We start from the raw sequence: 137,041 nt of genomic DNA, 5'->3' as shown, positions 1-137,041 counted from the left end.
GAATAAATGACCGCTGTACTGCAAAAGTTCCTGGCGCCCGTTATTCTGCAACCTCATCATCGCCCAGCCACCTGAATCCAGCCCCCCCAGAGTCACGGTACCCCATGCGGAGGAGCCATATAATACCCACACAATAAATTAGGATGCTGTGCTACTGTCCCTTAATCTGGTGCCAGTGTTCACTGCAGCAGACCCTTAGGCTAATTTAATTGCCAGCACTGCATTGGAGCTCTGTTGTCAAATGGCATGTAGTCACGTTGCAGGCCAGTTAAGGGTGAAACATTTGTGACGCGTGTGTAATTCACAAAGGATACTCGAGTTGCAAGAATGGGCCTCCCCCGGCTGTCTGTTAGCCGGTCGCTCGTTAACGGCTCGGCAATTATCTGGCTCTCTCCTACTGTGGAATCTTTTCATAACACACTTATTGTGCAGGAGATGCGTTTCTGCAGCGGTCCTTCACTTTCTCGCGCCTAGGCCAGCAGTCTTCTGCAAGACTCCTCTGTCACCACCCGAGTGAGTATGTCTCTATTTATATAGCGCCCTCCAGGAACACTGGCTTTACAATACACGTGGCATAATATTACAACACAATGGGAATACGCGCGTCAGACAAAATAAATAGGGGGGGAGGAGTCCCTGCCCCGAAGAGCTTACAATCTAACTGGTAAGTGGGGAAAACTTTAAGACAGTAGAAGGGCATTCTGGTAAGTGCGTCTGCAAGTGGCCAAGGTCAGTGCATATGAGATGTACAGTATCAGCCAGCGGAGCTCCCCATATGCTTCGTTTAAGAGGTGTGTTTTAAGAAAGGTCCTAAAAGGTGGATAGAGAGGGTGCTAGTCAGATATTGAGGGGGAAGGGCAATGAGTTAGAGGTTTTAGGTAGAAGAGGGTTTTAGATACAAAAAGGGTAGAGAGAAGACATCCTTGAGAAGAATGCAAGAGTCGAGCAGGTGTTTAGCAAGTGACAGACTGTCTCTTAAGCCCCTCGCACTGCTCCCTGTGCTGCCTCTCGGTGTGCCTCTCTGATTCCCCATCTCTGTGTCTGGTCTCAGACAGGCAGTTGCACTCCGGGCCGGCTGGACGGCGGTTCCATCGGTGCAGTCACACCGAGGCCCTGCGCTCTTCCCCACAACATGTAAACTCATTGCCGGGTGGAAAGCGCGAGGACTGTGTAACCGTCTCCTACCTTCCCCTCCAGCATCTTCTGAAAGAGACGACGCGACGCCATGACAACATTGCATCAAATGGCGACGTGTTTCCGTGACAACGCAGCGGCGCCAGGAGGAGATGCCGGAGAGAAGGTAAGAAGCCCTGTGCTCTCCCCCTGCACCGAGCCCCACCGGATTAGGAGCCGGCACTGGTTACACTTCCTCTGCCAAACTTACAGTCTGTTTTACTTCAATCCCTTATCTCGTGTCACGTGTCGCCAGGCAGATCAGCGCCAGCGTCTCATTCCTTATCGCGCCATGTGATGGGCCGAGATGATTCATTCTGTATTGCTCACAGTATACATATATTTGTAGAAGAGGACACACCTCGGTGTATGTGTGCAGAACTAACTTTTTTTAGTATCTTTAGTGCAGGTATAAAACGTGTTTTGTTTTTTTAATATATAATTTTTCCGTGTCAGTCACTCTTTAACGTGCTGCTATGTATTAAGTCAACATAACCTCCTTCATCCTTAAAACCTTCCTGAATCAGGGCATGAAGGGTCGTTTTGGATGCACGTTATTGATATAATCATGACTAAGAGGAAATTAAAGTTATGAGGGTGGGCAAGGCAGAAACGAGGAACAGCAGGCAGGGCAGGAACAGCGGGCAGGGCAGAAACGAGGAACAGCGGGCATGGCAGGAACAGCGGGCAGGGCAGAAACGAGGAACAGCGGGCATGGCAGGAACGAGGAACAGCGGGCATGGCAGGAACAGCAGGCAGGGCAGAAACGAGGAACAGCGGGCATGGCAGGAACAGCAGGCAGGGCAGAAACGAGGAACAGCGGGCATGGCAGGAACAGCGGCAGGGCAGAAACGAGGAACAGCGGGCATGGCAGGAACAGCGGGCAGGGCAGAAACAGGAAGTGGGCATGGCAGGAACAGCAGGCAGGGCAGAAACAGGAACAGCGGGCAGGGCAGAAACGAGGAACAGCAGGCATGGCAGAAACGAGGAACAGCGGGCATGGCAGGAACAGCGGGCAGGGCAGAAACAGGAACAGTGGGCATGGCAGGAACAGCGGGCAGGGCAGAAACGAGGAACAGCGGGCATGGCAGGAACAGCGGGCAGGGCAGAAACAGGAACAGCGGGCATGGCAGGAACAGCGGGCAGGGCAGAAACAGGAACAGTGGGCATGGCAGGAACAGCGGGCAGGGCAGAAACGAGGAACAGCGGGCATGGCAGGAACAGCGGGCAGGGCAGAAACTAGGAACAGCGGGATTGGCAGGAACAGCGGGATTGGCAGGAACAGCGGGCAGGGCAAAAACGAGGAACAGCAGGCATGGCAGGAACAGCGGGCAGGGCAAACACGAGTAACAGCGGGCAGGGCAGAAACGAGGAACAGCGGGCATGGCAGGAACAGCGGGCAGGAACGAGGAACAGCGGGCATGGCAGGAACAGCGGGCAGGGCAGAAACGAGGAACAGCTGGCGGGAACGAGGAACAGCGGGCAGGGCAGAAACGAGGAACAGCCACATTTACTACATTTGAGGATCATTACGAAAATACAATAGTACAGGTAGAAATATATATATTTATATACCAATTTCTAATGGGCTTATTTGTATAAAAATGTGAATATAGATCAATTAACATAAAAAGCATAAAATTGTGAATTCCTCTGGATGGCACAAGATACCAGCTACTCAGATTCTGCTTAAACCAACAGCAGCTACCCCTATTGTCGTCATTGCTCTGCCCCTCAGCAAAGCGGAGTGCAGGAGAAGACAGATTAGTGAATTTCCCTGACCAAAACCAGAATACATGATTTGAAAAAAAGACGCACTTTACAGTCAGAGAAGTGTAACAAAATTCTCAATGGATTCTGATCCGCTCAATTCGAAATACGTGTTTTGTTTCCGGGAACAAAAAAAATATATATATTTTTGAATGAGGACGGCATTCAGTCACTTCGTATAATAGCTGCAGTGAAATGAACTTATCGTTTATACAATAGCTCAAAAATGCCTGCTGCTTAGAATGATTCACATGTCACTTCTCTCTACGTCACATGGGTAAGGGAGAAATCTGATGGGTCATACATATCTTCTGCCGATGTCACTGATGCGTGAGCGAGGGATTTCATGTGTCATATCTCCCTCCCATCCTTGTCACCATGTCCAACTGCATTTGGAAGGAGATCTGTTGAATGATACGTCCTTGCTATGCATGTCCCGGTCACACGAGGCAATGAATTGATGCTCATGGGTCCTCTCTTTCTATGCACCTAGAGCATACTACAGTGAAAAGGCTCAGATCGGATCAGTAGGTTCTCAGTCTGTCGCTATACACAGTTGAATGAAGCCTACAGCATAAATTCCAACTGATTATGTCAATATCTGGATGCAAGGGGAAAGACTTGATGGGGATAGGTGCCTTCGGTTTCTTAATATGGTACCCTGCAGTGGAAGAGAGCCCAAGCGCATCATTGTCTGTGTACATGATAACGTGATCACTGTAGTGCATGTCCCCCTGAAGCACTTTGTCATTATGTTGTGTATTACTGTTACCTTGCAATTGGAGGGGCCACCATTCTCCTTGGCCATTCTATGGGACCATGTTCCTGTGTGTGTCACCAAGTCACCCTGTATCGGGAAGGAATAGGCTGATAAATAGCAGCCCGCTCTGCATGTCCTCCTTTGCTAAAGGGGGCAGGGAGATAGAAGACACACAGCTGAGACTCCCCCGCTGGTGGCCTGACACACTTTGCAGGAACATGCGGAGGAAACGGTGGTCTCTGTGGGTTTTTAACAGACATCCTCTTTGATTTGAAACAGTGTGTGAGCCAGCTGTTCTCTGCAAATACTGTATGTTCAATTCACAGCTCAGCTGGGGCAGGAAGCAATGACAGAAATAGTAGATCTCTCTGCAGGGCAGGACTGAGATGCAGTGACAGCCGAGCACGGGGGCCACCACTGGAACAGCAGAGGTGTTTTGTTTTGGCAGTGGGGGTGTCAGTACTGCAGTATAAAGGGCAGAGTAAGTGTTGAATGTAATAGCAAAGTGGGTATTCATTACTGGAACAGCAGAGCTGTTAACAAGTTGTCAGTACTGGAATACAAAGATGCTGCATGAGAGGTGTGTGTTCTGAGGCAGTGTTGGCACTACAATAGCAGAGATTGAGCGAGTTAAAAGGATGCCATGCTGAACCACGGAGAATCCAGGTCTGGAATAGCAGAGTTTCTGCGTCGAAGAACTGTATGTGCTGAACATTTGCCAGCACTGGAATAGTAGTGACTGCACAAGAGAGCGGCGTGTGTTGAAAGGGATTAAATCACTGAAATGGGGGAATATGCTGCAGGGCAGAATTTCAGGAGCTTTCCATTGGATATTTTTGGGAGAAGTGGTATCAGAAATAAGAATGGATAATTAGAGATCACAGCCACCACCAGTCTCAGGCTACGCTTATAGTGCCGGCGACGCGCCGGCGACATCAGGCTACTGGCGCTGGAAAAGTCAAATTGAGAGGACTTCCAGCGATCGCGACCAAGCCGTCGCTCCGCGCTTACTATTTGTAATTTGTTTTGACGCGACGTCGCGGTCAATAAGCGCAGCCTTAGTGCTTTCAAAACTAAAGCGGTCTTACATTTTTATCTGGTCTGTAACTGCTACATACGCCTATAATATATATTATCTTTAACTGTGCATGCGATGTCTTGTATATAATGTACTATACAGGCATACCCCGGTTTAAGGACACTCACTTTAAGTACACTCGCGAGTAAGGACATAGCGCCCAATAGGCAAACGGCAGCTCACGCATGCGCCTGTCAGCATGTCCTGAACAGCAATACCGGCTCCCTACCTGTACCGAAGCTGTGCGCAAGCGGGGAGACTATAGAGCCTGTTACAAATGTGTTATTTACATCAGTTCTGCACGTATGTGACGATTGCAGTACTGTACATGCATCGATAAGTGGGAAAAAGGTAGTGCTTCACTTTAAGTACATTTTCCGCTTTACATACATGCTCTGGACCCATTGCGTACGTTAATGCGGGGTATGCCTGTATAACCCTTTTCACCCATTGTAACTATGTATTTGCCATTATAACTCTGTGCCCAGGACATACTTGAAGACGAGAGGTAACTATGTATTACTTCCTGGTAACACATTTTATAAATACATAAATAAATATTTTCCCATCCCCCCCAAAAAAACAGAAAATGACAGTCAGATCTCTGGAGTGCAACATCATAAAAAAGGAAACGAAGAATTACTGTACCGAGTGTAAAAAGGTTTATAAAAAGGCGACTAATTGATTTTCACTTAAATGGAGGCAAGGCGTTATGATGTGGCTTACATATGCTGCTGCACGACATCTTAATTCACATCCTATAGTGTGTTATACATCTAATAAAACATTCCTCGGGTTATAGCTTAATTGCACCATTTAAGGGTGTTATTTCACTCCAATTAATTATTTCACACCCCACTATAATTAATAATCCTGGAAGCGTCTTCTATAAATTAACAGTTAGTTTCGCCTTATTTTATGGGGGTTATACATTAAATTGCAATAGTACCTATCGAGCGCAATTGCACGGAAACTCCCACTGAAGTCAATAGGAGTTACCGTGGTACAGTGCCCAGATCGGCACTATTACAGTTTAAAGTAAGCATTTTGTGGCAGGGCTCGCCTTACCTACTGTAACAACGTTAAGTTTACGTTTGTTAATTGTTTTCGTCCATGTTGGCGCGTTCTAAATAAATAATAATACATAGCTCCTTTTAAGAGAGGAGAGTGAAGTTCGCCATCTCCGACCTTCAGGGAGAGGTGACATCAGGACATAGGGACAACCTATGTTTTCTGAGGCATGCATTCAAGTCTACTAAACAAATAGTTTAAGGATTGTATCGGGAGACTAGAACACACACACACACACACGCAGTGGAGCAACAAGTCCAAATATAGAGTTGGTTACTGTCATGATAATATCATGAGATATTATGTATTTTAATCCATCTGGTGCTTTAGGGGTTAATGGTGCAACAATGTGTGTTTAAAAATACAATGTATTGGGTTTATGACAGGTCAAGACTTTTTCCGGGGGTCAGTGCTGGTCTTGAAAGAGAACTTGATTGAGGGGGGCCGGTCACGGATAGCAAAAGTGACACGTGGGGTTTAGAAGGTCATAAACACTAACCAGATACTATTCTGTCAGCCTCGAAGAAGCCTCAACGTTCGTGAATTACTGTTACATTCCACATACACACAGGTTATGCTTTCGTTGGAGGACAGATATCCATTTGTCACTCAAATTTAGGATTACGACGGTCATACTTAGTCTTGTTGCGTCCGTCCTAAACGCCTGAATCTACTGATGTAGCTCAAGTGTGCGCGGAAGTATTAAAGAAGGGAAGTTATGAGTGTGTTTATATATTAAGCGAAAGTATAAACGTCGTTATTGTAGAAGTATTTTTTTACTCTGTCATAAAAGTGTCAAATCTCACATTTAATTTACGACAGGGGTGGGATTACGTCGCTTCAATGGGGAAGAAATCGTATTTAAGTCTGAGCAAGTTATTATGAAAATCAGATTTCAACAGGTGTGTGATTTGGATCAAACATGTGATTTCTCACCTCTGTACCAGTGACCTCTCTGGGGAAACTCAGAGACATATGGTAATGTGTAGGGATTTATGTTTCATGCAGTTATTTTAAGAAACTGTCCTGCATTTACTGTAATTGTATGTTCTTGTAATCCTTTTTCTGTAATCTAAGCACTGTATTTTTATATATAGAGTATTTATATTAAAACATTTAATAAGTGATGCTTTTGGCTCTGAATGAACTTTTGCACGCTCTGGAGAGTATTTACATTGTCGGACACATTTTGCTACAGATTGTGTGTTAAGTGCATACTTTTTTTATATTATAAAACATGGGCCTGAAACCCTGGCAAATATTAATTTAACATCTTTTATTTGCATAATTTCTTGGGTGGTGACTGTGTATAGATATGATTGCAATTGAGTAAGGGGTTAATATTAACTCGTTGAAAGCACCTTGCGGTGGAGAATTAGTTGGCTAGAGTAGCCGTGTGTATTAACCCTGCTCGCATATCTAAGGCCCGGGCCATAGAGGGGGGGAGCCGGGCTGAACCGCGCGGACGCTGAGGCTCTCCTGCAGAAGCTGTGCGATTCCACGCACATACAGGCGAGCCAGCGTCCGCGATCGGAGGTGGGGGGAGACTGAGGGAGGCGGGGCAGTGACGTCGCTGGGCCAATCGCCCGCGACGCACTGACGTCGATGTCACGGCGCCGTGACGTTGACGCAGCCCCACTCTCATTGGAGGTTTTCAGCCGACAGCGCGCTGAAAAACAGCTTGGCGCTCGGCTGAAAACTCCAAAGCCTCAGCACGCCTGCGGACGCTCGCGTGAGCCCCCTCTCAAGGCATCCTCATTGAGGATGCAGGGGCTCAGCGCGGAGCGTCCGCACGGCTCAGCGCGGCCTGTCCTTCTATGGACTCGGCCTAAGTCACATGCTCACTTGTGTGCGGTTTGTAACAGGCGGTAAATGGGGACGGATTGAGGGGAGATATTGTCCATTTGAGGGACCTTTGTTAAGGTAAAAAGTGGGGCATCTTGCGAGCTGTATATTAACCCTTGCCAAAATGATCAGAATTCCAGATTCAAATATAATGAAAGGAGGAAAAGACTCAATCTTATCCCAGATCAGCGCAAAACACACTTAGAGTTGTGTGTGGAGGGGAGGTCTAGACAAAATTGAATAAATTAAACTTGAATTTCCAATTGTCTAATGCAGTAAGTGCCTTCTAACCTTTTTTTGGTTTTGGAACCGCAAGTAAAATTCTGAGGAACCCCAACGCTCTCTAATAGCACGTCTGAGATCAGATGCATTGTAAGGAACCCCAACCCTCTCTCTAATAGCGCGTCAGAGATCAGATGCATTGTAAGGAACCCCAACTCTCTCTAATAGCGCGTCAGAGATCAGATGCATTGTAAGGAACCCCAACCCTCTCTAATAGCGCGTCTGAGATCAGATGCATTGTAAATTCTTCTGTATTTGGTACAATTTAAAAAAATTACGAGGAGCCCTTTAGGGATGCCCGGGGAACCCATTGTTCCTAAGAACCCTGGTTGAAAATACACTGGTCTAATGCTCACTTGTAAGAAATTGTAAAGGATATTGCCAGCATTAAGAAAGGATCTAAAATTCTCTGTTTTTTGTAGTTACGTATCAGCTAGTGTGAGGCAACAGAATCAAAATGTCTGTGGTTAGGATGTTTGATACTTTAGTAACCATTTCATAATAAAGGAGTAATAATTAGATCAGGGGTTGGGCAACTCCAGTCCTCAACGCGTAAGGTGTTCAGGATATCCCTGCTTCAGCACAGGTGGCCCAATCAGTGGCTCTCTGAAAACCTGACCCGTGGCCCTTGATGACTGTAGCTACCCAAACCTTGGTTACATAATGTAAATGTATGCAGTTTATCTAATACCTTAATTCAACACTCCCATATAAGAGAAGGACCCCGTTATATGAAAGGTGTCTGGAGTTTGAATATATTCACGCCTCTCACTCTGCACATCTCCCTATGAATTAAGGCAGAGACAAAAAGTTTCTAGTTTCTTACACCTACAACTTTTTTTAATGTCTCCACAGATAACCAAATGCTTTGTAGTGTGTTAACGATTTTTACTTCCTCTTGTAATAAGACTCTTTGTAAACTGTACCAGGATATTGTTGATCCAGACATATCTCATTCTGTTTGGCTAACAGTGGCATTACTTGAGAGACTGAAGAAGAACAGCATTTACAATTAAACAGACAAGCAAACATTTACACAAAAAATTTTTTGTGAGTGAAGGTTCGGAGGATGACTATTATATTAAAAAAAAAGGGTGCAACTCTGTTATTGGCTTCCCTAAAGTAATCAAACAATCCTAATAGCGAAGATTTGTCCACTTTCATTTTTCCAGAAATAAATACAAGTTGGATTTTTTTTCGCGATCGCTGGAAGTCATCTCTATTTGATTTTCCAGCGACCGTCGCGTCACCGGCACTAGAAGCGTAGCCTTATAAAGGCATTAGTAAGACCACACCTTGAATATGGAGTACAGTTTTGGGCACCGCTCCTAAGAAAAGACATGACGGAACTAGAGAAAGTGCAGAGAAGAGCCACCAAATTAATAAAGGGGGTGGACATTCTAACTTATGAGGAGAGGCTAGCTAAAAATACAAGGAGCTTTCAAAAGAACTATTCATCCCACGGGCAGTACAAAGCACACAGGGGCCATCCCTTAAGGTTGGAGGAAAGGAGATTTCACCTGCAACAAAGGAAAGGGTTCTTTACAGTAAGGGCAGTTACAGTGTGGGATTCATTACCCATGGAGACTGATGGCAGATACGATATGCTTAAAAAAAACAAAACAAAAGTTGGACATCTGTGACGGGAGGGGTTAACCAGGCTCTATAATAAAGGTCAAGCTCGTTTTGGTCCAAGAGTGTTAGCTCTTGGACCCAGTAACAATGTATTACTGAATTATACGGTCTGTAATAAAACCATTTTTTGTGTTTTTCTCTTTCTGTGCATGCCAGCTAGCAGGGATTGCTAGTGTATGAGTTTTAAGGGGTGGTTTGCGGAGGAACCGATGACAGAATGTGCCTAGGAGGTAGGGGTCCGGAGTTGCCGATTCCCCAATAAATGTTCCCGGGAACCATGCCTGATTCTTGGATACATGCAGGCACATTGTCCCGGCAATACCTCCCCTTGAAAACATAAGCACGACTCACCACTAGGGTATCTGCTTCAGCACAGCCCAGAAAGGAGAATGAGGCACATGCCTGTAGTTGAGGGAATCCCTAGGTTAAGGGGGGTACCCCAGTTAGTGCCAAGGTGACCCACAACCTATATAGGGTTTGTGAGTGCCCCACACGTATATAAAAGGTGGGGGGGGGGGGAGGCTCAGAGTCCAAGGGAAAGTGTGTGGGGAATAAGGCAGGCAGAAATAAAACGACAAAATGTTTTCCTTTTCTGTCCCCTGTACCCAGAGACTCAAAGTGTATTAAAATATACTTTAATATAGTTTTAATGCGTTTAAACATTCGGAACCAATGTCCAAACAGGCAGCGCGTGCAAACCCATAGGCGCTGGTATGTCTGCTGGACATCGGAGTTCAAAGCAGCCAGAGGATGCCCGGGAAGTGCGGACAGCATCCGGTCAGCTAGGAAAGGTGGAGTACTAGGTCTAGAGATCAACGGCAGTACTCCGGGATGCCACTTGTTCTGCCAGACCTAGTGGAGCCTGCCCTGTGGGTGGCATGTGACAGGCTTGCACATGCCCCTTAGCTGTTTCGAATTTCCCGCTGACCCGGCTTTTCTAGCCGGCTCGGCTCCGATTGGCTGCTTGGGAAAGTTCCCACGCGCTGATTGGCTGTCCACTCTGCTTCTATCTTATGAATGAAGCAGAGAATACTATAAGAAGCAGTGAGCCAATCAGATGGTGTGTTCCCTTTGAGTCTGAGCTGAAAGAGCGCGGGCGGGCTTTTCAAAGATGCTCTGTTTGTACTAGCAAAGCAACTGGCTTCGATTTCAAGCCTGAAAAGCCTGCCCGCCAGAGACGAAGCCCAGCATTTTGCGCCCAAGTTCCCAGAAGAGAAAGTAGCGGTGGCATATGGAACTTTATGCGGATTTGTGTGCCAGGAGATTCCGGGCTAAGTCCCAGTCAGGGTAAAACTCTCCCATAGAGTTCCCTGCACCTAGGAAAGTCTAGTTTTCAACACCAGCCCCAAAATAAGTGTGTCTTTTCGTCTGTATTTTGTGTTTCACTGTGTGTAAGCAAAACTTATGCCGAATAAATTACAATTTATTTCATTACCTTATTTTACTCAATGAATGATCCCGGTAAAAAAGGTGTAAAATAATCTGGTCTCCTGTGACAGGCTAATCATCTTTTTTTAGAAAGGAAAGGTATACAGGGATATACAGTACCAAATAAGTAAACATGGGAAGGATGCTGATCCAGGGAGTAATCTGATTGCCAATATTTGGAGTCAGGAAGGAATTTATTTTCTCCCTTATGAGATATCATTGGATGATATGTCACTGGGGTTTTGTGTTTGCCTTCCTCTGGATCAATATACTGTAAGAACAAATATAGGATACAATTATCTGTCGTCTAAATTTAGCATAGGTTGAACTTGATGGATGCATGTCTTTTTTCAACCTCATCTACTATGTAAGATTTAGAAGATTCTGCAGTAGCCTCTACCATTATCCGACATGTATTATATGTGTGTGAATGTGATAGTAAAAAAGAATTCTAAGAAAACTACCCTCGACTCCAGTATCAGTCTTTTACACTTCAGTGCTGGGGACAACTAAAGTTGTATATATTGGAGAGGAATTAGGGGTTCCTCAGCAAAACAGTAACAGGTTGCGGTCTGACCTACATTGTATCAGTATCTGTGCTGCAGTTTTCCTCAGATGACAGAGACGGGGCCAGAGGGCAGAGACTGAATAAAGGGTAAAAATAGATACCTGGGTTTTCGGGTTTAAAGAAGCAGATATATCTCGCTAGCTATGCAACGTCTAAGGCTGAGGCCCCAGTACCTCCGCTGCACGGGGGGGAGGGTGCGTGGTGTGGCAGTGACAGGGGTGCAGCCATGACGTCACCCGGCAGGTTCGCCCTCAATGGCTGAACCGCCGGGGGGCGTGGCTTAGCGCTCCGTAGCGAGTCCTGCTCTCAATTCTATTCAGAGTAGGAGCAACTCGCGCCACAGCGCTGCGGCCCCCCCTCGCAGCGGGCCCGGCGCCATTGAGGGGAGGGCTCTCGTCCATTCAGCGTCCGCCACAGCGGGCATTGCAGTAGCCAGCGGGGACCAGCCCTAACCCCCCACTACCTCTACCTTTGGGGTTCTTGGATTTTGCCCGTGTTACGTACACAAGAGGAAGGATGTAGGTCAGGCCAGAAAGGTTTGGAGCGTATTATCCAACTTTGATAGATTCTATTTCACACGTTCCTGATAATCATTGAAGAGATAACCGCCTGCTCTTCTACCCCAGCGCAATGCCATGCCAGAGCGCTGCGGAAAGGAACGGAGCTTCTTTACGGAAAGACTGCAGAATATTACCACCCCCCTGCTGCAGATCTACAACAAGAGTGCCCAAAATCCAGTCCTTAGGGGCCATCAACAGGTCAGGTGATTGTAAGGATATCCCCTAGCCAACTTTCCTGAAGCTGGGATATCCTTAAAACCTAAAAACTGTTTGTGGCTCTTGAGCACTGGAGTTGGCCGCCCCATATAAACTTAGTGAGAGGCATCTGCAGAATATAAATAATAATATTAATAAAAACCAAGTTCTTGCATAGCGCTGCTAGTTTTACGTAGAGCTTTAAAGAGACATTTTGCAGGCACAAGTCCCTGCCCCGTGGAGCTTACAATCTATATTTTTGGTGCCGGCGGCACAGGGAGATAAAGTGACTTGCCCGAGGTCACAAGGAGCCGGCACCGGGAATTGAACCAGGCTCCCCTGCAAACTCAGTGCCAGTCAGTGTCTTTACTCACTGAGCCGCTCCCTCTCACCTAAATCCCATAACCCTTCCTGTACAGAACCACCTGCAGGTTAGCTATCTGCTTAACTCCATTAGTCGCCACTTGATGAAAATCCCTTAACCTCTGTTTTTAGGCCTGTAAAACCTAATTGACCCCTTATCCTGTTGCAAACACCTGCAGGGCTACTCCAACCCCCTATCTGCAAGCGGGAGCTGCAAGGCATTGCATGGCAGCCAGGGGGTTAATCCAGTTTACGTAACGGTCCTCCTGCATACCTCCCCGGTATCGGTGTGAGTGGGTGTCAGTCTCACTCACTTTCTCAATGACAGTTTCTGTTCCCTCTGCATCAATCTATTACGATTATTTGTTGACAGTAGTTGGTATATTTGTCTGTCTGCATATCTCTCTGGTCTTATTCTGAGGGCCGCGGTCGTCTTCATGTCTATCTCTGATTGCTTGTCTGTGCATCATTCCGTCCGCCTGTATCTGTCTCTGGGTGGCCTGGTCAGTACATCCGCCTGTATCTGTCTCTGGTTGTCCTTGTCAGTACATCCGCCTGTATCTGTCTCTGGTTGCCCTTGTCAGTACGTCCGCCTGTATCAGTCTCTGGTTGCCCTTGTCAGTACGTCCGCCTGTATCCATCTCTGGTTGTCCTTGTCAGTACGTCCGCCTGTATCAGTCTCTGGTTGTCCTTGTCAGTACGTCCGCCTGTATCAGTCTCTGGGTGGTCTTGTCAGTGCTTCCGCCTGTTTCAGCCTGGTTGCCTGTGTCATTCAGTCCGTCTCTAATCCGGATGCCCAGCCTCCTCTTTGCTGATCTCATCGTCAGTGCCTGTCCAGGTCTCTCTGCTGTTCCGGTTCTGCTTGCAAACTCCCCTGGGCAGATTCCTGCTTGTTGCAATCATTGAGGCTGCTGTAATTCATCACATCCTGGGCATCCTGTAATTACACAGCCTAGGACAGCTTCCCGAAGCCGCCCTGATGGAAGGGTAAACGGCTTGTCAACTCCAAGACTCTGACCCGACTCTCTTATAGGGGACAGCTGAATAAGTGGTGTTTTCATTGATGTAAACGTGCCGCTTTACTTCCAGTAGTGAAAGGTTCCAAAAATATATGGTCCTCGAAAATCAATGTATTTACCAGACTACCTGATTTCAAATGTTCCAGCTGGCTTCTGCACCTTAATCCTAGTTATTCCAATATACTGTATATGCCACATACAGATCTGTCTCTGCACCTCATCCTGCTCTGAAGCATCCATGTAGTATATATATATATATATATATATATATATATATATATATATATATATATATATATATATATATACACACACACACACACACACACACACACACACACACACACACACACACACACACACACACACACACAGTGTTCGACAAACCTATACATTTGCTCGCCCCGGGCGAGTGGATTTAACCCCCGGGCGAGTAAATATTGGCCCAAGCAGCACACGTTTGGTACTAGGTGGCGAGTAGATTTTTTGGTGATTTGTCAACCACAGATTAGGGACAAGGCCTTATTTCTGATCTGCAGCACCCAGTTACACCAATACCACACCCCAAATAAAATCATGAACTGCAGGACCCCATGCGTCTTCAACACAGAACCCATGCAGGGTTAAATCACAAACTCCGTTCTGCTCTGTAGTACAGTACCTGGTCACCACAAAACAAAATCATAGCACCCCGGGGTCAACACAGCGCCACCCTACTTTGAAGCATCCTGTTATTCCATACAGAATCCCCCAACTGATCTACATCACACCATAGGCCAAAGGGGCACCCACAAACTGCTCTGTCGCTGGACCCAGTTATGCTGACCTTACCCTACTATGCCGAGACGTGCAGCTTCCTCTGCAATTCCCCCGGGGTTTCTGTTTGGCAACAGACTGATAACCCTCTTTTGGGGAAAGTGCTATGGCGCATATTTACCTCCTTCACTAGCAGAGAGGCCATTAACACATTGGCCAGCAAGCTTACCCAGTCGCTGCCAGAGGGGCCTGGAAAGCCCAATATGTCTCAATAGGAAAATGTATTAACCCCTTTAGAGCCAGAGACATCTGGCACTGAATGGGTCAAATATAACTGAATCATGAAAAACTTAATTTTTTTTTAAATAAAAGTATTATTGATAATGCATTATACCCCATGCACACAGCTAGGGGATTCTGTGTTAGCACACAGCTGGGGGATTCTGTTCAGACAGAGGGTGGACAAAATATTCGGGAGACAGAATAGATACCCTTTGAAGACAAATTGTAATCTCTACTCTGACAGAGGCGGTCATATCGCCATTTATAAACAGCCGACACACAATAATTTGCATCTACACACTCACATGTACATAAGAAAACACACACACACAGACACACACACAGACACACACACACACACACACACGTGACATTGCTTACATGGGTGCTACCACCCAGGGTGAGGATGCATCTCAGCCGTGGGATGATGGAAGAGTTTGTCAGCAGTCGTCAAATGTAAAAAAGAGACAGGTTTCTGGAAATATTTCACTGCCGAGAGCGGCTGTGGCTTATATATAGAACGAGGGCACCTGTTGGCTTAATGTTCACATGCCAACGGTCCCGTCGTGCTGTTCCCTCTCTACTACTTCAAAGCACGTGGCTGTAATGAATAACGTGGCCCTACATTTCAGGGAGAAGTCTAAAAAATACAAGCCCCGGTATCTGCTTATTCCCAGAAGATGGCAGACAGTGACATCCAAAAAAAGGGACAGAGACAGAAGGATGGTTATGAGCTGTATACTGCAACACTATAATTTATATATGCACATAAAGGCTCTTAGTTTATTAAAAGCATACAGGCTCTACTGCAGCAAGACTTTTTTTTTTTTTAATGTATATAGAGGGGGTCCAGGTTCCATAAAGTAAAAACAAATCTTTATGGGGTCCCATAAAAGGAACAAGACATTTTAAAAAGGTTCCACCGTTCTTCAAAAGATAGAAAAACACAGCTCTGGTTTCTTTAAAAGAAACATGTTTTTGCCAGAAGTCCTTACATTTTTTTGTTATTTTTTATTTTTTTAAACAAAAATTGGGAATGGCAGATACTGTATTACATTTTTCAAGAAGTTACATCAGGGGCAGGCAACTCCAATCCTCAGGCGCCATTAACAGGTCAGGTTTTCAGGGTAGATCCAAGAACAACATTTGTTTTTCTCAGGTTTTCAGGGTATCCCTGCTTCAGCACAGGTGGCTCAAATCAAAGACTGAGCCAGCTGTGCTGTGGAATGGGACGTTCGGCCGCAATCAAAAAAAAAATTGCCACTCGCGCTCCGCCTCCAGGAATACTCACCACCTTCCTGCCATCTTTAAAATGTCCTCAGTGGCTCTCGGATCTCCCCAGCCGCCAGGCACGTCGCAGCGACGCCATGCGAGACGCTTTTTTCACATTTCACACATTTTTACTTTTCCTGTGCCTCATAGGGAGGGAAAAAAAAAAAGAGACAGTGTCCTGGCAACCGTGCGGAGCGTCCTGCTGGCCGCACACACCGACGCACTCGCAAATGGCGTCGGAGCAAAGTGCTCTGCGGCTGCGGAGATCTGAGCGGCGCTGAGGACATTTAAAGATGGCGGAAGGCAGAGAGGTGCCCTGCGGCGATGGCAGAAGGTCGTACAGCGAGTAGATTTGGTCGTGGCCAAAAACTTCCTAAACCTCCTGTGCTGAAGCAGGGATATCCTGAAAACTTGACCGGTTGCAAGCCCTTGAGGACTGAACTTGGCCGCCCCTGATGTGACAGTCATTAGATAAACTTTTAAAAATTTGACAAAGACGAATCTTATTTGAATGAAAAAGTACACTATTTCTCATGGTTATACTCTCATTGACATATGAAGCCGGTATTCCACCAAGCCACAAGAATTATCATATAGGATTCCACCGTCCTTAAAAAAGGGACAACCGTTGACTAAAAATGCATTAAAAAATTTTTTTTTTTTTTTTTTTTAAAAGGCTTGCATCTTTAAAGACCCAATTCCACTTATATTTTATTGGTGTTGAAATCAAATTAAAACCTTGCAAACAACTTTCCCTTCATTTTTATTCATGTGTTTAATAGATTTTCCCAGCTAGACTTCAAAGCCTAGTTGGAAATATAACAATACCACACACTGTCGAATATAAAGTATCAGCGACTCCCATTAAGGAGCGGGTAAGGTTCCCCAACGGAGGGGGGGGGGGGGGGAATGCAGCTTCGGTGCCAACGCTGCAGTGATCAGGGTTAAGTTATATAGCGGGCTTTATAAAAAAAATAAAAAAAAAAAAAAAAGGGGGACCCCCCCCCAAAAAAGTTATATTTTTTAATAGACCAATAATTGTCCAAAACGAAAAACTGGAGCGTGTTTGCAATGATGTAGGCAAATGGGGAAATACAAAAGCCATTTCTTTGTGTTGAAATATAGGAATCTTCGTTAATCTTATCAATGCCACTGCGGTCCTTCCTGGCACTGAGCAGAACGAGGGAGTGAGGGCCAATGTATTTCCCTGCTCGGTATGAAGATTGTACATGTCATGAAACAAAACTAAAGCTGAAAGGAGCAGGATGTGTTCTCAGCTTCAGCCACGCCATACATTTAATGGAATTTCCCTTCAACTGAAATCTCTCTAGAGACCGTCATAAAATGCCCCTCTTCAAGAGTTCATTTGTCTCCAAAGACTTTCATGGGCCCCGCTTCCTACGTTAATGCCAGCCACATAGCTGGGAATGAGACATTTTAGAATAGAACCCCTTCCGTGCCACACGGTGGGCAAGGCCCAAGGTCATGATATGTCTGTGCCCCTCTCCCCCACTGAATATATGGATATGCTGCAATAATACACGAGTGAGTAAATGCCCACCATGAATAGGACTGTACATTTCAAACACTAAATTGTCTTAATACTTCGATAACATTAAAAGGATATAGATACACGGTGGCAGTTGATAATACCCACTGCCAGTCTGCCACCCACTGATATCAAAGTCCTCTCCATATGCAGAGTAGCAGAAAGGTATCACTGTGTATCACTGAGGGTTACAGGGCGGCACAGAGGACCACCCGAAACAAACTAATGGGGCACAGCTGGTAATGTTTGTGCTGAGGATTCCTCCTAGTTGGATGGGCATTTTAATTTACGTAGGAGGAGAACTATCCCGCTAAACATTTATCTAAAAAGGGGAAAGTTAATTCCGCGGCTACGTTAACCTCTTTGAGGAGTCTTGCAACAAACTGTAAAACAATAATATATGAAAAGTGTCTTTAGAGTAGCAGGATTGTGTATAGGTAACCCAACTAGTAGGGCTACTGCAGTTTAGGATAACACTAGGAGCGAAGGCTAATCTTGAAAAGTGAGGGGGGGGGGGGGGTCTAATGGCATGTTGGAGCCTGTCCTGACACCATACAACTGAAGGCATGGACCATGGTGACCGTCCATGGTTGGAGAAGTCAAATGACCACTTTGCTGGTTGGGCAAGTAGGGGAAGGCCTCAGCAACCTCACGTTAAATGTAATGGGGGTAGGGGAGGAGAGGATAACACACAGGCCCCAATGCCAACTCCTGCAGCACCTAGTTGCCATTAGGACAACGCAGGATTGTCCAAGCACAGACCGCAGGAGCCAGGTTTTTAGGGCAATACATACCTAAGCAACTAGGAGTTAGGGTGATTGGTTAAAAACCATGTTAAATCTTGAATCCCTGGCATGGTCATAGACGGAGCATGGACATACAGGTAATTCTTAGTAGTATTATCCTATGTGATCTGCAGTAGGTCTCTAGTTTATAACCCTTATTTGCTGTGCTGTGAGGTTGTCCCTCGTGTGCTGGAAGATTTAAACTGTGTTCAAACAAACGGAGCTGAAATCTTCCCAACCAAGGGCTATAAAGCTGCACCGCATGTTAAATTCTATTGGATTCAGGTCACTGGCAGTTAGGGCAGGAGTTTCCAGCTACAGTCCTAAATACCCTCCCAACAGGTCAGGTTATCCCTGCGCCAGCACAGGTGGCTCAATCTTTGACTGAGCCCCTTGTGCTGAAGCAGGGATATCCTGAAAACCTGACCTGTTGGGGGTCTTGAGGACTGGAGCTGAGAACCCCTGGCTTAGTGAATGGCGGCGTACAAGTCACTGCAGGAGGAGGGAACACCTTGCAGTTTGATCATTATCATCTGAAAAGAAGAAGAAGATGCAGTTCTGTGTAAACTTGGCAAACAAAATCCCTCACTCCCCATTCCTCAGACATTGCATAATTAATACATTATTTAAAAATTGTGGCAGCGATTCCCCCAGCACTGCAAACTCAGACTGTACTATATGGAACATCAAGTATTAAGAGTCACATTTTGTTAAAGATGGTGGGTGGAGGAGAGGTGGTTGGAAACATTGATTAGAGCACACAACCAAAAATTACATTCAAAGGATCTGAAACAGCGAGAAATGAGGGTGGCATGGTGGTTATGTGAGGTACAGTAGTATATATTTGATATAATGGTATTACATATATTTATTACACACACACACGTTATGAATGTGGTATGTGTTTAGATATGTGGCTACGTGACAAGCTGGAAGCGATATTTATGTAGGTTACACAGGAAATGAGTATGTCTGAGGTAAGCGTGTTGGAACAAAGGTAGATATGTAAAGGGACAGGTGGGTATGGACAGGTGGGTATGGACAGGTGGGTATGGACAGGTGGGTATGGACAGGTGGGTATGGACAGGTGGGTATGGACAGGTGGGTATGGACAGGTGGGTATGGACAGGTGGGTATGGACAGGTGGGTATGGACAGGTGGGTATGGACAGGTGGGTATGGACAGGTGGGTATGGACAGGTGGGTATGGACAGGTGGGTATGGACAGGTATAAGGGGGTATTTATATAAAGGCATACCTGTGAGGGGGGGGTATGGAGATAGTTATGTAGGTTGGTCCCTGTGTGGATCACAAATGGTGGGTACCATATTTTGTTCGGGAGCACAGGGTACAGAAGGGAGTACAGTATGTGGGGATATTGATATAGAGGTAGATAAATATGTAGAATAGGTATGTGAAGTATTGCATATGTACAGTTGATGAGAGATGGAGAGATATAGGATATATAAATATTATATATAGAGTCAAGTCTGAGAGTGGAGGGAATATCTATAGATGGGATATAAGTGTATGTACAGTGGGGTAGGCGGGTGCATTCTGTATGTACAGTGGGGTAGGAGGGTGCATTCTGTATGTACAGTGGGGTAGGAGGGTGCATTCTGTATGTACAGTGGGGTAGGAGGGTGCATTCTGTATGTACAGTGGGGTAGGAGGGTGCATTCTGTATGTACAGTGGGGTAGGAGGGTGCATTCTGTATGTACAGTGGGGTAGGAGGGTGCATTCTGTATGTACAGTGGGGTAGGAGGGTGCATTCTGTATGTACAGTGGGGTAGGAGGGTGCATTCTGTATGTACAGTGGGGTAGGAGGGTGCATTCTGTATGTACAGTGGGGTAGGAGGGTGCATTCTGTATGTACAGTGGGGTAGGAGGGTGCATTCTGTATGTACAGTGGGGTAGGAGGGTGCATTCTGTATATACAGTAGGGTATGAGAATGCATTCTGTATATACAGTGGGGTACGAGGATACATTCTGTATATACAGTGGGGTACGAGGATACAGTGGGGTATGAGAATGCATTCTGTATATACAGTGGGGTACGAGGATACATTCTGTATATACAGTGGGGTACGAGGATACAGTAGGGGATGAGAATGCATTCTGTATATACAGTAGGGTATGAGAATGCATTCTGTATATACAGTGGGGTACGAGAATGCATTCTGTATATACAGTGGGGTACGAGGATACAGTGGGGTATGAGAATGCATTCTGTATATACAGTGGGGTACGAGGATACATTCTGTATATACAGTGGGGTACGAGGATACAGTAGGGGATGAGAATGCATTCTGTATATACAGTAGGGTATGAGAATGCATTCTGTATATACAGTGGGGTACGAGGATACAGTGGGGTATGAGAATGCATTCTGTATATACAGTGGGGTATGAGACTGTATTATAAGAGAATATATTACTGTAGTATAGATTTACAGTAAGGCGAGTACGAGGATGTACACTGCCACAGAGGTAGGTCGGTGACACTGATATACTGTATATAGGGGGCACAAGTATGTGGGTGCCTTGGTGCAGTAAAGGGGTCACTTACCGCTGTGGGACCCGATCCACCTGGGTGCCAGCTGCAGTGGGAGCGCGTCTGTCAGGGAGGCCCGGGATCCCAGGTAGAGGTGCTGACCTCCCCGGGACTCCTCCACCCCCGAGCTGCCTCCCCTCTCCGCCTCGGTACCGGCCCGGTACAGGCCAAACGGCAGCCCGGCGGTGGTGGGAGGGTCCAGGCCGGACACCGAACTCACCGAACGGCTCCTCAGCCCCATGGCACCGCCCGACCGGTAATGTCCGAAGTGGGAGGCGGCGGCGGGGGGCACGGCCGTGTCATCCGAGGAAACCCCGGGGAACGGAGGCCGGGGGCGGGAGGCCGAGCTCTGCTTCCCCCCCATGGGGAACACAGGCAATAATATAGACAGGGAGAGGGGGGGGGGGGGCGACAATAAAATACAGGGGGGCAATACAATAGACAGGGGGAGGGGGCAATTAAATTAGGGTAGCAGTATATAGAAACATGGGGGGCAGCTAGAGGAAGGGGGGTAATTCAATCTGAAGCAGATGCTGGTTGTAAAAGGGACATATCCTGGGTGGGGTATATCCAGGGTGGGGTATATCCAGGGGGGGGTATATCCAGGGGGGGGATATATCCAGGGGGGAGGGGGTAACCCCCAGGTGTATCCACTTCTGTCCAGCCTCACAGGGGGTCCAGGGGCAGCAACATCTCCTTCCAAATGGTTCCAGGGAATCCCCCTTTCCCCTAAACCTCCCCTCCCAAAATGAGGGGGGGTTACAAGGGGTCAGATCCTAAAAGCCCCAGGAAATTGGGATTCCAGGAAGCAGGTCCTCTCTACATCCAGCAGGAAATGGGGGGAAGGCGATGGGGGGAAGGCGATGGGGGGAAGGCGATGGGGGGAAAGCAAAGGGTGTGAAGTGCCCCCCCTCCCCCCCTGTCCAAAATCCAGCTGGGGGGGGGGAGGGGGTCTTGGGTATTTAAATTCCTGGGCTCATTCAGTAGCTTCGTCAAGTAGCCAGGGGGGCACCTGGGCTCTCCTCTCACTGGGCTAGTAGGGGAGTTTCTTGCCCATCAGTGCTGCCCCTTCTCTCAGGCCTGGGAGGAGGGGGGGGTGGGGGGGGTCGCTGTGTCAGCGAGGAGGGGGCTCCCATAAGCAGCAGCCTCTCTGTCTCGTTGGCTGCCTCTGTCTGACTTGCTCCTTGTTGCTGGGCTGTAACAATGGAGCCTCACGCTGCGCATGCGCGGCTCACCAACCCCTCCTCCCCCCTAGCCACTTCCAGGCCTCACTTCATTAACCCTTTCAGGCTCATAGGGGAGTGCTGGCCTTTTATCAGCTAATATATCATTGCAGCTGAATAATGATGTATGCCTAGTCTCCTTCTATGAGTTCATATTTATTCAACCAGGGTGAATGGGATATTTTGGATTAAGACATAGCAGGCCGCACACCTGATCCAGTGGGCCTAAAATAATTATGTTGAGGCTACATTAGAAAATGTATACAGAATATATATTTTTTTACTTAATCAACCCTGTTTTGTTAACCATGACACTATACTTACTGTAGTAATAGAAAATGCATTGCACAGAAGCAGGACTGAGGTGGCTCTTGGCTTCTTATTGTATGTCTTAATTTATATCGCGCCAAAAGTGTACTCAGAGCTTCACAAAGAATACAATACAGGGAATTATAATAATACAATAAGTGCAGAAAAATCAGGCAATAGGAAAGAAAATCCCTGCCCTGAAGAGCTTACAATCTAAGGCCTCGGCCAGGGTGGTGCTGAGCAGGCGCGATTGTGGCAATGTGTGCGGCCAGTGTGAGCGAGCGCCTGCGCCTGCTCGGCGCTTCGATGCTTGCAGAGCAAGCAAATTTGAATTTGCCGCTCGCAAACGCGTCACGTGAGTGGTTCGCCCAATGAGGGCGAACCAGCTCCTTGACGTGGCCGCACCCCCAGTCAAGCGCCCACCTAGCCGGCCACAAATCGCCCGGCCGAGCAGGGTGCAGCGCCCGAGCGCCAGCTACCTGCCTGGCCGCAGCCTTACGTTTGAGGGGAAACTTACAGAGACAGCAGGTGAGGGAATAAGTGCTGTAGATGGCAGTGCTTGGTCACAATGGGTGGTAGGAGTGACTCAGTGTGGGACAATAGCCATGAGTGCAGGCTATTGGGATGCTTGATTTGTAAGGCAAGTTTTAAGGTTAGTCAGTATTAAAATTAGAAGTTTTACACCATTTACAGGGGAAGAGATGGTAGGGAGGCGTGGGTGAAATCAGGTGTGTATGTCTGGCTTCAAGCTTTAGGGAGATCTGGACAAGTATTGCCAATCCAGGTTTTAATTACCCCCATCCCAACAAATATATTTAAATGTAATTTGCAGGGTGATCCAGCAAAAAATCCTATTAAGATGACCCACTCTGGATCAACAGGGACAAGCTACACTTGCATTTGGCCTATTCATTGTGAGGAGGGTTGGGTTTGCCTTGATGCCACACTGGCTAGGAAGGGTTATGTAATAATTTATTTAATAATGTGGAAGAGCTATTTTGACCACATTTTAGAAATATTTAAACAATAATTATGTTTAGAAATCATAAATGGAGAGTGGCTTCCTAAAATACATCATTTGTTCTTTAAATAGAAAGTGAAAGCATTTGACTGTAATAATACTCAGCACCTCTTAGAACAGAATATATATATTATATATTGTTCCTATAATTTCCACTTATGTTGATAGCCTCCCCTGTGTATTGACCTTGTACAGTAAATGTACATCTCATTGTGTAGTACATACAATTAAATCCAGAAATACAAGTGTTTTATTGGTAACGGGATATTTATATATAATGCACTGCAGGTGTTACGGAGCCTTCATAGATGGTGCTCACTTGCTTGAACGCTCCTGTATCCCACATTGACAGAGGAACTAAAGTGGACCTATTTTCATGTGCCCAATGTTGGAGGGTCTGATGTTGGTGTTTTTGTACCAAATGGAATAATAGTGACTTTTATCAGTAAGCCTGCAATTAGGTCTACGAAACTAGCAATGCTAAAAATCAGTAAGACTGACTCAAAGTCAGCGAGGCTCACAGAAAATCAGTGGGAGCTGACAGGCCTGTACAGCCCTCTGTGTGTGTTCCCTATCTTTCTGTAACTACTGTGTGCCTATGCCTTAAGGGAAAAACTACAACTCCCAGCATGCGCTGTGTGACGTTTCCTCCGCGACGTGCATTCCTAAAAGGCGTAGAGGTGTTGCGCGAGGCCGTGACGTCAGACGTTGTTTGTTGATGTAGCTGCCCGTGTGTGAGGGCAGGGGTAAAGGAAAACAAAAAAATGGCGGCGCACTGGAGCAGCGAGAACGTGGTGGTGGAATTTCGGGAGTCGCAGGTGAGGGGCACGGGCCCGGAGGGTGGCATGAGGAGGCTCGGTAGGGATGGCCGGTGCCCACAAGGCCCCTTGGCGTGTTGCGTATCACAGGAAGGAGATGCTGGGTGGCTGTTGGGATGTACTTCGCATGCGCGCAGATCTTATCACTGGGGACTATGAATGGGACACGTTTAACCCCTTGGTTGCTAGAAAGGGCTTGCAAACAATGCGTTTCACGCTCCTGACGTAGCCAAGGGGTTAAATTGGGCCTTCCTGGACTTGGGAGTTCTGGGCAACAAAAATGACATTTTAAGAAATGGGATTAAGAAAATAAATGTGCCAAAACTCCACTGAGGCAGGTATATTCACCAAATCACCTCCACTGTATATTCTAGCAATATTAGAGGTGTGTGTGATTGTATTTTGTATAGTGCCGACAGTGTACACAATGCTTTGTAACTAAAATACAAGTTAAATAATGGGGCTCACTGCCACAGGTACTTGACCACATAAGGCAAAGGAAGAACCTGCCCTGAAGAGCTTACAATCTAGGACAGTGTTTCCCAACTCCAGTCCTCAGGGAACCCCAACAGGTCAGGTCTTAGGCGCTGACCCGTGCTGAGGCGCGCTGGTGCTTACCAGTGAGCCCCTGCAGCCGCAAGGAGAGCGGCTTTAGTAGGGGCTCGCCTACGCTTCCGCAAGCGTGCGGAAGCGTAGGTCTTATCCAAATTAGATTTCGCGCTCATGGGAGCGTTGGGCCGGTCACGTGAGCGGTTCGCCCAATGAGGGCGAACCAGCTCCGTGATGTCACTGGCCCGCCCCCCCGACACGCCCACGGACGGCGCGCTAACCAAGGCCAGGGAAAGCACCCGCTTTCCCTCAGCGCGCCTCCGTACAGCTGCTGCAACCCTGGACGCAGCCTTAAGGATATCCTTGCTCCAGCACAGATGGCTCAGTCAAAATGATTGAGCCACTGATTGACCCACCTGTGCTGGAGCAGGGATATCCTTAATACCTGACCTGTTGGGGTTCCCTGAGGACTTGAGTTGGGAAACACTGATCTAGGAGATAGAATAAGGGCTGCTGTAAATTAAGAAGAAAAGAAAAACATCTTACCTACATAATAGATGTTATCCAGCCATGAACCCCCTCTGCCAACACCCCCCCCCCCCCCCCGAGATATTTACTGGTTTAGTTGCCGGCATGGGGGCTGGACCTAGAAATGCAGTATATACATTTATACATTATAGGTAATGATTGTTTGTAACTGTTTTAGAGCACCCCCTACCAAAAAATAGTTCCTGCACGCCTCGTTGCCCGTGTCTCCCTCCCCATCAGAAAACAAAAATGGGCGCCAAATCTCATGGGCCAATAGGAAGCTGAAACTTTGTCTGGGAGATAACATTGCAGACTCCTATTGGTCGACTGTTTAAATGTCCATGAGGCAATACTAGTAACTAAACTGGTAATCAAGGGATCCCGGAAGCTAAACACTGATTTTAGTCGGGATTGCTTCTTTAAATGAAAACCTAGGTTTGGAAACGTTTAACAAGCCCTTTAAACTGTCTACAGCAGGGGTGGACAACTCCAGTCCTCAAGGGCCCCCACGAGGTCAGGTTTTCAGGTTATCCCTGCTTCAGCACAGGTGGCTCAATCAGAGGCTCAATCTTCGAAAACCTGACCCGTTGGGGGAGGGCTTGAGGACTGGAGTTGAGCACCTCTGTGATAGCAGACTCTACATCTAAGGCCTTGCCCCCGCTGCATGCTGCAGCGTCCGCTGTGGCGGACGCTGCGCTCACCAGAGCCCTCCCCGCAACGGCGCCGGGCCCGCTGCGAGGGGGGGGGGCCGCAGCGCTCGCGCGAGAGCTACTCCTGCTCTCAATAGAATTGAGAGCAGGAACTCGCGTCGAGCGGCTAGGCACGCCCCCGGCGGTTCAGCCAATGAGGGCGAACCTGCCGGGTGACGTCATGGCCGCGCCCCCGGCACGCCCCCCCCGGTCTCTGCTCCTGCAGTGAGCTGCAAACCGGGGAATCGCCGGAACGCGCAGCCGAAAGCGCGGGCGCGCATTAGAGCGCCGTGACCGGGGCCTTAGCCTAACTCCTACCGCCTGCTTGCATTGAGATTATCTTTGCCTACTTTTTTTTTTCCAAATTAAATTTTTCACCAAAGGTATTGGTTTTCCAACATTGTGGCGATCCTAGCACATTTTAACTGTGTATACTATACTAGAAACATTTTGTGTCTGGAAAATTTGCACTCACGTGTGTGATTTATACCTCATGGTTCTATCGATGATGCACTTATGTACATGCTCATTCAAAATACAACATTATTTAATTCAACTGCGTTGCTCCGTGTTGGTTCTTAGAAAGGCGTGAGGTCCCAGCACTCAATCATGAGGTTTTATGTGCAGTCACACAAAAATACTTTTGGTGACCTAGTGGGAGATGAAGTGTGCTGTAGTGTTCTTATGAGTTGGTAAAGTGGTCGTTTAAACCAGCACACTGTGCTGATCACAGATTGTGCATTTTATTTTCTTTACGAGAACCGTGCTGACCCTTTCCAAAACAGTTTTTTATTTTTATTTTTTAAATCTGATTTTGTTCCGGAGACATAAGCGTTTGAAATATTCAGGGAGGTTAAAATGAAGCTCTCCTCAGTGCTCATTGCCATCTGAAGGTTACCATGGCAATTGCAGAAGCTAGAGATTAAAAACCATATTTTACTAACCTTAGAAATCTTTTTTTTGTTTTTTTTTTTTTTTTTTTTATATGGCCTAGGGCAAGATGCTAATCTCATATACATTTCTAGGGGGGTATTGCTGCTTAAAACGGCACCACTCAGTTCTACGCTGGTTTTAAAAAAAAAAAAAACATTACAATCCATGATTGATATAGTTATTTGTATAAAGGTGGAGGGGGGGGCGGGGGTGGTTACAGTAAAAGGACAGGAGAGGGGATCATCAGAAGTATTTTCACAAAGCATCATGACGTTCCTAGTTTACTCATCTCTATTCGTTTTCTTAATAGGGTTCCCACGTCCATAGGAATTTGGACCATGTGACATTAATGTAACTGGTCATCCTTTCCATTTCCATTATGAGTAATACCTGTTTTTTAACTGCCGAGACGGTAGGGGGGATCTTGTCGTTGCCAAAATGTGGGGATCACGCAGCAGGTGGCCAGGAGGATTTGGGAAATGAGTTTATTTGTGTGCGAGGGAATCTTGCCTATGAATATGAATGGTTCTCTAACCAGGGTAATCCCAGCCCGGGTATGGATGTAGTGGGGGACCTGCTTGTACACTTGCTGAAGCTTGGGACGTCCCTGTCACGGGAGACAAGGACAATTACACCAGTGATTTGTCCAAAATATTCCGAGAGCTGCAGCACATGCATGAATATCACCCCCCACACGCATGTAAATATACTGTACACACACTAATAGGTATATACTGTATAAGCATTAACATACAACAAACTTACTTTAATCAGAATTAGGGAAAGGAACAAAATGTGGGGAATAAAATGCATCTCACAATAAGTCCCTTTATTTTGTTTTTTTCATTGTTTTTGCTGTGCAAAACGGCTTGTAATTTACAAATAAACAATACACGCGCACACTACCCCCCAAATACACGCGCACACTACCCCCCAAATACACGCGCACACTACCCCCCAAATACTTACACACACACTACCCCCACCCCCCAGATACATACACACACGCACTAACCCCCCAAATACAAGCACACCCCCCCAAATACTTACACACACACACACACTACCCCCCCCCAGATACATACACACACGCTCTAATCCCCCAAATACAAGCACACACCCCCCAAAAAAATACACGCACTCCCCCCCCCACTAAAAAAAAACCACACACTACCCCTCCCCCCCCCCCTCAAACACACACACATACTGTCCCACGCCGGGCCTCTTTCATGCTGATGCGCGCCGACGTCACATAGAGGCCCGGCGTGGGACAGTGTAGGAGGCAGGCAAGCAGCTGGGCAGATGCCCGCAGCGTCCGGCAGCACAGTGAGGGAGAGAGGCGCCAGCTGGGGAGTGTATGTACCAAAGAAAAAGAACACTGTTCAAATAGCACTCGTTTATCCAGTACAGTAGTGTATATCATAATGATTAAAAATAATCTTTATTTAGTTAATTGTTAAAATAAGTGATGCAACAAGTAGACCAAACAAAAGTGATCTACAGAAGGACTGTGTAGCTCATTGGTTTGAGGCAATTAGTATGCCGACTGATATATAGTTGCAGTTGATTTATTGTTAACCTCTAAAATATTAATGAGGTATAAGTTTAACTTGAGTGAGCCCAGAGGCATATTAGTTCAGCAATTTAACTAACAGGCTACCTTTTCAAGACACTCTACTAAATTTGCCTTGACTGAGTACAAACAATCTAGTTTTTCTAACACAATAGTTAAACTTATACCTCATTAATATTTGAGGTTGCCACTCCCCTGCACTAGACAGAACAGAGTTGAACAAAAGGGAATTTAATTAGAAAAAAAGATTCCACAAACCTCCAGTACGTAAGACCCGCACAAACTCGCCTAACTGGGGGAACAGCCTAGAGCCCTAGGTGCCGGGACCTCCACCCAGAAGTGTACCCCGATAAACATTCCCAACTTGCGCGGCTGTCCCCTGGTGGGGGCAGCACTGCTTTGCTCTCTGCTTGTCGGCAGTTTTAAATGCCTCGCGGTCGTTTCCATCCAACCTCCTCCGGAACACCCTCGGATGACTTCGGAAATTTTAAGGGTCCACTTCGGCTCTCCGACTATTCCACGACAAATCTCTGGAACCAAAGCCGGGTTCCTATTGATATATCCCTCGGTCTCCATCCACCAACATGGAGGCGGAGGCCCCGACTAATCCCAGAGCTGATAGTCTTCAAAGTCCAATCAGCGAGGGAGGGCTCATCCGGAGCCAGGGGAGGTTACCGGACTTCCAGGACAGACCACATTGGCGGGCTTAAGTAGAGCATGGTATTTGAACGCACCAATGGGAATCATGCGTACAGAGCCCAGTCCCTGCAATGGTTCCCCTTGTCCTCTAAGTACCCCCTGAAGGGAGAGGCGACTCGGTGTCTGGGCCGAATAATGGTCCCATCGCTGGGAGCCACTTCCCCCCTTGCCTGAGTCCACCGCCCAGCTTTGGTCGACAATGTTCCAAGCCACTCACCTTATCTGGCCCAGGATCTCCTCCTGTGTTGAGGCTGGATACTTGTGTGCCTAAATCCCACTGAGGAAACTGGCAGGCCCAGGGAGTGCCTATGGGTGAAAATACAAAAGGGCTAGTTTGCAATCATTGGGAGAACTGCACATAGTGGCCCGACGAGCACGTTCTACATACCATATTCGAATAAACATTTGTCGTCTCGGGGGAGAACCCTTGTTAGAGTATTATACTGGAACTGAAGCCCAAAAAACAAAAGCGCTCTATATACAGGTATTCATTGAGAACTTCTCTTGTAAGCAAGTGAGGTCTGCTGTTTAGTACTAGCCGAGTAATACTTCAGGGTAACGGTCCCCTATCTTTATTAGGACCATGTTAATATCACATGACTAAGTTGGACAGATTGCGCATCTCATCCCATTAGTACTGTAAACTCTGCCATACGTAACATGCATTTAGTTTGTATTATTATTAATAATAATGTCGTTATTTTAAAGCTTGGCTAAAAATAATGTATGTATGTTTTATATCGGACATAGGGCCCAACGCCAGTTGTCGTGTCCTTCCAGAGAAAAACTCATACCACCTGAGATTAGCCACATAACATGTTTTTGCCAGCCCTCTGTTGAGCAATATATTTTTGCCCATGGCGCTCTTATTAATTGGAGGGTATATGCAGGCCCCACAGATATACATCTCATAAATCCTGTCTTATCAACTTAAATTGAATTATTAGTTGAAGTGTAACTACAAACTTCTAAAGTATAACCTTATTCCAGAATGTGTAGTGGTGGGTATGAACTTGGAAGATACACTGACATATGACCGTTCCAGGTACATTGCAGTGTTTGCTACTGTCCAGTTATATGCAACCTGGCATCCCGACTGTACTTTTAATCACAGTGTTTCTCCTGGGTCTGGTCCACGCGTCTCTGCCATGTGCTTGGGTTGCATTGGGCCCCTCCGATTTCCCTTCTGTTTGGTCCACTCGAAGCGGGGCCGGTCAACGGTGAACCACCTGGGCTTCAATGTCCACCTCGGGTAGAGGTATATTCAGGCCTTGCAGCAGCTTTAGACCCTCGTTAGGGGTTGCTGACGTGTGGGTAGAGCCCTCGTGGAAGACTAAAATTCTGCAGAAACCCCCACCGATACCCGACTTGGAGATCTTGTAGGCGTCCCCGTTTTCAGCAGACTCGCTGGTGAAAAATCTGAAAAGATCTGCAAAAATGTGTCATTCATGGTAACCTGATCGGTCTCTCTAGCAGCTCTTAGAATTTACTCCTTTGCTCGTGTAAAAGTGAAAACGTGTGATTACATCACTGAGTCTATCCGGGTCTCCGTATCTTGACCGCAGGGCTCTGTCTACAAGGTGAGAGTCCTCTGTTCATGTTGGGGCCAGGGTTTTGAACAGGCGGGAGAGGTACTCTTCCAGGTGGTCCGGAAGAATTGACTCCGGTTTTATTTTTTTTTATCCTGAAGTTGTTCCTCCTGTTGTGGTTTTTGGCTTCTTCAGCCTTCTCTTCCAGCGTATCTATTCTGCTATGTAGCGATTGCAGCTCCTGGTCTGCTGCCATCTGGAACGGCGCCAACTCATCTAGGCGTTTCGTCCGTTCGTCTAAAGATAACTCGCTCTGCAGCCACAGCATAGAACTCTCTAGTTCTTTATGGAACGTGGCCTTAATATCCTGGACGAACCATAACATGTATCTTTGGGAGTAGTGGCCCGCCTGTTTTTCTGCCTCAGACTCCATGTCTTCCCTTTGGGCGTCATCGCCATTTTGAGACTCATTGGCAGTTTGCAGATCTTTTCTGACGTACAGGCATACCCCGCTTTAAGTACACTCACTTTAAGTACACTCGCGAGTAAGTACATATCGCCCAATAGGCAAACGGCAGCTCACGCATGCGCCTGTCATCACGTCCTGAACAGCAATACCGGCTCCCTACCTGTACCGAAGCTGTGCGCAAGCGGGGAGACTATAGAGCCTGTTACAAATGCGTTATTTACATCAGTTATGCACGTATATGACGATTGCAGTACAGCACATGCATCGATAAGTGGGAAAAGGGAGTGCTTCACTTTAAGTACATTTTCGCTTTACATACATGCTCCAGTCCCATTGCGTACGTTAATGCGGGGTATGCCTGTGTTACATACATGCTCCGGTCCCATTGCGTACGTTAATGCGGGGTATGCCTGTACTGATACGTCTTGTGCACTTGGTTTCCTTTTTTGCGGGGGTCCCATTCTGTGCCTCTCTGATTATCTCCTTCCACTAATGATGTTTTGGGATATTTTTGCTGTGTGACTCCACTTCTGTGTCCGAGCTCTCCTCCTAGGTGACTGTGCATGCGCCCCAGTTCTACCTTTTTTAGAAACTCCAGGTGCACAGCTGGATTAAAATTGCGCTGCGTAGGGGTATTTTTTTATCATTCCCGCTTCGCTATAAACCAGCGACAGGGGATTTTGATTTATACTCGTTACATAATTGCTTTTGTTTTTTTATTACAGGCGACGGCTATGTCTGTAGACTGTCACGGGCAGCTCGCAGTACTTTCCGGGTGAGTATGTTTTCACCATGTAAGGATTCGGTGGCATTCGGATTAAATGAGGTCAAGTAACTCAAACTTTGGGTCTTGGCTCAGTCGTTCACGCAAGTCCCAATTTAAGGTTTATTGAAATACATCAATTAGAAAATGCATTAATTGGAAGCACTCCCCTAAGTAACACCCATTGTAATATTTGTTTCATAATTAAAGGTGTATTTTTAGCCTTTCACATTTAGAAACCAATATATATACTGTATGTATTCTTTTCTCCCTCCCCCTCTTCCCCCCGAGCAGGTTATAAAGCAGTATTAAGTATTTTTAGGGTTGTACAATATATTATTTTTCATGTTTGAGATATTTAATCTCCAAACCATCTTACAGTGCAGTGTATGATGAGCACGAGCATGGTACGATAGCATTTTGTTGAGCGAGAATCAGTTTATAAATGTTGGAATTGAATTCGCTAATCTCGTGCTTCAAAAGGACATCCTCTTAGGAACAATGTGTAAGGGGTGACATGGTGCGTGATGCCTTGTTTACCAAACTCTGGTATAGATATTTATTTTTTTAATTCTATTTTAAAGTTAACTTGTAATCATGAGACTTGGAGGGTTTTAGTTGGCTGGCTTCTCCCTTTTGTGTGTGATCTCAAAAGCTTGTACAACAAACCCCTCCTTTTCCCACTCCGCCTTTATCTTTATTGGCTTTCTTGCAAGGGCAGTGTGGGCTAATGGTAAATAATATTTTATATATATATATATATATATATATATATATATATATATATATATATATATATATATATATATATTATTTTTTATTGTGATGTGGGATTTGCAGCTTTTGACTAAAAACTTGCACCTTCTCCTATTGTGTTTCCGTGAACCTGTCATCACACGACTTGTAGCTGTATATGTTATCCTTATATAGCACTGACCGTCTGTGGCGTGCTGGGCAGAATGATGCCTACCTCATTAGAATGCATGTATGTCTTTATTTATATAGCGCCATTAATGTACATTGAGCTTCACAGTAGTAATACACACGATAATCATATAAATAGCACTTAATATAAATAAGACATAATGGGAAGAAGTGCTTCAGACATGAAAGTAACATTTAGGCAAAGGAGTCCCTGCTCCGAAGAGCTTACAATTCAGTATAGTCGTAATAAACTTTGTGCACAGTGAGGTCACTTGCCTAATCGAAGGTAGTGGATCTCGCACATCATCGAGGCCAATGCATTAGCTACAGAGCACCTCGGTGTTGCTACCCCCCCAGACTGCATGTGTGCATGTGTGTGTGTGCGCGTGCGCGCGTGCATAGACTGGTGTTGGAGGCCTCTCCATTACACCCCCCTTTGTGTGTTACGGTGGGATATGTTGTGATATTTTCTGTACTGTAATTGTCATTGAACCCTATTGAAACTCTGTTCGATTGCGGCATATGTTGGGTTATCATTAGAAACAATGAGCCTGGCTACATCTGTAAGTCTCTTAAACTGTACCGTGGTTTCCATCACAGGCGGCGCTTCTTATACATCGTGAACCTGGAAACCCCCGCAGATGGGCATCGTAAAATCTCTCGGCAGAGCAAGTGGGATATCGGTACTGTGCAGTGGAATCCTCATGACAGCTATGCTCACTTTTTTGCTGCTTCTGTAAGTGCAGCTGCTGCTCTGTATAACGCACACAAGGAATGCAGTTCTCCAACCCACACAGCCCTCTGCTTATACTTAGAACGCAGCTGGAACACTTCCCCTAGAAACAGTACATTTGTACAACAATTTATATACATTAGGGTTTGATCTGAGTCAGCTTGATACAAGATTCCACCAACGCTTTCTACACAGAACAATGCAGAGTTGAACACTTATGGAATAAAAGCAGGACACAGCTGAGATACGTGTTCTTGTACAGGAATATTTGGGGGATTCTGGGCAGAATTACCCTTTTTACTGCTGTAGGGGCAGGAACACATTAGAAAGCTGTGAGTAGGTAGTGGCAGAGCTGGGAGTGTGGTATATCAGTGAATACTAAAGATGCGCTTCAGGGTAAATTGTTAGAGCTGCGTCACAAGTCTGCAGTGGGATAGCAGGTAGTGCTGTAGGACAAGATTGAGAGACCGTGATGACTCTTTCTGGGGTGGGGTTATAATAGCAGATGGTGCTGCAGGACTCTGTTGAGACGCAGTAATAGTATGGAGAATGTGATCTGTTCTGAAAAAGTTTGATTCTGGGAAGGATAGAGGCACAATAGAACTCTGTGATGTTCTCGTGAGTACCAGGGCAGCAGAACAAGAAAGGAGGTTCCGTAATTCTAATTGTGTGCAGTCTGGGTGTCAGTACTTGGCAGGATTAAGGTGTTCTGTTCAGTACTTTGGTGTTCCCTGTTTTGTCATTTCAGAGTAACCAGCGCGTGGACCTATACCAGTGGAAGGATGGGGCCGGGGACATTGGCACTTCCTTGCAAGGCCACACACGCGTCATCAGGTTAGCCACATCTTCTTGGCGGATGCTTTGCTGTGGAATGTGGTTCCCAGAGATTATTTATTCGTCTCCAGCTCTTGAGGTTATGTCATTATGTTCATAGTAACAATTACAGGTGCAATGAAACCCTGCAGTGAAGAGCTGACTGGGGAATGATTGACTCTTACAGTCAGTACCTGAGAGAGCGAATGAAGCTTTGCGAGTCTTCTGCAAGTTATCCCATGCTCTCAAACCAGGATCTTCTATACCTTTTTATATAGAGTTGAAATGAATAATTTCTGTTTATTCCGGGCCCGGCATGTCTTGATGATTATAACTTTTTTTTTTTTTCTCTCCTCTCGCAGTGACATGGACTGGTCTGTATTTGAGCCAGAAGTGCTGGTCACCAGCTCCATTGACACATACATCTACATTTGGGATATCAAGTAAGAGCAAACTAAGCTGTAGCAAAGTAACAGCGCTGAAATAGCCGAGGGCGGGGGGGGATCATAACTGTCCCTTTATGGCACAGGGAAAGCAAGTAATATCATCTCGCCCATGAAGTACATTCGTTTTTAATTTTTTCTCTCAACGTCTCATAACATAGAAGACAACATGGACAGATTATCTGTCAGTGATGTCTTCATTGCTATTGGGTGACTTAGTGACACCAGGGACCTTCAAGCATCTGAAAAGAGAAAGACGTGTGACTAAAATACTTAATACTACAGCAACAGAAATAAAGGTGCAACTTCCCCATCTTTTTCATGTTATTGTCTTTTGACTGATCCAGATATAGACGGATTTGTAGCCCAGGGAGCCTGTCCCTCACACAGGAATGTGCTTGTAATAGTAACCGAGACACAAGGAGACGGTGACCAAAAGGATCGCGCCCCTATTGGTGGTATGATAAACACATTTCTTTCTTTCCCAGAGACACCAGGAAACCTGCAGTGTCCTTGTCTGCCGTGGGTGAGTGTTTCAGCTTGACTCTTTATTTTCTTAATGAACGTGTACCTCCTATTTTATTTATGTGTTGCATAGTAGACGGGGTTGAAAAAAAGACATATATGAAGTTCAACCTATGCTAAAATTTAGACGACAGATACTTAATCCTATATTTGTTCTTACAGTATATTGTTCCAGAGGAAGGCAAACAAAAAACCCCAGTGACACATTATCCAATGATCTCATATGGGGAAAATAAATTAATTCCTGTCTCTAAATCTTGGCAATTGGATTACTCCCGGGATCAACATCCTTCTCCTGTTTACCTATTAAGTATATCCCTGTATACGTTTCCTTTCTAAAATGTCCAACCTTTTTTTGAACAAATCTATTGTATCTGCTATCACAGTCTCCATGGGTAATGAATTCCCACATTGTAACTGCCCTTACTGTAAAGAACCCTTTCCTTTGTTGCTGGTGAAATCTCCTTTCCTCCAACCTTAAGGGATGACCCTGAGTCCTTTGTACTGCTCTTGGGATGAATAGTTCTTTTGAAAGCTCCTTGTATTGTCCCCGAATATATTTGTATATAGTTCTCATATCCCCTCTTGGACGCCTCCTTTTTTTCTAATGTAAACAAATCTAATTTAGCCTCTCCTCATAACTCAGATTTTCCAGTATTCATAGCTCTGCATCATATCACAGGCACAGTGAATCTGTTGGGGTGCTCCAAGACGTATTGATGTAGTGGTCTGTGCCCATTGCAGCACTTCTCCCTTGTGGTACAGAAGACTAGTAGTGCTATTGGTGTTGGAGAAGCGTCGGTTTGTCAATGTTGTGATACTTTTTGAATGGACTGGGACATTGGTTCTGCATCCAGGTATTTGTGTATGGACTTTCAAGATCTCACACCGCTCTTCTTTAAATAAGCTGATGAAGGGACTTCTGAAACTAAAAGAGAGGCTTGGACTTTTCTAACCTTGGAGCAGAACAAACGGCCCTTGCAGCAGCACCCAGATCGGTGTTCACCATTTTCACAGTATCCAACCGCAATTTACATTCAGGTAGAATAAACCCTGACGAAGGAACGGTCTCACCCCCTCCTCCCCCCCCCCCCCCAAATATTGTGCTCTTTGTTCTTCTGCACTAATGTCCTACTAAATTGTGGTTGAATACTGTGAAAGTTGTGTACACCCAACTTAGGCGGCTGTGATAAGTTTAAAGGGTCAGGAAACAGGGTCTCCCTGGCTGAAGTGCACGGGCTTCTGATTGAGACACCACCGTCGATATAAAAGTAAAGATTACGGCCCAGAACCGCCAAAGGGTGCTAAGCTTCAGCACACCTTTCCTCTCATCCATATAAATGGGATCTGAGGCGTGCTAAAGCTTTGCTCCCTTCTGTGGATCCGGGTCCTAGTGTGCTGCGGACTGGACCACCAATATTGCTTTCTGGTACACAACATTATCCATGAAGAAATACCCTGTCTATATACTAAAGCGAATCGTAATCGGCAACAAATGTTCTTTCTCCTCTGCTGCTTTCTCTTGTATTTCTCTCTCTTTCTTTTCTCTCTCGAGACTTCTTACTGCATCTCTCCGACTCTCTCCTGCCAGCTTAATATTCCAGTACAACAGACCAGGTCTTCCATCAAACGCTTAGCTGCTTGTAACTTTCCCTATCACAATGTACGCCACAAGGGACAGATCAGAATGTTATTAATTGAAAGAAAAAATAGATTTGTTTACAGCAGCACCAAACCTTCTTATCTTTTTAGAAATGTGCATTCCGAGGCCCTTTTTGAATAATAAACTCGCCAGAAACATGTTTAGTTTTCATGGCAGTTGTTTAAACTTTTTTTCGTTAATGTAAACCTACGTTTGAAACTAGAAGACATATACTGTATATACTGCTATATAATGTTTAAACATATTGACTTTACTATTGCTTATAAAAAATATATAATTCAAACACATCTGTATAATATCCACTGATGGTGTATGCGTGAATAGACCTAAATTCAAAGGCAGGTTTGTTAATAAAGAGATGTAATTGCACTGACTTTGGGGTAGTTCAGGGCCTGGTTCCACTTACTGTACCAGCTCCTCCTGACTGAGCTTGACCAAAAACTACATTGTAGACTTGATGATTTTCTCTGCAGATTTTCGAATACAGCACAGTACACGATACTGCAGCAATATACTGTATGATAGGATCTCTGTAGTTTTGTGGGATTCCGGTTATCTTATAAGAGGAGCGATCTTGATGTAGCAGGGAGAGTTTAATAGAGTGTAAGAGTAGGGCCCTTGTGATCATTCATCACTTAAGCCTCAGACCATCTTCGCAGCATACATTAGAGTTGCAATAAAGCGCAAACACTATTCCACATAACACCTTTGCTGTCATTTTAAAGGTTGTTTCCCATTTTAAATGATGTTAAATGTCTTTGCCGATTTATACCCAAAAACCTAAATGGGGGGGGGGGGGGGAAAGCACAATGACACAACATGGGTTACACATTCTCTCTTGCTTACAATAGAGGCTAGTTAGAGACTTGTACCGATGCAGAGAGTACAATGGTGCAGAGTTATGAAGAAATATCTTGGTCACAATTTAAGATCGGTCAGAGGTGTCCCTACGATAACCCCGTTGCTGGCAATTCGCGGCCTCTCTGGCAGCGATGGGTTAGAAGTGAAATGCGATTCGGAGGATTTCGCAGCTCTTTGTCAGCCTTGGAAATAAGATACTGATTCTTAGGAGCCAGCTAGGAGGTAAAAAAAGCTAGTGGCCCAAACTTTCCCCAAGGCTTATATGTTTACATAGGAAGTCCTTTAGGAAAAGGTTGGATTTATTTTTAGAAAGGTATACAAGGATATACTCCCAGTAAGGGCGTTGATCCAGGGGGAATCAGAATTCATATTTTTTTTTTCTCCTCTCATGAGAAACAATTGGCAAATATTTACTTTTTATTTACGTGCCTTCCTCAGGTCAATATATAAATATAAGAGTTTCTCAGCATATTTAATTTAACATCGGTTGAACTGGATAGACCGATTCATTCCTTCCCCTCCACCCCCCACAACCTTGTCTGCTTTTAAGTATACGTACATCTACACATTGCAGTCGCCCTGTACAATAAGGCTGCGCTTATAGTGCCGTCGCCAGCAACTCGACGGTGACGTCACGCTGCGGTCGCTGGAAAAATCAAATTGACTTCCAGCGATTGCGACCAAGCCGTCTCGTCGCTCCTACTAAAAGCGCATGTGACGGCGGCAATACATTTGTTTTGATGTGCCGACACTATAAGCGGGGCCTAACTTTGTAGCCCTTGAGGTGCACTGTTGACGTAACGTAATCGACATGTGAAGGCCAAAAGTAAACCGTGTGTACTCCAAAAATATTTTTGTGGCCAAGTCAAATTTGGGTCCCCTGCCCTTTCGGAGGTGCGGCAGAGAAGAGGGTAACGGTACTGTATTGCTCTCTTATTTTTCCGGCAGCCGGGGCGTCGCAGGTGAAGTGGAACAAGAAAAACTCCAACTGCCTTGCTACGAGCCATGACGGGGATGTGAGGATTTGGGATCGCAGGGTGAGAGCCATTCAGCCCTAGAATTTACCTGTTGGTCGGCCCATCCACCAGTTCCATGAATATGTGTTAAGTCTGGAAACATAAAAAATATCAATAAGTAAGAGTCGCTCCTCTCCTCTCTCACCCCTAGGGCATCGTGTAGGAGAGAAATCTCAATAGAATGCAAATCCTTAAAGAATATACAGGGTGACCAATATTCAGATGGTATCGCTCACTCCCATCAAAATATACAAACTAAATCGCAGGAGCTGAAGTCTCTGATAAATAACAAGGCACCATAGATTTTCAAGAAAAGGAGATGTATTCAGTACATTATCACGTTGTAATATGATCACGTAAAGAGTATGATATGATCAAACAAGCTAGAAACCGCATTTGTACAAGGTGTGTATGAACCAGTAAATGAAGTAATATCACAAAATAGTAACGTAAAAAAAGGCATATAGACAAAAAAATGAGTGTAAATGTGCTACGTTACTAGGATATAGAAACCAATATGACCGGCTTTGACCTTGGGAAAGACCTTGAGGAAAGAGTCCACATGTTGGGCTGACAGCCATACCCTCCCTCTGCCAAGCATCGGAAACGTAATACTTGGTTTACCATATGGTTACAAATGTTAACCCCATTCACTGCCAGATTAGCCATTCAAGGCTTTACGGGTCCCTCTGGCACTGAAAGGGTTAAGAGACTATGAATCTCTCCATGCTTGGAAACTGGGGCACGGTAGGATTTGGTTTCTTTGCTGTGGTGAATCTGGTGCAGTACCTTGGCATCTGTTTGCCAGAGTTTGGTAAACGAGCCCTACAAAGGCAGAGCTCTTCAATGTGCTGCCCAATGGCCAAATCCAGCCCTTGACGGGTTTGCGAGTTGTCCTCCGAGGTGAAACGCTGAGGTGCTTGAAGAGGTGAAACTCTGATCCCTCTGGGAATTTGATTGATATTAGTCTAACCCCAAATTCTTGTATTCTTGAAGTGATTCGTTCTTCATCTATGTCATTAGATAGATGTCAGTGCCCTTAATCCTAGTAAAGGTTGGCGTGTGGTCTACAAGGTTGTGTCATCCTTGTTGTTCCAGAAGCCCAGCACTGCGGTGGAATACATCGCTGCCCACTTGTACAAAATCCACGGGCTGGACTGGCACCCGGACAGTGAATATATCCTAGCAACCTCCAGCCAGGACAACTCGGTCAAGGTAAGGTGACCAGATAAGACTGATCCCTTTTGGGTGGGCTTAGGTGTCAAGACTTAAAAGGAAACCCCTACGGGTGAGGAGAAATAGGAAACGACTGTTTTTTTTAAAGAGACTTGCTCTTATGGCAGAGCGAAATTGGGGACCCTTATATCCCAAAGGCAAGGGGATGGGAAGACTCTTACTAATGTAGTTAATAGCTAAACAAGAGGGGAGACTTCTAAAGCATCGCGAAGAAGACTCTCTTAGGCCCAGACGCATTAAACAAGTGCCCTAAGATGCTTTGGATTCATCTCGCTTGAATAGTATTTAAAGAGTGATTCTGGACCTTGGATATTTTTTAGATGTGCAAGTAATTTGATTTTTAGTAAACTGTTCTTCATGATTATCTGTACCTCCCTTACCTTGTTTCCAGTGCTGGCAGGGTTTTTACCTGCTCCATAAATATATAAAAAGGTAAAGAAGATATTTATTTTGCAAGGAGCTAAAAAAAACTAATTTAAATATTAAATAATAAAAAATTAAAAATGATTTGTTGTCTTTATTTAAAGGCCAGAGTGCTTTTAAATTAGCACGTGTTTTCAATTATTGACTACATTGTAGATTGTATTGTTATTTCAAAGAAGCTGTCAAAGCAGCTTAAAAAAATGTGATAATAAATGGGAAATTAACCCTAACTAAACAGCGCTTAACCTGTGATGTGTGATTACACGTGCAACAAATACTATAATACAGGCATACCCCGCTTTAAGGACACTCACTTTAAGTACACTCGCGAGTAAGTACATATCGCCCAATAGGCAAATGGCAGCTCACGCATGCGCCTGTCAGCACGTTCTGAACAGCAATACCGGCTCCCTACCTGTACCGAAGCTGTGCGCAAGCGGGGAGACTGTAGAGCCTGTTACACATGCGTTATTTACATCAGTTATGCACATATATGATGATTGCAGCACAGTACATGCATCGATAAGTGGAAAAAGGTAGTGCTTCACTTTAAGTACATTTTCGCTTTACAGACATGCCCCGGTCCCATTGCGTACGTTAATGCGGGGTATGTATGCCTGTGTTACATACATGCCCCGGTCCCATTGCGTACGTTAATGCGGGGTATGCCTGTACCGTGCATAAACAAATTGTGAAAAAAACAAATGTGTTAACAAAAGGAATGAGCTGCCATAGGCTTCCCAAAATGCAAGTTATCTCCAACCTGCATACAATGATATGGTAAAGAAAAAAGGGTACCTGGCGCTTAAAATTACACTGTGTCCATAAGAACCAAAAAACAGTCTCTTGAAAATCCCTCAGAGTCCAAATCTTGAAGTTGATGTCTGAAGATTATCTTCAATGCTGCAGCATCCCAATCTACCTGGAAATGATAAAGAGGCACACCATTGCGCAGTATTCCTGGTCTTTAATGGCTTCCCCTTATATAATAGTTCCCAATGCAGACTGTGCCTACTTACAGGAATGCCTCTTTCTGGATACAGTTGAGACGATCTGTGCTTTAACCCCTTGCGTGTCCACTTGTATCACGAAACCCCCGAATACTTCTTCTATCCCTTGAAGTTCCGTGATTTAAGGGTCTCCCATGTCACACGGACCCCCAGAGAGAGAGAATGGACAATGGCAAAGATGGCACAAGATTTAATTTAAAAAAATCGTCTACAACAAGCTTAAAATGACACTTACATGTACTCACATAGATACATGCGGTTTAAAACCTCACGAGATTGCCGTCAACTTCAAGATTTGGACTCTGAGGGATTTTCAAGAGACACTTTTTTGGTTCATATGGACACAGTGTAATTTTAAGCGCCAGGTATCCTTTTTTCTTTACCAGCTTAAAAAAATGTTTTAATATATGCAGCATTTAATTACCTTTTTTTTTATTGAAAACTAATTTCCTAAGCTGCCGGTCAATTGGTTCTCCAGTGCCCGATCAACAAAATCCTGTTTCCCAGGGTTCACTAAATGGCCGCCTTTCTGTTTCAAATCAATCCTTCAGTCAGTGTAACTCAGCAGCTACAATGTATTCTTATATTACCAAGGAAACATTATCTAGTGTTACAGTTTGCAGCTCAAACTGTTGGGAATATTGGCAACAAATTATCACAAACAGGAAAGAGTTACAAAGGTCTTGCACTGCTGGGGAGGTGGCCTAAACCAGGGGTGCGCAAGCTTTTCCCCGTGCGCACCCCTGCCTGCTGTCCTCTGCCGCTCGGTGTCAAATGACGTGCGGGGTCATGTGACCTCGCGTTGCCATGGTAACGTGACCCTGCGGTGTCATTTGACACCGGGTTACCAGGATGACGCGTCGCTGGAAGGTAAGGTAAGTGTGTTTTTATAGAGGCCTCGCGCAGTCCCCCAGTATTTAATTTGAATGCGCCCCAGTGCTAAACTATAGAAATCAAAAGATGCTCAGTATAGTTACACTCCTTAATTATGGCATTAAGAGATTCATTTTAAAATTAAAAAAGGTAGTAAGAGAGAGTCGCAGAGAAGCCTATGGGCGACCCCCCCCCCCCCACCCCCTCCCTCCCCCTCCTATCCACCCATATCCCACCCCCCCCCTACTTGTTTGTCTCCTTCCTACCCCCCATCTCTTTCCCCCCCTCTTCCTCTTTCCCCCTATAGAAAACAGGAACATGTTACTGGTCACTACCTGTTTGTATTAAGTTGAGATGTTATGGGCTCATGACATTTCTGTATGTACATTAATATGTGAATGTGTCCAATAAAAAAATTGTTACCAACAAAAAAAAAAGGTAGTAAGTTTTATCCAATACTACAGAACTGATTTATTCAAAACACAGGCGTAGGGTATTGCTTGGATTGCTCCTTTTAAAGGAAGTTTGTATTTGAGCAACCAGCATGTTTTTTCATATCCGTCTAATAGAGATGTTGGACTGGACAGTCCCCAAATTGTTCAATGCTAGTAAAGCATCTAGAGATGTACTTTTACACTCGGATTTCCTTATGGCTTCCTCTCTCATGCTTGCAGTTCTGGGATTCGCGACAGCCTAGGAAGTGCCTGAGTGTGTTGGCCTGCCAGGTGCCCGTGTGGAAGGCCCGCTACACGGTGAGAGATACGTGGGAGCCCTTTAGGAAGCGGCAAGCGCGGCCTGTGAAAGGCAGCTGCTAATCTTTTGCTCTAGTATTCCCATCCTTTGATCTGTCCATTGTTATGTTTTTATACATTTGTCTAACCACACATACTTCCTTTGTTCTGTTTCTGTGCATTTACGCCTAACTTCTGCAATATCCCTATTCTATTGTTTCATCTTTATGCATTTCTGGTATAGCCAGCAATCTGTTTGGGGGTTTTGTCACACTTTTTTACTCCCCATAGTGTGTGTGTGTGTGTGTGTGTGTGTGTGTGTGTGTGTGTGTGTGTGTGTGTGTGTGTGTGTGTGTGTGTGTGTGTGTGTGTGTGTGTGTGTGTGTGTGTGTGTGTGTGTGTGTGTGTGTGTGTGTGTGTGTGTTCTCTCTGGCTGTCCTGTGGGGGTGATAATGACAGGGATGGGGGGGGAGTGTGTGTGTTGCTGGCCATGCACTTCTTTGAGCATTGCTTTGCAATAACCAAAGGCAGAAGCTTTAATGGATCCATGTTAAAGTGAAAAATCAGGAAAAAGGGAGGCATTATGGGTGCTCATTTGCATGCTGTTACCCAGAATCCCTGGCTGTGTGGTGTGATTTATGGGGTAAGGCAGGTTTGGGGACTGGGCTGGAATGTTTATTACTGTACTCTGAGTTTTTGTTGCAGGTTTTACTCCCCATAATTAGTGATCCCTGATGAAGCTCCATGTTTATGCACGGTTCTGCAGTGTATAGTCATACACAATATCTCCTTATGTTTGTAAAACATCACCCCTGTGGCTAATTGAAGGACCAAGTCCTGTAAAAAACTATGTTAGAAAGGCTAATGTGGATTAGATGCCAAGGAGAACATGTAGGGGAAGAATGCAAGGGGAGGACACCATTATGGGCCTCCTCTACTAAGCAGGGCAAGTATCCGGCACCTTGCAGTCCATTCAAGGGATTGGGCCATAAGCTGTTTTACCACTTAGCACTGCTTAGTAAATATAACCCTCTGAGTTATTATTAAGCAATAGATTTAATTGTAATTTGTTGTTGTGTGTTCTGCGCGCGCGCGCATACACACACACACACGTGTATTGTATATACAGTATTATACAATTTGACTTGAGGCATACACAAGCATATTTTTTTTTAAACTGCATCATTAAAACTCTTTCACAATTCGATTTCTTAGTCATTGACTGCTTTATTTGCAAAATAAATATTTTGTATTCTACCCATTTTAGTTTCAAAGTTTCAGATTTAATTTTTTTATTATATATATAATTTATTGAGTGGTTTAAGGTTTTTTTTGTGTAAAGATGTCCGTATTGTTTAAAATTATGTATTTTCTCAAAGTACAGTATAAGGCTGCTAAAGCTTTCAGGTAGTACAGTGTTTTGCAACCAGGGTTCCCCAGGCATCCTTTGGGTTCCCTGCAATTTTGTAGTCATTTGAAAATTTGTATCAAATACAGAAAACTTACAATGCATCTGATCTCAGACGCACTATTAGAGAGGGTTGGGGTTCCTTACAATGCATCAGATCTCAGACGCACTATTAGAGAGGGTTGGGGTTCCTTACAATGCATCTGATCTCAGACGCGCTATTAGAGAGGGTTGGGGAACCTTACAATGCATCTGATCTCAGACGCGCTATTTGAGAGGGTTGGGCTTCCTTACAATGCATCTGATCTCAGACACGCTATTAGAGAGGGTTGGGGTTCCTTACAATGCATCTGATCACAGAGTTGCTGTTAGAGAGGGTTGGGGGTTCCTCAGAATTTCACTTGGGGTTCCTTAACCAAAACAAAGGTTGGAAACCACTGAGGTGTAGTACATGCTAGATTAATTTGTTGACCCTGAAGGGACTCGGCATAGATTATTGGAGACAGGAGGGGACACAGCCAGGCCAAAAGTGGTCATTTCCCTTGGTCTCACACACAGCCCTTTAGCAATGGTCTGGTGACCGTGATGGTGCCTCAGCTACGTCGGGAGAACAGCCTTCTGCTGTGGAATGTGTATGACCTCCATTCTCCAGTCCATATCTTCGTGGGACATGATGATGTGGTGCTTGAGTTTCAATGGAGAAAGCAAAAGGAAGGTTTGTTCTGAGGGCAGCATGGTTACTCTTCAGGGGGGGGGGGGGGGGGGCATATGAAATATTAAGTGTCCGGGAGGTTAAAATTAAGCTCCCCCCCAGAGCCCGGCACAGTCCGTATCATGATGAAAATCATGATTTTCCTAATCGGGTAATCTTTAAAGAGCAGGACATGATCAGGGGATAAAGCTAATAACATGAGTTAAATCAATATAGGCTTCTGGGGGGGGGGGGGGGGGTGGGAGGGCAGGTAATACGATGTTCAACAATAGAGGACACACCCTGAGCTACCTGTTACTGTATTAAAGGGACCCTCTTATACCTGCTCCTCCAGCGCAGCTCAATAACCCTAATTTTCACCACTCCCAGGGTTGAAGGATTATCAGCTGGTGACCTGGTCAAGAGATCAAACACTGCGCATGTGGAGAGTGGATGCCCAGCTACAGAGGGTGAGACCTAGTTCACTAGTTTTTGTGTATATATAAAGCCCCCTCTACTGGAGAATTAGACTACTGGTTACACTCTGGTGCTAAGTGTCCGTGCACAGAAATGTTTGCTTTGATGCATTGTATCATTTTCCGTGTGGATTGTGGGAAGCTTGTTAATTATGTTACTTCCCTTCTTTGATTCATACTTGTTAGCCAGGGAGGACCACAGACTAGGTGGAGTTTTTGCTGCAGGGAAAAAAAAGGCATTAAACTGCCATACAGATATTTGCAGGATTTGATCCATCCCAGCATGTGTGTGTGTGTGTCATGTAATTCCAACATAACGTCTTTTGTTGACACGCCCCATATCAGAAGCTAACGCACAAGGGTTAAGCTAGCAAAATCACACGGTGCATTGATGCTGGCAACATGAAAATGCTTCTGAAGTCAGATTAATTCCAGCATTGCTTTGATCTGTAAACCCTCCTTCAGGGTCGGAGATAGAAGTTCTGGTCCCTTTGAGGCTGGGTTAACTTGCTGGCTCCCACTTAGGTGCTGTAGTGGAAGCTGCCTGGGGATGGAGTTCCTGTTTATTTCGGTATTCGCTTTCCGAGAGAGTGCATTTAGTTCTTATGAGGGCAAACTGCTGGGCGTTGGGTGGTAACGTAACCATTTGGGGGGGGGGGGGCTAGAGGCGTAGCTACTACGTGATGGGGTCTTCACTTCAGACGCCCCATAATCTAATTACTAGTGGAGTTTTTTTTTTTTCATCAGAAGCTGCAATGTCTTCTTGTGATTGTCATTGGTTCCTACTGGCCACCAGAGTGAGACTGCCCCCAGTGGCCATATTGTTCAGTACAAGATTTTTTGTAAGGGATTTTCACCATTAAATATCTCCGGAAACTGAAGTCCTTCATAGCCGGTTCAGCTGAGGGGGACCCCTAACAGATTGCTTCTTTAGTGTGCGTGTGTAACCCCTCTCTTTTACCTTAGATTGACCCCTGCTGCTAAGGTGGGGGCCCAAGTCCTCCCTTATACGTTGCCCAACACGTGGATGTAGGTCGGACAAAGGGAAACATACCACAGTGCTGTTTTTTAGCCACCGAGATAAACAATATGATCGCCAAACGGGAGGATCATGCAGTACATATACAATACATATGGACATAAACAAATGCAAATGTTTCGGTACCCTTTTACTTGGCTCTCGCTGTGGATCCCCTCTGTAGCTACGCGTGCCTTCTGATACGTGACAGATGGCTGCTCCGCCTTTGTTTCCGCTCCTGGCATTGACCTGTTATCTCCTTGCCCAGCGTCCGTCGCAACGTACGGCTCGCTTACTGGTTCCCGATCTCTCCTGGTCAGCCCTGAGACCCCTCAGGGTGCAGCATCTGTGCCCCAGCGTGCTCTGCCAGGGCCTCTTCAAGCTTCTCTCAGTCCGGCCTCTCCAGAGTCCAATATCATTGGCTGAGGCTCTGTCCATCACAAGTCACATCCTTAGCGCGCATACGAGAGGAGCCAGGCAGAGGGCAGTGTATGTGTGACAGCTACATGCACTTACAAGGGGGTTACAAGTGTATAAAGGAAAAATAATGATGCAGCTTAATGGTTTCATTCTTGAATTGGCTCCAAAAAGTTAATAAAATTGCTGAAAACTCCAAATATATGCAAAAATGTAACCTTTTCATTTTGGGACACAAACTGTAAATTGACCTGACATAACTGGAAGGCCATTTGTAAACACATTTTACACTCTCTCTATCTCTGTACATTGACACCTGTAATGCCGTGTTTTAGCTTCCGTGTGACGCTTGTTTACATTTTGTAGCTATGCGCTAATGATATAATGGATCCAGTTGACGAGCTGCTAGATGGACTGTCCTTGATACCGGAGCAAGAAAAGTCATTGCAGCCCCAGGAACAAATCTCCGGCCCTTCAGAAGAAGATGGTGAGTCCTGATACTGCAGTTCATCTCCTTGACGACCTATATTAATCATCCCCATTCCAGCACCAATCGTCACTGCACACTCCGTACTTTTGCCCTGCAGAATCCGGCCATGACTCGACGAGGACCCTTCATATTCAGATCTGCAGAACGAATGCTGTTCAAGGACTGCCCCACTCTGCACTGCTGCTGCCTCTTTGTCTCCTTTCAGTGCTAACCTCTAGTACAGAGGTTCCTCACTCCAGTCCTTAGGGACAACCAACAGGGCAGGTTTTAAGACTATCCTCTCAGCACAGGTGACTCAATTATTTTGACTAAACCATCTGTGCCCAAGCAGGAGTGTACTTAAAACCTGTACGGTTAGTGGTCCTTTGGGACTGGAGTTGGGAAACTCTGCTCTATGGCATAACTGCATCCTCCCCATGCCTTGTATTCCCTGTACCCCATGTACTAACACCCCTCTAAAGCCGTCTTATCACTGCTCCTCCCTCCTGCTCAGCATCCATTCCTGCTATTCCAACAGCGTCTCCCTGAACGCATTCCTTACCACATAAAATAATACAAGTTGTGCTAGTGCGAGAGTACACATCAGTACAGGGTTGTGTGTTCCAATGTTAACACGTCGCCTTGGTCCTTTCCCCTAAGCGCTTTCCATCTTTAAATTCTAGTGGCAAACGACCTTAAAACCGGGTAATATAAACATGCTTTTGATGTGTAAACAAACAGAATGGGGTGACGGAAGCACGTGCTAGTTTGTTTATTACAGGAGAGAGGACGTCTATTTAATGGGGTGACGGAAGCGCGTGCTAGTATGTTTGTTACAGGAGAGAGGAGGTCTATTTAATGAGCATCCTGTGTGTTTTCAGCAGCTTTTAGTGAAGAGACTTCTCCGGTGCCCATCATGGCAGCGAACCCCGATCAGCCAGGTCTCCCGCAGACCCTGCAGCAGGAGTTCTCCTTGATCAACGTTCATATCCGCAATGTCAACATTGAGGTGAGGATGGGCTGTCTGGGCTCTTTACCTGTTGCTCTCTCGGGGGCGGCCAACTCCAGTCCTCAAGGGCCACCAACAGGTAATCTTTTAAAGATATCCCTGCTTCAGCTCAGGTGGCTCAGTAAATGACTGAGCCGTCTGTGCTGAAGCAGGGATATCCTGACCTGTTGTCCAGGTCAGACTTGGGTATGCTACTCCTGCTCTGTGTACCTCCTTGATGCCCCTGGCTTATGAGAATTGTATTGTATGTCTTTATTTATATCGTGCCCAATGTGTACTCGGCGCTTCTCAAAGAATACAGTACAGGGAATTATAATAATACAATAAGTGCAGCATAATCAGACAATAGGAAAGGAAATTCCTGTCCCGAAGAGCTTACAATCTAAGAAGTTTGATGGGGAATTTACAGAGACCGCAAGTGAGGGAATAAGTGCTGTAGATGGCTGTGCTTGGCCACAATGGGTGGTAGGAGTGACTGAGTGTGGGACAATAGCCATGAGTGCAGGCTATTGGGATGCTTGCTTTGTGGTGCAAGTTTTAAGGTTAGTCAGTATTAAAATGAGAGGTTTAACACAATTTACAGGGGAAGAGATGGCAGGGAGGCGTGGGTGAGATCAGGTGTGTATGTCTGGGGAGATCCCCAGCAGCAGGAAGGAGTAGATAGAGGGTGTGAATAGAGGATTAGTGGGGGTGTTTTTTTTTATTGAGGGGTAAAGAAGTTGTTGGGAGAGAGGTGTATAAATAATGGTGCAGTGGGGAGTGGGGAATTTGGAGAGAACAGAGACATTCACAATGGAGTGAGGAAACCGTAAATAGAAAAAGCAATAGTGAGATGCAGGAGCAGAGACGTCCCAGGTATTGGAGGCTAGAAAGAGTACAAATACAATACAGAATGTGCTATGATACGTATCGGGGTCCCACCACTTTGGACTATATATTTTTGGACTCTGTTTGTTAGAATGGGCTCTGTGCTCAGGAGCTTCTTGAACTACCTTTTATGCATGGCTTCTTTTTAGATCTATATTGTGAGAAAGAGGTAGGCTGTCTGTCTCTGGGGCACTCGCTCTTTGACTGCCAAGGTTACTTACTATATGAGATTGACATACAGGAAGTCTCAATGGGGCGCTCATACTTCTCGTGTGTTTCTCTGTGAGTGTCGATCGCAGTAACTGATGATAGTGTGTGCGAGAGGTGCTTGCTCTCAGCTTCGAAATAACCTGCTCTACACCTCTGATAGATGGATGCCATGAACCGAAGCTGCACTGTCTCAGTGCATTGTGGGAATCACAGGGTGAGGATGCTGGTCATGTTCCCCGTTCAGTACCCAAACAACGCGGCTCCCTCCTTCCAGTTCGTCACCCCTACATCCATCTCTTCTGCAATGAAAGCCAAGCTGCTCAAGGTAAGGACGGTCTGTGCAGAGGGGGAGCAACCACACGGATCTGCTCATGAAATGATCCATAACGCAAAATCCCACTGAAAATATAACCTATAAATCAAACGGGAACAACCTGCACTCTGCGCATCCCTGAGCAAAATGTAACAGATGTGTCCATATAAAAGCTCGGATAGTTCCACGAGTGCAGTTTGGAGCAACAGAGTGTTGCACATAAATCTATTACACCAGTGGGGCTCAACTCCTGCCCTCAAGCTCCCTCCCTCCAACAGTCAAATACTGAGCCTCTGCTTGAGCCACCTGTGCTGAAGCATGGATATCCTGAACCTGACCTGTTGAGGTGTTTGAGCACTGGAGTTGAGCCCCCCCCTGCATTACACCACAACCTTAAAGGAGCAGTGAAAGCCGCATTTCGCTTCCTATCTCCCCCAACTTTGTTTTTTCTTTTCTTTTTTCTCCCTTCTCTTCATACGTTTGAAGTAGGGGGTCTCCGGAGCTGAACCCCGTTGATGTAAGCTCCGGGGCCCCCCTTTCTTCACCAAAGGGGGTGCTGGTATCTTGGCCAAAATTCCAAAGCCGCAACGTTCCCGTGGGCCAATAGGAAGCCGCACCGGATGACGTGGCAGCTCCCTATTGGGCCGCAGGACACGGGAGCTTTGAAACTCCACCAGTACTTGAACCACAACCGAGCTGGAGTGTCCTTCCCATGGACATTCAAACTTGCATTTAATTTCCCCACCCTCTCCCAAGATATACTTATGCAAGACACTAGACATCTGGAAGTCAGGCAAACTATTACTATTGGCTCAAGGACCAGAGAGAGGGTATGGCCACCTCGAAGCCAACTCTTTCGAGAAGAACGGTGCCAATAAGAGAAGCATACCATGAGATGTCTTGCAGCAGATGTTCAGTGGCTTTAATTTTGAGGCAGGACATCCTCTCTTCTGAATGACGTAGCCTGGTCCCTGTAGGAAGGGGAGATGGGGGGTGATCTTCCTGTAGCATGGTGCAAATGGAACCTATATAAAGTATACTCGCTGTTATTCTGTTTTTTCTCTCTGTGATCTATTGCAGTAAATACCCTTTTTCTCCTTTTCAGATCTTGAAGGACACATCTCTGCAGAAAGTGAAACGTAATCAGAGCTGTCTGGAGCCTTGTCTGCGCCAGCTGGTGTCCTGTCTGGAGAGCTTTGTGGTGAGTGGGGGGATTTCGGGAGAGGAATGGAGATGTTGGGAACTTGTGAGGGATAAAGAGAGTCATGAGATAGTGGCGTTTAAGTGGGATCTAGAGATCCCTCTTGTTGAATGAGGAGTTGGTCCACCCCACTTCGTTTTAACGCTCGGCTCCTCACTAGTACAAAGATATATCCTAGTCTGTCATTTTCTCTCTTGAGAAGTGAGTTGCCTTTAAAGCCAACTTGTCTCTTGGAATCGTACGTTTGAATGACAGATAACTCGGTCTGTGGTTCTCATTCAATATGGTGTGAAATTATTTCCAAGATATGGTATTTTGGTCCTATTCATGGGAGGTGCTCTTTTCTTGAGCCTTTGGAAGCAGCTTCAGAGCCTATAAATTAGAGGCCTGTGTGTGCATCCAATCCCTGATAGAGCTCTACATGTCTAAATAGGACTTCATCTCTCTTACTCCGGTTCTTTAGAGCCGAGATGGACCATCTATGGTGTTGATTCTAGGTCTGTGTTTGATACAAACCTGTCCCCTAAATCTCCTCTGTTTCTTCTTCTGCAGCAGAACCAAGAGTCCAGCCCCTCAAGCAACCCCTACACTTTGCAGAGCCCAGTGACACCCCCACTACCAACCTTTGCCCGTGTCACCAATGCCTATGGGTCATACCAGGACGCAAACATTCCATTTCCTCGAACCTCTGGTGCCCGCTTCTGTGGTGCTGGTGAGCAAAATCGGGGACTCTGCACTGTGGCACAGCGGCTTTATTCGTTGCGCACCACAAGTCTAAGTGAAACCGGGCGCCGCACGGGCAGGAGATAATCACATATGGTGCAGGTCAGGGGGATGTTTCTTAGTTATGGGGTCACTCTGGGGTGGCACTGACGGGCTCAGTGGAACACCAGGCTTATAGCTCGGTTAGTCTTAATGCAGGGGTGCTAAAATCCAGTCCTCAAGCCCACCCAACAGGTCAGGTTTTCAGGATATCCGAGCTTCGGCACAGGTGGTTCAATGAGAGGCTCAGTCTTTGACTGAGCCACCTGTGCTGCACCTGGAATATCCTGAAAACCTGACCTGTTTGAGGGGGGTGGGAGGGGCTTGAGGACTGGAGTTGAGCACCCCTGCCTTAATGGATTCAAACTGTCTTAAATATCTGGGTCACGGTGTCACCATGTAGTAGGCGGGACAGACTTAATGGCTAATGGATTTCTCCCATGTCCCACTACTTTGACATTTTGCGACAGCAGGGTAGATGTCTCCTGTCTTGTTTTTATCTACTTATGTTTCTCTGCATTGTGTGTTTCCAGGTTACCTGGTGTATTTCACGCGACCTATTACCATGCACCGCGCCGTGTCTCCCACAGAACCCACGCCAAGGTGAGGGCGGCTCCGAGGAAGTCGCATCTAAATCTATATATATTTGGGGTCCTACAATGTGGAGATGGGGGGTTTGCATTTATACATCATGGCCGTAATATAATAAGGCACGACAGGCATGTTACCGGACCATGCACCTCTCCCCCTCCTCATCGAAATAACTCTTATAGCTAAGACAGAGTTGCTAAAGTCCCCTTCTGTTTATCATCGGTTATGTTCATTAAGGTTTGTGTAGGAATAGTTAGAAACTGAAAGGACATGCAACATGACTACACAATTTTACATTTACAATTTCTTACTAACACGATGGTTGGTATTTGTGAATATAGTTGGAAAAATTATGTAAAAAAAAAAGGGGGGGGGATTTACAGTATTATGAAATTAATTAAAAATGTGCTCATCAACAATCTACTTATCATAATTTTTCTTCCCATGGGGCACCCTTTGGTGACATAGCACCCTGGTTGAGGTTTGAGAATGTACCTTGCAAGTGCATGCAGTGACCACAGGGTGTCGCTGTCCCTACATTAAAACCAAAAGGGACTGTGGAAACTCCGACTGCAGAATCCCACCGTGGCATGGAATCACCATGGCCGCCAACATAAATAATGGGGCCCAGGACAAATTAAAAGAGCAGGGTCGCCTCCCCCCCTCCCAGCACACTGGAGGTCCCTGAAAGGGGATGAATGAGATAAGGGCCTGGAAAGGGGTAGTTGTAGACCTGCAGGAGGGGGGAATAGGGAGAGATACAGAGGGGGACGGACAGGAGCTGACCTTCTGCCCTGCAGGGGCTTGTGGAGGGGGCCTGCAGAGCTGCATGCCGGAAGGTGCCCGTCAGGGGAGCCTCCCTTTCACCGGCTTACTCAGACAGGTACCTCCACAGACACCTTCCAGGAGGCCCTCTCTGCTGATCACGACACATGGTAGTTTTGCCGGCAGGGGGGCCTGGGCCCCTTCACCCAGCGACCCCAGACAGGAGTCCCGGCTGTCTCTCTTCCTCCTCCTCCCCCCCCCCCTGTTGGGGGCCCTGGCAATCGCTCCATGTTTTTCCTACAGAATAAACCCTAAAAGTAATGACTGACATTAGTGAATATTATTATCACTTTACTATATATATCTATATATCTATAATGGCAGTGACCTATATTTAAAAACAAACAACCCTCTTCTCGCGCCCCCCCCCCCCCCCCCCCCAGCATGTATACAGTATTTTAAAATGTCTTCAAACCTATAGGGCTATGTTTGCTAAGCAGTGCTATTCCATAAGACCGCATATAAACACTGACAATTGTTACTTTAACTGTGATTTGAACATTTCCCAGGGAACCAATAACAGAGAAAAAAATTGGGGGTTGCTATATGGAACTGCCTTTTAAAATAATAAAAATACATGTTAATAGAATTCGTACAGGTAAATGCAGAAAAAAACCTTTTTATAGAATTCACTCACTACTGTCTTATGTTATTTCTTTTCACCTGGCTATTTAGATAAACGGCATTATTTTTGTTGTGCTGGCCTATAAAATATGCATGCCGGAGTAACATCAAGAAAGTGATCACAGTCTCCCGTTAATGCGTTGTTCTCCATTCTCTCTGTTAGGTCCCTCTCTGCCCTCTCCGCCTATCACAGCGGGGTGATCGCACCCATGAAAATCCGCACGGAGCCGCAAGGGAACCTGCGCCTGTACAGCGGGAGTCCCACCCGAAGTGAGAAGGAGCAGGTCTCAATAAGCTCCTTTTACTACAAGGAAAGGGTATGTAGCTGCACTCACTCCTTCTCATCCCCCTCCTCCTCTTTCCCACTCTTCTACTCCTTCCACCTTTTTACCCCCTCCCCCCTCATTCTCTTACACTCGGTTATTCCGGCATCTGGTGACGATACGCCAGCTTATCTTATCAATATGGAGCAGTTTTTCCTGCTGGTGAAACTTGTTGTTGCTTTTGGCCAAAGTACTCTTGGTTGTTAATGAGGCTTTGTACGCTGTTTGTTGCTGGGAAGGTTAGACGCTACATGCACAGAGTCGGAGCTTAACAAAGTGCATTCATTCAAGGTTAAAGCCCACTTTTCTAATAAACTCCTTCCTTTCCTCCCATCCATTGTGCAGCTTCCAATGGCGTTTGCGTGTTAATACTAAGGCATAGAGTTTGACATTTACTGTATATCTCACTTCCACAGCAGCTTCACGCTCACTTAAACCAGCAGTACCTTCTGGTCACCCATCACGTCTTTGTGTGTGTGTAGTGAACCATAGAAAGTCCTAGTGAAGGATTGCGGTACCAGAGAGTTGTGTAACAAAAGTGCATTAAAGATGGCTACTTTAAAGATGGCTTCCATAGTCACCTGCCCTTGAACCAACCATGGAGAGTGACAATGTAGGTCAAAGTTGTTGACTGACGAGTTGGCATTCTGTGGTCAGTTTAGGCTCCTGAAAGTGTTGGTATATCCGAGATGAATCTCTTATGAACCACAGAGTTTCCTGGTGTTCATGGCAACGATGGTTCACTGAGAGAGCCCCGGCTTCGGTCAGTGTAGAAAGGAACAAGTCATTAAACATTGTTGGTTTTAGCCACCTTGGTTTCTTTGTTGCTACTGGTATAGAACAAGTGAGAAACCCAAGTGGTAAAGACACACTAATAATGACAGGAAACCTAGTAAGGTGAGCTCAACCCCGTGTTTATCAGCATACGGCTTGGGTGAGGGTCCATATTTTAAAACCTGAAACGCCTCATTCGGTGAAATATGTAGTATGGGTTATAGGTCAAGTAGCCTTTCTCTCAATTTAGGCGGGAGCAGGATTGCACCTTTTAAACATTGCTCTTTGGGCTTATTTAATGAAATGGTGCTACTAGAGAGACCATCCAGTGCTGGAAGACACTATGTGAATGGGTAGTAAGGGTTCTCCCAGCGCGAGAAGATCTCTTATACAGGAAGACCACTTTATACATAAGGCTCTCTTGTACTGTGTAGGCATTAAAGCTGCATTGCTATTTACTGTTGTAACTAGCCTTTGCGTGTTACGGAGTGCCTTCAAGTTATGCCCATCAGCATCTCCTGCCATAACTCATTCCACTGTATAAACAGAGCCCCCCAAATAATTGGGATACTATAGTAACGGCAACTGCTCATCTCTGCTTCTGCCCCTTAGCATTGCTTAACCACTTGCATGCAATGGGGAATTGGCAGGATGGGGTTAACCAATGCTCCATAGGACTGGAAGGGGAGAAGTTAAGCGGTCATTGAACTTCATTGGCCAATCAGAATTTTCCATTTATTTTCTTGATGATTTTTTTCCCTTTTTGTTTTTCTTCTCTATCTCATATCATCATCCTCCTCCTTCCTCCTCCCTCCTCCTCATTCTGCTCCTCCTCCTCTTCTGACACGCAGACGTCCCCCATGTCTGCTCGCCGGCGCTGGTCCATCCAAGTGATTAACGACTTCCCGGTACTGTGCCCTTCGCTAAGTAACCACCCTCCCCTACCCGCTCACCTCTCTGGTGCTCTTGGAGAGACCCCAAGAATAAAACTCCCTCTGAACCTCCCAAGTAGTTGCCGACTCAGCACGCACTAACTGCTGCTGCAGTGCAGGATGTCTGCTAATATACTCCCCATTTATACACTATACTGATGCAGCATGGAATACATCAGTGCAAGTCTTACTCATACCAAACCCACTACTTATACTCTGTATTGTGTGGGCATTAGTTGATACACACACTGCCTTGGCAGATCCTGTATTTGTGCCACAAACCGTGCACTCTAATAAACGTTGGCTTCCTCTTGTAACTGCCTTTGCCAAGGAAAAGCATTTGCATCTGCAGGGTAGCATTAGGGTGCTATGCGGGCAGGCACTACTACTGCTCATGCGTACACTTGGTGCTATATGGAGGGGAATTAAAAGTGTAGAATTAAGTTCTAGCTTGCCAAAAAAAATTTAAGTTGCACAAAGTGAAATCTAAAATATTTAATTGTATAATGATTTATGACACTAGATGTACTGGAGAGTCTGAATTGCCTTGAGAGAGAACTGGCTTGTGCTATTTTTTTGTAGTAGCAGAAGTCTGATTCCAGACTAGTGCATTCAATTTCAGTCTCTCCCAGTGCTGTAGATGAAATAAACGAAGATACCAACTCCTTGACTCATTTAAAGGGCTTACCCAGCCTTAAATCACTTTGTAGCAGTGGGTGCATCAATGTATTCTGGGTAATGCTTTGCTGGCTCCTGTGACAGAAAGGGAGCGTGGGTTATTGAAATCAGACCTTTTATTCTTGGCCTCTCCATGTTCCTCCGTTGTTGTAATATCTCCCTCCCTTTTTTCCTACAACACGTTTTGTGTCATTCGGGAATTTTTCTCTTGTCTCTCATTATATTGACCTACCTTCTCCCTCTCGGCTCTCTCTCCCTTGTTCTCTTACGCTCTCTCATTGACTCTCTCTCCCTGCTCTCATTGGCTCTCTCTCCCTTGCTCTCTCTCTCGCTTCTTCTCTTCACCCTGATCGTCATTCTCCTGCTTCTCTTCCCCAGCTCTGGCGAGCTTTCTCTCCATCTCTCGCATACAAGCTCTACCATGCTCCTTTTCGTTCCTCTCTCCTCCCTATGCTGGGATAGTCTTTCTTTTCTCCCCACTGGGGCACTCCTCTCTCCCCCTCCCCTTCCTCATCTGGGATCGTTTTTATTTCTTCACCCTCCTTTCTCTTCCTCTTTTGGGTGAACTCCCATCCATCCCAACTCCAGTGTGTGTGTGCTTTCTCTGTCCCATGCTCCAGTGCCGACATTCTCCTCTCGCTCTGGCGAGTGCCAACTTTCTTCCTCTTCCTTCCTCTCACCCCTGCCACCTCTTTGTCATGTAAAGTGTCTGAATCTGGCTCTGTTCTCTGGTTCGCACACGCACTGTGGGTGATGCCACGCTACTCCTTGGGCATGGCAGGGGTAATCCTTTTTTGAGGGGGCACGGTGGGTGTAATTGGGAACAAACACGTGTTAATTTGGGAATGACTATGCCACAAAAATAATTTCACGTGGGTTATTGGGTCCCTCACATGAGGTCATCAGAGAGAGACAACTCTTCTAACTTCAAGGAGGCTTGTAAACAAGGCGTCCTTTTTTTGTTTTTCCACGCCAGAGGTAAGTGCCAATAACTTAAATTTAAAGACAAAAGGCTGAAAGTTAAATTGTGAGCTATGCTTCCCCATCCAGTGTGCAAGAACAAAACACCGGAGAGCTGATTTAACAGGACAACATGTTGGTCGGTTCGGCATCTTCATGGTGACTGTCCGGGGTGATCAGAACGTTTTGGGAGCAATTGAACAAGGGGAAATGGAGCATTCTCATTTTTTATCGCAGCCCTTAATTAGAATCTATATGACTCGGTTGAGCATGTTTTAATTGTAATGTTAAATCAACAATATTTGTAGTCCTGTGATAAGTTTGAGAGGGGAATTCCCTTAAGTGATCATACTGCAATTCTTAACATTATGGAGTATGAATCTTGACTTTCTACTGGCTTAAGATACCTGAGAACATAAGAGGTTCTAAGCCAAAAGGCGCCTTATTGCCCCCTCACCTGAACAGGCTTTAAGGTTCTCTGCCGCTTGGCACCACTAAGTAAATATGTCTCTTGGTGTTTAGACAATCCGATCACTATGGAATCCCCATTCCATCTCCAAGTAATATCCGCTCTGCCACCTTCCCTTTCAAACACAAGTAGAGAAGCACGTGTGGGGAAGGGGACTCCCTGTCTGTCAGGCAGACGGTGGAGAAGGCAGCCACACAGAATCAACATTGCACACTTTGGCAAGATTGATGTTCTGGCACTTCTATAAGTGCCATTATCCAAACCAGAAGTATATTAGAGGGGGTGGGGGATAGCGCATACTCATTACCCCATGTCCCATACAAACCACACGTTCGTGTAACCTCACTTGTTTTTTTATTTTCTCTCTCTAGCCAAAGTGGGTAGACCAAACAGGATTTAGGCTGGTTTGTGGTAAACGTCTGGTGAAGGTGCTAACCCTCCTCTATGGTCATCTATGGTGTTCTGTGCCCCGCAGAAATCACGGAGGTGGAAATCCAAGCGCGAGACCAGCGACTCGAGCTCACGCCCTATCAAGGCAGCAGGAAAAGTGATCATTCAGGACATCTCCTGCCTGCTGGCTGTGCACAAGTCCCTGGGCGAGATGTACATGTGAGCATAAGATCCTGGGCTCTTTGTCTCTGTCTGTTTACTTGGTTCACTTTTGTGGTCGCGACTTCTAACTTATATTAAAACACAAAAAGCCATTACAAGTCGCTCACTCCATAATTTTTTCTTTTTTTATATGTTGTAACATTCTTCCCCATCAAACTTTTTCTTTGTTTACTAACCTTTTCTGTTTTTTTTTCTCATTTACTTTCATCCCTTCTCCGCGCTCTCCCCCCTTTTCTTTCTCGCTAATTTTTCTACCCCCCCCCCCCTCCCCCTCTCTTCCTTTCCGATCAGACTGAACCGTTGTGATCTCCAGGAGATGTGTCAGAAGAACGCAGCGTCTGCCCTGAGCGTGGGACGCAGAGATCTGGTGCAGGTAGTAATCTCTCCACGGCCCTCGCACTCAGCCCTCGAGTTCAGAACAGCACCAGGTTGAAATCTTGCACTACGCTTTACTACCACTATTAAATCCACATGCTTTGCACTGCAACTGGGAGACCCCTCCAGACCCACCCACTTTTGTACTCTTGTACTAATTTGTGTGTAATATCCAGGCAATGTTTGGGGCTTAGTAGCTCTTCCCATCAATCCCCCCCCACTGTTCCTCTCATTACTCCTCTGTCTCTCCCCACCTCTCCAACTGCTCTCTCTGTCCCCAGGTTTGGGCCTTGGCTGCAGCTGCTAATGATATGTGCCTGAGCCCCAAGGCTGATCCTGACGTGGAGACCCCATGGGCCCATCACCCGTTTGGACGCCAGCTGTTGGAATCACTGTATGTCTCTCCTTGTGTGCGTCTCGAGGCCTCCCCATTTCCTCCCTCTCCTGTGTTAGTTTTAGGGGCCCCTTCTGCTTCTGTGCAATGGTTTTAGTGACCCTATGTGTGTATATTTAGACGTGTGTGTGTGTGTGTGTGTGTGTGTGATCATCACCCTTGCCTCCCTCTCATATCATCTGTTTTCCTATACCCAGACTGGCCCATTATTGCCACTTGCACGACGTCCAGACACTGGCCATGCTGTGCAGTGTGTTTGACGCCCAGTCACACCAACAAGGAAGTGGCCTGCTATCCTGCCCCCCGTTTACTTCGCGCTCTGCACACAGCCGCTATGTAAGACCTTCTTTCTTACCCGTCCCAGTCCCACATCGTGATGTATGTGGAAGCCCTCCCAGTACATGGCTTTAGGCAACAGTTAATGTGCGTGGTCTTGTCTTCCCTCAGCCCAGCTTCACCTCCTCCGGGTCTGGATCTAGTATGTCTGACGCTGGCTTCAGCACCAGCGGTTGGAGCATAGGTAAGAAACCTGGATGTGAACCATCGTTTGCCGTTGGCAATTACCGTCCCAGGGAGAGGGGAATAGGTTTGGCTATGAAGCTTTCTGTTGCTGTCCGAAGGGGGCCTTTCGTATTGGGAAGCAGGAGTGACTGGGCCTGGCTGTAGAGCTACTGATTTCCGCTCTCTCTCAATGCTAGAGTGAACCGAGAGAGGATTAACAACAGCTCCCAGCACTCAAAGAACAGAATAAACAGAGAAATCTGCTAATACAAATTTGAATATGCAAAATAGATTGTACACAATGGTAGAAGTAACAAGGGTGCATCCAAGCGTGAGCAGATTACTGTGTGCAGTTATTGATGATTACTGATCATTCTGCTACGTTGCCTAGAATTTACATTCCACATATGTCAGTCTGACTGCTTCCATTTATTCATATCTGTAGGCTTGGGATCAGTCACGTATCCAGTTTGCTGCTTGTGTTTTGTGTTTATCTGGGTGTGTTTGGAGGTAAGGGAGAGGGAAGTACCTATGGTTATGTAGATCATAGGGAACGGGCCAGAAGAAGGTGTTCTCCCCAAAACGTTGCCCCCCTCTACTTACCTTTTTAAGTTGTATTTTCCCCGCCTTTCCCCTCCTCCCTATTTCTTATGTTCCCTCCCCTTGTTTTCCCAATCCCTTTGCCTCCATTTACCTTTCCCCCTCAGTTTGCTCTATATACCTATAGCCAGTCTTGGATTCACGTTATCATTTTACTACTTCTACCATTGTGTACAATCTATTGTTGGAATCTATGTTGCATATTACATTTGTATTGGCAGATTTCTCTGTTTATTATTCTATTCTTTGCGTGCTGGGAGCTTATGTGGTGTTGGTTATTTGGAAGGGTTGAGGGCCCTCCTTGTTCTCGCTGCACCACGTCCGTTTATTTGTATTTCTTGCATTTATAGTGTTCTGTCTACTCCTTATATCCTAGGAGAGAGGATTAAATGCCGTTTAACCATGAGCTGTTCCTTACTACTGATGGTAGTAAGGAGGCACAGCAGCTGAAATGTCTCTGGTGTTTTCTGGCAGGGGGTCATGATTATGATCACGGAGCTCCGTGGGGAGATGCATCGCCTGATGAATACCGGTACGGTAACATGGTATACGTGGATCCCCGTGAGCGTGAGAGAGACCAGCATGAGAAGAACAAACGGTGACCACCATTCGCAGAGAATTGGGCAGACCAAAGACAGTGCAGTGTGTGCTGGGAAAAGCGATGTAGGGCAGACAAGGGAGAAGGGCAGATCAGAGGGTGTGTAGGGCTTGGCACATGAGACATCACTGGGCAAGTCACAGAGCAGGGTAAATAGGGTGGCGAGCAAGTAATTGTATGGCTAAGCACACAAGTAGCCTAGGACTTCAGTGCATGAGTATCAATGAAAGTATGTGTGATTCTGGGGCCTGGCACGCAGTGACACGGATACCACAGGGTGTATGCTCCTCGGCACTTATTAGGGGACTTGGATTATGCAGTATAATATGTAGTTGGTGTATTTACGTGATGCTCCCAGCATACTCTTTAGTATAGACTATGGCCCTTATTTACTTAACTGTGCTATTCCAAAAGACACCTTCCACTACTGGAAAACATCTTACAGCCTATTCAAGAGAACGGACCATTAGGCATCTTCCGGTGCTGGAAGGTGTCTACTGGAATAGCTGCAATGCTCCGTACAATGTGCCTTTATGTGCCTGTGAGGTGCTCCGTACAATGTGCCTTTATGTGCCTGTGAGGTGCTCCGTACAATGTGCCTTTATGTGCCTGTGAGGTGCTCCGTACAATGTGCTTTATGTGCCTGTGAGGTGCTCTGGTTTCTCCTTGAGGTACATTGTCAAAAAACCTAACATTCCCCCCCCAGGCTCCTGGATCCAGCGAACGCTCAGCAGTTTGATGACTTTAAGAAGTGTTATGGAGAGATCTTGTACCGCTGGGGCCTGCAGGAGAAACGCGCCGAGGTGCTTAAATTCGTCTCCTGCCCCCCGGAGCCACATCGGGGGATTGGTGAGTGGCGGCACACAGTGTCGAAACGATGGATATAAGTGAAGGGGGCTCAAGAGTTGGTGATGACTGAGACTGGACGTCTCGGGGTGTGGGAACAGGGACGCAGATCTTGGGATTATTGCGGTTTGATTTGTCTGGGCCTGGAGCAGGGATGTAGAGGCTGTCATCCCTGGGATTTAATGTCTCCGGGGGTCTTATTAGGAGTAGTCGTCTTTGTGGCTGGATATCTCAGAAGTTGGGTGCATGGAGAAGAGTTTTACTTTGTAGGACTGTACAACTTAGGAAATGGGTGTGGGCATGGAGAGGCTGGCAGCTTAAGGGATGGACAACACAGATGGCAGGTGAATGATTATGGGGTCTGTTACCACTAGAACTGGTCTTCCCAGTTTATATGCACAAGGATACACAATGTGCCTATAATTCTGGGTGTTGATCAGGACTGCAGTCACCCATCTGCACAGGACTTTGGGGTGTTTATGTTCAGATAATCAGTTCCTTCCTTTTCTCCTGTCCAGAGTTTGGCGTTTACTGCAGCCACTGTCGTAGCGAGGTGCGTGGGACACAGTGCGCTATCTGTAAGGGCTTCACCTTCCAGTGTGCCATCTGCCATGTGGCTGTGAGGGGCTCCTCCAACTTCTGTCTGAGCTGCGGCCATGGTGGGCACACGGCCCACATGCTGGAGTGGTTCAGCACGCAGGAGGTCTGTGCCACTGGCTGCGGCTGCCACTGCCTGCTGGAGAGCACCTTCTGATGGGAGACCCTCGAATAACACCACGAGGCACTGCCTCCTGTAGAGCACGTCCTGATGGGAGGCTCTCCGATTTAACACAATGACTGCTGCATGTTGGAGATTACCGTTTTGACGTCGACCATCAGGTAATCCCATGAGGGTGCTGTGTGCTGGAGAGCACATTCTGATGGGAGAGCGTCAGGAACACTGGCTGCTTGAGAGCATCTTTCAAGAAGGTCTCCTCCAGGGTGTGTAAGTTAGAGACTACATTCTGATAGTAGACTTATCGCAAAGCAAATATTGGGAAACTTCAAGGTGAAACCCTTGTTGGAGAACACTGATTTGGAGACCTCCAAAGATCAAGGAACTGACTTGTCTTGTATGTGCTTGTGATCTGGGGATCTAGAGTGTCCCCTGAGAAAAGCCCCCAAATTCCTTACTCTCCTGTTGGGGGACGGAGGGTGTAGTTATACTCTCCATGGGGGCAATGTTTTCTGATGGTGGAATTTTATGGGGGCAATGTTTTCTGATGGTGGAATTTTAGCCTCGCAGTCACCATTTAAAAGCAATGCGGCATGTCAACCTCCAGTACCTCACCCAGCGGAACACACTGCCATATCTTGGAGGGGCAATGGAATTGAGACTTTTTGTGTTGATTCTGGCACTGAAAATAACCGGTCCTCCAATTCACCTTGATCATCATAAATACTCAGTCCAATAAAAACTGGAGCGATTTTTAAAGAACGGTGTATTACAGACCAGTGTATCATTTGATCCAAAGTCTGTGTCTATCACTACGTTCTCACCAACCCATGCGTCTGCCCAGCTGTCTAATGCACTCTCTTTTTTGGTCCCTCTTTCACTTGCTTTATCTTTTCCATTCCTGCCTCTTTCCCGGCTGTCCTCTTACTCTCTAGTGCAGGGGCACTCAACGGCAGCCCTCAAGCCCTCCCCCAACAGGTCTAGTTAAATCCCTATTAATTGTAGTTGCAGCATAATCTACCCCAGTGTTTTCTGTCCTTTGCTACCTTTGGAGTATTCTACATTACAATGTGAGGGGTGGTTCTTGTTGATATGAATATGATTTTAGCATAATAAAATGATTTAATTTAAAAAGATGAATGTTTGCAGGTGGAAACGTTTAATTTCCTCTCTGAAATAAAGATGAACAGCTACCTCTCATCTCAACTTGTCCTTTTTGTAGAAAACACAAATAAAAATATCAAACTGATTATCGTGTGTGTGTGTGTCCCCAAAACTGGAACAGTGACAATCATTGAGGGATCAGACTCAGATCTGGAGCCCATGAGGATGGATTGCTGATCTTTCTCTTTTTGACTGACCAAGAAGATTTCCATCTAGGTGGGCATTGCCCCCTTTCCATTACATATTGCACTATGTTTTTCTTCTCCTTGACGCTATAGGTTGGTTTTTCCGGACCCTTGACCCTGAGAGTTTGCTTTCCGACAATGATTTCTGTGAACTGTGCTCCCTTTCAGCACCACGGACAGGGAAGCGATTGTGATGAACCTAGAATCTGACATGTTAAATTCACCCCATGAGCATATTACAGCATAGAGTAATACTAAGCATAGTTATTCTAATGTGTGTGCGCTCTGGGATTGTGAGGAGCAATGTAAGCACAGAATCATCATTGCTACTATGGCAGTGATGCGGTCTCCTCATATTTTGTTTGGTCTGAAGGGAGGAGATCTGTGAGTGGATACTCAATATCATTAAACATTGCACCATTTCCCTTTTTCTTTTGATAAATATGGTTCAGTATTTTTGCTTTAGTTTTGCAGATGAGCGGTCACGTGACCGCTCCTCCGCTTCCCTGAGCGGCAAATTTAAAATTTGCCTGTCTGCTGAAATTTTCTGAGCCTCCGCACGCATGCGGAAGCAGCTGCTAAAGCCGCGCTGATGACAGATGCAGGGGGTAAGTGCATCTGCTCAGCGCGGCTTTGCACAGCTTAATCTACTATGTCCCAGGCCTTAGACACCTGCCGGTGCGGCAAGAAACGCTTTGCAGCCTTTTCAAGTTAGGTGGCTTTGTAAATATGACCCAGTATCTCTGAGCAGATTAGAAAGCACTTGGCTCCTTATAAAGTATTTTCCTAATAATATTTAGGATTGAATATTTTTTTGCCGCCTATATACAAAAAAAGTTTGAATAATAACAAAATGCTATATGTTTCTTCTGGTGTCTTTGCTAGAAAACATTTTCATTTCTTGATGTGGATTCCACCATTTATACATCATTAAATGTCATTAAAATGAATTAGTTTGGACACACCCCTACACCCTACCTGTACAACACCCCCCACCCACCCCCACTCTACCTGTACATATACAGTTATTGACTTAATCATACAGAGTAATATATAATTTAGAGGGGAGGCAATATAGTGGTCGGGGATGTTATATAGGGGAAGGTGGTATAGAATAGAGGTAGGGGATGTTATATAGTAGGCTGTGGTATAGAGGTAGGGGATGTTATATAGGGGAAGGTGGTATAGAGGTAGGGGATGTTATATAGGGGAGCAAAGGTATAGAGGTAGGGGTTGTTATAATAGGGGAAGGTGGTATAGAATAGAGGTAGGGGGTGTTATATAGTGGGCTGTGGTATAGAGGTAGGGGATGTTTATATAGGGGAACGTGGTATAGAGGTATGGGGTGTTATATAGGGGAAGGTGGTATAGAGGTTGGGGATGTTATATAGTGGGCTGTTGGTATAGAGGTGGATGGGATGATATACAAAGGGGAAGCGGTATAGAGGGGGCGATGTTGATATAATGGTGAGGGGTAGTGGCATGCAGGGTGTTATGTATTAAGGACGGGGTATTGCTGCAGTATATAGACTATAGAGGAGGGGGTTATATAGAGAGAAGAGACTGTATAACTGGGGGTTATCAGCAGCCCCCGGAACGGTGTGCGGAGGTTCTTGTTTCCGGACGGGATCGGGGATGCGATAGAAGGGGGAGGAGGATTCGGGGCGCACCGGTCGCGGGGATGATAACCCCGGGACTGCGAGCTGTCAGGGGCCGGTAAGTAACAACCGGGAACAGGAACCCCCCTATATAACAATGCAGAGCGTCTCAAGTATACGTGACCTCTCATTGTAACGCCTGACCCCCCTATTTATAACTCACCCCCCGTTATTAGACCTGTCACCCCTCTTTATAAGTCACCCCCCATTATTAGACCTGACCCCCCCTCTTTATAAGTGACCCCCCCATTATTAGACTTGACACCCCCTCTTTATAACTCACCCACCATTATAAGACCTGACCACCTCTTTATAATTAACCCCCCCATTATTAGACCTGACCCCCCCTCTTTATAAGTTACCCCCCATTATTAGACCGCCCCCCCTTTATAAGTCAACCCCCATTATAAGACCTGGCCCTCTCATTGTAAGACCTGACCCACCCTCTCTTTATAAGTCACCCCCATTATAAGATCTGACCCCCCCTCATTATAAAACCTGACCCTCTTTATAAGTGACCCCCTCATTTTAAGATCAGAACCTTATAATGTATCCCTAATTACAGGACCAGACCTTCATTAAATGTGATCCCCTTATTATAAGATCAGAACCTCTTTTAAAGTGAATCTTATTTGATAAGACCAGCCCATCCCTGTATAGACACGTAATTAATGCAACACAAAGGATTAATTGCATGAATCCATGAGAAGAGGTAAATATTCCCAGTGTCACCACGAGGCATATTAACACTGTAAATGCACAGACATATACACACACCTTAATGGGTTTATTTAACCACTCTCCTACTTTAAATAATAACAAGGTTCATAGGGATTGATTTATTTAAAGCACACACTTGTGCTGCTTGCTGTGTAAATAAATAAATAAAACATAGCGCCCACAGTGTACTCAGCGCTTCACAAAGACAATACAGTACGGGGAATTATAATACAATAAGCGCAACAAAGTCTTACAATAGCGAAGGAAATCCCTGCCCCGGAGAGCTTAGCAATCCATATTTTAAATAAGGGGTTACCCGATGCTGAACCTCTACACTTCGAGCTACTGATACCTCCCAGTTCCTGAGAGATTTCATTTTGACAGTTTCTTACAAGAATTATTGTCCGGGAGAAACAATATGGCTACTGGGTTCGCTAGCACTGACCGCGCTCATGCTTGAGAGCGGTGACGTCACCAGCTCGGGTGTCCTAGCTATTTCGCAATCGCGTACGGGGGGAGGGGGGGTTGCGGGTAAGTTGAGCGCAGTTGAAAGTCTCTTTTTTTGTTTACGCAAGCGCCAAGCGTGGGTGAGCGTCCGTGCCCGCGCACGAGCGCACAGGCACCGCATGAGCAGGGACGGGACAATTTCACTTGCCGAAACTAACCTCGGAAAGCGCCGCACGGTCAGCACGCTCAGTGCTAGCCTGGCTGCAGCCGCACTCTGTCAGCCAATAGAAAGCCATGAGGTGACATTGCAGCTTCTAATTGGGCCACCCGGCAACCATCTTTGTGTTTCCTTGCAAGTACAGTACTGGCAAAATGTGAAATATCTTGGCAATCTGGAGGTGGTTTTAAGTGCCACAGTGCAGCTCAAAAGGTCCCCTGGTGTATATAAGGTTGAATAAAGAGAAAAACATTGATGGGGGGATCGCTGCTTAAACACTTGTCTTTATCTCGTTAGGATGCTAAGGCTCGGAGCCTGACATGTTGGATATGCTGAGCCTCCCTTCCAGGAGCATTAGACCTGATTATTGACATGTAACATGTTCTGGATCAGCCACAAAAGGTCAAATGCAATGGGTTTAGGTTAAGGATAATGTACTCCTTTTGTAGATGAAAGCTTATGCACATTGGAAAGATATCAAGACTGCAGATGTTCCTTCATCAGATGTGATGTTAACTGGAGGTGGGAGGCTTAAGTATAGATGTAGCCAACTTTACAGTCTCCGGTGCCGCTGCCACCTGCAGTCCCGGCACCAGAGGATTAATGCTGGGGGGGGTGGGGGCAATTCAGAAACCGGGACCCCCTGCAGCTAGACTGCGGAAGACACTGTCCCCAGCGTTGCAGACTTCCTTTTTCGTCTGAGGGAGAGTGAACCTTGCTGCAGCTGTACGTAGCACATGGGGTTAATCATAGCAGGGTCTTTATCTGTGAATGAGGTGTTCAGATGATTAGTATACAGTAGCTGTGGTGGTGTCCTTTGGTATATACATCTGAGGATAATCATCCTAAAGCAGGGGTATTGTCCTCTGGTGTGAAGTGTGAGCATAGTTGTGAATAGACACCTCCCTCTAACATGTGCTGTAGGTGTTAGAAGTTTCCACAGTGAGCCATGAATCCTCACTCCTGATTCAAGCCATTTTTCCTAGAGTCCAAAATATTGGTGTATTGCTGTTCCCAAGTCCTTCTGTCCGGGGTGTTGTTGAAGTCACCTCATACAGATGCAGTTAGATTAATTTAGCAGTTTGCCACAAGAAAACTACAACTGAAATGCAGCCTGACCATGGCCAGATCACAGCTTCCCCATGGCCGACTAATTGCCCATAAGGATTAACAGCAGGAGTCCCTGCTCCTGAATGGGAGTCCCTGCTCCTGAATGGGAGTCCCTGCTCCTGAATGGGAGTCCCTGCTCCTGAATGGGAGTCCCTGCTCCTGAATGGGAGTCCCTGCTCCTGAATGGGAGTCCCTGCTCCTGAATGGGAGTCCCTGCTCCTGAATGGGAGTCCCTGCTCCTGAATGAGAGTCCCTGCTCCTGAATGGGAGTCCCTGCTCCTGAATGGGAGTCCCTGCTCCTGAATGGGAGTCCCTCCTCCTGAATGGGAGTCCCTGCTCCTGAATGGGAGTCCCTGCTCCTGAATGGGAGTCCCATTCAGAAGCCGGGACTCCCGCTGTGTTAATCCTGATGGGAAATTCCCCCCTGCGCTGCACTTGAGCTGCGGTTTACCTGCAGCAAGTGCAGGGCAGGATGGAGATGAATCTGGCTGCCTCTGTACAGCTAATACTGATAAATCAGAAGTAGGATGTTGGGGTAGTCAAAACTGCTAACCAGCTGGTGTTTTGGTGTGAGCGTCAGATATGGTTCATCCTTTTGTGAAGGGCTTATTTGGCTTCCCCAACATACTTTATATTCGGACATTTTTTACATTGGATAATACGCAGATGAATGATCCTTTAACTTCTGTGGTTCCTTGAAGTGCTGTGTGCGATGTAGTTTGTGTGGAGCTGTCTAAACATTTCTTCTTGTGACAGCATCAAGTGCCTAAAGGCCACGTCCATAGTTGAACGCGCTAACTTCCGCGCTCCTCCTCCCCGGCGTCGCACTTGCAAAACAAACTTGTTTGTATTGTGAAGCGCCGCTCTCCCTGTAGCGCACGTGCGCGCGCACATATGCATTGGCATCCTAGTGTTTGTTTCGGTGCGCGCTACGTAGCTCGCGACGTATCCTGCACTATGGACGCGGCCTAATGAAGATGTTTCCGTAGATAGCTGCCAGGCCTGATAAGCAGTATAAACATTTGGCAGGTTGTGTATAAGCTGTGACGGATGGTTCTGTGAATATGTTGGTGTGTGTCTCATCATTAATGAGCATTGATTGCAGGTCTTTTTAAGTTTGCTTGAACTACATGCGCCCACTACGCAGACTAATTCATTAACCATATATCCCTTCCCCCTACAGTATTCAGTGAAGAAAGGGCAGTATGTGTTTGTAATTGGCAAGAGAAAGTGTAGTATCTTGGGTCCATCTGTATTAATTTAGCTAAACAGAGTAATTACTGTAAGAAAGTCCCAAACTCTTGCCGATCAGTGTACCTTTCCTTGTTATGTCATCATGGGAGAAGGAGAGGCTCAGTGAGTAAAGACACTGACTGGCACTGAGATTGTTGCAGGGGAGCCTGGTTCAATCCCCGGTGTCGGCTCCTTGTGACCTTGGGCAAGTCACTTTATCTCCCTGTGCCTCAGGCACCAAAAACATAGATTGTAAGCTCCACGGGGCAGGGATCTATGCCTGCAAAATGTCTCTGTAAAGCGCTGCGTACAACTAGCAGCGCTATACAAGAACATACTATTATTACAGTACATGCACATCAAAGTTTAGTTATAGCCAGATGCCCAAAAGGTTATAACGGGACGTGACAACCTTATCCAGTGTCTGGGGGTGATGAGGATGCTAGAGTCTGTTATAAACCAATTACAATAACCCAGTTATACATAAAAACAGCAAAGTACATGCAATTCAAGGAGTCTTCTTGCGCTTAATAAGAGAGGTGCAAAACCGAGTAGAAGTTATGGATTTGGTCTTACGCAGATCTCAACAGTCCTTGGTAACTAGTGTATCTTTCTCTCCTTCCCCTCTCTCAAATCCTCCACCACACTCAATTCTTTTTTCTTCTCTTTTCCCCTCATTAATTCTCTTCCATCTCTCTTTAAATATTCTGTCACCCTTCTGTCTTTACCATTTTCTCTTTACTCTTTTTTCGTCTCTCTCTCTCCTCTTCCTCCTCTCTCCTCTTCCTCCTCTCTCTCCTCTTCCTCCTCTCTTTCCTATTCCTCCTCTCTCTCCTCTTCCTCCTCTCTCTCCAATCTCCTCTTCCTTTTCGCTCTCCTCTTCCTCCTCTCTTTTCTCGCTTAACTTCTCATTTTCTGTCTTCCAATCTCTTTCTCTCTACATCTTTTTCTGGTTCCTCTCTCCATACCCTTTCCTTTCATCTCTCGTCCTCCCCTTATTTCTCCTTCCCTCCTCACTACCTGTCTCCTTCTTTGTGTTCCTTCTCTGCAGGTCTTTAGGATTCAGCAGGCATGGATGGGGATCTCCTGCTCTGTGGTTCCTGTGTCCTACAGTTCTCTGACATAAAGCACTTTATACTGCACAAAGCAGAGCGTAAGATGCTCTCATACAAGTTAAGGGTGGGAGAGGCAGGTCACCCCGTGAAGCCTTTTAGAACCCAACAAAAAACCCACAAGCAAGAGATTATCTTTTGCTCTTTTTTAAGACATATGGCGATCTCTTCTCATCTTATTATAGTATTCACAGCTGTCTCCCACTGTTCTTCTCCCACGAAAAGATGCATCTATTACTAGATCTACGTCTATGCTCGTCTCACTCATCCCGTTCCTCTCCCATCGTCAGATACAAAGCTATCTCCCATTTCTCCCACGGCTAACTCTCGTCTTCTCTATAACTGGCACTTACTGATTGTACAGTGATGCAGTTTCCCAGACAAGATCAGCTCCATTCAAATAATCGGCGCAGAAATCTTTTTGCATTGTAAGATGCCTGGTCTTTCTGAGATGTAGACGATTGGTGATATTGCCCCGATCGGCACTATCGCAGTTTAACGAGTAATGCCCCGTTTTTGTAATTAGGGCGCAGTGTTCAAAATGCAGCTGCAAATGTCAGTTTTACAGCAAAACCATCTGCAAAAATACCATTTTAAATAAAACAGTAGAAGAGGGACACATTGCGTCTGAATTTCTGGGAAATTAAAAAAAATTGGTGTGGCTTTTACGTGGTAAAAAATGGCATTAAAAGAATCAGGGTGCCACCTACATTCAAAAAATAAACCAGAGGTGTCATCATGCAATAAAGGTTCGGAGTTACTTGCCTAAGCCAGGGGTTGCCAACGCCAGTCCTCAAGAGCTACCAACAGATCAGGTTTTCAGGATATCCCTGCTTCAGCACAGGTGGCTCAATCAGCAGCTCAGTGAAAAACTGAGCCACTGATTGAGCCCCTTGTGCAGAAGCAGGGACTGATTGAGCCCCCTGTGCGGAAGCACGGACTGATTGAGCCACCTGTGCTGAAGCAGGGATATCCTGGAAACCTGGCCTGTTGGTAGCTTTTGAGGACAGGCGTTGGCCACCCCTGGTATAAGCAGAAGCGGCACATTATAGGGGTTATGCTGGAAAGTGCATTGGTGCCAGTCCGGCACTAACGCCCGGAAACTTATATTGACTTGAATGGGAGTTTCCATGCGTCGTGGCCTAATCGGCACTACCCACTTTGGAGCATTAATATAGCAGCCCTGATGGTTCTCATTGCAGATGTGCGCAGTGTTTACGCCTGTGAGCTGTGCGTTAAAACCTTCTCCTCGCAGCCGGCACTTCTCTTCCATTATCGTAGCGTGCACCGTCTGCAGACCTGGGGTCAGCACAATGGCGCCTGTCCAGCACCACTTTCTCCAGCTGGCTCATCCCAGAGAGAGGAGCCACCTGTCAGCCCATCGCCACCCTCCAAGGCGCTTCTGTGCCAACTGTGCCATGAGAGGTGTCCAACACAGGATGCCCTGTGTGCCCACGTGAGGGAGAAGCACAGAGACCCCCAGCTGGAGGATAGAACGATGAAGAGGAGAGAGGAGGAAGAGGAGGAGCTAGCTGCTAGGGATGGAGTGGACTCACCTGATGGGCACCCCCATCCCAGCGGTTTCTTCTGCAAGTGCTGCGGGTGTGAGTTTGAGACGCAGGAGCAGGTGGCTGCCCACCGTCGCACACACCGGGGCAAGTTGTACAAGTGCCCGCAGTGTGACTTCCGGTCCTCCATCAACTCCATGATACACCTGCACCGGCAGGAGCACCGGGCGGGCACCGTCTCCTGCGTCATCTGCAACTGGGCGTACCCGGACCGCGCCACGCTCAGCAAGCACATGTGTGTGCACGACACGGAGCGGCCATACGTGTGCTGCTACGAGAGCTGCGCCTGGAGGTTCAAGGTGAGATGCGGAGTATGGTTCATGGGAGGAGCTTTGTGATGATTGTGGGAGGAGTTAGTGATTATGGGAGGGGCCTGATTTAAATGATGGGAGTGTCTCCATGTTGCTCATAGAAGGGGACCGATGCGGATGGTGGGAGTGGATTAGTGCCGCAGTTCAAGCAATATCCTACATTGGTGTTTTTTTAAATAAATCTGTTCTGTACTATGAGAAAATACTTGTAGCTTTTAAAATTGTAAAAAAAGAATGTTTAACACATTTTTAATGTTTCTAATGTAGGAAGCATTTCCAAAGTGACAGCCCCGTCCCCTTCTGATAGGCTCTGGCTCTTGAGCCCCGCCCTCTCTCTAGCACTGAACCAATTGTGTCTAGTAACTGCCCAGTGAATCATATTCCAGGAACTACATTGCCCACAATGCTGTGCAAGAACCTGAATGAAATAACCCCGAGCAAGCGATTGATTACAGGAGAACAGATCGATCTGCAGCTTAGCCAATCACTTGTCAGTGTGCAGATTGTATTGATGCACATATTGAATGGGGAATAATATATATATATATATATATATATATAAATATATATATATATATATATATATTTAAACGGCAGCTTGAACTGCAGCTTTAATGAGGATGTGGAGCTGATGAGGATCGTGAGAAGAGACTGTTTGAACTATATGGTGTAGAACTTTGTATAACCTGTAATCCCACATTGAACTCCTTTTTGTTTTTCCAGCCTCACTTTTTTTAACCCCTCTTTTCCTTGCTCCTCTCCTTTATTTCTCCCCTGTGGACTTCCGAGTTCTTGTTCTTTCGGACTTTTTCTCTCCTTTCTGTCTCTCTCCCTTTTAACGCTGCGGTCTTTGCACGGCCTCTTTCTATGTCCTCTCACTTTCAGTCTCGCTCTCTTCTCCCTCTCGCTCACCCCCTGTTCCTCTCCCTCCCGCCCCCTCAGACCGAGACGATGCTGCGTGCCCATATTCAGGCTCACACCACGCATGGGAAGTTCGAGTGCCCCGCCTGCGGTTACAATTTCCGCCGCCGGCACCACCTGAAACGTCACCAGATCCAGATGCACGGAATCGTCCCGAGCCGTGCTCCGAGCCAGGCCACCCAGAACCAGCGGCCCGGTGAGTGCTCCCACAAAGACATAGACCAACACCTTGGCCCAGGAGTCGCGAACTCCAGTCCAACAGGTCAGATTTGAAGGATATCCCTGCTTCAGCACAGGTGGCTGTTGTTGACTGATCCACTGATTCAGCCACCGGAACAGGGATATCCTTAAAATCTGACCTGTTGGTGGCCCCTGGCTTAGGCCATTCATTGTTCCAGATATTTTTTTAACCATTTCACTGCCAGAGGGACCTGCAACACATTGTGAGTATATTTCTGTTGATTTAATTTTGGGCATAGGCATATTTATTTGACCATTTTCTTGTTGTGTTTTAAAAACCCGCCTTGACTACTGCACGCTCCTCCTCACTCCCCTCTCCGGGACGTAGCCCCTTCAATCATCCCAGAACGCCTCTCCAAATACTCGCCCAAATGCCTTCTCCACTCTGCCTCTAATCTCCTCCTTTTCCCCCCATAACCTCCAGCCTCTCCCAACTCCAAGACCGACGGCTGCTTCACACACGCGGAGTTTCCTTCCCCTGCATAGGACTCCCCCACACCTATCACACATTCAAACGTGACCCCAAAAACCCTCTACAAGGCAGTGTGTGCACTATCCTCCTGATAGCCTTAAACTCACCTCTTGCCTCTCCCACAACACAACATTCTCTGTCACCGCGCTAAGAGCTGCCAGCTGCTGGGCTCGTGGCAAACCGCTTTTAGACATCCGGACTGTCTTCTCTCCCAGTACCCTATATTTCCATCCTCCCTTCCTGTTCGATTCTAAGCTCCCGAGGTCAGGGCCGTCTTGGCTACTGTACCAGTGTGTGTTACTGTTGTTGCGGTCTTCCCGGCACATTGTGGAATATGTTTGTGTATTACATATAAATAATAATAATATTAATAAGCTGTCTGCTGCCATTGGGGCCTGCAATGGTTTTCACAGCTACGGTTATAATGAAACAGGGCCTGTTTAACCCTTTGGCCCTGGGGACGTAGTTACATGGGGTCTGGCACTCCAGGGGTCCCGTAACGTAGTAGCTCCATCGGGCCGCCTTGGGCCCCGCGCTCCCTCCTCTCGGCGCCGGGATCCAACTTTCACCCCCATGCGACACTGTAAGCTGTCACCGGAAATATCAGACATTACATGCAGATCTCACTGCTGCTCCCCGGCACACACCCCTGCTCTTTTGCTGTACACCTGTATCGCTCTGTTGGTTACTACGCCTTTCCTGCACACCCTACTTCTCTGCCTCAGGGAACAGATTTCATTATTCTCTGCAGCAAAAGAAACCTAGTGATTTTCCATAGGTATCTGTATCTCCCGACGCCCCGCTGTCCTTCCGGTATTCAGTAGGGTGTTCCGTGATGTTGTGCAGCTCTCTGTTATATAGAAAGGGTTAAGTGATCGTACGCCAGACTTGCGGAGCATCACTGAAACCTTTCTATGCTATAGAGACCAGAAGAACATGGGCTGTTATTTCTGCAAGCTACAGACCATAAAGGGATCATTTCTGCTCATCTGGTCTTTACATGGAGAAAGCTTTGGCATTGTGCTGCCGATTTCTGCCATGGAAGAGGGTTAAGTAATGAACTGCAGAACTAGAGATGAGTGAAACTTTTCACATATTTAACTCCGTGCGATTATGTTTCACTGAGCCTCGAAGGGATAATAATGTTGGTAAATTAGTACGCTTTCTCAGCGTGCGTGCGTGTGTGCGTGCGCGGCCTCAGCATTACGTTATTCTAGAGATTTAGAAACATATCTTTTTGTGAAATGGCCACACATCGGCTTAATGGTTGGCGAATCTGTTTCAAAACGCTGACATGGTCGCCATTTTTACTGTGGGTGAAAAAGGGCTAATTGTGCCTGGTGCGCAGGCTTGGGGGGGATTGTTCTGCGCATTTCTATCCAGAAATACTAGAGCTGGGACACATGTCTTCTAGCTGGGAAGGCAATCATTTTGACCACTTTTTAACTATGTTGTTAACCTGTGTTGTTCTGTAGGACGCAGAAGGCCTACGAAGGGGAGAGAGGAGTTACAGGCAGCAGAGGGAGACATCAGGGACACCGCAGACGCCCCCGAAAGCAAAGCTCTCCTACACACGCGGAACGTTCAGCTCATCATCAAAAACGAGGAACCCGAGGGGTACCTCCCAGACTCGTTAATACCAGACTAATGAGACACTGGCATTGTTGTGAAAGCTGCTCCCTCAGACCTGATCTCCACTGACCGGCCGACTGAATGACCTCCTGTACCTGAACCTCGCAAGCCAGCTGCAATCAAAAGTCTCCACCGTTAGCGATTGGTAGAAGCTGTTAGATTTAGGACTACATTGCTGAGACCTAGCATCACATTTGTTCCCCCAAGTACAAGGGGACACAGAAGGCATCTATTTGTACTGAGTCTTTTCCCAACTACTGCAATAAGGACTTGGTCACCAAAACTGCACCTCCCACTACAGAGTGAGGTAGTGACACAGTCTCTAACTAAATGGACTTTGGGCCCATGCGCACCTCACCTCAGTGACAATGACACAGGGAAGTGACGGGAACCTTAAGTATCTCCCTTTCCTTCACCCTGTGAAGCTCTGTATCATTGCAGCACTCTTTATCCTTTTTGGTATTCATTTTGCCATTCATCTCTAGTCTAATGACTCATGCATTATGCCGCCCTACAAGTGACAAGCGAAATATGCGTGTTAAATATTTCATCCGTGAGGTGAAATACCCTGTGCCCATATTCTCTCAAGTTCTAGAGGTGAGCTGCTTCTGCATCTCTACTCTTAAGTATTTAAATTACTGGTGCTTGCCTCCCTGTGTTTCCATTTCCAACATGTGCTGCTACTCACCACAAGCTGGAGTTGGTTCTATGCCTTCTCGTCTCCGGACCTAGAGTGTAGATAATGCTCCCCTATATCCTGCAGTACTAGAGGTGTCTGGTTCCGTGTCCTGTGTCTCCAAACCTAGATTTTACACTATATTCCCTATGTTGTGCAGCCCTAGAGGTGGCTTAAAGCTGCAGTTCAAGCAATATCCTGCATGTGTGTTTTTTTTTTAATAAAGTGAAGAAAAGAATCAGGCGCACGGTCTTAATCATGAATGAAAAAAGGTTTAATGTGCCAAGGAATCCAACGTTTCGGCAGTAAAACTGCAGCAGGCTCCACCTTGAGAAAGGCAGTTTTACTGCCGAAACGTTGGATTCCTTGGCACATTAAACCTTTTTTCATTCATGATTAAGACCGTGTGCCTGATTCTTTTTCTTCACTGGATCACTTTGGGACGTCAGGAGCTCCCCAGAACCAGCGCACTGGCAGTTAAGTACCCCACCATCACCTATATGTTTGAGTGCGTGCACTACCTCCTTTCCATGTTTTTTTTAATAAATCAGTTCTGTACAGGCATACCCCACATTAACGTACGCAATGGGTCCAGAGCATGTATGTAAAGCGAAAATGTACTTAAAGTGAAGCACTACCTTTTTCTCACTTATCGATGCTTCGGTACAGGTAGGGAGCCGGTAGTGCTGTTCAGGACGTGCTGACAGGCGCATGCGCGAGCTGCCGTTTGCCTATTGGGCGAGGGGAATCAGCACATCCCTACAACAGCGGTCTGTATGGCAGAATAAGTGTCCGTACTCACGAAGCAAGCGTACGGACACGGGTATGGTGCTATTGAAAATATGTCCTTACTCGCGAGTGTACGTAAAGTGAGTGTCCTTAAACCGGGGTATGACTGTAGTAAGAAAAAATACTTTTAGCATTTTCTGTTTTAAAAAACAACAACTTTGAAAGACCAATTTTCTTGTATTCTATTTTAACAAGCATGCTTGTTCCTATAGCAACGATTTACATTCCCCATATTTAAAGATGTCGCCAAACTTTAACGATCAATAGACGGAGAACGAATTGACCGGCAGCTATGCAGTTCTTTAGGTAAGTAGAGATTGCCCACATGAAACTATTGAAGTAAAAAAAAAAAACGGGAGCTTGAACTGCAGCTTTAATATACGTCCCTATCACTATGGGTGAAAGAATCCCTATTCTACCTTATCCTTGCATCAACGAGTTTTGTGTCCCTATGCCACCTAGTCCTGTAGGTGATTGGTACAGCACTGAAGTCATTCAGATAATGCTCTTAACATGTATTCAGATAATGCTCTTAACATATGCCATGTAATAAATATAACTGGCGTTTGTTATAACTCTGAGCTGTAAATAATAAATTATTGCTACTCTTTGCTTCTCTGAATTTTTTTAAACGTGGGGCTTGTGAATTTGGTTTCGTAATCCCTGCTGCTTTGTCCTGCATTGGAGCATCAGAGCACATTTAGCACCCCCAAGTAATGACCGGGGGGCACTATTTCAGCCAAAATGCAATCTTGTGAAACCCAATCAATGCCAGATGAGCTTACCACGCGTGGCTGGCTTCAAGGGTTGACAGTGCAGTGTCACACTCACTGACTGTAGACACCCTAGCAAAACCCAAGAAGTTAGACTGGGGTATTCATCAACATATCTCCTGTCTGCAAAACTGGTGCAAAGAAACAGCACCAGGTTTATCAGGGAGAAAAAAAACAAATCCTGGATTACCAATAATGCCATAAAGTTTCCTTAGAAAGATCCAATTTTACTGATGTGTGCCCTGTGAAAAATGAATTTCAGATACATTACGTGGGATATATCAAACTGCAACTCAATCTTGTGGGGGTTTGGGGTGGAGGGTTACCCCAGTTTGCAGCCGGACGACAATGGTAAATAAACCTTGCCCCTTATTCAATATAATGTGAGGCCCCATGCCTGCGCTGGAGCATATTTTGGTCCCATTTATTTGAATTGAGCAGATCTCTTCACGAGGATTGGGAAGCCGCTTTGCAGTATTGTAATGGGGGATATATTTTCGTCCATGGGGGTTCCTTCCATTTGACTTAGCTTGTTAGCCAGGAAGTTTCAATCACCTTAGACTTGGCAAATGGAATACTGCACATCTTATGCGTTGTGTACTGTAACTCCTTTATAGCTCGTATTGACCCTCACCAAAAGCACACGCTGACATACACAGCAAAATACCTTGATATATTGATGCTAAAAGACTCAAGTGGCAAGTGGGACTCTTTGTGTTTATGTTCTGAAATTTTCCATGTGCCTCCCCCAATCTGTTGATGAAATAATGACCGTGTTTCACTTCACACACAAAACCTGTAACGTTTTATTTTTCAATCGGATGCAAAACGAGCCCAGGGAGTGCTGTGCTGTCATAAGGGCCTGTCAAAGCAGGTGTGCCACTGGCTTGAGTACCAAGGCATGTTATGATGTCATATATTAAATACACAGTATTGCTATATGCAGTAATGTAATAGGTTGGAAGTAGTCACCATTCGCTGGTGTTTTGAAACGCATAGTAACTTCATGGTGGAAGCTACTTTACCACAACTTGCAAAGCCAGAGTATATTGTCGTCACCAAATAATTAGATGGCGTTAGCTAGTGTGGCAAAGCACAAGATGTGACAGGTCTTTGTGTAAGCAGCCACACCATCGTTATCTCTGTGTATCTTGTATCTGAGGTGCCCTGTATCTGTCGTTTCCTTCTTAATCATCCTGCCTGTTTCTTCCGGCGCTGGAGACAGACTAAGCAGCGTTTTCCAATACTCCGTGGGCGGCAGGAAGAAGATGGCCCCCTCACAGCCGAACTCCTACACGGGAGAGGAAAGCAAACATTACACTTACTCAATAGCAAATACAAATATCACGTGTGATCACACTCACGTCACAGACAGCTCCGCAACCCCGCCTTTGCCCATTATCTCTAAGTATACAATGCTTCCATTGCGGACAGGGATTCTGGGTAATGACATGCAAATGAGCGCACAGTGTCACCGTTTGCTTCTTATCCATTTTAACCCACTATAAGCTTATGCCTGCCGCATTACACATCTGTTCATCACAGCCTGGGTTCAAAAGCGTGCATAGCCATAACCCTACTCAGATTAGACACTCAGACTCATGTAATGCATGATGCTCTGCCAGTTTTACGCAGGCAAAGGGGCTTCTCTGGCAGGAAATGGCTATACAGTAGTGATGTTCTAGAGCACCGGTTCCCAACCTTGTTACACTGTGCACCCCCTGCTAGAAAATATTAGTTCTGCAAACTTAATTAATAAATCTTATTGCCTCCTCATCAGACGATTGCTAATATAACTGTTTGACTAATCCCAGGCAGCATAGTGTCCTGAGCTCGTAGGGGCAACACACACACACACACACACACACACACACTCAATAAGGACGTAACTGTACCTCCGTGTGTGCAGGCAGCATGGGCGGTATAGCTGTCAACCACTGCGGAAGCTTCCAAAGTCACGTCCTACAATACCTTGCTGCTGTGGATGCAAAGCATTGTGGGGAGCGACTTCGTAAGCTCCTGCTGTATGTGACAGCTACATCACTCACACTATGGTGCAGTTTGGGACCTTGCTAAGTGCACAGGCCCCACACAGGCTCAGGAACTCACTATACTGCCGGGGACCTGCCGTTACAGATAAGGATTATGTGATGCTCCACTGGTCTCCAGAAAGGAAAAGGCTAGACTATATTCTGGATGGAAATAAGAAGATAGATTAATGGATGCTCCATAGATCTCTGTCAGGGAAATAAAGTTGTCACTCAGTCCTTACCAACTGCCCTGCTTTACCAGTCAATATAGTGAGAAGCAGTCAATATAATGAGAAGCAGTCAATATAAGGAGAAGCAGGGGGATGCAGTTAATAATGCATCAACTTTGATTCACTTGAATGGAAGTTAATGTATCCTTCACTGTGTGTCACACTGCTTCTTGCTGTGCTGAACACTTGTGTGTCTCACTTACACAGCAACTGCACTGTGGGACATGAACAAGGGATTTTCACGCCATTGTATCTGCGGAGCTAATTTCAAGTGCTGGTTACATGTCCTTGGGGGGTGTCCTGTTTGACAGCCTAACAATAAGAGATTCCCCATGCACTAAGCTTCAACAGTTGGCTCTTCCAGATCCAGAATAGTCCTCCTGTCCCTTAAAGGGAGAACGTGTAAGAAACAAATGACAGAAGGCAACACAAAGAGTCGATAGTAGCAGGGAGGGGTCGGAGTTGGCCCTGACGTTTCGTAGTTAGTTGATCAATACAAGTGCAATAAGTCCAAGGGTTATTGTGCCAGCAGGCCCCCACTTCCAGACAGACTGTAATTCAGTTCTTATTATTAGTGACTTTTGTCCTGGCCACCTGCAGCTTCCTTCTCTGTGAGCCAATCAGAATGTAGGTGCTCTGTACCACGTAGTACCACTACACGTGGACCATTGCAGGTGCATGCAATGACGTGGCCTCTAACAGCTACATTTCTTTCCTTGCAAACGGCCAATGATTCAAATAACATTTCCTTTCAAGCTGGGGGCTCTCAGCCCCTCATTTCAAAGCCCCACCCCCACCCCCCCGTTCACAATAAAATATATATAAAAAAATGGAAGCAGCACCGACAGCTATTTTAACCGTGCAATCCAAACTCAACTCTGGATACAAGGGCCCATATTCACTAAGTGATGCTATGCTGTAGTGCGAGACACCGGCATATTCATATGAATGAATTATATATTATATCGTCTAAATGTAGCATAGGTTGAACTTGATGGACATACAGGTATGTCTTTTTTCAACCTCATCTACTATGTAACTATGTAACAGAGGGTTCTTTACAGTAAGGGCAGTTACAATGTGGAATTCATTACCCATGGAGACTGTGATGGCAGATACAATAGATATGTTCAAAAAAAGGTTGGACATCTTTTTAGAAAGGAAAGGTATACAGGGATATACCAAATAAGTAAACATGGGAAGGATGTTGATCCAGGGAGTAATCTGATTGCTATTTGGAGTCAGGAAGTAATTTATTTTCCCCTTATGAGATATGATTGGATGATAGGTCACTGGGGTTTTTTGTTTGCCTTCCTCTGGATCAATATAATGTAAGTACAGATATAGGATAAAGTATCTGTTGTCTAAATGTAGCATAGGTTGAACTTGATGGACGTATGCAGTTTTTCAACCTCATCTACAATGTAACTATGTAGCTATGTAACTATGTAACTATGTAGCTATGTAACTATGAATTGTAATGTGTCTTCAAGACACCAGGAGATGTCTTATGGAATAGCACCACTTAGTAAATATGGTCCGCTATGTTTGACTTTGGCACAGGCACTAGGTCACATTATGTTTATGTACTGTTTTATATCTTATTTAATTGCTTGTTCAGGTGCATAATGTGTATATTTGTTAAAGTCAGCGGGACTGGAAAGCTGTCCGTGGCTGTAACTGTACAGCCTTTTTTTGCCATTATTCATTTTGGAGGGGGGAAGAAATAGGAATTATTGGCTGCTACTTTGTCTATGGGAAATAAGAGTTTCTATTGAATGCTTAGGATATAAGTTCAATGCAGAATATAATAAGAATGTATTAATAATGCATATTGAGCTGGCAATATATCCATCATCATATGTATTAACACAATACAGGGTCAGTTATGTATGACCAGTGACCTCTATCACAATGGCAGTATGGGATGTCAGAGGTAGACCCATATCATTTCTGCTCATGCCCCTTATGAAGAGGGGAACAGACAGGGGCAGAAGCATTTGACAAAGAGGAGAGGTAAGAATGGGGTGAGAGAATTGTTTAGGGAAGAAAGAAGATAAAATAGAGTAAATTACAGAGGGGTTAAACAGATTCTGCAGATTCCTTGCAGGGGGTGGATCGGTAATGCTCAGTAGGTCACAGGTATCGAAGGAGTTAAACAACGCACTCTGGGTCACCCACAGGGAACAAGTAAGGGATGCTCTGCAGGTGCCTGGCAGGGATGGCATTCTGGCCGCCTGGTTCTCACCTGGCACTGCCCGCCTGCTGACTCTCTCCCGGGCTTTGGCGGCGGAGCTGCCTGAGGACTCGGATGAGATGGGTGAGCTGCATCAGGGTCAGTTCAGGATCTGGTCCTACCAGACGAGGGCGCGGGCACTGTAAGCATGGAGGGGTGCCCAGCAGAGAGAGGCACCCCCTTCTGTTCATGCCCAGCAGCTGCAATGCAGGCTTGTTTCCATAGCATGAAGCGTACTGAAACAGAGACACACATTACAACTCTATCACAGCCCCTGTGTCCTCCTCTGCTGTTCCTGTACTGACACCCTACACACACATCACTGCCACCACATCTTCACCCAACCCTGCAACAACCTGACCCATCACTCAGCTCTGCTGTGCAGCTCAATCCTGACCTACAGCACTCTCTGCAAGGGCGGTATTGATTCTGTCCCTAACCAGATAGGGTACTGTACATACATAGCTCTGTCACTGCAGCACTCTCTGCTATTCCAGTACTGAATCCGTCCATCCACACACAGATCTACCATTCCACCTCCCACCCTGACCTGCAGAACTCCCTTCTACACTGTCACCAAGTCACCTTCCATGGGTTACACCTGACCTTATAGCACTCTACCAGTTCAGGGATGCCTTGTGGAAAAGCTACAAAGTAACTGGCACTACCAAGGATCTCAATCACTACAGATGCATGCGGAACATGTGCACAAGGCAAACAAGGCATGCAAAAGCACAATATTACTCTGACAATCTCCACCAAAATACATCAAACCCAGCTAACTTCTGGAAGGTTATCAACAATATATTCCAGCCTCCTAACCATCAACCAAGTAATATCACTAAGGGGGATATTACTCTGACAAACTCCACTGACATTGCAAATGCATTCAATGATTACTTTGTGGGGTGTGCCACTAACTTATTAGCGAAACGCAGCCCAAACCACAAACCTGAATCTCATCCTGGGAGTACCCCTATAGTCCCACCCCCTCCCAACACTGCCCACAATTTTCAATTTGGCCCAGTATCTGAAGAGGAGATTATACAAGCGCTCCTCAAACTAAAACTAAGCAGCCAATGTGGACCCGACTTACTACAATCTAGGTTCCTACGACTTAGTGCCCCAGCCATTGCCAAACCAATTGCGTCCATAGTCAACTCTATCCTGTCTGCAGGCCATATCCCTAAGACCTGGAAAACTGCCAGAGTTGTCCCAATCTTCAAAAGTGGGGACAAAAACACTGTCTCAAACTACAGGCCAATCTCACTTCTCCCAATTCTATCCAAATTCATGGAAAAATGTGTCCACTCCCAACTAAGCGATTTCTACACCAAGACAAATTTCCCTAGCCAATTCCAGTCTGGGTTTCGTCCCAAACACTCCACCGTAACTACCCTGCTAAAAGTTTGCAATGAAATCCAGTGTGGAATGGAACGGGGACAACTCACTGGTGCAGTATTCCTAGATTTTGCAAAGGCTTTTGACACAGTTGATCATGCTATCCTGCTTAACAAACTCGAGAGCTCTGGAATAGGGAAGCATGCTTTAAACTGGTTTCAGTCCTACCTATCAGGAAGATCCCAACATGTGTCCATCTCAGGCTCTAACTCCAACCCCCTGGATATCACCTGTGGTGTCCCGCAAGGCTCTGTTCTGGGGCCCCTACTCTTCTCAGTGTTCATTAATGATCTTCCCACAGCTTGTAAGGAAGCCTCAATACACATGTATGCAGATGACACAATCCTGTATGCACACAGCCATAGCCTCTCTGACCTTCAACACATACTTCAGTCTGACTTTTTGAGACTCGAAAACTGGATTTCCCAAAACAAACTGTTTTTAAACACTGACAAGACTGTAACAATGGTATTTGAGACCAAGACTAAATTTGTAAAGCTTCCAGTGACTGAGCTCCTGATTAGAACCAACGCTAACACCACCCTAACCCCTGTCACTAGTTTTAAATACCCGGGCTTATGGTTTGACTCCCACTTAACATTCAGGATGCACATTGATACCCTGACAACCAAGACCTATGCCAAACTAGGGGTACTTTACAGGAACAAATCCTCCCTAAGTCTCCTGGTCAGAAAGCGTATCGCACAGCAGATGCTAATGCCAATTATTGACTATGGAGACATAGTATATGGCTCGGCACCTCAAACCCACCTTAGCAAACTTGACACCCTCTACAATTCAATTTGTCGTTTTGTTCTCCAATGCAACTACAACACACATCACTGCGAAATGCTCAAAGAACTAGATTGGTCAACACTAGAGTCTAGGCACAAAGTTCACCTTTCCTGTCTTGCCTTTAAATTCTTCATGGGCCGAGTACCCAGCTACCTGAACAAGCTCCTCACCTCTACCACTTGCAGCACCTATCACCTGAGATCAGACTCCAAAAGACTGTTCATGGTCCCAAGGCTCAACAAAGTATCCGGCCATTCCTCCTTCTCCTACCGTGCACCCCAAAACTGGAACAACCTACCAGAGACTCTCACATCCACCACCAGTTTAAGTTCTTTCAAATCTAAGGCTGTCTCACATTTTAACCTGGTCTGTAACTGTTTCATACGCCCATAATATATATTTTCTTTAACTGTGCAGTATACCCTGTTCATTTATGTAACTGTACTTGTAACCATGTACTATTTGTTTTACTCTGTGCCCAAGACATACATGAAAACGAGAGGTAACTCTCAATGTATTACTTCCTGGTAAAATATTTTATAAATAAATAAATAAGATAAGAGCAGTTTGGATTACTCACAGGCAGGAATGTGGCCATCAGTGCTAGGTGAGGCAGCTCCGGACAATGTTAGATCCTGCAGCTGCTCCTCAGACAGATGGGTAGATAGATCAAGATAGAGATATATGATTGATTGATAGATAGATAGATAGATAGATAGATAGATAGATAGATAGATAGATAGATGATAAATAGATAGATAGATGATAAATAGATAGATAGATAGATGATAAATAGATAAATAGATGATAAATAGATAGATAGATAGATGATAGATAGATAGATAGATAGATAGATAGATAGATAGATAGATAGATAGATAGATAGATAGATAGATAGATAGATGATAAATAGATAGATAGATGATAAATAGATAGATAGATAGATAGATAGATAGATAGATAGAAAGATAGATAGATAGCTATATAGATAGATGTTGAATAGCTTTATAGATAGATGTTGAATAGCTTTATAGATAGATGATAGATAGATGATAGATAGATGATAGATAGATAGATAAATAGATAGATTGAAAAAACTATATATTCTCCTTTAGTTTTCCCTGTGTGTATTTCTCCTTCTGTATCTCCCCTCTCGCATTCTGTAGCAGCCCTCCCTGTGCCCTCCCTGTGCCCTCCCTGTGCCCTGCCTGTTATATAGTACCCCCTCCTCCCCCACAGAGGGGGCAGCAGGTACCCCGGGCTGTTGCTCTGAGTGTCCGGTGTCGGTGTGAGCTCACCCTGTCTCAGGTTCTGTGTGTAACGCTCACATTACAGAAACACAGGGGTAAGTGAATGAAGCCAGAACACCGAGCCCATGAATAAAACACGAAGGTGTGCTAACGCGCCCCACCTTATACCTGTGATTCTGGCAATCACGGTGTGTCCGTTATATACACATTATATACACTGATTTGATGGCACTTTGCAATGTATTCTTTATATTCCATAAGTCATTAAGTAACTAAGAATGTGTTAGTTTGTGTATTGTACGTGTCACTGTGTATGTATGAATGTCTTTATTTATATAGCGCCATTAATGTACATAGCCCTTCACAGCATTACTATACGTGACAATCATATAAATAATAACTAATACATAAAGGGGAGAAGTGCTTCAAACATAAAAGTAACATTTAGGAAAAGGAGTCCCTGCTCCGAAGAGCTTACAATCTAATCTGTTGGTAGGAAGAACGTACAGAGACAGTAGGAGGGTGTTCTGGTAAGTGCATCTGCAGGGGGCCAAAGTTAATGTATGAGGTGTTAATTATCAGCCATGGAGCTACTCATATGCTTCGTTAAGCAGGTGTGTTTTAAGGTGGGTCTTAAAGGTGGATAGAGAGGGTGCTAGTCGGGTACTGAGGGGAAGGGCATTCCAGAAGTGTGGGGCAGTCAGTGAGAAAGGTTTAAGGCGGGAGAGGGCTTTAGATACAAAGAGGGTAGAGAGAAGACATCCTTGAGCAGAACACAAGAGTCGGGATGGTGTATAGTGAGAAATTAGGGCTGAGATGTAAGGAGGGGCAGAAGAGTGTAAAGCTTTAAAGCTTTAAAAGTGAGGTCATTCTGTCTGTGTGTTTTGTGGAACATTGTATATATTTATCTGTGTGTGTGTGTGTTTGATTGGATTTTCTTCCGTCTGTATTATTGATTTTGCTGCATTGTGTTGTGTATCAATTATTATGTATGTTATATGTGTGTGTCACTATGTATTATTGCGAGACTGTGTATCACTTTGTCATGACTGTGTATTATTGTGTGTATCACTGTTCTGTGTATTATTATTTGTGTGTGTGTGTGTGTGTGTGTGTGTGTGTGTGTGTCATTGTGTATCCACTGCTCTGAATATTATTGTGTGTGTATCGGGGGGGTCGCTAGCAGTGGTATTTTGAGCGATGTTCCACAAGGAGAAAGAGTAACAAATGAACACCCTAAAGTGTTCTTTAGCTGTGCACAAGCTAAGGCTGCGGACCCACTTTGGCCTGATGACTGAATGCGGCTGTTGTTCTGGTCTTTGCATGGGGGAGGCTGCATGGTGTTTTTGGGACGGTCACCAGATCAGGACAATAGGCCTCAGTAAAGGTGCTGTCCCCTTCTGCCCCCCAGCCCCTTTCACCGCCTGCTTAGGAGGCGTTGCTCAGCGCAGCTGTGACTGGCATGGGACTCTCTGATTGTCCTCACACAACACTGGCCTGTGTGTCTCGCTCCCACTCTGTCTCTGCTCCTGGTGCTGGGATTATGCGCTGAGTCCACAGGAAGGCATGGAGAGGCTTTGAGTGGAGGGTGGATGGGTATTGTCGGGAGGGGTGAGAGGCTGTCAGAGCTCCGTATTAAAGAGCTCAGAACTGAGCGACTGGTCGAGGGCAGGGGACCTTTATCCAATGGGCAAAAGGGGCAGATGCCCAGGGCCCACTGCCTTCAGTAGCCCACCCATAGCCACCGACAGGGGGAGGGGGGACAGCCAGGACTACAGTCACAGGGCCACATGCTCGTGTCTCTCGCATGCCCACATGCCGGTCCTCTCATATGCCCATGCCTCTTACATGCCTGTGCCTCTCACATGCCCATATCATGCCTCTCACATGCCGACATCTGTGCCTCTCACATGCCCGAGTCTCTCACATGCCCGTGTCTCTCACATGCCAACATGCCTGGGCCTCTCTCACATGCCCGTGCCTCTCACATGCCCCCATCACCGTGCCTCTCACATGCCCATGCCTCTCACATGCCCCCATCACTGTGCCTCTCACATGCCCACATACCTGAGTCTCTCACATGCCCGAGTCTCTCACATGCCAACATGCCTGGGCCTCTCTCACATGCCCATGTCTCTCACATGCCCACATGCCCATGTCTCTCACATGCCCACATGCCCGTGTCTCTCACATGCCCGTGTCTCTCACATGCCAACATGCCTGGGCCTCTCTCACATGCCCGTGCCTCTCACATGCCCCCATCACAGTTCCTCTCACATGCCCGTGCCTCTCACATGCCCCATCACGTGCCTCTCACATGCCCACATGCCCGTGCCTCTCACATGTCCGAGTCTCTCACATGCCAACATGCCTGGGCCTCTCTCACATGCCCATGTCTATCACATGCCCGTGCCTCTCACATGCCCACATGCCCGTGTCTCTCACATGCCCCCATCACCGTGTCTCTCACATGCCCCCATCCCCGTACCTCTCACATGCCCACATGCCCGAGTCTCTCACATGCCCACATGCCCGTACCTCTCACATGCCCACATGCCCGTACCTCTCACATGCCCACATGCCCATGTCTCTCACATGCCCCCATCCCCGTACCTCTCACATGCCCACATGCCCGAGTCTCTCACATGCCCACATGCCCGTGTCTCTCACATGCCCCCATCACCGTGTCTATCACATGCCCGTGCCTCTCACATGCCCACATGCCCGTGTCTCTCACATGCCCCCATCACCGTGTCTCTCACATGCCCCCATCCCCGTACCTCTCACATGCCCACATGCCCGAGTCTCTCACATGCCCACATGCCCGTACCTCTCACATGCCCACATGCCCATGTCTCTCACATGCCCCCATCCCCGTACCTCTCACATGCCCACATGCCCGTACCTCTCACATGCCCACATGCCCGTACCTCTCACATGCCCACATGCCCATGTCTCTCACATGCCCCCATCCCCGTACCTCTCACATGCCCACATCCCCGTACCTCTCACATGCCCACATGCCCGTACCTCTCACATGCCCACATGCCCGTACCTCTCACATGCCCACATGCCCATGTCTCTCACATGCCCCCATCCCCGTACCTCTCACATGCCCACATGCCCGAGTCTCTCACATGCCCACATGCCCGTGTCTCTCACATGCCCCCATCACCGTGTCTCTCACATGCCCATGTCTCTCACATGCCCCCATCCCCGTACCTCTCACATGCCCACATGCCCGTGTCTCTCACATGCCCTTGTCTCTCACATGCCCACATGCCCACATGCCCATGTCTCTCACATGCCCACATGCCCGTGTCTCTCACATGCCCGAGTCTCTCACATGCCCACATGCCCGTGTCTCTCACATGCCCGTGTCTCTCACATGCCCACATGCCCACGTCTCTCACATGCCCACATGCCCATGTCTCTCACATGCCCCCATCCCCGTACCTCTCACATGCCCACATGCCCGTGTCTCTCACATGCCCACATGCCCATGTCTCTCACATGCCCACATGCCCGTGTCTCTCACATGCCCAAGTCTCTCACATGCCCACATGCCCGTGTCTCTCACATGCCCACATGCCCGTACCTCTCACATGCCCACATGCCTGAGTCTCTCACATGCCCACATCCCCGTACCTCTCACATGCCCACATGCCCATGTCTCTCACATGCCACATGCCCGTGTCTCTCACATGTCCACATGCCCGTACCTATCACATGCCCACATGCCCGTACCTCTCACATGCCCACATGCCCGTGTCTCTCACATGCCCACATGCCCGAGTCTCTCACATGCCCACATGCCCGTACCTCTCACATGCCCACATGCCCATGTCTCTCACATGCCCATGTCTCTCACATGCCCACATGCCCATGTCTCTCACATGCCCACATGCCCATGTCTCTCACATGCCCCCATCCCCGTACCTCTCACATGCCCACATGCCCGTGTCTCTCACATGCCCACATGCCCGTACCTCTCACATGCCCACATGCCCGTGTCTCTCACATGCCCACATGCCCGTACCTCTCACATGCCCACATGCCCATGTCTCTCACATGCCCACATGCCCATACCTCTCACATGCCCACATGCCCGTGTCTCTCACATGCCCACATGCCCGAGTCTCTCACATGCCCACATGCCCATGTCTCTCACATGCCCACATGCCCATACCTCTCACATGCCCACATGCCCCTGTCTCTCACATGCCCACATGCCCGAGTCTCTCACATGCCCACATGCCCGTGTCTCTCACATGCCCACATGCCCGAGTCTCTCACATGCCCACATGCCCATTTCTCTCACATGCCCACATGCCCGTGTCTCTCAAATGCCACATGCCCGTGTCTCTCACATGCCCACATGCCCATGTCTCTCACATGCCCACATGCCCGTACCTCTCACATGCCCACATGCCCGTACCTCTCACATGCCCACATGCCCGTGTCTCTCACATGCTCATGTCTCTCACATGCCCACATGCCCATGTCTCTCACATGCCCACATGCCCATGTCTCTCACATGCCCCCATCCCCGTACCTCTCACATGCCCACATGCCCGTGTCTCTCACATGCCCACATGCCCGTACCTCTCACATGCCCACATGCCCTTGTCTCTCACATGCCCACATGCCCGTACCTCTCACATGCCCACATGCCCATGTCTCTCACATGCCCACATGCCCGTACCTCTCACATGCCCACATGCCCGTGTCTCTCACATGCCCACATGCCCGAGTCTCTCACATGCCCACATGCCCATGTCTCTCACATGCCCACATGCCCGTACCTCTCACATGCCCACATGCCCATGTCTCTCACATGCCCACATGCCCGAGTCTCTCACATGCCCACATGCCCATGTCTCTCACATGCCCACATGCCCGTGTCTCTCACATACCCACATGCCCGTGTCTCTCACATGCGCACATGCCCATGTCTCTCACATGCACACATGCCCGTACCTCTCACATGCCCACATGCCCGTACCTCTCACATGCCCACATGCCCGAGTCTGCCCACATGCCCGTACCTCTCACATGCCCACATGCCCGTGTCTCTCACATGCCCACATGCCCGTGTCTCTCACATGCCCGTACCTCTCACATGCCCACATGCCCGTGTCTCTCACATGCCCACATGCCCGTACCTCTCACATGCCCACATGCCCGTGTCTCTCACATGCCCACATGCCCGTGTCTCTCACATGCCCACATGCCCGTGTCTCTCACATGCCCACATGCCCGTGTCTCTCACATGCCCACATGCCCGTACCTCTCACATGCCCACATGCCCGTGTCTCTCACATGCCCACATGCCCGTACCTCTCACATGCCCACATGCCCGTGTCTCTCACATGCCCACATCCCCGTACCTCTCACATGCCCACATGCCCGTGTCTCTCACATGCCCCCAGCCCCGTACCTCTCACATGCCCACATGCCCGTACATCTCACATGCCCACATGCCCGTGTCTCTCACATGCCCCCAGCCCCGTACCTCTCACATGCCCACATGCCCGTACCTCTCACATGCCCACATGCCCGTACCTCTCACATGCCCACATGCCCATACCTCTCACATGCCCACATGTCCATGTCTCTCACATGCCCACATGCCCATACCTCTCACATGCCCACATGTCCATGTCTCTCACATGCCCACATGCCCGTACCTCTCACATGCCCACATGCCCGTGTCTCTCACATGCCCACATGCCCGTACCTCTCACATGCCCACATGCCCGTACCTCTCACATGCCCACATGCCCGTGTCTCTCACATGCCCACATGCCCGTACCTCTCACATGCCCACATGCCCGTACCTCTCACATGCCCACATGACCGTACCTCTCACATGCACACATGTCCATGTCTCTCACATGCCCACATGCCCATACCTCTCACATGCCCACATGCCCATGTCTCTCACATGCCCCCAGCCCCGTACCTCTCACATGCCCCCAGCCCGTGTCTCTCACATGCCCACATGCCCGTACCTCTCACATGCCCACATGCCCGTGTCTCTCACATGCCCACATGCCCGTGTCTCTCACATGCCCACATGCCCGTGTCTCTCACATGCCCACATGCCCGTGTCTCTCACATGCCCACATCCCCGTACCTCTCACATGCCCACATGCCCGTACCTCTCACATGCCCACATACCCGAGTCTCTCACATGCCCACATGCCCACATGCCCATGTCTCTCACATGCCCACATGCCCATGTCTCTCACATGTCCGAGTCTCTCACATGCCCCCATCACCGTATCTCTCACATGACCGTGTCTCTCACATGCCCATGTCTCTCACATGCCCCCATCCCCGTACCTCTCACATGCCCACATGCCCGTGTCTCTCACATGCCCACATGCCCGTACCTCTCACATGCCCGTGTCTCTCCAATGCCCACATGCCCGTATCTCTCACATGCCCACATGCCCGTGTCTCTCACATGCCCGAGTCTCTCACATGCCCACATGCCCGTGTCTCTCACATGCCCATGTCTCTTACATGCCCACATGCCCGTACCTCTCACATGCCCACATGCCCGTGTCTCTCACATGCCCACATGCCCGTGTCTCTCACATGCCCACATGCCCGTGTCTCTCACATGCCCGTGTCTCTCACATGCCCACATGCCCGTACCTCTCACATGCCCACATGCCCGTACCTCTCACATGCCCACATGCCCGTGTCTCTCACATGCCCACATGCCCGTGTCTCTCACATGCCCACATGCCCGTACCTCTCACATGCCCACATGCCCGTGTCTCTCACATGCCCACATCCCCGTACCTCTCACATGCCCACATGCCCGTGTCTCTCACATGCCCCCAGCCCCGTACCTCTCACATGCCCACATGCCCGTACCTCTCACATGCCCACATGCCCACATGCCCGTACCTCTCACATGCCCACATGCCCGTGTCTGTCACATGCCCCCAGCCCCGTACCTCTCACATGCCCACATGCCCGTACCTCTCACATGCCCACATGCCCGTACCTCTCACATGCCCACATGCCCATACCTCTCACATGCCCACATGTCCATGTCTCTCACATGCCCACATGCCCATACCTCTCACATGCCCACATGCCTGTACCTCTCACATGCCCACATGCCCGTACCTCTCACATGCCCACATGCCCATACCTCTCACATGCCCACATGTCCATGTCTCTCACATGCCCACATGCCCGTACCTCTCACATGCCCACATGCCCGTGTCTCTCACATGCCCACATGCCCGTACCTCTCACATGCCCACATGCCCGTGTCTCTCACATGCCCACATGCCCGTACCTCTCACATGCCCACATGCCCGTACCTCTCACATGCCCACATGCCCGTGTCTCTCACATGCCCACATGCCCGTGTCTCTCACATGCCCACATGCCCGTACCTCTCACATGCCCACATGCCCGTGTCTCTCACTTGCCCACATGCCTGGGCCTCTCTCACATGCCCACATGCCCGTGTATCTCACTTGCCCACATGCCTGGGCCTCTCTCACATGCCCGAGTCTCTCACATGCCCACCTGCCCATGTCTCTCACATGCCCTCCTGCTGGCTATTACTGGAGTTTAGTTTGTGCATTTCGAGAAAGCACACCAGGCGTTGTGAAGCTGGAAGCACACAGAGATACTCAGAATCACTATACTTTGCAGCCGCAAGGACATTGCACAAAATATGCATGGCATGACTGGCACAGGGTTCCAAGAGAAACAGAACAATGTCTGTTGAGCTGTAGAAAGCTGGAGATACTCAGTATCATTATGCAATGCAGCAGTCTTGTTCATGCTAAGGGTGTTATACATTTGGAAAACACCATTTAGATGGAGATTATCCACCGAATGAAAGTGCGAACAGAGGTTTTGTTGACACAAATACAAAATAAAATGACTCGCAGAGTTTGATACATCTCATTAAAATCTGTAACTCGTCCTATTAACATTCCCCAGATCTCAAGCTGATGGACAATGTTGCTACAAATTTGCTTTGACATATCCAGTGGTCGAAGTGGCCTCAGTAAGCAGTGATGCTATGTATGACTTCCACAGCTCCTCCTATATTTATCTAACATTGGAGGAGAATCTATTCTGACCCTATTTTGTCAAGATGTCTACAATATTTATACTTAAAGGGCAGAAATGGAGAAAGGCTTCCTAAAGCATATCAGTTTTATTTTCTTTAAATAGATTAGTGTTTTTCAACCAGGGTTCCTATGTGCTTTTGGTTTCCCCGGGTATCCCTAAAGGGATCTCTGCAGTCTTCAGGTCATTTAAAAATTGTACCAAATACAGAAGAATTTACAATGCATCTGATCTGAGACGCGCTATTAGAGAGGGTTGGGGTTCCTTACAATGCATCTGATCTCAGACGCTCTATTGGAGAGGGTTGGGGATCCTTACAATGCATCTGATCTGAGACGCGCTATTAGAGAGGGTTGGGGTTCCTTACAATGCATCTGATATCAGATGCACTATTAGAGAGGGTTGGGATTCCTTACAATGCATCTGATCTCAGACGCGCTATTAGAGAGGGTTGGGGTACCTTACAATGCATCTGATCTCTGACGCACTATTAGAGAGTTGGGGTTCCTTACAATGCATCTGATCTCAGATGCGCTATTAGAGAGGGTTGGGGTTCCACAGAATTTCACATAGGGTTCCTTAATCAAAAAGAGGTTGGAAACCATTGTAATAGACCCATAAATATGTAAATACAAAGTTGTGGTCACTGTCTTGACCAATTAATACGTCTCTCCTTTATTTCAAACTAAAGACAAAGCAAGATTGACACTGTATCAGGGTAACAGCAGGTGGCACTGCTCTTCTGGAGTACAGTGTGTGTATGTAAATACTATGTATGTATGTGTGTGTGTGTGTATATACCGGTGCATATATATACAAAGTTAAAGTGTCTCTCTTCAACTTATTAATGAAACCAGAAAAAAGAGTGTGGGCTTATATATAACAATATATAACTATATATATATAGCCCCAGACCCTTTTTTTCTGGTAAATACATATATATATATATGTATTTTTTTTTCTGGTATAATATAGAAATATTATTTATATTTATGTATTAGGATTTCTGCAGAAGCTCCGCCCCTCACAGAAGGGAGTGACAGTCGCGTCTCCTGATTGGGCGCTGGCTGCTGAATATGCAGATGAGGGAAGGTAGGGGGCGTGGCTGCCGCTAGAACGTCCCACCGTAACTTGCAGCGGGGTCGGGTTGCCTGGGGCTCCCACTTTCTCTCCTTGCAGATGGCTGCGCGCCGGATTACCGCTGCTGAGCTGCGGAGCAGGTGCTCCGCTGGTGCCTGCTGGGTTCTCCGAGGCAACCACGTCTATGATGTTTCAGGGTTCGTGAAGCTGCACCCCGGCGGGGAGGAGGTGCTGCGGGACCGGGCTGGTACCGATATCCAAGCGGATCTTACCGGACCCCCACACCGGCACTCAGAGAATGCCCTGCGCTGGCTGGGGCAGTATTACGTGGGGGATCTGGAGGAGCAGCGAGATGGGGGCACAGCTGAGCAGGTGAGGGGTACAAAGTGCGGGAGAGGGGTAATTGGGAGAGGTGTGTTTGTGTGTCATTGGGAGGTGTGTGTGTGTGTGTCTACACAACTGTATTATTGGCAGGTAATGCAGGGCTTGACCTTTTATTAAACAAAGTCACATCTACCCCTTCTGTCACGTGGGGTGGGTGATAGTTAGGGAGAGGGGACAAGTACAGGTGAACACTAGGTAATGAGGGGAGAGGGTTACAGGTAAGCACTTGATATGAGGGGAGGGGGGTGATGGGTAGGGACCAGGGACAAGTACAGGTGAACACCTACAGTATGTGTGTGTGTGGAGGAGAGGTGACTTTATCTCCCTGTGCCTCAGGCATCAGAAACATAGATTGTAAGCTCCACGGGGCAGGGACTGTCTCCAAAATGTCTCTGTAAAGCGCTACGTAAAAATAGCAGCGCTATATAAGAACAAACCATTATTATTCATTATTATTACACAACGGCACCTATTCTCCTTGTCAGGGAAGCTGTAAGGCCCATCCTTTTGACTTAAAAGTCCCCTGAGTAAGAGAAGAGAAGTTAGCAGCATATTGAATAGGAACCAAAGGACTTGGACATTGTCAAATTCCCAAATATTCCAGCGCAACTCCACACAGGTGATAGAACTGGGGAAAAATAGAGGAAGATTATATAGTGTAGCAAACTAACTACAATGTAGACGTGGTGTAATAAGTGAGCATACACTCGCATGGAGTGCCTGTAAAATAGGGATTTGAGAATGGATCTGGGCCATGGAAAATCAGCGGAGATTTTCTGAATTTGGCGCGGGAGACTGGAAAAGCGAAAAAGGACACGTGGTGTAGATCAGGGGCCGGCCAACTCTAGTCCCCAAGGGCCACCGACAGGTCAGGTCTTCAGGATATCCCTGCTTCAGCGCAGGTGGCCAAGACCCACCTGTGCTGAAGCAGGGATAATCCTGAAGGCCTGACCCGTTGGTGGCCCTTGGGGACTAGAGTTGACTCTCTGGCCACCCCTGGTGTAGTATATTCACATAATGTAAAGGTGCTACAAGCTTCGTGGCACAAGCTTCTAATTCTAACAAGGCGTGTTGTGTTGGGCTTGCGAGCCGTGTGATTCTTACACTAAAAACAAAGGTACCCTAACCACTGATGCAACATTAACCCTTGCGCTGCCAACGCAATGTGTTCAGGCCTCTCTGGTAGTGAAGGGGCTAATGCTGGCAAATTACTGCCATTACTATTTTTCGGATTACTGTCCATTGGTGCCATTAACTCCGTACACTACTGTAGTTTATTATTTTGGCCCCAAACTGGAAAGCGTGCCCCATGCCAAGACACAGCTTTCCTGGGGCCCAGAACTAGCCTATCCATCAGCCCCCCCCCTTCCCCCCGAGCTGTTGAGCGGGGGGAACGGGTGGAGACAGGTGTCCTGTTGGCGGTCCGGTTAGTCCTCTCCCTGGCAAAAATTGGGGTCTAGCTTCCAGTTTCAGAGCGCCGGGGTGGGCTCCCTCTGCCTTTGGGACAGGTGTCCCTGTTCTCCCCCCTGCCTGTCGGGGGCCCTGCCAAGGTATAACCCAAACAAAGCATTCTCCTTTTGACTGTATCAAATCAATTGTTTGAATCTCGTGTGTGTCTGTGTGTGTCTGTGTGTGTCTGTGTGTGTCTGTGTGTGTCTGTGTGTGTCTGTGTGTGTCTGTGTGTGTCTGTGTGTGTCAGTTAGACATAAGCTTTCTTGTATCCCATTTTAATATTGCTCAGATGTTCCTGTAACTGTTTCCCTTGAATCCATAAAACATGAAAATTGCACCGTTTGTTTTAGATTACTCTTATAATCGCCAATTGCAACCATTGATCATGTGGTTGATTTTGTTTTTAAAGTCTCCCAGCTGCAAAATGTGGGTAAAAGCAGTGCACACAAAAAGCAGTATATTTATCAAAGTTAATGAAATCCCATTAAATGCATTTGTGCCTAATCCTTTTGCTCAAGTTTGTGCCCCATTCTGCAACCAAGAAACTTCCGAATAAAAATCTTTACTGCGTGTCATGGGTTGCACTTCTGCTTTCATTATTATAGAGCGGTTCTGAGTGACTGTCCTGCGCTTTAACACTCCGTCTCCCAATCCCCTGCTGTCCTCTCTCGCTCTGTCCATCCGGTCACTCACACCGAGAGAGAGATACCAGGCCACATGTCCATGACATTGGGCGTTCAACTCCCCCCAAGACCCTGCAAACTGTGTCCAGATACTTGGCTGAGCCAAATATCGAAAACTTGCTAATCTCCCTGTAGCAAAAAAAACCCAATTCTCCTGATTTTATCAAAGGGAAAAATAACATTGAAAACAGTGGGGTTTGCGCCGTTGATAAGAGCTTCGAATAGAATTGTCGTGGGTTATCAGCATTGAGTTTATGGTGGATTTTGATAAATGAGCAAATAAAAATACGACTTTTGAGCACATTGACAGGTCTGCAACCCTGCTTCTCCCCATTATCTTTTGACATACAATGCTTCCCCTGCAGCCAGGGATTCTGGGAAATGACATGCAAATGAGCACACAGTGTCACTTCTTACTACTTGTCCATTTTATTATGGACCCCCTATAAACTTATGCCTGCTGTATTTCACAGCCTCGGTTAAAGTGCCGAGCCAGTAAATCTACTCACAGACAGTAATTTCGACCTTTTGGGTCTCTTCAGTATGAGTCTGGTTATACTAACTTTAAATAAGCACTAATGTTCATTTTTATATATCAAGGCAAAAAGGAAAAAAACAAACAGGACCAGAATTATCAAAAGGGACATTGCCTATTGATTTCAATGGGATTTTTTCCTTCCATACATACAGTATGGTGCTGTTTATTTTTGCACCATAATTGCACCACGTTTGCCTCGAAACATATGCGCACTGTTTTCCCAGCCTGGCCGCGCTCAGTTCCTGTACAGGGTGGTGCGTTTGGGTTCATTGTTATGGCTATTTTGTGTTTAACCCTTTCACTGCCAGAGAGGCCTGCCACGCACTGTTTTGCGGTGAGGATGAAGGAAGCAGTGTGGCATTTTAATGACCGTTTTATAGTTCACGTGAATACACATCTTGGATAATTCACTTTTATTTCCCTTTGCTTTACTCCACTGTAAACATATCATTGAGGATTTTCCCCCTTTGGACGTTTGCCTGTAGAACCGTTCTCTAGAAATGTGACTCAGGATTTAACCCCGGAGGTGGCTGCATGAAATCGCTGAAGTTTAATTGTGAAGGGTTCTGACATCGACAGATGCAATATAGACACGTGTGTGTGTGTGTATGTGTGTGTGTTAATTATTTTTAATTGACACCACAGAAAGTAACTGCTATTTAATTATTATTATTTATCTATTTTTTACAATGATATGGCTTCTAGTTAAAGAAAGATGGCTCGTTTTTATGAAGCCTCTTCATGTTGCTTCTCTGTAAGCAGAATCCTGTATACATAGTTCTCAAATCTAGGAAAAAATGGCTCCTCCTCACTGTTAAATACTTGAGGTATGTTCCGTACGAAACGCGTCAGTAATGTGGTTTTTGCGTCCATCTTGTGGGGACGCCGGCGGTCTGTGGAGGCTGTTGCACCTTGTCTGGATACATGGCGGGACTCTAGGGCACCCTTATCCCAAACGTGTTTGACATCTAACTGAACTTTTGCAATATATGGCTACTGGTACCCAGTGATTTTTAACTCGTATGTAAGTCGTGACTATGTCTTTCTGTTGTGATGAATTACTTTTATACTTGTGTGTCATATCCTATCTGTCAATCCGATAAGGGCACTATCACACAGAAACGTACGTTGACGACAATGGGAGTATGTGTGCCGTACTGGCCCGTCCGTAACGATCACAGCTTAATGAATTCTACCATTGTCAGCTTGTTATCCCTCTGACTCTTAAACACAGCGGAAATGGGAGTCTGGTATCCTTGTAAAAAAGGAACATAAACTGGTATGCTGTTCACAGCCTAAAAGGAGAAAGAGGTCGGTTTTTGGGAGTATATGTACTTGTGTTTTTTGCTCTATTTCTGTAATTATGTTTACGCACAGAACGCCCCTTGGGCTTAAATGTTAATTGAGTCCTCAATGATTTTATTGTGACGGATATACAGAGAGGCGGGGTTTTATGTTGCATAGTCATAGATCAGAGGAGGTTTCCATTAAAACAAGTCTGGCAGTAAAAATAAAATAAAAATATATACAACTGTTTTGTAGAATTCAACGGATGTAAGTTAATTTATAAGAAAAAGAAGACAACAAGAGTTTTATTTATGGTAGAAAGGGGGGGGGTGATAGACAGCACTCTGATACAATGACTCAGCAAGGTTGCAGGGTGCACGGAACAGGAAGGGACCCTAATTCCCTTCAGAAGTACTAACAAACCAAAAAATAGTACCAGCACTCTCTGTCTCACAGCTACAGATTATAAGCGAATACCAGTGTAGGGAATATGAATAATTTAATGACACTAATAATAAACTGAAAATATAGCAACAATAGCCAATACGCCAATGCAAGAATAAATATCACCATAGAGGAAATCAAAAATAAAGGGGGTAGAGGGGAAAGAAGGAGAAGGGGAAAAAAACACAAAAGAAAAGCAAAAAATCACAAAAATGGAAAAAGGAAAGCAAACTAGGGGGGCGACGTTTCGAGGGGTGACCTCTTCATCTGGCCCATTCCCCCTGGTCCCAAAGGGTCCCAGAGGTACTTCCCTAAGCCTTCCCTCCCCACTGTCAAATAATCCCACACTCAGCTAATGATATAAATCTAAAGTCTAAAGAGGGTAAATCACATAAGCAGATATCAAATATCAAACAATGAATGTAGATACAAGAATATTGTAAAAGACACAGAACATATGCAGATATCAGATGTCAATCAGTGAACAAGTATAAGCAAACCCTCTTCCTGGTGCCTCGACAAGGAAGATAAAGAGGTCACCCCTCGAAACGTCGCCCCCCTAGTTTGCGTTCCTTTTTCCATTTTTGTGATTTTTTTGCTTTTCTTTTGTGTTTTTTTCCCTTTCTCCTTCTTTCCCCTCTACCCCATTTAATTTTGATTTCCTCTATGGTGATATTTATTCTTGCATTGGCGTATTGGCTATTGTTGCTATATTTTCAGTTTATTATTAGTGTCATTAAATTATTCATATTCCCTACACTGGTATTCGCTTATATCTGTAGCTGTGAGACAGAGAGTGCTGGTACTATCTTTTGGTTTGTTAAGAGTTTTATTTATGTTGTAATATAATGTTTAATATTTTTTCTTTTTATACACTGTGATGTTGTAACAGAGGTATGTTTAAACCTGTTATGTGATGTCATTCTCTCAAAAAACAATAAAAAAATTGAAACAAAAAAAAAAAACAAGTATGGCAGTAATCTTCCCCCGGTCTCTGATATTAAGCTATTACTATTTTTAATTTAAACTGGCTGAGAGTACCCAGCGTTGCTCGTGAATTCTAAGAAACCAGAAAATACAGATTTTATAAATGGTTTAGTTTCCCATAATAGTTTTATTGCCTCTGAGGTCCTGAAGTGTTCAATCGAGAGCCTCTAACGCTGCGCGTGTGTGTGTGTGTGTGTGTGGGACTGCGCATGTGTGTGTGTGGGACTGCGCGTGTGTGTGTGTGTGGGACTGCGCGTGTGTGTGGGACTGCGTGTGTGTGTGTGGGACTGCGTGTGTGTGTGGGACTGCGTGTGTGTGTGGGACTGCGTGTGTGTGTGTGTGTGGGACTGCGTGTGTGTGTGTGTGGGACTGCGAGTGTGTGTGTGTGGGACTGCGCGTGTGTGTGGGACTGCGCGTGTGTGTGGGACTGCGCGTGTGTGTGTGGGACTGCGCGCGTGCGTGTGTGTGACTGCGCGCGCGCGTGTGTGTGTGTGTGGGACTGCGCGCGTGTGTGTGGGACTGCGCGCGTGTGTGTGGGACTGCGCGCGTGTGTGTGGGACTGCGCGCGTGTGTGTGGGACTGCGCGCGTGTGTGTGGACTGCGCGCGTGTGTGTGGAACTGCGCGCGTGTGTGTGGGACTGCGCGCGTGTGTGTGGGGCTGCGCGCGTGTGTGTGGGGGACTGCGCGCGCGTGTGCGGGGGACACTGCGCGCGCATGTGCGGGGGACACTGCGCGCGCGTGTGTGTGTGTGTACTCTCCTCCTCAAACACTGATCTGACACTAGGAAGAACTTTGGCTGCTCCTGTATTTTTGCTAATGTTGCAAATTTGGATTCTCAGAGTGACCAAGATGAAGTGGTAGCTTGCGGGTTTTGTGATGGGGTGATGTGTACCCAAACATAGACAAAAACCTGCTCCTTGGAACCATCAATCAAAAATTGAATAGGTATATCCTCATTTGATTCTGACCATCTACCAATGGAGCCTACCATCTTCAGCCAAGTCTACCAATGGAGCCTACCATCTTCAGCCAAGTCTACCAATGGAGCCTACCATCTTCAGCCAAGTCTACCAATGGAGCCTACCATCTTCAACCAAGTCTACCAATGGAGCCTACCATCTTCAGCCAAGTCGACCAATGGAGCAGATTCTCAAGCATCAAATATAGACTTACATTTGTTAGCATCACTTTTAAGCAAAAAATACCTCTTTAGTGTGAGTTTTCTTATAAAGCGATTTTGAGGTCAACAAATAAATCAAATGAGTCTATTACCTATTCAATTTTTGATTGATGGTTCCAAGGAGCAGGTTTTTGTCTATGTTTGGGTACACATCACCCCATCACAGAACCCGCAAGCTACCACTTCATCTTGGTCACTCTGAGAATCCAAATTTGCAACATTAGCAAAAATACAGGAGCAGCCAAAGTTCTTCCTAGTGTCAGATCAGTGTTTGAGGAGGAGAGTACACACACACACACACGCGCGCGCAGTGTCCCCCACACACACAAATGAGTCTGAATTAGCATTAGGGCAAAAGGACAACCCTTTATTAAGTAAATTAATTTGATCATTGGAAAGAATGTGCGAGGAAAGATTGAAAATGCCGGAAGGTTCCGGCACATGCAATCTCCTCAATCCTGCTATTTTCTTTACTTGTATTTTTCTCCCTGTCCTGATTCCTCTTCCACATGGTCTGCTCTTTTTATTTGGTCTGAGGGGGGAGTGGAGCAGGATAGGCTCCGTTCTTGGTGTGGACCCCTTAATTGTTTCCTTGGTGGATGACCCATAGAACCCTTCTCTAAAAAAAGAATGCTTATTCTCATCCTTCTTGTTTAGGTCCATTTTACGTACTTGTTTTGGTTTGGCACCTTATCGTTCAGGATAACGAGAATCTTGTTCTATTGTTCACAGCACGGTTCACCAGAAGAACTGGCTACATCACGCTCTAAACAGGAGAACCGATTAACCGTTGTAACCTTGGATGTACCTTCATCAGATCCAGATGAAGTAGGCCCGCCACGCCTGAGAGTGTTCCCCCATAACCCTTACATTTGGATTTATTGGGGCCAGAAGTCCCCTTCTGGTTGAAATGTCTAACTGGTCTCCAAGAGTCCACCCTATTGGTGGAATAATGCTCCTTGTCTCTTTCCAGTGTTCCATTTTTTCTACCCACCAATTCAGTTTCGAATTCAACTACAAATGTAAAACAAATATAAATCACCGCGCTTCTCCATATAAGCGGCATGCAGCTAGTGAAGGAATTGGCCATACAAATGTGCAAAACAGAAAGTGAATCCCTGCGCTTCTCCCTTTGGGATAGCAATCAATGGGGTATATGTATATGTATGGTGTAAATAAATACCTATAAGAAAAAAGGAGACTTTTGGTATACATCCTTTGATCAAATAATATCAAGTCTGCTAACCACTTAGACTTACCTTGACGTGGTTAGCAGACTTGACATTATTTGATCAAAGGATGTATACCAAAAGTCTCCTTTTTTCTTATAGGTATTTACTATATATATATACCCTGGTGTTAATAGGATCATCAATAGAGGGAAAACCTTCTATATCTTTAAAAACTTGTAAAATACTCTGAATGGTTTCTATTTCCACCTCTACATTTCTAAGTTTATCTTCCCTATATTTAATGAGCGGTGTCATTAGAGAGTTTGAGCAATTGGTAAGAATGTTATTCCATTCACCAGAAAAATTATCATCGGTGAGGAAAGTTGTGTTTTTTTTTTCTTTATAATCCTCAAACCTCTCGGGATCAATTTTTCATCCAGGTATCTCTGCAATGAGATCTCACCTCCATTTAATCTTTTAAGTAATTTTTCTAGTTTGAAAAATTGATCCTTCATGGAGAGTACTGTTATCAGTGGTGACTGTTTTGTCGGTACCAAGACGCCTTGCCATAGCACTCCGTCTACTAAGTCAATCACTACATGACTTAAGCTTGTTAAATAATATAGAGTACCACTTGCACATAGATGTGCAGCTAGAAATTAGCAGTGGAGGTAAAAGTACAAAGAAAATGTTTGTCAGGATATGCTATAAACCACCAAATATCTGAGATTGAGGAAGCCAAAATACTTTTGAACATGGAGAAGGCATCAAAACTGGGTCATGTTTGCATAATGGGCGATTTTAACTATCCAGACATACAGTGGTGTGGAAAAGAAAGTACACCCTCTTTGAATTCTATGGTTTTACATATCAGGACATAATAACAATCATCTGTTCCTTAGCAGGTCTTCAAATTAGGTAAATACAACCTCAGATGAACAACAACACATGACATATCCGTGTCGTGATTTATTTAACAAAAATAAAGCCAAAATGGAGAAGCCATGTGTGAAAAACTAAGTACACCCTTACTGCTTCCATAGGAATTAAGATGCTAAGTAGCAGACAGGTGCTGCTAATCAAATGCCCTTGATTAGTTGATCTTATTACCAAATATGTTTTGTCAATTGGATGTAGGATTGGGCACCCCTGTCTTTTGTTGTGTACATTTGCCACGCTCAGTAGCACTGTTTTTGACATAAATATATATTCATGATGTGGTGGGTGTGGGAGTTGATCTACTTAGATTTTGCAAACGCTTTTGAGATGGTTCCACACGAGGTTAGGGTACAAAATAAAGCAAATTGGACTCAGTAAAAATATTTGCACCTGGATTGAAAACTGGTTGATGAATAGATAACAGAGAATTATTATAAATGGAACCTTTCCAGGTTGGGCTAAAGTTGTGAGTGGAGTATCTCAGGGATCGGTACTGGGACCCCTGCTTTTTAACTTCTTTATTAATGACCTTGAGGTTGGCATAGAGATCAAACTCTCCATCTTTGCTGATGATACTAAATTGTGTAAGGTAGTCAAATCAGAGCAGGATGTAATTTCTCTCCAGAAGGACTTGGAGAGATTGGAAACTTGTGCAGGTAAATGGCAGATGAGGTTTAATACAGATACATGTAAGGTTAGGCATTTTGTAAACAAGAATAAACAGGCAACTTGCAAATTAAATTGGGATAAATTAGGGGAATCATTGATGAAGGATTTAGGAGTGCTTGTAGACAGCAGGCTTAGCAATAGTGCCCAAAGTCTTGCAGTAGCTGAAATGGCAAACCTGATCTTAGCTTGCATTAAATGGTGAAGGGAAGTAAGCATGATTATGCCCCTTTTTATGAAGCATTAGTAAGACCACACCTTTAATATGGAGTACAGTTTTGGGCACCACTCCTTAAAAAAAAGACATTATGGAACTAGAAAAAGTGCAGAGAAGATCCACCAATTTAATAAAGGGGTGGAAAATCTGATTTATGAGGAGAGGCTAGCTAAATTAGATTCTTTTACATTAGTAAAGAGTCGTCTAAGAGGGGATATAACTATATACAAATATATTCAGGGACAATACAAGGCGCTTTTAACAGAACTATTCATCCTAAGGGCAGTACAAAGGACTCTGGGTCATCCCTTAAGGTTGGAGGAAAGGAGATTTCATCAGCAACAAAGGAAAGGGTTCTTTACAATAAGGGCAGTTACAATGTCGAATTAATTACCCATGGAGACTGTGATATCAGATACAATAGATTTGTTAAAAAAAAAGTTTAAACCTCTTTTTAGAAAGGAAATGTATACAGCGATATACCTAATAAGGAAAACATGGGAAGGATGTTGATCCAGGGAGTAATCTGATTTGGCAATATTTGGAGTTGGGAAGTAATTTATTTCCCCTTATGAGATATCATTGCATGATATGTCTCTGGGCTTTTCTGTTTGCCTTCCTCTGGATCAATATACTGTAAGTACAGATATAGGATAAAGTGTTTGTCTAAATTTATCATAGGTTGAACTTGATGGACGTATGTCTTTTTTCAACCTCATCTACTATGTAACTATGCAACTATGTAACTATGAAAACATGTTGCATATATTTGAATTGGGTGTTTACCGGTGCTTTATTTGGTTGTTTCCGTACTCTTTTACCTTGTCTCTTACCTGTGACTGGACTGCGGCAAGAGATGGAATTCAATAGTACATTTTGCTAAATTTCTCTTTTTTTAATCGGTTTTAACCAGCAGTGCAAAATGGTGCAAAATGGTGTTTTCCAGTGTATTTCGGTTAAAGCCTAAAACCCGGATCCCTACATTATTTCCATTACTGTTGCATTGCTGACATCCTCCTGCGCCCCCCCCCCACCCCAAAAAATGGAAACCCCTAAATGAAAGCAGATAATGTAGGCTATGTTTCCCAGCTTCAAAAGTGGCGCAACAGTGCGCATGGAACGGCGGCAGATTTAGGCCTCGCTGCTGCCGGTGGCGTTTTCCCCTTTTGATCAGTGTTGTTTCGGTCACACACTCTCTGCCTCTATTTGCAGCCAGGTAACTTCAGTACCTCGCTTGCCAGGTTTTGCTGAACCGTGGCAAATTCTGTGGCACTTCTGCACATGGAGATCGTCCGGTTAAGAATGTCTCTGTTTGGTATGTGGCGCTCCGGGGGGGGGGGGGGAAAGAAGTCTGTGGGAGCGATTACATCAGGGGTGGCCACCTCCACTCATCAAGGGCCACCAACAGGACAGGTTTTCAGGATATCATTGCTTCAGCACAGGTGGCTCCATCACTGATTGAGCCTCCTGTGCCGATGCAGAGAGATCCTCAACCTGACCCAGAGTTGGCCACCCATAGATTACATGGTTGCGACGGCACTAACGACTGAAACGGATGAGAAGTCTCCTATTCCGTCTCTCGTCTGGTCGGATCATGTTGAACACCATAGAACCCCCCTGCCCTCCCCCCTAGGGCCACAGCATGGCTACTATGTCACAGGGCCACAGGAAACCCAGACCTCACGATGTGGTAGCTATGCCACGGGGCACTCAAAGGGTTGGCACTATTGGCTAAAAAAGCAAAACTTCCCATTTTAAAATAGTGTAGTATAAGCTTTAGAAACAGTCTTTCATACGTGCCACAGACCACGAGATTGCTTGTGGCTCGATCCCATGGTCTCTCCACACACCACCTGACTTAATGAACCGAAGAGGTAACCATGCAGACATTCACACGCCTAGTGGTCACATCCACCTAGTGATCATCCTAAGCTTCAAAACAAAGGGGAACTCCCTCCAGTGAAGCCACCTGCTTTATGGGTTGCTGAAAAAGCGGTGTAATACGCAGATGTAAGCTTACAGGGATCCATTTTAAAAAGAATAACAAGCAAAAGGTGACACGTGCGTGTCATTTCCCAGAATCCCTGGCTGCAGTGGAAGCACTGTATGCTGCAGGATTATGGGGAAGGCAGGGTTTGGGGACCCGTTATGAGCACAGTCACCGTCCCCAAGTGGTATTTTTAATTTGCTGGGTTCAACAGATGTAATTTTACATGGCACAGAAAACGTCGTTTCGGAACTCCATAAAACAGGCCCATTTGCCATCATTTTGGCAGCTCTTCCATCACGTTTCCATTGGGATACTTCGGTTCTGTCGAGACCTCAACATTCTGATTTCCCTTTGCCCACTGATCTCCCAGTCCCAGATTAGCAACAACATTGGTCACACAAATGACACTGCCCCCCTGTTGCATCATAGAACGTCGATGTATAAGGGGGAACCTCTGCACATACAAATGTTTTTATGGTGGGTTGGCTGGGGCGGGTTCTCCAGCCCTCAAGAACCTGTGGGGTTTTTTTCCTTCTCTGAGTGACAGCTGTATATCAGGAAGGCTGCCGTGCGGGGAAGATATAGGAGCTGTGTGTTATCAGCAGTGAGTAGGGAGACAGCAGGGATGGGGCGTAGGAGAGAGCTGGCAATCAGAGGGGCAAAGGTTACAGGTGTGTACGGGATCGGGGGAGGAGTTGAGAACTAAGCAAAAATATCAGTTTTTAGAGGTCGGAGTGAGAATAATTGAATTATAAGAACGCGGATTAGAGGCACACTCGGGTTCGCATTCTATATACGGCGGGAGATCCTTGGGATAATGTTTGGCCATCTGTGATGAAGTTATGCTTAAAACCTGACATGTTGGTGGCTATTAAGGGCTACGTTTGGCCGCTCGTGGGCAGTTTAGTAGGCACCTTTTGCGTCCTATTTATACAGATGTCAAACTCTACATTGGTGAGCTTTTAAGGGGTTTGGACAAAATAGAAGTTTGTTTTTTTTCCATTAAAAAAAAGGTATCAATGAGTTTCTATTGAAGTCTGAGACTTTCTGAGGCCAAGAAATCGGTGAGGCTGAATCGGTGAGGCTGAATCGGTGAGGCTGAATCGGTGAGGCTGAATCGGTGAGGCTGAATCGGTGAGTGTTGACATGTCTGTCTACATATTTGAGACCAGCTTTACCCAGGGGTGGCCCAAAGGAGTCCTCAAGAGCCACCACCGGGAAATGTTTCAAGCATATCCCTGCTTTAGCACAGGTGGCTCAATCAAACTGACTGAGCCACCTGTCCTTAAACAGGATTATCCTTAAAACCTGGCCTGTTGGTGGCTCTTGAGGATGGAGTTTGGCCACCCCATGCACTATATAGCTTTTTTTTCACCATTGTGCAATAGTTCAGGGGAGTGTCACGGTCTGTCCTGCACCCATTGGCTGAAGCTCAGAAATATCAGCTAATCAGATCAACTGAGAGACCAGCAACATCTTTACAACCTAAAGAAGTGGTTCCCGATTCCAGTCCTCAAGATCCCCCATCAGGTCAGGTTTTAAGGAACCTATGCTAAAGCAGAGATATCCTTAAAATCGGACCTGTTGGGGTTCTTGAGTACTGGAGAACCACTGATCTAAAGCAAATGTAGATTTTACATTGACCTTTGAGGGGACAAACTATGTATGCAAAATATACAAAAATAAACTATAAGCAAGCACATCCCTGAATACAAGCGGGACATTGGTTACATCATGGTTGCATCTCCCCCCCACCCCCACCCCCACCCCCAGACCTCTCAAGACTGCCCAAGGGGGACCAAAACCTTGATCTGAACAATACATTTGTATAAAACCAAAATATATATGGCCTTGAATCAAATATCAAAAATAGAGAAATATATTGCCCTATAAATCACATGAACAGATATTGGCACTTGATTGCTAAAGTGTAAAATCAAGAAAAAAAATGAGTCGATTGTTTAAAGGGACTTTTTGGGGGATCCTTATCCAATGTGTATGTATATATTATGTCATTGATCATACTAGAATATGAAATGTAATGATACTGACAGCATTGTTTTATTTGCCCCAACTTTGCCCTGATTTTGGCACTATTGCAGTCTAATAGATAAATAGATAACCCTCAGAATAGTCGTGGCACAGAGAGGTCCAGCAAAACGTTACTTCTCATTCTTTAAAATGACCCCTTCGATGGGTTAAAGGACCTATTTGAAGCAGCAATTCTGCCCATTTTGGACTTTTATTTTTTTCTTATTTACAAAAATTCAAACCTGGGGGGGGTCCCCAGGGGCTGAACTGTGCCAAAAGCTCTGGGACCCCTCCCCGTCCCATTCTGTTCCTGAGATACTTAGCGGTTTACCTGCTGGAGTTTCAACAATGTTACCTGCAGTCATCCAATGGGAAGCCGGAACGTCATCCGCCAGGTGCGCTGTTTAGAAACTAGTAGGCGCCATTTGCTGCTTGATGTAGCCTCCAGGTCATGGTGTGTGGCACGCCAGGGGCTTTAACCTTGCGGGAGCCCACATCATGGGCTCTCTGCTGCTTTTCTTGGAGGAGGGGGGTGGGGATAGCCACCCCACCCAGGGTGTGCCACCTGGCCAGGGCATGCCACCCCTCCTGGGGTATGCCAAAGGGGCATGCCACCCCTCCCGGGGTATGCCACCCACCCAGGGTGTGCCACCTGGCCAGATGAGAAATGCTCTTTCTTTCCAGTTTGCCTCATCTGTGACTTCTCGATCACATGATCGCAATGTGTTTGTGGGGCTGTGGCACTCAAACGGTTAAGAAATTACGTCGACATACATATCCACCCCCCCCCTTTCTCCCCCTTTTCTGGTAGCATACAGTTATTACATCGAAGTATTTGGGGATGAAGATGTCCAGTGACCCAAATCGGTGGTTATTTAAGGGTTCTGGATCCCCAAAAATGTGTCTTTTTGTGAAAAAGTCCTGACTTTCCTAAGCGAGATTCCACTTAAGCCTATGGGGTTGTTTATTAACCCTTTGAGTGCCCCAGGACATAGTCACTACATCATAGGGACCGGCACTCCGGAGTCCCTCCATAACGTAGTCACTACGTCCTGCTCAGAGATCTTGTTTTTTTTCCGGGTTACATGGCGTCTTGTGTTCCCGCGGAACGCGACCTAACCAGCGAGGGAAGGGAGGCAGAGGATCCCGCCTCTCCCGTTTCCTCCAAAATGCCCATCAGAGGTCACGTGACCGCGCTGTGCCGGGTGAGCCGGGACACATACGGGCACCACGACCCCTCTGGCCGTGTTTAAAATGCCGATTTTGAGGCACTGTCGCACCCAAACTCCTGTCGACTTCTATTGGAGTTTCTATGACGACGTGCCCCGATTGGCACTATCGCAGTTGAATGAGTAACTGGCTGATGCTAAAAACAAGCGAAGGAAAATAGGTTGTTGGCGGGCACTGCGTAGGAACTTCAGCCAAAAAGTGGAATTAAAATCAGCTTTATTCAAACATGGTGCTGGACATCACAGAAACTTCTATCCTCTGACGCGTTTCGTTCCGATCAGGAACTTTATCAAAGAGTAAATGAAGTCTCTTCACATGAATCTTAAATAGGCAGGTTCCCTTCCCCTATTGGCTAAGATACACACACACAGGAGAAAGCACTTAGCAAATCATTGAAATTAAAGCCTCATGTGGAGAGGAACCTTAGCCATATACAAGATCCATAGTGAATAAACAAAACACAACAATACAAGTGATAACATAAATGTGATAACATAAAACCACATACAAAGAATCTATAAAAATATTAAAAACAACTTTGTGTGATGTGCAGCAACCTAGATATAAAAGAAGTAATGATATTATATTCAACAGCACTGGATTGAACCTAAAATACATATGAGGAATAGGCGGAGAGAACAAACTTTTGTTAAATGTCATAAACATTTGATATACATATAATATCACGATACGTATTTGATATCAAGATAATAATTAATAATTAATAAAAATATTTTCTAAGTATTTTTTGAAAAAAATTCTTAAATGACCGCATAATTAATTGTAAGATGAATCTAATTAATAAAAAAGAGACATCTAAACTCTTGGTAATACTTGTATATATTTGTCTAATACAGTGTGCGCGAAGGGAGCCGGCGGGAGGTGGTTGGAGGCGGGGCAGTGACGTCGCTGGGCCAATCGCCCGCGACGCACTGATGTCAACGTCACGGCGCCGTGACGTTGACGCTGCTTCAGGCTGATTGGATGTTTTCAGCCGACAGCGCGCTGAAAAGCAGCTTGGCGCTCGGCTGAAACCTCCATCTCGTCAGCACGCCTGCGGACGCTCGCGTGAGCCCCCTCTCAAGATATCCTCATTGAGGATGCAGGGGCTCAGCGCTGAGCGTCCGCACGGCTCAGCGCGGCCTGTCCTATGGACTCAGCCTTATATGCGTCTAGTCGGATGTGTGAAGTGAAGTGAAGTGTGCCTGCATCTGTTTCATGTGATGACGATGACGATGATGATGATGAAGCCGCTGTTCTGTGGCTGTTCATAGATGGGTTAGGGCTACGCCATGCGTAGAGCAAAGAGAATCATTGACTGCTTCATATCACCCCGTCTCTGACGCGGTCCCACCCTCTCCGCGCGGCCTCCCGAGGTCTGGAAGATAGTTAAAAATTGATTGCAATGTAAATACCGGGTTTCCCGTGTGCCTGGTACAATAACCACAAGGACGTCGGGCCAGCGCTCCTCTCTCTCCAGTGTTAACCCTTCCAGGCACTTTGCTGTGTCGGGAGGTCTTAGGAAAAGGACTCCCTGCGCCGAAGTGTCACTTTTATGTCTGAAGCGCTTCTTCCCGTTGTGTGTTATATGTATGTGTTATTTATATGATTGTCGCGTGTATTACTAATGTGAAGCGCTGTTTACATTAATGGCGCTATATAAATAAGTGTGTGTGTATATATGTGTGTGTCTCTCTCTGTCTCTATATCTGTCTCTATATCTGTCTCTCTCTCTACACCTGTCTCTCTCTCTATCTATATCTGTCTCTCTCTCTGTCTCTCTCTCTATCTATATCTGTCTCTCTCTCTGTCTCTCTCTCTCTCTCTCTCTCTCTCTCTCTCTCTCTCTCTCTCTCTCTCTCTCTCTCTCTCTCTCTCTCTCTCTCTCTCTCTCTCTCTCTCTCTCTCTCTCTCTCTCTCTCTCTCTCTCTCTCTATATATATATATATATATATATATATATATATATATATATATATATATATATATATATATATATATATATATATATATATATCTGTGTCCCTGTCTCTCTCTCTCTATCTATATCTGTCTCTCTCTCTATATATCTACATTTATGTCTCTCTCTCTATATATATCTGTCTCTCTCTATCTATATCTGTCTCTCTCTCTATATCTATATATGTCTCTCTCTCTCTCTCTCTCTATATATCTGTCTCTCTCTCTCTCTCTATCTATATCTGTCTCTCTCTCTCTCTATCTATATCTGTCTCTCTTTCTCTATCTATATCTGTCCTGTCTCTGTGTCTCTCTCTCTCTCATATATATATATATATATATATGTGTGTGTGTCTCTGACTCTCTCTCTCTATCTGTGTCACTCTGTGTCTCTCTCTCTCTATATATACATCTGTCTCTCTCTATATATACATCTGTCTCTCTCTCTCTCTCTCTCTCTCTCTCTCTCTCTCTCTCTCTCTCTCTCTCTCTCTCTCTCTCTCTCTCATCAAAAAATAAATAGATGATACCGTTGGTGGGGTTTGTTCTGGGCAGACAAGCCCTTGACAACACTAGGAGGACAGTGGATCTAATACACGTAGCACAAAACACAAAGTGCCCATCTCTATTACTCTCTTTAGACGCAGAAAAAGCGTTCGATCGATTTAGACTGGCAGTTTATGTCAGCTACACTTTCGCAGATGGGATTCACAGCTAAAATACTAAACAGCATAAACACACTATACTCCACACCATCGGCCATGGTGAGGACGAACAACTCCTTATCTGATCCCTTTTCAATATCAAATGGAACTAGACAGGGTTGTCCGCTCTCACCTCTGTTGTTTGCCTTAGCCATAGAACCATTAGCATGCCGGATAAGGATGAACCCCAATATTGCGGGTATTTCTGTTGGTCAGGAAGAATTCAAAATAGCTCTTTTTGCGGATGATATACTATTGACGCTCTCAAAACCTCTTGCATCCCTCCCTAAGCTTTTTCATGACCTGTCAGAATTTGGCTCCCTTTCAGGTTATAAAATTAAGCATTCCAAATCCATGGCCCTTAGCTTAAATCTCCCTAAAGAATTAGTAAAATTACTCCAACTAAATTTCGACTTTAACTGGAATTCAAACCATATTAAATATCTAGGGGTCCAATTAACAAAAGATTACTCGACTTTATACAACGCAAATTTTAAACCCTTTTTCGTCCAGATAGCTAAGGATTTAACCACCTGGAATCCATATATAATATCCTGGTTTGGGAGAATAACCACCATTAAAATGAATATTCTACCCAAACTCCTCTATCTCTTCCAAACTCTTCCGGTTAAAATCCTTTGCCTGTAATCTCTGGGACTCGCTCAAAACCAAGTTCCAACTAACCGATTCCCCTTCCCTTATGCAACCACTATTCTCAGACCCCTCCCTTCCTTTTTACTCAGGAAACCCGCACTCCCATACCTGGATTCAAAAAGGACTCACAAGAGTCAAGGATATCCTCACCCAAGGGAAAGTCCCCCCATTCGCTTCGCTACAAACAAACCACGATATCCCCTCCTCTGAATTCTTCAGATTTCTCCAGGTTAGGCACTATATCCAATCAGTCTACAAGGCAGGTCAACACCATGCTTTATCTTTGTTTGAGGACTGGTGTCTACACCAACCCCACGCAGGGGCATTATCTCTAGAATATATCACAGTTTATCCTCTACCAAGAACAACCAAACCCCCGATAACTATATGGTATCCTGGGAAAAGGATCTTAACGTCTGTATAGATCTCGATACCTGGACAGACATCTGGGAAGCTGCTTCCAAAAACTCATCATGCATTGTAATTAAGGAGACTATTTACAAGTTAATATTTAGATGGTATATGACTCCTGCCAGGTTGCACTCTTCCCTCCCAGGCGTTTCCCCTCTCTGCTGCCGCGGTTGTGGTGAAGTGGGGAATATACTGCACATATTCTGGTCATGCCCCAAAATCCAACAAACATGGACGGAAGTGTTCACCCTAATACACAAGATACTAGAAATCTCTGTCCCTCACGACCCAGTATATATTACTAGGAAAACCAATGGCTAATATCTCCAAAAAAAAAGCTAGAGTAATATCCCAAATTTTAAACGTCACACGGTGTACAATTGCCTATCTGAACGGCTCTACCTCGCAATTCTCTGAGATTTGGGCTCCTTGGTTCCGTCATGCAGGTATATCCCCATATATAGACTAGAATACTTTGAACAGAGTGATACATGTGGTATTTAAATTGTCGAATACAGTGCGATATTGGTACAAATGCTACCCCTTCCCCCCCCACCCCCGTTCTCCCCCCTCTCTATTGTTCCACAACCAGTTTATTTGTATTACTGTATTCCCCTTTTCCTTTTGTGTAGTATGTTGTGTTTACATCATTTTATATGTTTGAAAATGCTCAATAAAAACTTAAGTAATAAAAAAACAAAAAAACAAAAAACAAACTGAACTGTATGCTTGGAACATTTAATGTTACCATAGGTTCCCCCAGTGCCAGCGCTCCATTCACTTAAAGGTGCAATCCCACATAACCGACCATATTGGATGTTACCCCCCCCCCCCCCCCCAAACTGGACCATTCCTAAGGGAGACTGCTGAAGGAAAGATCTATTTAACGTTTTAAACTTCAAGACCCGAGATTTATTGATGGCTATAGAGCAGGAGCCCCCCATAACTCTGCCGGCGGGCCTGCGAAAATGTGCAGCTTGGGAGAGGGGGGCGGGATGTGAAACGTTCACATATATTTTAGGGGCTTTTAGAAAGGAAAGCGTTAGAACAAGAGGTCAATCTCTGAAGCTGGCGTGGGAGACACGGGGGAAAGGTGAGGGATTACTTCATGGAAAGGGTGGTGGATGCATGGTATAAGCTGCATCCCCACTGGCACTGACTGCGCTCATGCTTGAGAGCGGTGACGTCACCAGCTCTCTAAGCATGCGCGACAGGTGTCCTGTCTATTTTGGGAGCGGGTGGGGGGGGGGCGGCATTGTGGGCAAGTTGAGCACGCTTCAAAGTGAGTTTGTTTGTTTTTTGTCTGCTCAAGCGCCAAGCTTGGGAGAGCGTGCGTGCTAGCGTGAGCGGGGACTTCCACATACAGACTGCAACAAGTAAAAGCGCCGAGTGCACAGAACGCTCGGCGCCAGCAGGGACGCAGCCCAAAACTAGTTTTATAGTTGGCGCGCTCGCGTATGCGCGCGTGTGCTAGTGCACGTGAATCACACTTTGTGTGTGTGTACGGGCTGTGCTGTGAGTGACAGGTGGGCGTGGCTATGACATCACACCCAGCTCCCGTAAAAAGCAGTGCTGAGACTACACCAGCTAATGTATGTTTCTGTCATTAAATGAATACTGCTGTACAGAAAGCAGGTGCATTATGGAAATAATATTCTGACACTTACACTATAGTCGGGACACAGTGCAGTGATATCATTGTCTCCTGGACGTGAATGCCACTAAATTTTAAAGAGAATCTGCGCTGGAAGGAATTGAATTCTATAATTTACAGTGACACATTACACACAGGCATTATAGCAATAAAGCAATTAAAAGCAATACATCCAACAGCGTTCTCTCTTTTTTTTAAATACAAAGTAATTGCAGCCTCACTCTGATTGGATAATAGAGCGTGACATGTAACGGCAGCAGCGCGAAAAGATACTTTTCAGGTCATTTCCCCCGTTCTGCCGGCTCAACCCTCCACTGCCGTGCGTGCGTTGGAAATATAGAAGGTATGGTTTAAGCAGTCTATTATAATTGATGCGCGTGCGCACTATATTACACGCCCACGGCAGCGCTTATAGTGCCGGCGACGCAACGTCGCCCGAAAAATGCATTGCCACCACGTGCGCTTATAGTAAGGGCGACAATGCGACGGAGCGAAAACTGGTAGCCGGCAAAATTTGATTTTTCAAGGGCTGTCGCCTCGTGACGGCCCTTGACCCAATCAAATGGCCAGAAACCCGCGACGACAACGCCCGGCGAAATATAACTTTCGGCACCCGTCGTGTCGCCATCGATGGCACTATAGACGAAGCCTTAGCCGCCCTGTGAGGGTAGTAGCGGCTAATACAGTCATGGAATTCATTATTTTTTTTTGGAATAGACCAGTTTATCCTAAAATATGACAAATCCAAGGCTCAAATGGGGTCTGAGGCTTTACAATGGATGGGGAAATGTCAAGCATAGGTGGTTCTGATCTGCCGTCCAAGTCTAGATTTCTACGTAGGAAGGTGGCACGTTGGAGCTGTAAGATACAGAGAGTTGCATTTATGGAGGGACCTTCACCCCTTTCCTCTGCCCTCTGCTTGGTGTTTTCTGAAGCAGCGTCTTGTGTGTGAAGTGGGAACGGGTGGGAGCTGGAATTTGACAAATGTTAAGGATGCTGAGAGGGGGGGGGAGGTTCAGGGGGGAGAGGGGCTGCTGAAATAAAGTGAATAAATGGCAAAATGCAGAAAAGGTCACAGTTTTAACCGGCTGCTTTATTGCATGGAATGTGCTGATAAATACACTGTCAGAAATGGTTATTGCTCTGAGGGGCCCCATCGCACTCAAGGGGTTAATGCCTCATAAACTAGATCAGTCAGCAACACACTGCTTAGAAATGCAGTGCTGCCCCTCCAGGCAGGGGTTAAATAATGTTCCGTCTACATTCAGACAAATGAGAAAGTAAAGCAGCATTCTAACTTATGAGGAGAGGCTAGCTAAATTAGATTTGTTTACATTAGAAAAGAAGCGTCTGAGAGGGGATATGATAAGGTTGGAGGAAAGGAGATTTCACCAGCAACAAAGAAAAGGGTTCTTTACTGTAAAGGCAGTTCCAATGTGGCATTCATTGCCCATGGAGACTGTGATGGCAGATACAATAGATTTGTTCAAAAAAGGCTGGACATCGTTTTAGAATGGAAAGGTATCCAGGGATATACCAAATAAGTGAACATGGGAAGGATGTTGATCCAGGGAGTAATCTTTTTGTGTATTTTTATTTACAGTTCCACTTTTTTTAAATAATTTTTATAAATAAAAATAATAATAATCTCCCCCCTTTCCATCCATATGGCATAAATATTGTATACACGTTTCTTAAATGTAATCCAGAGGCCTGCATATTATTCATAGGGCCCAAGAATTTCTTGATCAGACGTTGTGTTGAAAGTTTCGACCGGGAATTATTGCGTTTGTGTGTTTGTGTGTGTTTGTGTATGTCAGCGCTTGTCCAATTACATCTAGTGTGAATAAAATATATATTGTGCACAATAAATGTGTAAATGCAAAAAATACCCTAGTGTGTGTATACTGTATATGTCAATAAGTATGTGGTATTGAGTATGCGAAACTATTGTAATTGACCCAATATATAAAAAAAACATTTGTGCTTAATGGTGACTCCAAGTGCCCACGTTATCAATAAAATTCTACACAAATATACAATATGTAATGCGAAACTAGATGTGCCCCAGTTAGCGCTAAAGGAGGTACAGTATATATAATGGAGGTTTGTGACCGTCCAAAAAGTTTCTCACATAATACAGAGTTTGTTTGAAGATCCGATGGATAATCCCGCGTCTCGGGCTGCTTCTCCGTGCATGCGCCACGTCCAGATTAGATTCTATAAAACAAAGTATAGAAGCCCCGCGCAGGGCCGGCGCTACCCCGCGGCAGGCCGGCAGTGGGGCCCCTCCTCCTGTAGCGTCACGGCGTAACGTGACATTGCGTTGTCGTGACGACACAACGCTGCAGAAGAACGCTCCTCATAAATTAAGACTATAAATGCCTTTTCTTTTTCCTCCAGTCTTTGCAGTGCCCGCCTATTTTTGCAATGAAGTATTCGTGACTTGCATTACGTGGCAGCTTCAGAACCTGAATTAATCCCAATATCTATACGTTTGCAGTGTCCTGTTTCTCTGTGTGTTTGCGTATCAAGAGAATGGAAACTGCTGTCGTTCTAAAAGTTGTTTTAATACACACTGTAAAAATATTGAATTATCTCTCTCTCCTCAGCACCTGAGAGACAGAGGACACCAGTACAGCTCTGCCAAAGCCTATACGAATTCTGCTTCTTGGATCCAGTTTAAAACCTTTAATACAGAGAAGGTAAGACCATGTATGTAATGAGATGCAGGGCACAGTCACATCACACGGTCAGTCTTTGGTACCCATGGGCTGTCCAGTCTGCCTCTTACACCAAAGGTGACAGACAGGAGGCCTTTAGCCTCCGGCGTCTGTACCTCTCACTGCAGGATGTAGAGATGAGTCTGATAGGAACTGTTGGTCATCTAGTCTCCGTCTCATGAGACAGAATAAAACTGGGGTGTGTGGATTATGTACCTCAACTCACAGGATGCAGTGACAAAGGGATCTGTGACAAGAAGTCTGACCCCCTACAGTGCAGGATGACACAATGACAGCCAGAAGAGACCTCGCTTACGTCCCCTACATAGAGAGAAAGCCCTGTCTGTTTAAAGGGCCAATCCATCCTAGGACCAAAGTGAACTAATGTTTTTCGGAGTTTCATCTGGGGGATTTTTTTTTTCTTTACCCAAATCTGACATTAATTTATTTTTAATTATTTTTTTAAATTAGACTGGGTGGGAGGGGTTGTTGATTTTCCTCTGGCTATTACCTTTTTGTGTGATTGCACAGTGTGTTCGGCAAGTGCTTGTATAGCCGAAGCCCCCTCCCTTCCTCCCCACCCCTTGTATTGGTTTTCTGATAAGGACAGGGTGAGATGAAGGTCTGAGGTCCCCAAGAAATTCAACTGCCCTACTGTGGGGTTGGTAGTGAATGCCGTTTTATCACTTTTCACCAGTAGTTGGTAGTGAATGCGTCGGGGAAGGCCGCCCGCGGCAGATGTCTCGCCCGCGGCAGATGTCTCGCCCGCGGCAGATGTCTCGCCCGCGGCAGATGTCTCGCCCGCGGCAGATGTCTCGCGTGCAGCAGATGTCTCGCACAGGGATTAAGGGTCATGATGGGATGCTAGTGATAAGGCTGCTGATAAAAAAAAGTGCCCTGTCAAACCTGGTCCAACCATTTTTTTTATGGCCCTTGAGTCCTCTTTCCCACTGGCTCCCTCTGAAAGTCCACAAGTCCCCCTTCCCCCCACTCCCCCTCCCCCTCCCTCCCCCTCTTCTCTCATGTCCTCTCTTCCATAGTACAGCCTTTCTGACTCCATTTATCCAGCCTCTTTCTTCCATTTCACTTGCCTTTGGATCTCCTCTTGCCCTCTGCTTCCCCCTCCCCACCTCTCTCATTGACTGTGGCTGCTCCCCTCCCTTTCCTTCTTGCCCTCTGCTCTCACCCACCTTCTTTGCTATTTCCATGATACGCTACTCTCCCCCCTCCCCCCCTTACCCTTCTTCCTACCCTTTTCTCCCCTTAAGTCACTGTAACCCAGTGATTCCCAAGAGGGGGTTCTCTGGCCCACTCCCCCCAAAAAAATCTGTAATGGCAGATCCCAGGTAGTATAGCGGCTTCCTAACCCCGTGTGGGGACTGCGCCCTTAGTAAGGCCCCAAACAGCACCTGGGTGGTATAGTTGTCAATTACAGCAGGAGCTTCCAAAGTCGCTGCCCACAATGCTTTGCATTCACAGTGGCAAGGCATTGTGGGTTGTTTGGGTCCTTCTTAATGAAGTGTTCCCCTCTCACGAGCTCAGGACACTAAGCAGCCTGGGATCTATCACACAGTTTTGTTCGCAATAGTCTGAGTAGGCAATAATATTAATTAGGAGTTCGTGAAACAAACAAATATTTTCTAGCAGGGGGTAGTACAATGTAAAAAATGGGAATCGCTGCTGTCCCATCGCCTGCTCTCCTCTATCCGGCAGTATTCTTGTAGGTAAAGTCTCTCTCAGTGGTAGTGTGCCTGGTTTAGAAAAGATCTGCATTTATTAAATATTGGAGGAAATCTCTCCTGATCATATTAGTAATATTTCAGCAATACATGTGCCATTTATTTATTTATTTTTTAACAGCACAATTTGAAGCAGCAAAACATGTGAAATATTGTTTCAAATTTTTTTCTTTTTCCGGTTTAGTAATAGATTAAATATTACTGTATTTTTGTTTTTATTCACCTCTGAATGCCATTTTTAATGAGTTTCAGAGCATCCTTTGATTTCTATAGTTGGTTTTAACCCACTTCCCAACCAGTTCAAGATATTTTGCAACACTTTCCATGTTTGGGATAATTTGTTGCAAATGTTCTCAGCAGTTTGAGCTGCAAACTGTAACAATAGATTATGTTACCTTGGTAATATATAGATACATTGTAGCTGCTGAGTTACACTGAGTGACGCTGCCATTACGTTGGCCACACAACTAGGATCCTGACAGATTTATAAGAGGAACACCAAACGATTGCCACTTTAGGTAAGAATGCAGAATTACACTTTGTCACATGCTTCACATATACAAATATATATATATATATATATATATATATATATATATATATATATATATATATATATATATATATATATATATATATATATATATATATATATATATATATATATATATATATATATATATATATTAAATTGGGAAGTAGTATTGCTGCTTTGAGATTAGGTAAAAATATAATGGTTTCCTCAAAAACAATGTGTAGGTTAAAACAAACAAACTGTGCAACAATAAAACAAAGTAGTGGTACTCTACACCCCTCCCCCCCCCAAACACACCCCTCCCCCCCCCCCCCCAAACACACCCCTCAGTACCATCACATGTCAACCACGGTTTTACTAGTTTTATTTATAGTCAGTATGGATCAGTATGGATCAGCGTTGTCATATTGATATATAGAATATATGACTCTGGCCCTTTTTTGGTGACGGTGAAATGATTTAGTAATGGGGCAGGAATACTAACTGAGTGGGGATAAATTTCTTTTGTACCCTATTTCTTTCTTTAACTCTCTCACTGCCAGGGGGGCCGTTTCCATAGGACCCCTTTGCTGTAACCGCCCCATGTTTGCGTCAGGCCCCCAAGTGACCCTGATGAAAATGTAGCACCCTCCCACTACTGACATGTTCATCGTCCCAATTGGGCAAGCGTGATCTTATGGTCTTAGATTGTAAGCTCTTCGGGGCAGGGGCTCCTTTTCCTAATGTTACTTTTATGTCTGAAGCGCTTATTCCAATTATGTGTTATATTATTATATTGTGTATTACTGCTGTAAAGCGTTGTGTACCTAGATGGCGCTATATAAATAAAGATACATACATACACTGTGGCAATGACTCATCTGACATCCCCGAGTGTTAAAGCTGAATTATCATCATTTAGTTTTTCTTTGCTTGGGGTTCAGTTCTTTTTATCCCCCTACAAACTCACATCTGTTAATGCAGTTCATGCAATATCCTAAATGTGTGTTTTCTTTAATAAATCCGTTCTGTATTAGACAATACTTTTTATTTATTTTTTGAATTCAACTCTTAATGCAATTTCTAATGAGTTGTAATATTCTGAGCATCCTTTGATTTCTATAGCAGGCTTTCGCCACCTCCCCAGCAGTGCAAGATCTTTGCAACACTTTCCTGTTTGTGATCATTTGTTGCCAATATTTCCAGCAGTTTGAGCTGCAAACTGTAACAATAGATCATGTTACCTTAGTAATATAAGAATACATTGAAGCTTCTGAATTACACTGACTGAAGGATTGATTGAAACTTAAAGGCAGCCAGTTAGTGAACCCTGGAAAGCAGGAATTTTGCTGATCGATTACGAGAGAACGAATCAATTGGCAGCTTAGGTAATTAGTTTTTTAATAAAGGTAATCAAAGGCTGCATATATTAAAACACCCCCAAAAATATGTTTTTTAAGTGCTGCTTGGCTTTCCTCTTCAATAACTCTGTTGGAGTAAGTAATGGGGGCTGTGTTTGGTTCTAGTTATGTTTGGATATTTATTGGCACCTGCAGCTTCAATTCTCCCTTCTGCTTTGCATCTTGGGCCCCATATAAACGAATATATTATTATCTGGGGTGTTTTTATAACGACCAATAGATCCTGGTGCCCTAAGCAATACCAGATTGGCATAGGAACATACTGTAGAAGTTGACGGCAGATGAGAATTCTCCCATCCCAACCTCAAACCCTATTCGATCCTTAACTCTCTTTCCTAGTTCATAGTCTTGTGTCCCAAGCTGGTTTTAATTCTCTTAGCCGCCTCGCCTATACCGCCTCTGTTGGTTAATGCAGGGGTGTACATTAATTACATTAATGTAGGATGTTATACATCAGGGCTGGCCAACTCCAGTCCTCAAGTGCTACCAACAGGTCAGGTTTTCAGGATATCCCAGCTTCTGCACAGGTGGCTCAATCAGAGGCTCAGTCTGTGGGATATCCTCAAAACCTGACGTGTTTTGGGGGGAGGCTTGAGGACTGGAGTTGCGCACCCCCTGGGTTCAGAAATGCATATCTTAACCATAATAAATAATTCCTCTTCAAATGAACAGGAAAAAAAGGATCCAACGTTCTACAGTTTTCTAAATAAAGCTAATTTATTTGTGCCACACAACGTTTCGACACAAGATCTTCCTCAAGATGCCTAGTCACTTGAGGAAGACCTATTGGTCGAAACGTTGTGTGGCACAAATAAATTAGCTTTATTTAGAAAACCGTAGAGCGTTGGATCCCTTCTTTCCCTGAGTATTGCCCTGGAATTACTCTGACAGGTACTCCTTGAACCAGCAGCACCGGTAAACTGTATGTATTTATTAATTTTTATTGTGGTGTGCAGCACACTCCTTTTATTTTCTTCAAATAAACAAACATGGTAGAAAAGGTATGTATCCCCTGCCAGGTGGTATCCCAGCCCCACTCTTAATCATTTACTATACGGTGCAGATCCCTTAAAGTTAAAAGGTGCTGAAAATTCGTTGCCCATGGGGGCGACTTCTCCTCTAGTTTAATAGCGCTCTCTTTTTAGGATTTGGTGGACTGGGAGAAGCCGCTGCTCTGGCAAGTGGGACACCTACGGGAGAAATACGATGAGTGGGTGCACCAGCCTGTGGACCGACCCATCCGGCTTTTCCACTCGGACTTTGTGGAGTCGTGCTCAAAAACTGCCTGGTAATGATGGAATATATGCATCGGATAGCCGCTGCCCACGTCGGCAGGGCTGTGCCACGCCACCCGCGCCGAGCTCAGGGCTGGGGTGTGGGGCCTCTCAGGCAAGCATCCTGTTGTCATGGCAACGGGACGCCACATGATGGTATGTCACGTGGCATCCTGTTGTCATGGCAACGTGACACTGTTTGACGTCACGACGCTATGAGAGGGGGATACTGACGGCATGAGATCGCACCGGAGAAGGTAAGAGAGTTGGAGGCCCCGCGCTCTCCCCCGACAAACCGTTTAATTGTTGTGGGGAAGAGCTCGGGCCGCTAACCGCGGGGCTCGGTGGCGCCATCACGCCAGCCCTGGACTCTTCTTAACCCGTTGCCAACACCGCAAGGCGCTATCTGCCCTACAACTCTGCACTGGGACTGGGTCTGTGCACAGACGTGTGAATTTCTGTGGCTCAAAGTACGGGGCTGAAAAAAGGGATCTTTGCTGCCACTGTCAGTGCGAGATGGATGTGCTGCAATATTCTCTGCGCTTCGTTACCTGCACAGGACCGTTTAGCGCATAAAATAGGAGTTGTGATAAACTCCCCCTGATACAAACATTCCCCAGGTCTGCTTTACTGCAGTATGTAATCGGTGGCTCTGGTTAGCTGAAGGTTCCGAGCCTCGGCCAGTGGGACCTCTTCCTTATTCCCAAGCACAGGCAGGAACAGCTGCAGCCGGGATTACATATAGCTACATAGTTACATAGCTACATAGTTACATAATAGATGAGGTCGAAAAAAGACATATGTCCACCCAGTTCAACCTATGCTAAATTTAGACGACAGATATATTTGTACTTGGAGTATATTGATCCAGAGGAAGGTAAACACACAACCCCAGTGACATACCATCTTAAGTAAACAACCCTATACCTATAAAATAGAATTTACAGCAAAGCTGAGGCCTAAGTATCAGTGTTACTCCCACTTCAAGTGCCAGTATATTCACCAGTTGACCTCTCCTCCTGTGTTGTGCGCTGGGGAGCATTGCACAGTGTCTGGTCTCGCTGTGTATAATGGTTTTTTTCCACGTCTGCAGCATGCGCTTGTTCCCCAGCAGAGTCCTATCACTATAAATGTATTTCAGAGCGACCGTGGCACCTCTCGTGTCCCAAGAGGGCAATTAATGCCCGCAGATCATGCAGGTGATGGGAGCCAAGTTATTTTAACACACTATTACATAAGGCGCAGGTGCCTCTAACCACTTCTCAGTGGCAGCAGAAGGATGCAAGTTGCTAGGAAGTGGAACTGGAGCTCACAATGCGTGGAACATTCTAAAGAGACTGTGACGTGTGGTGTCTGCTTCTGCATGGCAGGGATCCGAGGGGGGCCCGGGCTGGAATAAGTGACATTCCTCATATTTCCCACTCTCCAGGTATGTGGTGTTGTCAGTCTGGGTCCCGGTGGTTCTGTATCTCTCCTGGTACTGTCTAACGGAGCTGGCTCGAGGGGACACAAGGCTCGTCTCTTCTTTCACAACAGGTACTGATCCAGTGACTTGCCAACACCACATGCATCTATTTGCCCTAAAACATACATCTTTATTTTTATTTATTTATTTTAACATGGAAAAAAAAAAAAAAAAAGACTTCTGAGGTTTCCATGGTAACCTTTAGACGGCACTGGGCTCTGGGGAGAGCTTCATTTTAACCTCCCGGACAATTAATGTTTCAAAAGCTGATCTCTGGGATGGAGTATGAGATTTAAAAAATACAAACCGTGCTGGAAAGGGCATGAAAAGCTCTTTAACCTCACTCCGTTATTCCCATTAGCTGAGGGTCAGGGGGTGCAGTGGGATATAGACATATGTGGGCCCGTGTCCTGTTGGGGTCAGATGGCACTGAAGCCGATGCATCTGAACATGGACAGGTTGATACCCAAAGGGTCACAGCGGGTGCTAGGTTTTCGGAAGTCCTAAGCACCGATATTCATATTCTGCCTATCACCTGATCTCTTTAGAAGCACTATTTTTTTACCCACCCCAAAACTGGTAACGGGGGGAAAAAAGTGTGAGACTGATATCAATACATTTCGACTTGTTAATCATTATGATAAAAATGGTCTTTATTCTTTAAGAAATAGGATCTGGGTGTTTTTGTAATGCAAAAAAAACACAGCGGTCTCTTGGTGCTCCCGTTTAAAACTGTAAAGAATAACTGTACAGGCTTTAAAACGTTTTCTGGAAAGGGGACATTCGCAAAAAATAAAAATGGCACTATTAACATGGCGGTTACCAGGAAAAATATCCTGATCAAAAACCCACTGCATTTGGTTTTCCGTCTTTACGCTGCCACCTGCATCGTGCCCATATTAGTGCCCACAGTGAGGTTTATTGGGACTGAGCCAATGTCCATTGGTTGGAAGAGCACAGTCATTACATTGGAGGCAGCCTGGGGTGTTTTTGTAAGGAAAGTTCTAGGAATGTAGAAAAACAAAAATGTATATCTAAATTGCAGCAAATCATCTCATGATTGCAATAAGGAAACAGCAGGAAAATTCTGACCTTTCTCCTACTCCTCATTCCGATCTGTAATCAATTCGAGTTTCATGTTGATCTCTTGGGGCTGGGGTAAAGTGTGTGTGTGTGTGTGTGTGTGTGTGTGTGTGTGTGTGTGTGTGTGTGTGTGTATAATACTCACACACACACACGTGTATACAGTATATTATATGTGTGTGTGTGTGTGTGTGTGTGTGTGTGTGTGTGTGTGTGTGTGTGTGTGTGTAATACACACACACGTGTATACAGTATATTATATATACACGTGTATACAGTATATTATATATGTGTGTGTGTGTGTGTGTGTGTGTGTGTGTGTGTATAATACACACACACGTGTATACAGTATATTATATATACACGTGTATACAGTATTTTATATATGCACGTGTATGTTTGTATCTTTTCCTTAATAAAGAAATATCTTTCTATATTCCATATCGTTGATAGAACATTATAACATTATTTTATTAATGTTTTTGCTTTGTTGCACATAGAATGAGTGAGTGTCCCTCCGAACACAGGTTGGAACCACTGCTCAGTATGAAGCTCTCCCTTCCGTCCCCACACGTCACTGCCCCATCCCCCTCCAGAGCAGGAGACACGGTCACCTTGAGTTACAAAGGGGCAGCGCGCGCACTTTGCACCTAGCACTCAATCCTCCTATCGACTTCCCCGATCATTTTATCTTGCTATGAAAAGGGAAAGCGCTCAGTCACTTAACTCGCTTGCATAATTAACGTTTTGTAAAAGAGATGTTGAATGACTTGTATCCTGGTTCTGAAAAAGCCCAGTATATCACTGCATGTATAGAACCCGCTGCTGTGACGTGCTGGAGGCTCCGCAGTGTTTCCAGTGATCAGAGTACCCGCAGTTCCTAGAATATTGAAGGCAGTTTCCTGGCTGCACATTTGCCTCTTCTACATGCCGTCAACCTTAGTACAGAAAAGTTTATTTCTTAGATCGAGATGGGCTATAAAGCTCTGCTAATCTAACCGCCAAAGTCCAAATCTGTAGTTTCCAACCTTTTTCAGGTTGAGGAACCCTATGGGAAATTCTGCGGAACCCAACCCTCTCTAATAGCGCGTCTGAGATCAGATGCATTGTAAGGAACCCCAACCCTCTCTAATAGCGCGTCTGAGATCAGATGCATTGTAGGGAACCCCAACCCTCTCTAATAGCGCGTCTGAGATCAGATGCATTGTAAGGAACCCCAACAATCTCTAATAGCGTGTCTGAGATCAGATGCATTGTAGGGAACCCCAACCCTCTCTAATAGCGCGTCTGAGATCAGATGCATTGTAAGGAACCCCAACAATCTCTAATAGCGTGTCTGAGATCAGATGCATTGTAGGGAACCCCAACCCTCTCTAATAATGCGTCTGAGATCAGATGCATTGTAAGGAACCCCAACCCTCTCTAATAGCGCGTCTGAGATCAGATGCATTGTAAGGAATCCCAACCCTCTCTAATAGCGCGTCTGAGATCAGATGCATTGTAGGGAACCCCAACCCTCTCTAATAGCGCGTCTGAGATCAGATGCATTGTAAGGAACCCCAACAATCTCTAATAGCGTGTCTGAGATCAGATGCATTGTAAGGAATCCCAACCCTCTCTAATAGCGCGTCTGAGATCAGATGCATTGTAAGGAACCCCAACCCTCTCTAATAACATGTGGAAAAATCGGATGCATTGTAAATTCTTCTGTATTTGGTACAATTTTTAAATGACCTGAAAATTGCAGGGAGCCCTTTAGAGATGCCCGGGGAACCCATTGTTCCTAGGAACCTTGGTTGAAAAACACTGGTCTAAATGCATAAGGCGTAAAACAAACCTAGACATGTTCACTCACTGATTTTCTGAGTCTCACTGAGTTTTATGATCGGGGTCTCACCATTTTATTTAATTAAATTGGCATATGTCCCATTAAAATATTGGAAGTGCCACTTGGAGGTTGATGTCTCTGATCCTCCTACGAGGTATCACAGAACATACAATGCATGTTTAGTGGGTCACACCTCACAGAGAACACATCAGCATTCGGGTTCCGTTATAAACCACTCTGTAGGAAACCCCCAATTTGGAGGAACTGCAAAAAAAATGTTTTTACATCAATATCTGTGCAAACCAGAAAACTACCTGAGTGTTTCACATGGAGCGATGGGATCAAAAGGCAAAGTAACGGGCGTTCTGTTTCTCGATCTAAATGGGATGAGATTTAAAGCTGCAGTGCCACTCATTGAGCCACCGAAAGATACTGTAACTGTGGCCTTGACGGCCTCTTATTCGCAGTCCAGACAAGCGGAGCTGCATGGCCCAGGCTTACTAAAGGTAGCCAAGTTTCAGCACTCCTTAACTCCCGTTCATTTCCTCACTGGAAGCTAAGGCACATTAAAGCTTGGTGAATCTGGACTGAAGATGGCTTGCTCTCCTGCATTTAAAGTGTAATCATATCTTCTCTTAACCAGTTCGCTGCCAGAAGGGGCTGGAAGGCATTGCAGCCCAATGGATTGCAGGTCCCTCTGGCAGTGGCAGCGAAAGGCTTATGGAATAGATTGTCTTGCAAGCCTCTTGATACGGCCGCTTCTCAATGTTTGCGAACCTTCCCAAGTAGTGGAATCCGTGCTGCCTGGCATAGACCAGCATGGCAGATGCAATCAGATGAAGCTTTTAATTCCAGTCTGCTGATGTCACTGCCCTCACTTGGGACGGGGGAGCCAATAAGCAGCCAGGATGAGACAAGCTGAGGATTCTGGGAGAGGGAACTCTAACCGCAGAGTCTCCATGATACAGCAGCCCTAAACCTAAAGCCAACATTGTTTATACAGTATGTAAATAGATTGTAAGAATGATTTGGAAAGCGCAGGACTTATAATTGTCCGCTCTTCATATACTGTATGTTGAATGTAAAGTTGGCGCACTGTGGGGTGGCACCTTTTAATCTGCATTGCTGCGGGTGCTTACAATGCATTGCAGGTTCATGTGAAAGTGGAAGGATTCCTGGTCCTTTTCATACCAGATAAAAACACTGATATTTTTTTTTTCTTCTCGCCTGTCGCAGATTATTCTGTCGCCATCTCTCTCTTTAGCTTCTTTTCTCTGTTCTTGGTCGGGGTCCTGGGTTGGACGCTCATAGAATACGCCATCCACAGATTCGTCTTTCACATGAACCCCCCCGCCAGCAACTATTATCTCATCACCCTGCACTTCATGCTGCATGGACAGCACCACAAGGTGAGGAGTACGGGGGTGGGGGGGGGTACGGGACAGCTCCCTGCAAGTGCAACACTGCGCTGAACCTCAAACACACAACTCCGTCACTGCATCACAGTTCTCGATGTGCAAGTCTCCTGCAGGTTTTTTTTTTTCTTAGTTGTGGTTCTCGCAAAAAGTCGCCAGACACTAAACCTTTTTACCTGGAGGTCTGTGAGCTGGACACGCGAAACGCGTCGTCGAGTTGCTGCAGAGGTGTTCCCTTTTGGGGGGGGGGGTTTTGGGGGCGCGGATATCACCTCCCCCCCCTAAATCCTGAAGATCCACGAACGTGGGAGAATTACCGGAACAGTTGTATTTTTTTATTTTTTTTTAAACACATTTATTCAATATCATTCACATTTATTTATGTGTGATAAGTTATGTATTTTACAAGGTTTTTATAAAAAAAAATCAGATTGGATAGCAATTTGACTAATATCCATTTATCATTCACTGTTGATCACTGAATTTTGCACTTTATACACGTGGCTTTTTTGCCATCCATTGAGATTATTATTATTATTATTATTATTATTATTATTATTATTCAGGAGCGCCCTTTACACTTTTTCGCTGACTCCATTGGAACTGAGATCCAGTCTGTGTTTGTCACCCTGCTATCAGATGTCAAAGATTCAAATCAAGTGATATTTTGGGGGTTCTGGACTAAAAAAAAACCCGGGAATTTCAATGGAAAAGGACTGTGTTGTATCAGCGAGACGCCGCTGTAGTCTGTTGCCCGCTGATGCCAGGTCCACGAGCCTCACAGGACATCAGTGAGATTTGACCTGTCTCTTATGCCAATGTTGCTAATAACAGACCAGCAAATGGGTCCATATAATCAGGACTGATTCCCGGTGAACTAGACTTAGTGGGAGAGTATGTTGTACACACACACACACACACACTTGTCACTACACAGTAAATCTAACACTACAGTAACTCTACTATCCCAATAAGGAACCACAACATACATACATACATACACACACACACCCCACACACACACACACACACACATACACTCACTCACTCTGCTTTACCACTACACCTCGACCTGGCCCTGCATGGGATATGTGGGTTGGAGAAATGGGGTCCCAATACATTTATAGGGATTGCATGAGGTCCCAGTACATTTATAGGGGTTGCATGGGATCCCAATACATTTATAGGGGTTGCATGGGATCCCAGTACATTTATAGGGGTTGTATGGGATCCCAATACATTTATAGGGGTTGCATGGGATCCCAGTACATTTATAGGGGTTGCATAGGATCCCAATACATTTATAGGGGTTGCATGGGATCCCAATACATTTATAGGGGTTGCATGTGATCCCAATACATTTATAGGGGTTGCATGGGATCCCAGTACATTTATAGGAGTTGCATGGTTTCCCAGTACATTTATGGGGCTTGCATGGGATCCCAATACATTTATATGGGTTGCATGGGGTCCCAATACATTTGAAAGGGATTGCAGTTCTTAAAGGGCCTTGGTGAGTGTGTAAGAATGACATTGTAAGGCAAGGTAACCTGCTGCACCGGGTCTCACTGGTCTCCCATCTCTCAGTCTCCCTTCGACAGCTCCCGCCTGGTCTTCCCTCCGGTGCCCGCGTCCTTTGTGATCGTACCCATGTACCTCCTCCTGCAGCTGGCATTCCCACACCCGGTGGGGCTCTCGCTCTTCGTGGGAGGGCTCTTCGGCTACGTGGCATACGACATGACTCACTATTACCTGCACTACGGATCCCCCAACAAGGGATCCTATCTGGCCTGGCTCAAGTCCTACCACGTCCGCCATCACTTTGAGCATCAAAAGTCCGGTATGGAGAGAGCTCAGCTGTTGGGTCTATTTTTACAACTCTGACTTTCTATTTTGATTCTATCATTATTATTCTCTTTCTCGTTCTCTCGTTTTCTCTCTTTCTCTCTCGTTTTCTCTCTCTCTCTCTCTCTCTCGTTTTCTCTCTCTCTCTCTCTCTCTCTCTCGTTTTCTCTCTCTCTCGTTTTCTCTCTCTCTCGTTTTCTCTCTCTCTCGTTTTCTCTCTCTCTCGTTTTCTCTCTCTCTCTCTCGTTTTCTCTCTCTCTCGTTTTCTCTCTCTCGTTTTCTCTCTCTCTCGCTCTCTCTCTCGTTTTCTCTCTCTCTCGCTCTCTCGTTTTCTCTCTCGTTTTCTCTCTCGTTTTCTCTCTCGTTTTCTCTCTCGTTTTCTCTCTCGTTTTCTCTCTCGTTTTCTCTCTCGTTTTCTCTCTCGTTTTCTCTCTCGTTTTCTCTCTCGTTTTCTCTCGTTCTGTCTCTCTGTCTCTCGTTTTGTCTCTCTGTCTCTCGTTTTGTCTCTCTGTCTCTCGTTTTGTCTCTCTGTCTCTCGTTTTGTCTCTCTGTCTCTCGTTTTCTCTCTCTGTCTCTCGTTTTCTCTCTCTGTCTCTCGTTTTGTCTCTCTGTCTCTCGTTTTCTCTCTCTGTCTCTCGTTTTGTCTCTCTGATCCTTTTTTTTTCCCTCTTTCCTCTCTTCTTTTTGTTTTTAGCACAAACCCCTGTAGCATCTTATACCCCAATACACCAGTAACCCTTTTTCTTTCTCATTGTTTGTCATTTCCCCGTTCTCTGTTTTGTCCCTTGAACATCAGAGCCTGTGTGTTCCTTTCTGGACCCCTTCCATTTTTTGTACCCCTGATCACCGTTGGGAAAATTCTGCCTTCCTCAGACATGCTTAAAAAAATAATGAAGTGTCTATGGCATTGACAATAGTCAATGTGTCTTTCTGGTAGAATATCCTAATTATCACACTAACACCTTTATCTTATGTTTGTATTAAACTGCTACTAACATTTTTTGTTTTAATGAATTGGATGCTGATGTCTTAGAGCTGTTTATATAGTGTCCGCGTGCGCTACGCCATGCGCACAGCACTTATAATTGGCTGAGGTTAGTCAGCCCTTCTATACAAATGCGCGCACTGCAGTGAGCGTACATCCGGCCGACAGTGGGGAAGACGGGCAATAGAATGATTTTCGCGTGTGTGTGGTGTGTTAATAAATCACATACATACATACATACATACATACAACCTTCTCAGCTCACAGCATATACACATATACCACGTCCGCCATCACTTTGAGCATCAAAAGTCCGGTATGGAGAGAGCTCAGCTGTTGGGTCTATTTTTACAACTCTGACTTTCTATTTTGATTCTATCATTATTATTCTCTTTCTCGTTCTCTCGTTTTCTCTCTTTCTCTCTCGTTTTCTCTCTCTCTCTCTCTCTCTCTCGTTTTCTCTCTCTCTCTCTCTCTCTCTCTCGTTTTCTCTCTCTCTCGTTTTCTCTCTCTCTCGTTTTCTCTCTCTCTCGTTTTCTCTCTCTCTCTCTCGTTTTCTCTCTCTCTCTCTCTCTCGTTTTCTCTCTCTCTCGTTTTCTCTCTCTCTTTTTCTCTCTCGCTCTCTCTCTCGTTTTCTCTCTCTCTCGCTCTCTCGTTTTCTCTCTCGTTTTCTCTCTCGTTTTCTCTCTCGTTTTCTCTCTCGTTTTCTCTCTCGTTTTCTCTCTCGTTTTCTCTCTCGTTTTCTCTCGTTCTGTCTCTCTGTCTCTCGTTTTGTCTCTCTGTCTCTCGTTTTGTCTCTCTGTCTCTCGTTTTGTCTCTCTGTCTCTCGTTTTGTCTCTCTGTCTCTCGTTTTGTCTCTCTGTCTCTCGTTTTCTCTCTCTGTCTCTCGTTTTCTCTCTCTGTCTCTCGTTTTCTCTCTCTGTCTCTCGTTTTGTCTCTCTGATCCTTTTTTTTCCCTCTTTCCTCTCTTCTTTTTGTTTTTAGCACAAACCCCTGTAGCATCTTATACCCCAATACACCAGTAACCCTTTTTCTTTCTCATTGTTTGTCATTTCCCCGTTCTCTGTTTTGTCCCTTGAACATCAGAGCCTGTGTGTTCCTTTCTGGACCCCTTCCATTTTTTGTACCCCTGATCACCGTTGGGAAAATTCTGCCTTCCTCAGACATGCTTAAAAAAATAATGAAGTGTCTATGGCATTGACAATAGTCAATGTGTCTTTCTGGTAGAATATCCTAATTATCACACTAACACCTTTATCTTATGTTTGTATTAAACTGCTACTAACATTTTTTGTTTTAATGAATTGGATGCTGATGTCTTAGAGCTGTTTATATAGTGTCCGCGTGCGCTACGCCATGCGCACAGCACTTATAATTGGCTGAGGTTAGTCAGCCCTTCTATACAAATGCGCGCACTGCAGTGAGCGTACATCCGGCCGACAGTGGGGAAGACGGGCAATAGAATGATTTTCGCGTGTGTGTGGTGTGTTAATAAATCACATACATACATACATACATACATACAACCTTCTCAGCTCACAGCATATACACAACGCATGCGCACGACCGCACACACTATATAACACGCCTTAAGCAGCAGCATATAACCATTGCTGGCTCTCTCTTTTCATCTCTTCAGCTATTTAACCAGTCCCATTCATAAATAAAGTTTATTATTATTATCATCTCATCGCCTCGTTTCTTTCCTCCCTCAGGTTTCGGTATCACGAGCACCCTGTGGGATCGTCCGTTTAACACCCTAATTCCTGAAGATTCAAATAAGGACCACTAGCGTCCAAAAGGATGCTGCTGGCAGCCCGCGCACAGGGGGAGGGGAAAAAAAGAGTTCCGGTCAAGTTGTTGCAAATACTTTCTTTTCCCCTTTGATCCCACAAAGTGCGGGGATTTCAGCAATAAAATAATTATTTATTAAAGAGTAAAACAAATTAGGAGGGGGAAGGGAGTGTTGCCAGGTCCTCATGGGCTGAAGTAACGCCCTGCACATCTCCAGGGTATCGGTGTGGCGCGCCACGCCTGTGGAATAAGGAAATATGGACGCTCATCTCTTTAACAAAGGCTTGAGGGACACTAAATAAATTCTATCTGCCACTGACTGTTCAACGTTAACCCTTGGTACACCCATCATCTGAAAGCCTTCGTAAAATCTGATATATATATATATATCCTGAAAATAAACTAACATTTTTTTTTTAAATTACTTTGGAGGCGCGAGATCTGTTTTGCGAGAAGATTTGCGTCGTGTTGCAGATGAACAACAGAGATGTGAGATTCTGTCCCCCCCCCCCCCCCCCCAAAAAAAGTTACGCATTTTTGTTTATAAATTCAATTTCCCGCTAAACGTTTTGGCAAGTCTGAAACGGCTAATGTCGCCAAATTGGCACGCTTTCAGCGAAATATCGGCAGACCGCGAGCGAAACACCAGGGTGCGCCTGTCCTGTTTATACTGTTGGTGTTTATCAAACCGAGCGATTTTAGAGAATCTCAGCAAATCAATTGTGAGCCCATTCAGACAGGTCAGCAAACCTGCCGTTGCCCTTTATCTCTTAGAATACAATGCTTCCACTGCAGCCAGGGATTCTGGGTAATGACATGCAAATTTCACAAGTTGGCATAGAAAACAAAGTTGCAATGCACGTTGATTAAATGTTTGGCGGATCGCTTGCGAACTCTGACTCAATCGTTGCTTTTTAAAAAAAAAAAATTTTATCGTTCGCTACCTCAACCGTTTTACCTCTTGAATAAATACAAACGCAGCCTTTGCCAGCTCCGGTCTCCACCTCCTTGAGGTGTTAAAGCATCAGTCTTGCCAAAATTGTAACTAAACTAAAAGCAGAGGGGGAACCGCAGGGAAATCTCCCGGCACAGTTGGTAGGCACGTGCCAAAAAAAATGGTGACCAGCCCCAATCAGCCAATCGGTGAGGGGGGAACACTGTATCAGAGCAATGTTGCTCATTCATTGGCTCATGCTGGCGACCGCTTTGATGTCACAAATATCGTCACATGTTGCGGGTTGTGATACAGTAGCTGTTGGGAGAAACGGGCGTTCTTTAGAAATCAAGTTACAGTGCATGGAGCCTCCCAAGCCTCACAGGTGTCTTCCTCGAGTGAGACCGGTGGGGTGGTGCAAGATTTGTACACTAGTAATACAATAATATTTTCCTTGTATAATGTAGACATTGTACATAGCGCTTTTTTTTGTGTGTGGCACGGACTTGCCGTACCTGCAACATTCTTACAATCCAACTTTGGTGGCGGAAGCAACGGGGGAGATGGTGACTTTGCCAAAGTCATAAGGTGTCAACATTGGGTTTCCAACTGGGTTCACCCGCTTCGAAGGCAAATCCTTTCAGGGCTTCTCCCGGAATAGTACAAACCTGTCCCCATCCTTTGTGCTGCTGTGTAAAGCACAATGACACAATGGTACTCCCTCATTTTTGTGAAGATATGTATGGAGAGAGTTTCTGACATAGCATCACCAGAACTAGTTGTCTAGTAGGTGTACGGGTCCTGGAGAGATGTACATCTGGAGATTTGTTATAGATCAGGGGTGGCCAAGGCTAATGCTCAAGACTCTTTGAATGGGCCAACTGTGTTGTAGCAGAGATATCCTGAAGACCTGACCTGTAGGTAGCTCTTGACTAGAGTTGGCCAAGAGACCAGCATGCGTTTTTTTTCCCCCAATAGATGAAATTAGTGTAAAGCGCTTTTTAAACCTCATGGGTCTCACACTTGAAGGCACCTGTCAGGTTTTGCAATCTCTTTACACTACAATTCCTTCTATGAAAAACTCTTTTATATAGAACTATTACAGTAGAATGAATATCGCACCAAGTTAGGATGTAACTATGGTCAAACTCGATGGACGCTTGTCCCTCCCCCTCCCCCCCATATTCTAATCTACTACTGTACTCATGCCGCTCCCTAAGAAGATATCACTACCTGCAGCGGATATACATCGTAGATCAGCGAAAGATTTATTGATCAACATTTTCCTGACAAAGGTACGTCGCTGAAATGATCCATAAATCATATGGTGTAATGTGGAAGATAAACTATTTTCTCCTGTTGCCTGGGATACAGGAGTCAGAACGTCCTGTAATGATTTGTCATTACAATGCAGACTCGCTGACCTCGTACGGTATGACATCATAAATACAATGTGGCTGGCTCCTTTTTTGAGGGGTGTAAGGGCTCGTCTAGGCTGAGAGTTGCGACAATGTGTTTGACCCGCCTGCGCATGTGAGCGCTCGGCGGCACATTCTTTTGAATTTGTCGCGCTTGCCCTGGTTACGTGCGTGGTTCAGCCAATAAGGGCGAACCACTCATGTGACGTCACTAGCACGCCCCCAGCGCATGAAACAACACTGGACCAAAATCGCCCTTGCTCTCATGGCAGGGCGCTTGCTCCCAGCCTGGCTGCGGCCTAAATTGCCATTAAGTATACACAGATATGTCCACTCGCTGATTTTTCTGTCTGGAGTCGCCCCTCGATCTCGTTCATGGTTTTTTTCCTTTCATGGTTGCGATCCGTGCCTAACTCCGACAGCGTGCGGTCTGTAATGTGTAGTCCAGCGAAATCCACCCTATTGTTTAAAAAAAAAAAAAATAGCTTCGTAAATTCGGGAACAATAATATTTGAAGTCACTGAAAATATAAAGTCCGTAATTAAAATGGCGTAAAAGTAGTCATACTGTACATCATTTTAACAAACGACATTTATTGGATTGTAAGCTCTCTGGGGCAGGGATTTCCATTCCTATTGTCTGATCTTATTTGTTGCGCTTATTGTATTATAATTCCATGTACTGTGTTGTCTCTCTTGT

The 137,041-nt window shown here is 45.8% G+C and overlaps 3 protein-coding genes across 12 annotated transcripts; all 3 read left to right on the top strand.

Moving 5' to 3' along the window:
* The first annotated feature begins 24,177 nt into the window (after positions 1 to 24,177).
* Positions 24,178 to 64,157, top strand: WDR59 (WD repeat domain 59). Of its 10 annotated transcripts, none has more exons than XM_075576624.1 (27): positions 24,178 to 24,316; positions 32,011 to 32,060; positions 33,573 to 33,708; positions 34,454 to 34,539; positions 34,881 to 34,961; positions 35,450 to 35,487; positions 38,959 to 39,047; positions 40,125 to 40,241; positions 43,243 to 43,320; positions 45,266 to 45,422; positions 45,789 to 45,868; positions 47,676 to 47,796; positions 48,663 to 48,787; positions 50,025 to 50,189; positions 51,283 to 51,378; positions 51,934 to 52,090; positions 52,674 to 52,743; positions 54,344 to 54,497; positions 56,129 to 56,185; positions 58,792 to 58,925; positions 59,220 to 59,301; positions 59,585 to 59,697; positions 59,895 to 60,033; positions 60,145 to 60,217; positions 61,273 to 61,396; positions 62,103 to 62,245; positions 62,761 to 64,157. In XM_075576624.1, the coding sequence occupies exons 1-27, from the start codon at positions 24,263 to 24,265 to the stop codon at positions 62,994 to 62,996; spliced, it is 2,955 nt and encodes a 984-aa protein (XP_075432739.1). In that variant the 5' UTR covers positions 24,178 to 24,262; the 3' UTR covers positions 62,997 to 64,157. The 10 variants fall into 10 exon arrangements, with proteins under 10 accessions (XP_075432739.1, XP_075432737.1, XP_075432738.1 ...); XM_075576622.1 differs by having other exon boundaries at positions 51,931 to 52,090; XM_075576623.1 differs by having other exon boundaries at positions 48,660 to 48,787.
* Positions 64,158 to 65,951: 1,794 nt separating this feature from the next.
* LOC142469895 (uncharacterized) lies at positions 65,952 to 76,841 on the top strand. Its single transcript, XM_075576620.1, has 5 exons — positions 65,952 to 66,022; positions 70,743 to 70,844; positions 72,006 to 72,670; positions 73,625 to 73,799; positions 75,791 to 76,841. The coding sequence occupies exons 2-5, from the start codon at positions 70,763 to 70,765 to the stop codon at positions 75,961 to 75,963; spliced, it is 1,095 nt and encodes a 364-aa protein (XP_075432735.1). The 5' UTR covers positions 65,952 to 66,022; positions 70,743 to 70,762; the 3' UTR covers positions 75,964 to 76,841.
* Positions 76,842 to 95,365: 18,524 nt separating this feature from the next.
* FA2H (fatty acid 2-hydroxylase) lies at positions 95,366 to 134,883 on the top strand. Its single transcript, XM_075576619.1, has 7 exons — positions 95,366 to 95,694; positions 118,517 to 118,609; positions 123,447 to 123,589; positions 125,005 to 125,111; positions 129,188 to 129,360; positions 130,954 to 131,206; positions 133,912 to 134,883. Exons 1-7 carry the CDS (start codon positions 95,422 to 95,424, stop codon positions 133,986 to 133,988), a joined length of 1,119 nt encoding a protein of 372 aa, XP_075432734.1. The 5' UTR covers positions 95,366 to 95,421; the 3' UTR covers positions 133,989 to 134,883.
* Positions 134,884 to 137,041: the final 2,158 nt, after the last annotated feature.

This window comes from Ascaphus truei, chromosome 19 (assembly GCF_040206685.1).
Source record: "Ascaphus truei isolate aAscTru1 chromosome 19, aAscTru1.hap1, whole genome shotgun sequence".
In the NCBI taxonomy this organism is placed as follows: Eukaryota; Metazoa; Chordata; class Amphibia; order Anura; family Ascaphidae; genus Ascaphus; species Ascaphus truei.
The sequence above is the reverse complement of the archived record's forward strand: the minus strand, read 5'-3'. Positions and strand labels throughout refer to the sequence as shown.

Coding starts and splice junctions, on each gene's coding strand:
- WDR59 (XM_075576621.1), top strand. CDS start 24,263: ATGGCGGCGCACTGGAGCAGCGAGAACGTGGTGGTGGAATTTCGGGAG. Junction 43,321..45,265: donor TGTGGAAGGCCCGCTACACG/GTGAGAGATACG, acceptor TCTCACACACAG/CCCTTTAGCAATGGTCTGGT. Junction 62,246..62,760: donor GGAGCCACATCGGGGGATTG/GTGAGTGGCGGC, acceptor TCTCCTGTCCAG/AGTTTGGCGTTTACTGCAGC.
- LOC142469895 (XM_075576620.1), top strand. CDS start 70,763: ATGGATGGGGATCTCCTGCTCTGTGGTTCCTGTGTCCTACAGTTCTCT. Junction 70,845..72,005: donor TATACTGCACAAAGCAGAGC/GTAAGATGCTCT, acceptor TTCTCATTGCAG/ATGTGCGCAGTGTTTACGCC. Junction 73,800..75,790: donor CACCCAGAACCAGCGGCCCG/GTGAGTGCTCCC, acceptor GTTGTTCTGTAG/GACGCAGAAGGCCTACGAAG.
- FA2H (XM_075576619.1), top strand. CDS start 95,422: ATGGCTGCGCGCCGGATTACCGCTGCTGAGCTGCGGAGCAGGTGCTCC. Junction 118,610..123,446: donor AAACCTTTAATACAGAGAAG/GTAAGACCATGT, acceptor CTCTCTTTTTAG/GATTTGGTGGACTGGGAGAA. Junction 125,112..129,187: donor CGTCTCTTCTTTCACAACAG/GTACTGATCCAG, acceptor CGCCTGTCGCAG/ATTATTCTGTCGCCATCTCT.